Source organism: Labeo rohita, chromosome 25 (assembly GCF_022985175.1).
Source record: "Labeo rohita strain BAU-BD-2019 chromosome 25, IGBB_LRoh.1.0, whole genome shotgun sequence".
Taxonomy (NCBI): domain Eukaryota; kingdom Metazoa; phylum Chordata; class Actinopteri; order Cypriniformes; family Cyprinidae; genus Labeo; species Labeo rohita.
This window is the reverse complement of record NC_066893.1, coordinates 3756515-3865211: the sequence shown is the minus strand read 5'-3', so window position 1 is coordinate 3865211 and position 108697 is coordinate 3756515. Positions and strand designations below refer to the sequence as shown.

At 37.5% G+C, this 108697-nt stretch overlaps 3 protein-coding genes and 1 pseudogene across 6 annotated transcripts; all 4 read right to left on the bottom strand.

Annotated features, from left to right (window-relative positions):
- Positions 1–20020: 20020 nt before the first annotated feature.
- LOC127156202 (protein NLRC3) lies at positions 20021–103067 on the bottom strand. Of its 4 annotated transcripts, none has more exons than XM_051098946.1 (8): positions 27798–27859; positions 26571–26768; positions 24970–25086; positions 22956–24773; positions 22614–22787; positions 22045–22218; positions 21390–21436; positions 20021–21299 (listed from the first exon to the last, which is right to left on the bottom strand). In XM_051098946.1, exons 2-8 carry the CDS (start codon positions 26714–26716, stop codon positions 20758–20760), a joined length of 3018 nt encoding a protein of 1005 aa, XP_050954903.1. In that variant the 5' UTR covers positions 26717–26768; positions 27798–27859; the 3' UTR covers positions 20021–20757. The 4 variants fall into 4 exon arrangements, with proteins under 4 accessions (XP_050954903.1, XP_050954901.1, XP_050954902.1 ...); XM_051098944.1 differs by lacking the exons at positions 21390–21436; positions 22045–22218; positions 22614–22787; ... (2 more) ...; positions 26571–26768; positions 27798–27859 and adding exons at positions 64695–64741; positions 65856–66029; positions 66645–66818; ... (2 more) ...; positions 99474–99515; positions 102461–103067 and having other exon boundaries at positions 20044–21299; XM_051098945.1 differs by lacking the exons at positions 20021–21299; positions 21390–21436; positions 22045–22218; ... (3 more) ...; positions 26571–26768; positions 27798–27859 and adding exons at positions 61768–64584; positions 64695–64741; positions 65856–66029; ... (3 more) ...; positions 99474–99515; positions 102461–103059.
- LOC127156203 (NLR family CARD domain-containing protein 3-like) lies at positions 30922–41916 on the bottom strand. Its single transcript, XM_051098948.1, is given in 8 exon segments — positions 30922–32177; positions 32290–32336; positions 33456–33629; positions 35718–35891; positions 36510–37222; positions 37224–38403; positions 38593–38681; positions 41735–41916. Coding segments are annotated over 8 exon segments (2928 nt in total). The 5' UTR covers positions 41738–41916; the 3' UTR covers positions 30922–31629.
- LOC127156204 (NLR family CARD domain-containing protein 3-like) lies at positions 49798–56269 on the bottom strand (annotated as a pseudogene).
- On the bottom strand, positions 86097–97573 carry LOC127156190 (protein NLRC3). The gene is made up of 8 exons (XM_051098918.1): positions 97413–97573; positions 95084–97126; positions 94264–94437; positions 92891–93064; positions 90196–90350; positions 88132–88314; positions 87342–87700; positions 86097–87289 (listed from the first exon to the last, which is right to left on the bottom strand). Exons 1-8 carry the CDS (start codon positions 97541–97543, stop codon positions 86717–86719), a joined length of 3792 nt encoding a protein of 1263 aa, XP_050954875.1. The 5' UTR covers positions 97544–97573; the 3' UTR covers positions 86097–86716.
- Positions 103068–108697: the final 5630 nt, after the last annotated feature.

Genomic DNA, 108697 nt, shown 5'->3' with positions numbered 1-108697 from the left:
AATGAAGACCTCTCCACAAACAAGACTGGACTGACGGCTTCCTTTAGGTCTCCTCAGCTAAAAAAAAAAGGGAAAGAAAAAACAATTATATAGAGAATGTTAATAATGATCTGTGAGCAACATATTTAAGTTCTAAACTGATATGAATGAACTGCAGGAGGTTAAAAAAAACCCACTTTTTTCTTATATTTACTTTTTTTTTGGTCTTTACATTAAAAGGTGTTACAGGCATGGAATAGTAATTGTAGTGATTACTGTGGTATCTGTCATAAAAGCACAACAAAACTAGCTTTACAGTGGTAAAACCATAGTAAGTTTGGTGATCACTGTGCTATTACTACACATATCACAGTCAAACTAAAGATACTGCAGTAATAGCATAATAAGTGTTGTGGTTATTGTGCTTTTTTACTAAAACTGCCACAGCAAAACTACAGTTACTGTGGTAAAAACATGGTAAGTGTCCTGTTTACTCTGTTTTAACTATAAATATCACAGTACAACTACAGTTATTGTGGTAAAAACATGGCAAGTGTCCTGTTTGCTGTTTTAACCGTTTTAAATTTCACAGCAAAACTACAGTTACTGTGGTAAAAACATGGTGTCACTGTTTTAATTTCAAATTTTACAGCAAAACTACAGTTACTGTAGTAAAAACATGGTAAATATCACGTTTACTGTTTTCACTTTAAATTTCACAGTGAAACTGTAGTTAATGTAGTAAAACATGGTAAGTGTCATGTTTACTTTGTTTTAACTTCATATATCACAGTACAACTACAGTTACTGGAGTAAAAACATGGTAAGTGTCATGTTTAATACGTTTCAACGTCAAATATCAGTAAAACTGCAATTACTGAGGTAAAGCATGGAAAGAATCATGTTTACTGTGTTTTAACTTAAAATATCACAGTACAACTACAGGTACTGTGGTAAAAACATGGTAAGCGTCATGTTTACTGTGTTTTAACTTAAAATATCACAGTACAACTTGCAACAACTGTTGTAAGTGTTGTGGTTACTATGATTTTACTACAAATACAACTTACATCTTTGAACCTGATATAAATATAAAACTGATGGGAAGGTCTTTGACGTCACGTGACAGAGGTTAATGGCTCCAGTTAGCAGGTGTGTTCGATTAGTTAAACGCAATGAAACGCAAAGACGGATATAATTAAGCGAATAAACATACGGCGCTAATCTGATTAATAAAGAAGACAGGATACATTTTAAAACAAACATTAAGACAGCGTATTTACGACTACTCACCCAACCTGCAGCACACGTAAACTGATGGCAAATATCGCGATGTGTGCTGAATGAGACTTCCTGAACGTGATTTCATAGCGATCACCCTCTCCTTCGCGTCTGTGTTCTGACGCCAAAAGTTTCCCATTGAAATCAATGTAGGTCCCAGTTCGTCGATATAGTGACGCCGAGGGGCGCCGTTGACGTCTTCATAGTGACGCTAGAGGCGCTTGACCGTTCTGCAGTTTTTGACGCCTCGGGAGTGAGAATGGGTTGGTATTTATCGTCCATTTTTACTTTAATACAAACGTGTATTTTATATTTTTATAGACATATGACAACAGTCTCACAGAGATCGCACTGACATAGTGTTTGGGAATATTCATGCATAATTTAAACACATAACCACATGATATTAGATTAAAAAATAAAACATTTTAGAAAAGAACGGCAACAACATTTTTTTTTTTTTTTTGGAAATTTCCAAAGATATCAATAAATCCTTAGATTTTATATGGAAAAATAAACCTTACCAATTAAAAAAGGACATTATCTCAGGCAAAAGAGCAGAAGGTGGATTAGAGATGATTGATTTTTTTTGACATTAACAATACTTTTAAACTTAATTGGTTAAGAAATTGTCTAAAAAAATTACAATTCTATGTGGTTTTATATCCCACAATGTATCTTTCAAAAACTTGGAGGGTTGTCCTTTATTTTGAGATGTAACTTTCTTCAAAAATTTCACCAGCAAGTATTATTGGCTTGGAAAATTTGTTTTCATCACAACTTTTCTCCACATAAAATGCTTTTATGGAACAATTGTCTCATCACTTCTAGGAATAAATCGTTATTTTTGCGTAGGTGGTTTGAAAGGAATATTTATTTTGTTATGGATATGTTCTATGAGAGTGGAAACATTTTGTCTTATGAAGACTTTATGCAAGTTTACAATTTTCCCATCCCCTTTAAAGAATTTAAACAAGTGGTTAAAGCTATTCCAAATGGGTTGATACAACTAATAAATAATCATCTCTCTTATGGAAGCAATGAAAGAATATTTCCAGAATTAAAAGTATTGCAATACATTCTTTCTCTTATAATAATAAAAATATTAGACAAATTTTGCAATCAAAACATAAAATCTCACCTAGAGGAAAATTCTTTTGGAATGCAAAAATTTCTGATATTAATTGGAAAATGACCTGGTCAAATCCTTATAAATTTTGTATTTTGAATAAAGTTAAAGAGGTGCATTTCAAAATACTTCACAAAATTTACCCATGTAAATTAGCTCTTTCTAAATTCATGGACATTGACAATACTTGTAGTTTCTGTAATGCACATGAGGAAGATTTGTGTCATTTGTTTTATGATTGTGATTTGTCTCTTAAATTTTGGTCTGATGTTAGTGCCTTTTATATTTCTGCGAAGAAATGTCAACTATATGCTTTCTTTAAAAGATGTGATTTGTACTTATTCACACAAAAGTAAAATGATTGAGTATGTTGTTAACTTTTACATTTTACAAGGTAAATATTATATTCATAAACAGAAATTTGCGAAATGCATACCAAAGTGTAATTTATTTTTATCAGAAATGGAGATTTTGAAAAAGTCTCTAATGCAGATTAATAATAAAAAGAATGTCATATTGTTAGATTTCATAGAGAAATTCTTTTCTAATATAGCTCCCCCACTGCAACTGTTGAATATGTCCTAAGGAAAAAGGAAGAAAATGTTAACTATTGTTTAGTTTTTTCAATGGTTTTTGTTTTATTTTATGTTTATATATAAATATTTATTTTATTTTATTTTATTTTATCTTTTATTTATTTATTTATTTTATTTATTTATTTTTTTATCCATTTTGTTTCTCTGCCTTTAAAACTCTGTTTTACTGTATAAGATTGCTTAATATTTTGTATATCTGGATTTACTTGTTAATATTTTTGTAATGTTCAATCTTTTTCTTGAATAAAAAAAATTATAATAAAAAATGTAACTCAGACACGTTTCTAACTGGCATGCATCTCTCGGCGATCACCGCGGTGATCGGTTCTGCGCAGATTTTGCTCATCTCAAATGGTTGTGGCTAGAAGGGATAGAGCTCCGACCGAAAACTAACAGTGAAATTAATTGTTCTACCTATTGGATTGTGTGTTTTTTTTAACGTCTACACCTACCCCAACCCTAGCCCTTACTATAACACAAAAACAGTTTTATTGTTGTACAGTGTGACAAAAATAACATTAGATTGAGGTGCGCATGCCCAGTAGCTAGAGCTGTATTCCTTCTAGCCTTAATCATCTCAAACGAGCCTATTTATAGAGCTTGGCAACTGACGTCACTGCGCAGTGCATTCTTGGATGTAAACAAGAGGGCGCCGCCATATTATGAGGCCACATCAGGTGAGACTTAAAACAACCATATAATTGGGTGTTAGACTTTTTATTTGGTAGAACAATTGAAATAAGAGTTGGTAAAGAATATTCTAGTATGCATTTTGTAGAAAATGGTACACCGCAAGGTAATGTATGTAGTCTGTTACTTTTTAATATAATGATTCATGACATTTTTAAAGAAACTGATCATAGTATAGGAAAATCATTAAATGCCGATGATGGGACTCTGGGTTAGAGGTAGAAATGTGGAGTATATGCAAAAGAAAATGCAGAAAGCAATTATGGTAGTGGAACAATGGTCACATAAATGGGGTTTCAGAATATCAAAAACTAAATCTCAGGTAATTTGTTTTTCTAAGCAACATAAGAAAATTTCATTGAACTTACACGGTAGGATCATTTGATTTCTTGGAGTTCTCTTTGATGAAAAACTAACTTGGAGACAACAAATTGATAAAATAAGATCAAAACGTAAGAAAATTAACAATATTTTGCGTTGTCTGTCAGGATTAGATTAGGGAGCAGCTAGGCCTTCCTTGAAGAATATATACTGGGCTCTTATGAGGTCAGCATTTGACTATGGTTGTCAGCAACCACATTTGACTTATATGTCAGCAGCCGAAACTAACCTTAAGAAACTAGACATAGAACAAGCTAAAGCCCTTAGAATATTCAGTGGAGCTTTTAAAACATCTCCGGCTGCGGCAATGCAGGTAGAAACTATGCTAGTAGAGATGCTACTGAGTATCAGAAGACTAAAACTTATGCTGTCATACTGGGTTGATCTACAAGGGCACAGTGAGTTACACCCTGCAAAGAACATATTAAAGGAGTGTTGGGAACATAACAAATCAAATTTCAGTAGTTTTGGATGGATAGGAAATATAAAAGCAAGGATAGCTTGTCTTCACTCTATTCAGTATTGTCCTACTGTCCCATGCTCAGAAATTCCCCCTTGGATGTTTACAATGCCATTAATTGACTTGCACTTACAAAAAGAAATTAAAAGTAAAATGAAGCTAATGCCTGTCTGGAGAATAGTACAAAGCTATATAGAGATGCATCTTGCAAATAAAATAATTATATACACAGATGGTTCAAAGAATCCTGAAAATGCACGCACAGGTGTTGCTGTGTACATCCCACAATGTGAGGAAACTGTTAAAAAGAGAACAACAGATCAACTCTCAGTTTACACAGTAGAACTGGTAGCCATAATATTAGGCTTACAGTGGATAGAACAAAGGAATGAAAACTATGTAGTAATGCATCTGATAGTCTCTCTGCTCTCTAGTAGTATAAGATCTGGGAAATCATGCAAACTTGATATTTTAAAAAAAGTATGTCAAACTAAACATAGATTACATAATAATGGTTTGAATGTATCATTTGTCTGGGTTCCTGCACATGTTGGTGTGAAAGGAAATGAAAAAGTTGACTTATTGGCAAAACAGTCTCTCAAATCTCAAACAGTAGATTTGGAGATTGCATTAAATGAAGCTGAAGCTAAAGCTATAATTAAAGTTCATACACAAAATATATGGCAGGAGTATTGGAATATTAATGACAGGAAGGCATCTGTATAACATTCAAAGTACAGTTGGAGGGGGAAGAGATTTGGGTAGAAACTGAAGGGTGAAATGGTCATAACCCGTATTAGAATAGGACATACAGGACTCAATAAGACACTTCATATAACAGGTAAACATACAAATGGATTGTGTATACACTGTAATCAACTTGAATCTGTACAGCATGTGATAATGGAATGTCATGCATATGAAAACGAAAGGAAATTATTAAAAGACGGATGTAAAAAATATAAATTAAACTTTTAATTAGAAAATATACTTGGAGTAGAAAATATATGCACAGTTAATCACATTCCTGAAAGAGACGGGCCTGTTTAAAAGAATATAAAGGTTTTTTTTTTTTGTTTTGTTTTTGTTTTTTTTCTGCCAAACTCATGTTCCACACTCCAGTCCAGCAGGTGGCAGTAAAGCACCAATCAGTTGGTTTGCCAACCGCCATAAACGCTTCAGAAGAAGAAGACTTAAAACAACCAGTTACTGCACGAAAATGTGTCGAAAACAATGTTGAAAAGTCGATTAAAGGAATGAAATGTACTGTACGGAGCAGAATCCTGCACGCGGACAGGTACCCGGCGGGTGACTCGCTAAAATTGACGTAACGGGTGGAATAATATTTATGTGTCGGTGCGGGTCGGAGAGGTGACAGGCACGGGTATTTGCTCTTTTGCTCATCTGCTCTCAGACGGTCCCGTACTTATGTTTACGCTCTGTCTGAAGACCATTTAAAAGCCCTTTCACTTGGGATGTGGCAAGCGGCTGCCGCATCCTCTCATGGTGGATGCATTTTGCAGTCGAGCCCGTGTTCGCGACACGGTCTCGGGGTGAACGGAGTCGCGTAGATTTAATGTCAGACACAGTTAACTATGACATTTTACACATAATTATATTTTACCTGCAACCAACTCGTACAACCCTGGGAATTCCATTATATTTTAAATGATTTTGATCATTTTCAACACTCCGACATTTCCAGATATTTTTGTATATTTAGTCTGTGGTGTGAGTGCTTATACAGACCGAGTTATATGTTTAGTAATTTTAAATCTATGGAGCCCACATTCAGTTCATAAATGACTGGGTAATAAAAAATAAAAAAAATGCAGAGTTGTGAAAATATTAAGGTGACCGTATTTCTGAAATGAAAACCGGGGACATCACTTGTGTAATTCTATAAATTAAAAAACGTGGACAGTATGTTTTTGTTTTTTAATTGTTGTGGGATTAACATCATCATTTATCATTACAGTGATGTTTGAGGATTCATATACAATTCAACAAAAATCACACTATGAAAAACACCAAACATCAAAACAGTAGGATTAGGGTGAATTCAGGTAAAGTGGAAATTTACATACCCAGATGTTTTTTTTTTTTTGTTTAGTTTCTTTTCTTTACTACTTTTGTTAATTTTAAGGTCCAGCTATAATATTTCAATCTGAATATAGTTCATATAAAGTGTTATTTTAAAGGTATACAACAATAAGATGAATTTGAGATCATGCATTTCAGAAAAAGAAAAAAAAAAAAAAAAAATCAGGTCAAGTGGGCCATCCCATATTTATTATAAATTATTCTGCATCTTAATTCAAAACACATGATTACTAACACATATTATCAGACAAATATATTTAACAACATATTTAACAAATTCAAAAATATATAACCTATAGGTTATGAGTAAAATAAATCATGTGTAAATTCTCATCTCAGTTCATGAGTGAAATTCCAAACATCTAAAAGAACGTGTTGACATTAATACGATTAAATATCATAATATTCAGAAATCAGGATAATGTTAAAATGAACTTTACAAAATGTGACTATGGCTTTACAAGAACATTAAAAATAACACATTTAAACATGAGAATGTGATGAGTAAAACTGTATTTAACAAATATGTTCTTTTCTCATTTTCACAAATGTGAGTGCAACTTTACAAATTTTATGTTTATGCCACAAAGTATGTGCTTTCTGCAAATGTAATTGTGCAAGTGTAACTGATTAGTTTAATTTTTCCAGGTGGGAAAACAATAAAAAGAAAGTCCGTTGTCTGTTTTTTTGCCCTGTCGATCATGTGAACGGACATTACATCCAACAATGCAACAGATTCTTAATGAATAAAACTTCATCAGCCTGTCACAAGAAGTGGCCTCACAATATGCTGATTGTGGTGCTAGAGTCATGACGTCACGCCCCCTATACCCTATTGTATATAAATGAGAATACAATGGTTGCGAGTGCGCAAGATGGCACCATGAGCACAGGTGTTGAGTTGTAGCGCCCATCAACAAAGTTGAATTTGAGCAATAAAACGGACATTACAATTTCAGTTTATGTTTCATTTGGCTGATAAGTGTTTCTCGTTCACCACAGTCTGTTTAGAAACATGTCAGCTGATAAGAAAAGAAAGAATTCTGTGACGAAGAAGAAAGAAATGGCTGCTGACACAGAAATGACGGCTAACTTTAGCTTTGCTGCTGCCTGCAATGATAGCTGTCACTACTACTGTGGACCGGAAGAGAAGATGGAATTTTCGGTGTTATCAATGGAAGATTTTATTTCGCTTCCTTCTGCTCCTTTGAAGCCTGCCCCCAAAAAGGCCTAGGTGAGTCCACTGATGACATTATCACAAAATTTTCTCAGCTTGTCAACATGAGGTCTGATAAACTGGAGTCAATGGTTGCAGCGAATACTTCTTACATTAATGGTTTGAAAGAAAAGCTGAACTCTGTGTGTGACGATGTGAATGAGGTGAAGACCAAAGTTTCCCAGGTCGAGTCATCACTTTTGAAGGAGAGTAATCGAGTCAGCTTCTTAGAGTCATGCATCACAGAATTGGAACGGTACTCTAGGAGCTGGAATCTGAAATTTCACGGCATGCCAGAAAGCATCAGTGAGAAAAAAGATTGACTTCCGGATGTGATTGACACAGTGCATCGTGTTGGTATGAAGAGAGTAAGTTCCACCCGCGGTGTAATCATCTAGTACATAACTACGAGAAAACTGCCTGCGTTTCAGAGAGGATCTCTGTAAGGCTGACAGAGAGAGCAGGATGAAGTTGTGGCCACCAGTAGCTGAAGCACGGAAAGCAGTCAAAATAGCCTACTTTGTAGCTGGTCGTGCCTTCGTGGAGAAAAAGGAGATTTTTCCATCAGGTTGAAAGATCTAAACTGAGATGAGGCTTCCTGTCTATATATATATATATATATATATATAATTTTTTTTTCTTTAGAGGCAAGTTTTTTCTTTTTTCTTTCACCTCTTCTTGACCAGGATGTTCATGTAATGAGTCGAAAACCAAAGCTCAAGCTTTGTCCGTTGATACCTAAAGCAGTCATAATTGATGTAACGCTATGTTCTCACCACGGTTAATAGCTGTTTAAGCTTCTGTTTTAAGGAATTTGTTTAATTGACTTTCTATTTTTTTTTTTTTATTAATTCAAATCTTGTTATTCTGATGTCTTTTTCTATAACTTCACTCAATGCCAGGGTACTAAGGAACAATTTAAAATGGAAAGCCATGTTTTTATTTGCCAAACAGTATAAAACTGATTTTTGTTTTCTTCAAGAGACTCATAGCATCTCTGAGGATGTGCCTTTTTGGAAATCCCAGTGGGGAAATAAATTTTTTTTTGTTCTCATGCTTCTCAACGCTCTGCGGGTGTTTGCACACTAAAAGCTTATTTTTTGGTAAACTTCCTTTTTTTCTTTCCTAGATAAGACAAAAGAGAAAGTTATTCACTGGTTAGCCAAATTCCCTGATGCGCATATACTCTTAGGTGGTGACTTTAATATTACATTAGATAATACGAATGACAGATGGCCTCCTGGTTCTTCTACTAATACAAATGTAAAGCTAAAACTGTTAATGCAGAGATTTGATCTGATTGATGGAAAATTAAGCATCCTCAGAGCTTTTACCTGGTGTAACAACTCAAGATCTAAGCAGTCAAGAATAGACTTATGGTTAGTTTCCCATACACCTGAAGACAATCTGAGTAACAATACTTTATCTACCCCATTAACTGATCACAAAGCAATACAAATCCACACTGATTTACTGCCAATGTCTTCTACTAAGATTTACAACTCCTATTGGAAACTCAATAGCTCTGTACTGAAACATGAAACCGTTACTCTTAAAGTAAAGGAATTGATTCATTCATTTTGGACTAAAGCTAAAGCAGAACGGGTTTATGGCAAACATTGGAAGTTGCTTAAATTTGAATTGGGTAAGTTTTTCAGAAGTTATTGTTGTAAAATTGCTAAACTCAAAAGAGCACAAGAAGAGAACATAATTTCCACCATTACATACTTATCATCTAAGTGCCCTGATAGCTTATCTGTGGAAGAAAGTAACTGTCTTCTTGAATATCAGCACAAATTGGATGAATTTTAAAAATTAAAAGCTGAAGGTGCTTTTGTAAGGTCCAGAAGACGCTGGCTCGAAGAAGGAGAACAAAATTCAGACAAAAATCTTTAACTAAAAACAACATTTATCAGTGGAAAATTGGTAACTTAATCTCTGAAGACCCAAAAGAAATTGCTAAACATTGTTCTCAATTTTATAAAAATCTTTATAGCAGTCGATTCTGTGTTGACAGCACTATATGCTTTATGGATTCTGTAGATAATATTAATTGTATCAGTGCTTCTGTTTTGTGATCGTCCCATCACATTCGCTGAAGTCCTTGAATCAATCAAATCTTTAAAGGGGTCATCGGATTCTAAGTTCACTTTTACATGTTGTTTGAACATTAATGTGTATTGGCAGTGTATGTACAAATCTACCCTGTAATAATAAAAATCCATGCAGTGGTTTTTAATTATTCTGTAAAAATAATATCCCTTTTTCAAATCGAGCAATTCTCAGATGCCTGTCGTTGTGGCGTCACGCCCACAGAGGCCGCTCCCACAATAGTTGATTGACATGAGCGTCTTACCTCAGACCAGCTGTCACATTCCGCCCTCTTTTGTTTCGATGCCGGAGCAGGGATGTAAATTAGACAAGAATATCTCTGATTGAGCAATTGAGGTGCTGTGTTGCTGAATGTAATAATGAACATAGTGGTCATCATTTACTTCCGACATCTGAGCTGCTGAAGATACAGTGGATTGTTTGTTTGTGAAGGGAATGTGCCTGCCGATCTACATATATCCGTCTATGTTCGCGCAAATCATTCATGATCCAGCTTCACTTACAGCAGCAAGTGAATTTAAGGGTTTTTTTTTTATGAACCTTTGCAATCGCCTTTCCTAATAAAGTGCTAGTTAGCAAGTTTAGTGGCTAAACGCAGATAAACGCAGCTAAATGCGGCTAAATGAGGCTAAAGTAAACAGGCTCATCAGAAAGAAGAGAGGGGCGGGGTGAGCAGAGCTCATTTGCATTTAAAGAAGCCTCTACCAGAATGGGATGATTTTTGCAGAGCAGATTTTGACAAGATAAAAAGGGTGTTGTTTTACACAACCATTGTGAACTTTTAACCAAATATATTATAGACTTTTCATTAAGACCTTAAATAATCATATCAACTTGTGGAAAATGGGCATTCAATGACCCCTTTAAAGGTCAATATAGCCTTACTTCTGAATTTTACCAAAAATTTGCAAAAGATTTGGCTCCTTTTTTATTAGAAGTTATGTATGTAAGCATTAGGGTGGAATCTCTTCCACCTACCCTAACTCAAAGTTTAATAACTCTCATCCCCAAGCCTAAAAAAGATTTATTACTAATTCACAATTTGCGTCCGATTAGTCTTTTAAATTGTGATAATACAATTATTGCTACAAATCTTTGCAAAATGTTTGAAAATTATTTTAGAGGACATAATAGATTAAACACAATCAGGCTTTCTGAAAAACAGACACATTTCAAACAACATTCGGTTGGTTCTTGCTCTGTTAGACTATTCAGAGTTAGTGAGGGATGATAGTTATATGCTTTTTTTTTTACTTTTACAAAGCCTTCGATTCTATCGAACAGTTTTATATTTAAAACTTTAGAAAAATTTGGCTTTGAAAACCTGTTCCCTAAAACACTTAAAACTACTGTATATATGCCCATGGCAACTCTTCCATTAAGCTCAAATATGGTACCTCTCCAAGATTTGATCTGCAATGGGGAATACGTCAGGGGTGCCCCATTTCACATTTGTTTATATTGACTACTCAACTATTAGCTAATCACATTAAGAATAGTACATTGCAAGGAGTTAATGTCATGGGAAGGGAGATCATCATCAGTCAATTGGATGATGATACCCTTTTTCTAAAAAATTCAGACCAAATTCCCTTAGCACTTAATACTATTAAAATGTTCTCCAATGCTTCTGGGCTTCATCTCAATGTGCTCAAATGTGAATTAATGCCAGTTAAGCAACTCTCTGTTTCCAGTATTTGTAATATCCAAGTCAAAGAGACAATAACCTACCTTGGAATAGTAATATCCAAAAATTCAAAACTTACGTGTGATTTAAACTTCCTGCCTATCTTAGAAAAAAATAAAAGAAAATTCAATCAGTGGCTTCAGAGAGACTTGTCTTTAAAGGGAAGGATTCCAAGGCAGAAGGCATTTCACATCTAACATATACAGCCATCTCTTTAGAACCTGATAAAACATTGTTTAAAAAGATTGATCAACAATTATGCAACTTTGTATGGAAAAATAAGACACATTACATTAAAACATCTGTTATACAACAGCTACAGTAACGGTGGTCTGAATTTTGTTAATTTTGCCATGTTAAATAATACCTTTAAAATCAAACGGTTAAGGAATTACTTCAGCATTTGGAATATTATACCAGAATATGTCTTCTCACAGTTGGGGGGATTTGAATTTTCTGTTGTTATGATCCCTGTTGCTCTCTCTAATTTCCACAAGCAAACACTATTAGCATGGTCTATGATCTTCAAACACAACTTCTCTCCAAGTAATTACTTCATATGGAATAATAAGAATATCTGCTATAAACATAAATCCATATTTCTTGAAAACGTCTCAGGTTACATATGTAACCATGGTTCCCCGAGGGAACGAGACGCTGCGTCAAAAACGCTATGGGAACGCCTCCAGCATAACCACGCTCTGAAACACGTGTGCATACAGTCCAAAGGAGAAGCGAGCCGTCACAGGCGCGGTGATGTAGAGACCAGGAAGCTTAAAAGCACGTGCAGTGCATGCAGCCGGCAGCTTCTGAATAGAGAAGCAAGTGCTGCAGGGATGCCAGAAGTATGGCCCGAGACGCAGCGTCTCATTCCCTCGGGGAACCATGGTTACATACGTAACCTGAGACGTTCCCCTTCAGGAAATCGAGCTGCATCGAAAACGCTATGGGAACGAGATGCCCACGCCACCAGACTTCAAATCCCTGCCTAGTGTGGAAGAGCACAGCTAGGGCGAGAGAAAAAGAGCCAAGTGGCACAAGTCCAGGAAAGAACCTTAGTCAAAGGGGTGGACATTCCACAGCATTCTGAAGCCAACTTAAGAGAAGAGAGCCTTGACCCCCAAGAAGGGAGGGTCAGAGGACTCAAAGCTATGAAATAGCATCCCGACCACACTTAGCAAAGCTACACCTGGCCAGAGGCCTAGGCCTCAGCGCACCGTGGAGGAAACGTGTAACGAGGGGGTTCCTACCCACTGAGGAGCCACCCAGAGGCGCGTGGTAGGCCAAAATAGCCGCCACGTAGACCTTCAGGGTGGAGTGGGCTAACCCTGTGGAGAACCGATCCTGCAGAAACCCCAGCACTGTACCAACTGGGCAGTTAACTGAGTCCTGCTGGCAGTCTCCACACCATGAAGTAAAAGATTTCAACTTCAGGGTATACAGTTTCCTCGAGGAGGGAGCTCTGGATTGGAGAATGGTCTCAACAACCTCAGTTGAGAGACCGGAAGCTATGAGGTGTGCCCCCTTAGGGGCCACACCCACAACTTCCAAAACTCCGGCGTGTTGTTGGTGCGAACCAACACATGGTGGCCTATTAGGTCCGGGAGAAAGTGTTTCAACGCTCGAAACACGGCCAGCATCTCCAGGCAGTTGATGTGCCATGTGAGATGGCGACTGCCCCACAGACCGCAGGCGGGGTGGCCACTCATGACTGCACTCCAACCGGTGAGAGATGCATCCGTCGCTAGCGTTACGCGGCGACAAGGAGCTCCTAACACCGGGCCCTGAGACAGGAACCAAGGCTTCTTCCACATGTCTAAGGCACATAGGCATTGCCGCGTGACCTTGATCATGCAGAACGGGTTTCCCCTCGGGGAGAACCCCTTGGTCCTGAGCCACCACTGTAGGGGTCTCATGTACAGCAGGCCAAAAGGTATCACGTTGGATGCAGCTGCCATCAGACCCAGCAGTCGCTGGAACTGCTTTACAGTGAGTGACCGGCCTTCTTTCACTCTCGTGACTGCAGTGAGGATCGACTCGATCCGAGCAGGTGACAAATGTGCCTGCATCGTGGTCGAATCCCACACCACGCCTAGATAAGTGGTTTTCTGTAATGGAGACAGCACACTCTTCTTGGCGTTCAGTCTCAACCCCAGCTCTTTCAAATGAGCGAGAACAACATCTCGATGTTGAACCGCCATGTGCTCCGACTGAGCCAGAATCAACCAATCGTCGATGTAATTGAGTATGCGGATGCCCCGGAGTCACAGCAGAGCCAGAGCAGCATCCACACACTTTGTGAAAGTGCGGGGGGAGAGTGCTAGGCCAAACAGAAGAACCCGATACTGGTATGCTTCGCCCGTGAAAGCAAACCTCAGGAACTTCCTGTGTTGAGGAAGGATGGAGACATGGAAGTATGCGTCTTTTAGATCTATTGTCACAAACCAGTCCTCGGACCTGATCTGTAACACTACTTGATTGATAGTCAACATTTTGAACTTCAATCTCATTACTGAACGATTCAGTAGTCTCAGATCTAAAATGGGACGCAGACCCCCATCCTTCTTCGGAACAATGAAGTACCGGCTGTAGAACCTGGACTCCCTGTCGTGAGGAGGGACCACCTCGATGGCCTCCTTTCTCAAGAGAGTTATACTTCTTGTTCCATTACCAGACCCTGCTCAGGGCTCACCACAGTGGGGAAGACCCAGTTGAAAGGTGGCGGCGGAATTGAATGTGATAGCCTCGCTCTACAGTGCGCAGGACCCAAGCAGATACATTTGGAAGTAGTTTCCACGCTGCCAAATAATCTACTAAGGGAACCAGTCTCTCGAGACTGGCCTCTGGTATTGTTTGAGCTGCTAGTTCGGTGTCTTGTAACGGATGACCGGCAGGAGACAGCCGAACTAGCTGCTGTAGAGACCTCCGCAGGGGTGGCAAGCTCCCCAGCTCCGCTATGTTTCCGGGCGGAAGACTGAGGTGTGGGCTCGCTGGAGACCGCTGCGCCCTGAAGCACTGGCAGGGTTGGCAGGTTTGGCAGGTTAATCTCCCGAGGGCACAGAGGAGAGACGGGCACCGAAGAATGCGGTGGACCACACCCTTCCCCAGTAGGGCCTGCCCTCAGAAGTCCTGGACCATAGGAGTCAGGACCATAGTCTCATAGGTCTGGGTAAAAGTGTTTCAGTACCTGAAACACAGCCAGCATCTCCAGGCAACTGAAGTGCCAAACTGGATGGTGACCGCTCCACAGACCACAGGCGGGGTGGCCACTCATGACCACTCCCCAACCGGTGAGGGACACATCCGTCGCTAGCATTCTCTGTAATGGAGAAAGCACACTTTTCTCTGTGTTCAGTCACAACCCCAGTTCTTTCATATGGGCGAGGACGACATCTCAATGCGGCACCGCCCATGCTCAGAATGAGCTAATACTGACAAAATGTCAATAAGGTTCAGTATGCAGATGCCCTGGCAGCCACAGCTAAGCCACTTTTTCTTTATTATTATTATTATTATTTTTTTTTTTGGCAGCATCCACACACTTAGTGAAAGTACAGGGTGAGAGTGCAGTAAATAAATTCGCCGCTCTGCCTCGGCAAAAGCGGGACCTGAGCCGCGGGGAAGTTCACGAGTCCTCCAGGAGCGAAGCGAGAGTGCGGGCAGTCAGCCCCCTCGGGAGCTGACACAGCCTGCTTTGCCGCGAGCTCTCACTCAAAGGGGGACGTACCGCAGCGCGGGCTTCCGACCCAGAGAGAGAGCGCACTAGATCTAGGGAGAAAAGCAGAGATAGGGCAGACCCGTCTCTGACCCGTCCGTAGATCTATATGCGATCCTCACGATCACAGCCGCCGCCCTGCCTCGGCAGAAGCGGAAGCTGAGCCGCGGGGAACGCAAACGCGGGCAGTCAGCTCCCTCGAGAACTGACTCCCATGCTTCACTCCCAAACAGACAACAAATAGGCTGTGTGTATCACCACCCGAAATAGCGCAGGCAGAGAGGAACACACAGTCTAAATGCCGCTGCTTATATTCGTAAGAATGCTTTGTAGGACATAGTGACACTCTCAAATAAAAGCTGTGCGAACTAGCACAAAAAACAGAGTGACACACAAACACACACAGAGCGCTTGCTGAAAGACAGAAGCTGCCGGCTGCATGCACTGCACGTGCTTTTAAGCTTCCTGGTCTCTACGTCACCCCGCCTGTGACGTCTCGCTTCTCCATTGGACTGTATGCACACGTGTTTCAGAGCATGGTCACGCTGGAGGTGTTCCTATAGCGTTTTCGACGCAGCTTGAGTTCCTGAAGGGGAACTGGTTTAAGAGTGGTATCAATCTTGTTAGTCAATTATTTAATCAGAATGGTTACTTGTTTACTTATCAAGAATTTCTTTCTCACTATCATTTTCCTGTTACTCTAAAACATCTTGCCTCTGTATTTGGTGCTATGCCCGAATGGTGTAATTATGCTGTTTAAGAGCTATAACACTGCTGTGATAAGTTTGGAAATGCCTCTTCCAGAGAAGTGCAATGTTGCGCTTTATAAGAGATGCATATTTGCAAGAAATATAGCAACAGCCAACCATTATGAAGAAACTTTATTGTGACTAATTAGAAGATATTCTGTATGATGGAACAGACAGTAAAGACAGGTTGAGTTGAAAAGTGGCTTTTATTATGGCCATATTAAAGCATAAGCTCTCTTTTTACCCATGAACAAAAATACGAAAAATCTTGATTTTTTTTCTCCATTTTTCAAACAGAACGAAATCATCATAAGCATCATCATCATCATAATACAATCAAACCTTTTATCATTTCTATTTATTTCTTTCTGTTAGTATTTCCGTTTGCCCAGAGTCGATTATTCATAAATAATAGTTTTGATCTGATCATTTTAAATGAGTTATATCCTCTGGGTCTGAGTGCAGTTATTGTAGACAGATTAATGCTAATAAACATGCCGCTACAATTGAAACCATTACATTAAAATACTTAAAACAGTGTATTTCTATAACTTAAGAAACGTGCAGATCCTCCTTTATGTCAGGACTGTGGCGAAGGCAGCACGGACAATCACTTAGCTCGCTCACATAATGTAACCACACTGTAAAATCCAACAGTTTACCTTACTTAGAAATAATTAGTTATCTTTACTTAGTTGCTATACTTACTAGGTTTTATTAAGTTACAGCTACTTTCAAGCGAGTAAAACAATTTACTTACTGCTTTGAGTGACGCTTACTTAAAATATTCAAGTAGCCACAAAGGAACCAATGACATTAATAAACCAGTGAGAGGCAGCAGTGCACTAATATGTTGCTAATTTGCAAAATAACAACAGAAGAAGAAGAAAATAATTTTTTTTTGAGGTGGCAATTGTTAATCTGCAGTTATTTTTCACTAGTTACATTCACTCATTTCCCAAAGTCATCTTAAATGTTGTTTCAATACAATTATATATTTGAGAGAACATCACATAAGCTGACTTCATAAATTGATGTTGATTTTCGTAAAATATGGTTTGTGTGTCTTTTTTTTTTTTTTTTTTTTACCATTATAGTGATTAATGTTCTCTTTGGTTGGGCACTTGGAACTTTGTTTTTCTTGTTATAATTTCCTTCCTACTGATGCAGAAAAGTAAAAGTAATAAGAAAAGTAATAAGTAGGTTGCTTTTAGAAGGTAACCTTCTAATTCTGATCTTCTAATTAGACAATTTTTTTAATTCTTTAGCTAATGTATTTTTTATGTTTATTAATGACCTTTTACAATTTCATTGTTTTTCATAAACATCTTGAGAAACTTAATTGGCTTGAGACAATCCTTTAATATTAGTAGTGATATGCTCAAGTCACAGACTTCAACATTCAGCACGTGAATCACAACAATGATAACAATTACATTTTATTTATTTTTATTGTGACGACCATTATATTATTTTCTTTTCTTTTCTTGTTGTGCTACTACTGACACAAGTCAGTAAATAAAAACAACAACAGTAAAACAAAGCAATTGCATAATTTATTCATGCCGCAATGCATTCTGGGAGTCAGTGAGTAGCTATACTAAGTCAAGTGTAAGCCTAAAGTAAATGATTAAGTACCCCCTACAGTTCTTTTTTAGTTACTAGAACTCTCGTTTAAGTAAACTATACTAACTGAGCATTTTTCAGTCCAACATACTATTCCTATTTCACTTTACTTAGTTTTTTTAAGGCAATCGGTTTGTATGCTTTTTTTAAGTAAGCCAAACTAATTCAATCATATCGTTTTTATGACATAATATGTCGTTTTAATGAGAAAAGATCTCGTTATTACGACATAGCTGAGTGGAAAAAAATATGTGTGTGGCAGCAATATGTCACCATACTGTAAGAATCACGTCTCGTGGTTTCCTATGGTGCTTTGCCAGAAAGTGTCGCAAATGAAGATAAACAAAAGTTATAAACTCATAGTTGCGAGAAAAAAAGTATGAATTGTGAATTTATATCTTGCAATTCTGACTTTTTAACTCGCAATTGCGCATTTATATCTCGCAATTCTGACTTTATAACTCGCAGTTGCGAGTTTATATCTCACAATTCGGAGAAAAAAGTAAGAATTTGTGAGATAAAAAGTCGCAATATATGTATTTTTTTATTCTTATATTTGTATTAATATGTACACAATTGCATAAAAAAAGAATACAATGAGCTTAGACTGAAACAACAAATTTAAACTTTACATTTAAGATGGTAGTTTTTGTTTGTTTGTTTTTTTTCCAGTGAGCAGATGCTCACAAAACTAACAAGTTAAATAACTCTACAAGTGTACTTGATTTTCAGTTTTACTTAAAGATGTTTTGTTTTTTAAAGGTATGTGTTTATATTATTTTAAAAAGGCCACTTAAGTGTACTCAAAGAGAGTTTTGCAGTTATAAAATTATATATAAAGGTGTACTTAAGTCCTATAAGTGGGTCAAACTTTAATTTAATAATTTAATTTAATTTTTAAATAAACATTTGAATGTAATAGTTTTTCATTTCACTGCAGTTATGGTAAGTGTCTGAATTCACACATACATTAAATATTTTCTTTTTAAATATTGTATTTCAATAATAAGAATTCTTTAAAAGCCATGATTAAGTTTACTTTCAAATTGATCGTAGACACAATGCTGACAAAACACTTGTCAGGGAGTTACGATTAATCAAATTTTATTGAAGGGCTTTTCAATTAAATGTGTCTGTGTCATTCTGCACATTCACCTCTAGATGGAGACATTCTCCGTTTTTTGTCAGGTCTGTCTAAAGTGTACCCGTGTACACTAATAACAAATTTGTGGTTAAAATTAGCAACAAACACGCATTTTATCTCTAGGCAGTGAAACAGCTTCACAGTGTGCTTTACTATAATAACATATATGAGACAAATTAATAATCATTAACATTTAATAATTAACCACTTAGTCAACAGATATGTGACCCAGGACCACAAAACCCATAAGTAGCGTGGGTATATTTGTAGCAATAGCCAATGGGTCAAATTTATCGATTTTTCTTTTATGCCAAAAATCATTAGGTAAATAAAGATTATGTTCCATTAAGATATTTTGTAAATTTACTATCATAAATATATCACAACTTAATTTTGATTAGTGATATGCATTGCTATGAACTTCATTTGGACAATTTAAAGGTGATTTTCTCAAAATTTAGATTTTTTTGCACACTCACATTCCAGATATTTTCAAATAGTTGTCTCGACCAAATATTGTCCTATTCTAACAAACTATTTTTTAGAACAAACCATTTTTATTTTATTTATTCAGCTTTCAGATGATGTATATATCTCAGTTTTAAAGAATTGACCCTTATGATTGGTTTTGTGGTCCAGGGTCGAGTATGTCAATGTCATTATTGAAATAAGAGTATACAGAAGTTTTAAGTGAAGAAGAATTTACATTTGTATTCAACAGTTGTCTGATGAGGATCTGTTCTCTGCACAGGAACAATATATTGTGAAAAGTGCTTGACAAATGAATCCAGTATTAATTAATGGTAACAGACAGAATATTATGATCCAAGTTGTGTCATTCTGGGCACTGTTGATAGTTATGGAACAAGTTGATCTTTATAAGATTTACAGTAAACACCCTGCAGATTTATATTAAGTACTGCAGATTTACAGTGAACACACTGCAGGAATAGAAAGTACATCTGGAGAAACCGGTTCATTTGATTTTGTTTCACAGTCAGTTCTGAGAAGACGGGGGACCTGCAGTTCAAAATACCATGCATATCAAATTTGTCAACAAAATATTTTTTTCTTGTCAGCTCAAAAGCAGACAGCAGCAGGTGGATTACAAAAGCAAGAAATTAAGTAATGGTAAAAATGAATAGACTTTATTTAATAATTTTAGTTGTATCTGTTTCCATACAGATTTAGACATCGTCTGACCAACTCAAATTCAACAAGTGTCATTATACCAAAACAAAAATGACAATTTCACAACATCATCCTGTAATGATAAATCCTTGAAATGGAGACTATCTTCTATCTCTAACAGCACACAACATACAGTAAGGATTAAACAGTAACAGAAAAATAACAAAAATTATTGAAATTACTGCAGTACATGTGTGTAGTGTATATATGTGTAGGAAGTAATGTAGAAGCGATAGCAGAAGCAACAGCATGAATGACATACAACACAAGTGTATGTTTGCTCTCTTAAATATGCTCTCTTATATATCACAAATATTACACCTGTTACTATTTTCTGTAGTTACATCTATAATTACACTGTTGACCCTATTCCTATCCCTTAACCCACCTTCAAACTTAACTGTACCACAAAACCTGTCCTTATAACCTTACCTATATTTCACATCAATAGCAGCAACAGTATTTTGTACCACAACATGAACATAATAAGTACTTTTTTGACTTAAGTAGTAGTTAAAGTCATCTAATATAAAGTGGGACTGAATATGCATAGTAATTTTACACATTTGTGTTTAACCACATTTGAATGTACAGCATGCATTTACTATTTCTCTAGTTAAAATGTATACATTATATACTTCATGCATTAAAACGTTTAATAAATAGACGCATGACCATAATTAGGATGGATGCAGAAGTCAGTTGTTGGTCTGTTGTGTAATCTTACACAATGACAGGGAGGAATTATAAACCTTAAATCCAGCATAGAGGGGTTCAGTGAATGTGTTGTTGAATGTGTGTAAGTGTATGAGTGTGTGTGTGTCAGAGACACTGTAGAAGGACAGAGTGCCAGCCGGCCAGTCCAGATACACTCCTACTCTTTTAGAGAGGGTTGAAGGGACAGGAATGCTTTTATTCAGATTGTTGTGCCAGACACAAAATCCATCATTAGTGCAGAAAAGACACCAGGACTTGTCATTGTATCCAAACTTACCAACAGTCCCTTGTTTCCTGTTGATTGTTTTATAGGCCACTGCAATACGAGCCCAGCCAGTCCGTTCAACCTCCCAGTAATGACGTCCAGTCAGACTCTCTCGACACAGAACCTGAGGAACATCTTTAAATCTCTCTGGATGATCAGGATACGGCTGCTGCTCATCCACATATTTCACTTCTCCATTCTCAGACAGAATGAGTTGAGTGTTCGCTGTGTTTGGATCCAGTGTGAGATCATAGAAATCTGGACACAAGAAGAGAGACAAAACAGACAGTTGTATCATTCTGTTTGTTGTCATTACATGTGCAAGAGTGTGCCACAGAAAGAACCTACATTTTTGTAGTCCTGGTTGGATCCTAAAAGGCTCTCCATGGTCCAAACTACGAAGACACACACACAAACATACAGATATAAAGAACCATAAGTAGTTGGAATAGTTATTCACATACAGTTCTTTAATATAATATGTACAATTCATTTTAATAGCATTTTCTCAGTAAGTATAGTTCCAAAGCAGTTTATAAATGTTTTCATTGTCTTTAGGACATATGGGGGAAAAAAAGCTTTAATATTTTTGGCTCCCCGTGATCAGCCAAAAGAGCTAATAAATCATATTCATTATTTAGTTGTAAACAATTTGCATTAAGTAACTATGTAAAACTTAAGTAATTTCAACAAACACATATCTCTATCTTCAATTTCTTTTCATATTTTAAATAATTTCCAGTTACAGTTTTATTTTCAGCAAACACTGTCCATTTTAGAAGCAATTCTACCTATGTTGTACTTTCACTGTAAAATGCTACTAAATATATAAAAACAGCAGTGAAGAATATGATACAAATACATTACGAGATGTAACCTGGGGATTTAATTAGAACATGCAGAGATGAGAAGTACCAAGAAAAAAAAATATGATTTAAATTTCTAAACAATGTTTTGTCTTGGGCTGCAAACATTAAGAATTCTTAACCTGTAACCCACATACTTGAGTTTCTCCAGTGAGCAGTTTGGATCCTCCCATTTTTTAGAGAGCAGCTGGACTCCTGATTCTCCTGGGTGATTGTAGCTCAGATCCAACTCTCTCAGGTGTGAAGGATTTGAACTCAGAACTGAAGACAGATAACGACAGCCTTCTTCTGTTACCATGCAACCTGACAATCTACAGACACACATCAGCAGATTGCATCAGCCTTCAACTATCAAACACTTTAGGATTCCTTGTTCATCTCTGTTTTAAACCAATATACATGTCCTTTACACATTAACATGGCTGAACTTCTGTCATGCCAAAGTAAATACTGTGCACACGTATTATACTAGTGTAATCTGCAGACACTGTGCTGAAAAAAAAAAAATTGGGGTTTCACTGAGTTGGTCATTGAGTCTTCAGACAGACCCACCATTCCTGCCACACCTCCTGTGTCAGCTTGATTACGTGAAATTAAATAGGTGGAAACAGAGGAAGAGAGAAATTGGTTGGTGACAAATGATCTTAAGAAACTCTTGCACTGACAACAACTTGAAAATTTATCAGTGTCTTATGTTCTAAAATACCTCAGTATCTCCAGCTGACAGTTTGGACTCTTCAGCCCATCAGAAAGCAGCTTCACTCCTGAATCATGTAGATCATTGTTGGTCAGGTCCAGCTCTCTCAGGACAGGGTTTGAGGATTGTAGAACTGATGACACAATTTCATAGGACTGAACATTGAGATTACAGCCAGCAAGACTGAAACAGAGCACAGAAAAATGTATTTCTTAACTTCATCCTGGAATTAGTGCTTCAGTCATATCTGCTTAATTCTTGTTAAACAGATCAGGACATTCTAAAAATAAACAAAACAACAGAAAATTCCATTCAGAAGGGCCTTCATTGTAACATGAATTAAAGACTCACAGAGCTTTTCTGCAGTTAATCGCAGCTGGTATCAGTCTCCATCTACCCTCATCTGATGTGTTGTATTTCTTCAGATCCAGTTCATCCAGCACCTCCTCTGACATTTGAAGCATGTAGGCAATTGCTGAGCAGTGAGATGAGGAGAGTTTCTTCTCTGATTGTTTGTCTGATTTCACAAACTCTTGAATCTCTCTGGACAGAGTCTGATCCTTCATTTCCAGCAGACAGAGGAACAGATTGATGGATCTTTCAGTGGAGAGTCCTTGTCCATCTTTGATCTTCTCTTTAATGTACTGTGTGGTTTTACTGATGCTCTCTGAACTGTTTTCTGTGTGTGTCAGTAGATCCAGTATAAGTCTCTGATTGGACTCCAATGAGATGCCCAGTAGGAACCGCAGGAAAAGATCCAGGTGTCCATTTTTACTTTCTAAGGCTTTATCTACTGCACCTTTATGCAAATTGTGCATTGAATCAAAAACCTTAAGTGTCTCTGTGGTGCTGCTTAAATAGCAGTAAAACACATGGAAAGCAGCAAGAAACTCCTGAACACTCAGGTGAATGAAACTGTAGACTTTTTTCTGATGAATCACAGATTCCTCCTTAAAGATTTCAGTGCAAATCCCAGAAATCACTGAGGTGTCAGTGACGTCTAAGCCACTCTCTCTGAGGTCCTCCTCATAGAACATCACATTGCCCTTCATCAGCTGTTTGAAAGCCACTTCAGCAAGTTTCACAATCACTTCTTTGTTGGACTTCAAGACTTTCTCGAGATCTCTTTCATCATACTTTCTCTTAATCTGAATTAGCAGAAAGTGGATGTACATTTCAGTAAGTGTTTGGGGGATTTCTGCATTGCGATCTTCTTTCAGGAGGTTTTGAAGCACAGTAGATGAAATCCAGCAGAAGACGGGTATGTGACACATGATGTGGAGACTTCTTGTTTTTCTAATGTGTAAGATGATTTTGTTAGCTTGATGCTCATCACTGATTCTATTCCTGAAATATTCCTCTTTTTGAGGGTTATTGAAACCCTGAATTTCTGTTACACGGTTAATGAATGGAATCTGAGTGGCTGCTGCTGGTCTGGAGGTGATCCAGATGAGAGCACAGGGAAACAGATCTCCTCTGATGAGGTTTGACATCAGTACACCCACTGTTGAAGACTCATTCAAATCACAGACCTTCTCATCATCTAGAAACTTTTGTGTCATTCTGCTTTCATCCAGACCATCTAAGATGAACACAACTTTGCACTCCTCAAAAATCACTGAGTCCAGATCTTGAAGTTCAGGATGAAAGTCCAGCAGAAGTCTGTGAAGACTGTACTGCTGATCTTTAATCAAGTTTAGCTCACGAAATGAAAATACAAACATAAAATCTACATCCTGATTGGCTTTTCCCTCAGCCCAGTCCAAAATGAACTTCTGTACAGAGACAGTTTTTCCAATTCCAGCAATGCCTTTAGTAAGAACAGTCTTGATTTTGTCTTTCACTTCATATCCTGATTCTGACAAGGTTTTAAAGATGTCATTACAGCTGATTGAATTGTGTTGTGTTCTGGGTGTTTTCTCCATTTGTAAAACCTCATGTTCTTCATTCATCCCTTCTCTCTCTCCTTCTATGATGTAGAGCTGTGTGTAGATCCTGTTCAAAAGGGTTTCATTTCCCTGTAGTTTGTTTCCCTCAAACAAGCATTCATACTTGCTTCTCACGCTAGTTTTGTGTTGGTCTTTGACTCTCTGCAGGACTGTTTCAGGTCTTTCCTGTATGATGTGGGTCTGATTATAGGTTGCAACTGTAACATCTGTCTCCACATTGCTAAAATAAAAAAGCATCAATAATGGCAATAAACAGTGATTACAATGACTGTTGAAGATCATCAGAAACGTATCAGTGTGGATGGTGTATGTTGCATATTTTGGAGAACAATTAATGATGTTTTAATCGATTTTCCTAAATAATTTCTTATTTGAGGTGCATTACAGTAAACCAGTAACTAAATGTTTATACTAACCATGAGTCAGAAGTCACTGTTCCATCACTGAATGTTGGGGGATTACTCATGGATCTTGTACTTTCTACAGACACAAAACTGATTTCTGGAGATTCAGATCTCAGATTCTTCTTCCAGCTGATAGTGGCAGAAGACAAACAAAACAAATGTATATTGTACATCCATCCATCCATACACACACATACACAAACTGTACTATTGTATTTAATCCTCATGTGATTTGATGTGGGTTCGTATCACAGAATAAGGCAGATGATATGTTCTATACTCTTGTTTTTATTCAGTTACAGTGATAGCGATGCTTTTATCCATATTACAGATTTCCTGGCTGAAAAGGAACGTAATCAGTGCTACTTCTTTGATGCATATGTGGATTTTCTGCACGAGGGCTCCCTGTCTGATATGGGTATGATTATGGGTTGCAACTGTAACATCTGTCTTCACATTGCTAAAATAAAAAAGCATCAATAATGGCAATAACAGTGAATACAAGGACTCTTGAAGATCATCAGAGACATATCAGTGTGGACGGTGTATGTTGCATATTTTGGAGAGTATTTAATGTTGTTTTAATCGATTTTCCTTAAAATCCTAGGGGATCACTCATGGATCGTGTACTTTTCACAGACACACTACTGAGTTCTGGACATTCAGATCTCAGATTCTTCTTTCTGCTGATAGTGGCAGAAGACAAACAAAACAAAATGTATATTATACATCCATACACCCATTCATACACACGTATACAAACTGTACTATTGTATTTTAAGACACTGTTTTACTAAAGTTTTTCCTGTTTTACTAAACTTTTTCCTTGTGTTCAACATTCAGTATTGTTTTAATTATTGAAAGCTATTTTAATCATTATTATGTATTTATTTATTAAAAGATAATGACAGGTTTTTTTTTTAGCAACAAAGAATAAACAATTTTGTGAATTATACAAGGTATACAGAATTTGTTATATGTAAACTATGATATGAACAAAATTACATTGAAAAAGGGCTTTTCATATAGTTTACACAAACTTGTGGTTTAATCCCTGCCCACATTTAGCTTTATATGAATACAGATAGAGACAGATTTCACATGCACCAACAGACACTGCTAATGCAGACAATTACCAGAATACAATCACTTCTAAAAAAAAAAAAATAACAAAACCCAACAAATATCGATTTGGGCATGGCAACAAACGCTATCATGGTAACACACTGATCCGATAAAACCCAACAAACTGGTCAGTGAGTGTTCCTGCAATGTGAATAAGCATATAGAAATCAAACCCATGATCTTGGCATTGTGAGAACAGCATTCTACTGTTTGAACTACAGAAATATGAATCACCTTGATAAATTACCTTGATTCAGGGGCAGTTGTGGACAAATTCTTGAGAGAGTTGGACTTGTAACCTGAAAGTCACAGATGTGTGTGTGTGTGTGTGTGTGTGTGTGTGTTCACTACTCACTGCTCCTAATGTGTTTGCACTAACTTGAATGGGTTAAACGCAGAGGACAAATTTCTGAGTATGGGTTACTGTACTGGGCCTTCACATCACTTAACTATTTCACTAAAATGTTGCAAAAGTGCGACTTTCATACCTGGAGTCACTGGTGGTCTCTGTTGCATCACTGATTTCAGGGGGCAGATTGCATATGGATCCATCACGCAAAGTTGCACATCTTGAGCCAGGAGAAGCAGAACTCATTTCAGACATAGTGTCTTCATTCTCTCTTTGGGAACTCATTTTTGAAGCACTGCCTTCCTACTCTCGTGTCTCAAAGTGTGTGACTACAGATCTTTAATGTGGAGACACAATGGCAGAAAAAGGAAGTGAAAAAGAAAAAGTTAAATAGACAGACACACTTAAATACAGACTTTTGATAGCAGCTATGGATAATCACCAGTGAAGGGCAGTTTTGTGTAGTATACTGATACTGTACTGCAAAATGGAAAACATTTTGAGTGTTTACTCAAATCAACTCACTGAGACTGCACACAAATAAAACTAACTAAAACAAAACCCATAACTGCTGGTCAACTCAAACTCAAAGATAAATCAAGATCAACATGTGCAAGCAACTTTACCATACATCATTTGCAACATCTAGAATATATGAAGAATTCAGATGCAAAACCAGCTAAAAGCCACCTCAGTCAAAGATGAGATAATGATACTGAGTGAATGCTTTTGACACATAGTATACATCCATCAAATACTTTTACTTCAAACTCGCTAAATCCCAGCCTCAGCTCAACTAGAAGTGCCGGTACTTACATAGAAACCTATTCATAGGAGCCTGATAAAATGCTTATTTTAAAGAAAAATGTCAGATGGATTTAGATGATTTTGCATCTGAACTCTTAATATGCAATAATTTTTAAATAATCACACAAACATTTAAATAATATTTATTACCTATTATTTAATTAGTGCAATTTCTAAAATAAAACTACTATAGATGATAGTATAAAAAAATTTTTTTACTCAAGCTTTAGTGGTCATGACATTATTTTCCCTTAATTTATTTTCATACTGTCATTGCACAATAAAAAACATTGTTGATCTGTAAACGGTCTAATATTTTTCAGTTAATGGCACAAATCTGCAGTTTTTTATTTTTAAGTGCACATAATGTCATTCAATTAATGTCCCATCTTCTGGCATTTGTGCAAGAGCAACAGTCTGATTATGATATAGTACAATTAGTAAAATTTAAAATTGCCCTAGCAGTGAAATATCTTCAAGTTCACACTACCTTACCATCCATTATCAACTTATTTTAATATATCTACATGGTTATATGAAGAAAAAGTTCTGAACTTACTTGGTACGATATGCTGCCACTTAAATATCCAGGCATAGATATAAACCCTCAAAATGTTTTTCTGTCTTTTACTTTCATTTAGTAACCTGGTCAAGGTGACTCTTGATTTTGTCTTATCTTCTTCTCCCTCTAGTGGTGCAGAGCATCATCACAGTCTCAAGTAAGTCTCAAAGCAGTTGTGTTGTTTTTAACTGAACACAAAGAGTATGCATTAAAATTAAACTCAAAACAGGAGCTTGCTATCAGGATGCGTGAATGTTGTTTAATAAGGAAAATAAGAGCTTTTTGATGTCAGTTAGCACTAGAGACTGTGTTTTGCTTAATTTGTATATCCTTCTGCTTCTCATTCTCCTTCAGGAACTGATTAAGTGTCTCAGACTCTTTATTGACATTTATTGATTATTCACTGAATATTATATATGAATAATAATATATAGATATTGTGTAATATGATGTATGGACTGAACTGATTTGTTTTTAGTACCAGTTTCACAGGTCTGCTTGATGTCATTTTCAGATCCTGTTTTAGCACATTGACCTCCGGCTCCCCCTGCAGGAAACAAGACAAAACTACACTATTCTGAAGAATCAACATGAAAATGAAAACATGCAGCCCACACGAACAGACTACAAACACATTGGTGAGTGATGCAATGCTTTATATGGAAACACCAGCATATGTCAGACATACTACACTTGTCCTCTATCTGTGCTTAAATGACTGCAACAAAATGTACACTAAAAAGCAATTAAAGAATATAGCTGTAAGTGGAAATAATTATATTGTGCAATTATAGATATTTTAAGATGATTTTACACCAAAAGGCTAAAAAATCATTAATAAAATCACTAGAAATATTATTTAATTATTTATCACTTTTCACCAATAGGTGCCACTGCACCCAAATTGATGTTATGTGGTTAACTAGTGGTGATGACGACACAAACATAGTTTAGTGCTAATATGTCAAAGAATTGCAGAAAAACAAACTTAGAACATCAGGGATTTCACCAGTTTATATTGACTACTCAGTTATTAGCCAATCAAATAGTACCTTGCAAGGGGTTAGTATCATGGGAAGGGAGATCATCAGTCAATTGGCTGATGATACTAACCTTTTCCAAAAAATTTCAGACCGGATTCCCTTAGCACTTAATACTATTAAAACAATCTCCAATGCTTCTGGGCTTCATCTCAATGTGCTAAAATGTGAATTAATGCCAGGTAAAGGAGAAGTCCACTTCCAGAACAACAATTGCAAATAATTTACTTACCCCCTTGTCATTCAAGATGTTCATGTCTTTCTGTCTTCAGTCGTAAAGAAATTATGGTTTTTGAGGAAAACATTTCAGGATTTTTCTCCATATAATGGACTTCATGGATGCATGTTCACGTACTATTGAATCATGTCGAAAGGTCACGCCGAGTAAGCGTTGGATGTTGCACATGCATGACTGAACGAATCACTCCCTGAGACGACTTGTTCTTCCCGAACTGTTCAAGAACGACCCATCACTAATTTGTAGCATCGTGAACGCACATCCCAGATCCTGTGCTACACAAGCTTTTGTGCTTAAAATGTATACAATTTTTTTTTTTTCGTTTCACTAGAAAAACAATTCTTCCTCTGCTGGGATCATTTAGAGCCCTTTGAAGCTGCATTTAAACTACATTTTGGAACCAATCAAGTCCAAGTGTTTTCCTCAAAAACCATAATTTCTTTACGACTGAAGACAGAAAGACATGTACATCTTGGATGACAAGGGGGTGAGTAAATTATTTGTAAATTGTTGTTCTGGAAGTGGAGTTCTCCTTTAAGCCACTCGCTGTTTCTGGTATATGTCATGTCCAAGTCGAAGAAACACTAACCTACCTTGGAATAGTAATATCCAAAAATTTAAAAATCAGGTGTGATTTAAATGTTTTTCCTATCTTTGAGAAAACGAAATGAAATTTAATCAGTGGCTTCAGAGAGACTTATCTCTAAAATGAAGAATTTTCCTCTCCAAGGCAGAAGGCATTTCACGCTATCGCTTTAGAACCTGATAAAGCAATGTGTAAAAAGACTGATAAACTATTATGTAACTTTGTATGGAAAAATAAGACACATTATGTCAAAAAAAAAAAAAGTGTTTTATCCAACAGCTACAGTAACGACAGTCTTAATTTTGTTGAATTTGCAATGTTAAACAATACTTTTAGAATCAACTCGTTGAGGAATTACTTGAGAAAATACATCCAGTATTTGGAATATTATACTGGAATATATCTTTTCTCAGACTCGGTTGACACATACTGTATGTAGGTGGAATATGTTTTAAATCTACATTGAAAAATAACAGAAATATTTGCTTTCTTTTTCTTGATTAGGTTTCCACTCCCCATGCTGTTTTAAAATGGAACAGATTAGTGGAAAATATTCTATAGAAAAAGGTTTGGAGTCTTTCAAGCAAGTACCTATTGGTATATAAAATTAAAGAGATTTCTTTTCAGCTTATTCATCAGTACTATCCTGTTAAAATCTTAATTTTAAATATATTATACTATTAAGTCTATTAAGTATAGATATGAACTGTACTTTCTGTGACTCACAACCAAAACTGTCTCACATCTTTTTTGGCATCGCTCATACAAGACAAATTTGCCAGTAAATTGTAAACTTCATACACAATGACCTTGAGCTTTACTTTAAGGATGTTTTGTTTGAAATTTTCACTTTTGAAAAGCAATATGAAAATGTTTACTTCCTCTGAAACTTATTTTTTTTGCTTGCAAAATATTTAATCCACAAATGCAAGATTATGAAAGTTACCCCCTGATTTTCTTACTTTCAAGACGATATTAGGATCTAAATTAAAATGTTGTCTACCTTCTAACAAAAAGACAACTAAAACTTTGAATTTATGCTCATATGGACCCATTAGTCCTGTATCTAAAATGTACAGATGTAACATGACATGCACTGAATGTGATTTACCACTGTGTAACGTGTTATATAACTGTATATAACTGTGTTATATTTAAGGAGGCATTTTCACCTGCTCTGACCCCTAAAAGTTAACTGTCTTGTTGTAACCAGTGAAGTCAGATAGAGACTTGTTAATTAATTTTTTTGTGATTTATTTTTGGAATTTTTTAGTTTAGATGTTACCATATTAAGCACATTTACAAAAAGAAGAAGAAGAAGAAGAAGAAGTCTAAAAATATACACAGAAAATAACACACAAAATATATCAATATATCAAAATAAAAAAAAAAAAAAACACTTTTGCACCACACAGATGCACGACTAGAGCCCAGTGTTTATGCAAACCATCACCTGTGACTCTGCTGAAGTCTTCACTAACTCACCCAGAACAACACAGAATACCTATTACCTGAACATACGGTCTTATGCTACGGTCTGTACTTTTTCACATATACTGTATTCATCTGCTGTCTGTCAAATATAATCCAATATAAAACCATTAAAAGACAAAATCAAAATATTTCTAGGAAAGATAATTTTAAAACAGTTAAACAAAGTACACTTCTGGAATGATAAATAGAAGAGTTCCTTCCCTGATGGCTCTCTAGTAAATTCTGCACTAAGAAAATCACTCCTGACATTAAAACATTAAAAACCTTAATTTAGACCTACACTACCATGTACTGTAGATGACCTCAAATCTAACACACTAAAAGCAACTAAATCTAAATTTTGATTTAATGGGGCCCTGAACATATACATGCATACATTGTTCAATGTAAGAAAAAGAGTGAGAGAAAAAATAATACAAATAAATAAAACGTTGTAACCTATTAGAAACGGGACCGTTTTTTTATGACGTCTCATGTGTTTTTTACAGTAGGTTTAATCAGAGACATTGAGGCATCATAAACTCGAAATCCAGCGCACAGGGGTTCAGTGAATGTGGTGTTGAATGTGTGTAAGTGTGTGAGTGTTTGTGTGTCAGAGACACTGTAGAAAGACAGAGTGCCGGCCGTGCAGTCCAGATACACCCCTATTCTGTTAAAGGAACATGAAGGAACCGGTATGTTATTGCTCACATTATTGTGCCAGACACTGAATTCATTATCAGACCAGTACAGACTCCAAGATTTGTCATTGTATCCAAACCAGCAGTCACGACTCCCTCCTTTTCTGTTGATTCCTTTATATGTCACTGCTATATCAGCCCCTCTTCCACTCCGTTCGACCTCCCAGTAACAGCGTCCAATCAGACTCTCTCCACACAAAACCTGATGACAGTTTTCAAATCTCTCTGGATGATCTGGATATGACTGTTCCTCTTCCTCATGTGTCACATTTCTGTTGTCTTCAGACAGAATGAGACGAGTGTGTACTGTATTTGGATCCAGCATGAGATCACAAGCATCTGAACAGAAACAAAGCGATTAGATCTAGATAAAGCATTATTTTAGAGCTCTGTCTCTCTCCCTGTGTGTGTGTGTGTGTGTGTGTGTGTGTGAAAGTGAGAAAAGACCTACATTTTCTCAGTCCTGCTGTGATTCTAAAATGTTCTCCATGGTCCAAACTGGAAAGAAACAAATAACAACAAATGATCAGAGTTTAAATATTTAAAAATGTGCATGAAGATGTTAAAGAGAAACCTTCATTCATCTTCAGAACGCAAATGAAGATATTTTTAATGAAATCCGAAAGCTTTCTGACCCTCCATAGACAGCAATGCAACTGACACATTCAAGGCCCAGAAAGGTAGTAAGTACTTCATTAAAATAGTCCATGTGACATCAGTGGTTAACCGAAATGTTATGAAGCTACGAGAATAGTTTTTGTGTGCAAATAAAACGAAACAAACTTTATTTAACAATTTGTTCTCTAACATTTATTCTCATAGCTTCATAACATTATGGTTTAACCGTTGATGTCACATATTTTAACAATGTCCTTACTACCTTTCTGGGCCTTAAACGTGTCAGTTCCGTTGCTGTCTATGCAGGGTCAGAAAGCTCTCAGTTTCATTAAAAATATATTAATCTGTGTCCTGAAGATGAACAAAGGTCTTATGGGTTTGGAACAACATGAGGGTGAGTAATTAATGACAGAATTTTCATTTTTGGGAGTACTATCCCTTTAAAATATCAGTGTACACAAAGAAAGAAAGAAATAAAGAAAGACAAAGAAAATGAGGCACTCAGAAACTTCAGATACTCTGATTTGATTTAGCTTCATATGACCGTAAAATATCATTAGGAGCCACAGTAATAATTTTGTGTTGTTCAAGGTGACAATAACATTAACTTTTTGGTGGATTAAAAGCTAAAAATCCCCTTTACTGTTCTACTGAAGAAAAAGTCACCTACATCTTGGATTTTTGGGGGCATTATTTATAGTAGTAGCAGTATTTATAACTAGCTGTAAATAAAAACAATAGAGGTCCATGCAATATCCCCTTTTTGGTAGGTGTGTGTGTGTGTGTGTGTGTATACAATACAGTTTAAAGGTTTTAAGTATGTTGGATGCCTCATTTTCAAACTCAGTTGTAATAATCCATTGAGAGTTAAGAGTGCCTAAAAGTTTTTCAAGAGTACTACATGTGTTAGGATATTAATTTATTATGTAACTTACGCTGCCCAATTAAAATTAGCAGCATCAGTGAACTTGAGTAAAATGACTTTACTACCCCACATACTTTAGTATCTGCAGTGAACAGTTTGCATCGCTTAGCTTGTCAGAGAGCAGCTGGACTCCTGTTTGTCTTGGGTGATTGTAGCTCAGATCCAGCTCTCTCAGGTGTGAGGGGTTTAAACTCAAACCTGAAGACAGATAATGACAGCCTTCCTCTGTCACCATACAGCCAGACAACCTACAAGCACACATAAAATTAAGAACTGCTAAAATAAGACATAGATAATGCATCTGTTAACATACTCTGCAAACATGCCTTTGAAGGACCCATGCTGACTTTTTGCGGGCATAGTGGGCTAGCCCACACCAAACCTAAACTGGCCCAGTGTTGGCTTGCCCAGGTGGGGCCCACAGCTTCCTGTGAGCAGCCCACACTAGCAGACTGCCCACTTTAATCCCAACTTTTGCATCTTTTGCAATCATTCAGATTTTGTGTACGCAGCCCTGTAGTACAACTACGAGAGTACTAACAACATTGATTAGCCATTTTTTATCCACTAAACTTAACTGGAATGGCTCAAACCAAAGGCTAAAAAGGGTTGTAACAGGTAAGATAGCATGCGGTATTAGAAATAGCATATATACAGTTGAGGTCAAAAGTTTACATACACCTTGCAGAAATCTGCAAAATGTTATTATTTATTTTACCAAAATAAGAGGGATCATAGAAAATGCATGTTTTTTTTTTTTGTTTTTTTTTTTTTAATTTAGTACTGACCAGAATAAAGTATTTCTCATAAAAGATGTTTAAATATAGTCCAGAAAATAATAGTTGAAAATCCTTCAGGTCTAACAAATTGTTTGGTTTATCAGCATTTTTGTGTATTTGAACTCTTTCCAACAAGGACTGGATGATTTTGAGATCCATCTTTAGACACAGATGACAACTGAGGTACTCATATGCAACTATATCAGAAGGTTCAAACGCTCACTGATGCTTGAGAAGGAAACTCAATGCATTAAGAGCTGGGGGGTGAAAACTTTTTAACAGAATTGAGATGTGTACATTTTTCTCATTTTGCCTAAATATCATATTTTATTCCTTTAGTACTGCCCTTCAGAAGCTACTTACATGTTTCCCAGAATACAAAATAAGTAAAATTTACCCTGATCTTCAAATTCCAAAAGTTTTCACCCCAAGCTGTTAATGCATTGTGTTTCCTTCTGAAGCATCAGTAAGCATTTGAATCTTCTGTAATAGTTGCATATGAGTCCCTCAGCTGTCCTCAGTGTGAAAATATGGATCTCAAAATCATACAATCATTGTTGGAAATTAAATGCTGGAAAACCAATTAATTTGTGGGACCACATACTTACCACAAACAGTGTTGTTTTATTTAGGCATATTTGCTTTTCAGAGGCTGTAAGAAAATGCTGCTTTCAGCCAAGTCCTCCCAGTTCTGAAGTTGAGAGTGAGATACAGGTGTGGTTGCGGAATTCAAGAGACCTCAGGGGAAGAGTGAGCTTTGCCAATGAATAATTTAGGGTATGAATACTTCCACAGGGCCTAGTGAGGGCTTCCTGGGGGCAAAATGTGGGCTGCCCATGCAGGGCCAGTGCTAAGAGGCCAACATTTTGTCAGTGAGCAAAGTTTCAGTGGTCCTGCGCTGGAAGTGAGATTTTATTTTATGAAGTGAAAATTCAAAAACGTTATTTGACTTAATTTGCTGCATTCTTTTGATAAAAATTTGGATAAGATTTAATAAAAGATGAAATATGTGCTTGAAAAAATGTTATAAACTAAATTCATAATGCCACAAAATCTAGTCAACCAGAAATTTTGCATCCAAGCTTTTTAATTTAAAGTTAAAAGAAGAACAATAAATGCTATTTTAAATTACCTGATTGCTACCAACAGTCAGTGTACTAAAATGTAACAATTTCTATGCTTGGATCCCCCAAAATTAGTATTAGTACTGAAAATTCCACCCTTTAGCTAAAAATTACTGAGCACCTAAAATTAAAAAAAATCTACCCGTGATAGCACATGTACATCATGGAGATGTCTATTTGAACGACTGCATTTGCATCTACAAGATGTATTTTTTAGAGTGTTTGCACATCTGCAATACGACTATAGGACGTTTCCTATCAGATGTCAAATAGATGTATATTAGATGTCTTTAAGATGTTTATGAATTAGAATGTATGTAAAACTAACATCTTACAGACATCTGTCAGATGTTTGTACACAGCAGATGCATTCCAGATCAAGTGATCTTTAACAGACATCTTGCAAACATATGTGTTCTATCTGGGTACATACCTCAGTATCTCCAGCTGACAGTTTTGACTCTTCAGCCCATCAGATAGGACCTTGACTCCTGAATCCTTGAGGTCATTGTTACTCAGGTCCAGCTCTCTCAGGACAGAGTTTAAGGATTGTAGAGTTGATGACACAATTTCACAGGTCTGACCAGTGAGATTAGAGCCAGCAAGACTGAAACAGAGCAGAACACAAACATTTAATTTTTAACCTCAATCTAGAATTAGTGTTTAAATCATATCTGCTTAATTCTTATAAAACAGGTCAGGACATTTCAAAATGAAGAAAAACATTAGAAAATGTAATTTCATTCAGAAGGGTCTCTTTATTGTAACACATAGATTAAACAAATTGTGCCTCACACATCCTGAAAACATTTTGATTACCCCCTACTGGCTGCAGTATGGGTCAGACCCTGCCCTTTAAATTAATCAAATTACACTTCAAATAATTTTATTTTTTCCCAAATATGCTTTCCATCATTTGATGTTATTCTTATCACGTTGATGTATGTTCAAGTTTTCCTTTTTCGAATAGGTTTGCTTTTAGGTAAACATATGATGCTATATACATGGGCTACGTTGTCATGATTGTGAGCAAGACTTTAGTGGCCACTGTTATTTTGTGCCAATGACATTTGAAGGCTTAGCCTGTGCAGCTCTAGCTCATGATCACTACTGTGCAGATTTGATGATGTCATAGGCGCAATATAACATACCTGGGACATTTTGGCTTCATTTTCATACAGTGTAAAAAAGTGCAGACAATAGAGTATATGGATTAAACACTCACAGAGCTATTCTACAGTTGATCACAGCTGGTATCAGTCTTCTTCTGCCCTCATCTGATGTGTTGTAATTCTTGAGATCCAGCTCATCCAGCACCTCCTCTGACATCTGAAGCATATAGGCAATTGCCGAGCAGTGAGCAGGAGAGAGTTTCTTCTCTGATTGTTTGTCTGATTTCACAAACTCCTGAATCTCTCTGGACAGAATCTTATCTTTCACTTCCAACAGACAGAGGAACAGATTGATTGATTTTTCAGTGGAGAGTTCATGTCCATTTTTGATCCTCTCTTTAATGTACTGTGTGGTTTTACTGATGCTTTCTGAGCTGTTCTCTGTGTGTGTCAGTAGATTCTGTAAGAGTCTCTGATTGGACTCCAGTGAGATGCCCAGTAGAAACCGCAGAAGAAGATCCAGGTGTCCTTTTTTACTCCCAATGGCTTTATTGACTGTTTCTTTATGCAGATTATGACCTATATCAAAGAACTTCAATGTGTCAGTATGTCTTATTACATAATGGTAAAACACATAGAAAGCAGCAAGAAATTCCTGAAAGCTCAAATGGATGAAGCTGTAGACTTTCCTTTGATGAATCACAGATTCCTCTTTAAAGATCACAGTGCAAATCCCAGAGTACACTGCAGCGTCTGTGATGTCTATGCCACTCTCCTTCAGGTCCTCCTCATAGAACATCACATTGCCTTTAATTAGCTGTTTAAAAAGCCACTTCAGCAAGTTTCACAATCACTTCTCTGCTGGACTCCTCTGGATCTCCATTTTCATACTTCTGATTCCTCATGTTGATTTGAATGAGCAAAAGGTAGATGTACATTTCAGTCATAGTTTGAGGGATTTCTGCACTGTCATCTTGTTTTAGGAGGTTTTGAAGCACAGTCAATGAGATCCAGGAAAAGACAGGTATGTGACACATGATGTGAAGGCTTCTTGCTCTTTTAATATGTGAGATGATCCTGTTGGCTTGATGCTCATCACTGATTCTCTTCCTGAAATATTCTTCCTTCTGAGGGTCATTGAAACCCTGAATTTCTGTCACACGGTTTATGTATTTGAATGGAATCTGGTTGGCTGCTGCTGGCCTGGAGGTGATCCAGATGAGAGCAGAGGGAAGCAGCTCTCCTTTCATGAGGTTTGACATCAACACACCTGCTGATGAAGACCCATTCTTATCACAACCTTTCTTACTGTCTAAAAAAATAAGTTTTATTCTGCTTTCATCCAGACCATCAAAGATGAAAACAACTTTACACTCCTCATAAACCTTTGAGTCCAGATCTTGAAGTTCAGGATGAAAGTCCAGCAGAAGTCTGTGAAGACAGTACTTATGATCTTGAATCAGGTTCAGCTCCCGAAATGGAAACACAAACATGAAGTCAACATCCTGATTGGCTTTTCCCTCGGCCCAGTCAAGAATGAACTTTTGCACAGAGACGGTTTTTCCAATTCCAGCAATGCCTTTAGTAAGAACAGCCTTGATTTTGACTTTCTCCTCACATCCTGGTTCAGGGAAAGATTTAAAGAAGTCATTACAGTTGATTGGAGTGTCTTGTGAGTGTTTTGTTTTGGGTCTTTTCTCTATCTGTAAAACCTCATGTTCTTCATTCAACCCTTCACTTTCTCCCTCTATGATGTAGAGCTGTGTGTAGACCCTGTTTAGGAGGGTTTGATTCTCTTGTTGTCTATTTCCCTCAAATAAGCTCTCATACTTGTTCGTCATGCTGATTTTGTGCTGCTCTTTGACCCTTTGTAGTTCATCATGCACTGGTTTCTGCTCCTCCTTCTGCAGGGCTGCATGTGTGGAATATTCAGTTCTGGATCTTCTTTCACACTGAGGACAATCAAAGTCTTCTGATGGTCTGGATTTATTCAACTGATCCCACTTTCTGTTAAATTATATATGTTAAATTAGAAAATTTCTTTTTGTCATTATAAAAACGTTTTGAAACTATGAAACTTGTTATTGTGATGACTGCATTAATGTTTATATATATATATATATATATATATATATATATGAGATATTCAGTGTCAGTGTTTTGTCCTATCTGGGGTCAGGGGTCACTGATTCATACCTGAAACGAAGGGGATAATCCTTGGATTTGTCACTCTTCATAGACACCCCACTGGGTTCTGGATGTTGTGCAGTGCCCTCTGCCTCCATCTTTGTCATCAGTGGTTTTTGACAGGGGGCAAAATTTAAATATTTAAATATATAAACTTAAAATTAATTAATTATTATTACTTATTATTATTTAATACTATTATTAAATATTGTTCTTTTTCAATGTTGTTAAATATTATTATCCTTTAGGGGATTGCTAAGATGAATATCAATAAAATAAAACTAATACAGTATGACCGGTGTCTGAGGCATTTGTTGATGTCATGACAGTAAACTTGACATTGGCTGGTGACAGCCTATGATGTCACTATCAGTGAGTGTAAAAGAACATCTGTAGAACATGCCATCCTTTTCTTTGTCTTCGGGACCATTTGTTTGTGTGTGGCGATATGGATGAAATCCATGCCAGCTTTTCCACTTGGCCGACAAATTAGGCGGAAATAAAATGGCGGAAATGGTATAAAAAGCAAGGAAGAAACGGAAGTGTAAGGTGTGAGAGAAACAAGGACAAACGGAAGTGTCCTTTGGATCAGCCACCGTTACATGTGCACATGCAAGGAAAGTGACTACTATGAAACACTCAGCCAAGTGTTTCAGAAAGTGTGTCTCTTTGTCAGAGGTTGTTTTGAAACCTGAGGACACACACAACTCATGTATTATGTGTTTGAATGAGAAGCATGCACGTTCATTTTTTAGTTCTCGGTTTGGGTTCCCTTATGAAAAAGAAGTTAACTAAAGTGTGCTATTAGTATACTTCTTTTAAACTAAAAATAGGAAAGTATAATTTCAGTGTACTTTTTAAGTACGTCTCAGAAATGCGCTTTATGTACTTATCAGAAATATACTTAAAATGATATTTAAGTATACTTGACTTATACTTAGAAACAGTCTCTTGCGCTTGTGCTTCAAGAATTCATGTTTTCATCGCTTTTACACATCTTCTGTACAGAATTTGGCCCTGGAGAGAAGTGAGTAAGATTGCATGGAGTATGCAGCTCGGGTTCTGGAGTTAAGTCACAACAGCTGCTGTTGTGTACTTTAGGGAGTGGGTCTTCAGTGTCAGCCATTTATGCACTCATCCCTTTAGCATGATAGAGTGGCCATTTGTTCCTCATAGCGATCTTCCAAAGGGATGCAGTTTCCATTCATAAAGGTGATAATACATAGTGCAACTTTTTGAGCAATGTTCCCTGTTGAAAAAAAAAAAAAAAAACAGCATATGCTGGTAGGTTTTGATGCTGGTTTAAGCTGGTCCTTGACCAGCAACATGACCAGCTAAGGACCAGCATAAACCAGCAAAGGACTAGCATAAACCAGCATCAAAACATACCTACCAGCATATGCTGTTTTTTTTCACCAGGGTTGCTGGGCAACCAGGTGAGACACGGGGCCTACTACTGATCTAAAATATTCAGACAGAAATTTTGTTGCCCATTCTCAATGGGAAAGTTCCTAAGTGCCATTGCTTAAAAAAGTTGCCCCATGTATCATCACCTTAAAGCGGTCATCGGATGCCCATTCTCCACAAGTTGATATGATTAGTTAGGGTCTTAATGAGTAGTCTATAACATATTTTGGTTAAAAATTCTCAGTGGTAGTATAAAAAACTGAGCTCTGCTCACCCTGCCCCTTTCTGTGGGGTCACAAGTGTAATATTTAATTTAGCCATGTTTAGCTTGCTAACTAGCACATTATTAAGAAGGTGATTTGCAAAGATGCATAAAAACCCTTATACTCAGTTCTGCTGTAGGTAAGGCTGGATCATGAATGATTTGCGTGAACATAGAAGCATTTATGTAGATCGCAGTGCACATTTCCTTCAAAAAAGAAAGTAACGGTAATCCCCTGTGTCTTCAGCGGCTCAGATGTTGGGAGTAAATGACGACTGCTATGTTCATTATTACATCCAACAGCAAAACACCTCAATTGCTCAATCTGAGACATTCTTGTCTTCCCCTGTATTGGAGTCGACACAATGGTGGACAGTTCACAGCTCACTCAGGGCAGGTCAATGGTAAGATGGCCGTGTAAATCAACTAATGTGGAAGTGGCCTGAATTTTTGTGACGTCACACAGACAAGAAGCTGTGAGTGGCTTGATTTGAAAAGGGGGATACTTATTAAGATAAAAAATACCACTGGGTCGATTTTTATCATTATAGGGTGGTTGTGTACACACACTGCCAACACACATTTATGTTCAAACAAAAGTGGGTTTTGCATCTGATGACCCCTTTAATGGAACATCTCAGATTACACATGTAACCATGGTTCCCTGAGAAGAGTAACAAGACACTACGCCCATCTTGCCATGTTTCATGTATTCCTGTGAACATCTCCTTTAGGAGTGGATGACATGTTCTACAGGTGTCCTTTCACAGTTACTGGTAGTGATGCACTGGTAGTGACATCACTTGCTGTCAATGGGCAATGTCAAGTTCATTTTCGTGTTTTGACGTGCTTCAGACATCGGTCATTACCCATAGCGATCTTCTAAATGGATGCAGTGTCTCGTTCCTCTTTTCAATATGTGTAACCTGAGGTGTTTTTGTGTTTTGCTATTAAAGGAGAAGTCCATGTTGGATGACAAAGGGGTGAGTACATTATCTGTAAATCTTTGTTCTAGAAGTGGACTTCGCCTTTAAGTCTGAAAATACATATAGTTCATATATGAAACTGAATTTACATCGTCCATACAAAACATAAAGCTTCGAAAAATTGAAGGTCTTTTACTTACTTTTGACTAATAACAGCTGCTGTAATTTTAAACAAATTTTCATAAATGCATTTAAAGCCAGGACTGTTAAAAAAATGATTTAAGCTATAATTGGCTGTAGTTTTAGTACATGATATTGGAGATCCAGAGAGGAACACTGAAGAAGATTTATGGTTAATTAATATTTACCTAATATAAACAGATAAAACGTTCACTCATGAATATTACGTAACGTGACTGAAGACAGACATTACAAACAAAGATTCATATAACACATATTCACAGAAAACAACTGAAAAACTCCACTAGCGAGTACACTTTTGGTGTGAATTGCAGCCATAACACAGCAGTACAGTAGCTTTATCTAAAAAAGTTACCATTCAGAAGTTGTGTTTGATGTTAATTGTTCGTAGGTGAATATCCTATCCAGTGCTCTTTGTTGCTTGTGATCTTAAGTCTTCTGAAACAGTTCCAACTGAAAAAAAAAAAAAAAAAAAAAAATGCTTCAGATGATTTAGAGTGATTGCGGTCTGAAAAAATGCAGAACAACTGCATTGCAAACCAGTTTGGCCAAAACACTGAAAAGCAAACAACCATCTAAAAATAATGTTTCATTCACTAATGATTAACATCGCTAACTCAGTTAGGCAGGGCAAGTTTATTTATATAGCACATTTCATACACAATGATAACTCAAAGTGCTTAAAGGAATTCAGACTTATCACAGTGCTCATTCAGTAAATGCACAGCTAAACAGATGAGTTTTGAGTCTTGATTTAAATGTGGTTAAAGTTTTGGCACATCTGGGCCCATATTCACAAAACATTTTATCTTAAGAATTATCCTAAATAGCAGTAAAAGTTTTTAGCTACGATTTTTCTCTTTAAACCTATTCACGAAGCTGCTGAGACAAACTTTTACTAAGGAATAGAGTAAAAAAAAGTCTAAGAGTAAAGGAGTAAGAGTAAGGACGGGGTTGACCTTGTTGCTATGGATGATGTCAGCATGCTAACTAACAGAGTGATTGGCTGATTGGGGGGAGGGGGGGATTCTGTCAGAGAATGTTTTTTCACAGAAACGATATTATGTGTTACCATATTCAAATAAAGATTTTAAAATAAATATGTTGTCATATTCAAATAAAGATTTTACAATGCAGGCTAAGTGTCACTAAAAACAAACAAAAAAAAAAACAATAAAACCCATCACAGAATTTGTAATGGTTTTACTAGTTATAATGGGAATTGTACTGTTTTTTGTTTGTAATGTTTGTAATGGTATTTGTAGTGGAAACCATTAGAATGTCTGTGATGGTCTGTATTGTTTTTTTTTTCTGCAGGGAGGATAATTTATGATTTGGTCTTAGTGACTTGGGAGTCCTCTTCACTACTCCTAACATTTCACAGATTTAGGAGTTAGTTTTGGCACTAAAACACTTTGTGAAATACTCTGAGTAAAAAATTTAAGAGTCCTAAATTTAGGACTGACACAGCCATTATTTTAAAGATTTTCTCCTACATTGGCAAGTTATGAGCTACTTTTAGCCTTAAGATTGTTTTGTGAATACGGGCCCTGATCTCTTCTGGAATCTAGTTTCAACTACGGGTGGCATAATAGCTAAAAGCGGATTTCCCTTGTTTTGTGTGAACACATGGTATTTCGGTAACACTTTATTTTGATAATCCACTTTAGACTTTAGACATTATACTAACATTAAGTAACTTTGCAACTGTATGTCAACTAGTCATTAGAGTATTAGTAGACTGTCTGCTTAATATCTTCTAACACACTTATAAACTTTGCAAGTTTATGTCGACTTATTCTACTAACCCTAAACCTAACCTAACAGTTAGTAGACCTGTAGTTGCAAATTAATGAGAAATAGTTGATCTAAAGTGGACTATCAAAATAAAGTGTAACTGGTATTTCTAACTGACTTGATCCTAATGATCTGAGTGGTCTGTTAGGTTTATATTCAGTGAGCATATCTGCAGTGTATTTAGGTCCTAGGCCATTGAGTGGTTTAAAAATGTTTATTCTGTAGATGGGGTTGCACACAATACTTTCTCATTTTTTAATGACTTAGTTTCACAGAAAATCATATTGTATCTTGTATATTGTATCATATTTTAATAAATGGTCAATTTCCTTCCTAAATGTGCAACTGTAACGCCTCTTAAAAATGACCATGCTCTTATGGATCTATAGTGTGAATTTAGAGAGAAGCAAATATTATTTATATAAAGCCTTAATATATTAGGCAGGGACCACTGCTGAATATTAAATCTTAACTGTCTAAATAACATACTGTCACAGAGACACCAGCCATGCCCATCTTGTCAGTCACACCAGCCACATACACCCGTTCACAGTCACCTGACTTCTAATAAGGAACACCTGCACCCACTTACCTCCACCACATATAAGCACACTCACCTCATTTCCTCATTGGCTGGTCTTGAGGTTGCAAACTTCTCTCCTGGCTCTCAACTTACGGAAGGAAGAATCTAGCATAACGGTTATTTTCATAAAAAATAATACAATTTCTATACTTTTTAATGCCAAATGCTCATCTTGTCTTGCTCTGCCTGGACTGTTTTTGTTCCTGTTCATGACAGTTAGTGTATGTCGAAAAAATCCCATCTCATGTTCTCCCTCAACTTCAAAATCGTCCTAAATCACTGTTTTACCTTTTTTGATAGGGGTGTTTGATCTTCTTTGCGTGTTCACTTTGCAAAGACTGGGTCTGTACTTCTGCAGTGATGTAGGATGATTTTGAAATGATTTTTGAAGTTGAGGGAGAAAATACAGTCTAGGTTTTTCGCCTACCTGTCTAACTGTACATACCTTATACCCTAACTGTTTTGAGCCAGAATACACAGAGTTCAAGGACTGCAAGGCAAGATGAGCGTTTGAGAATAAAAAGTATTTAAATTGTATTTTTTTTTTTTAAGTAAATAACCAATCATTTTGCTACATAAGACCCTTCTTCCTTGGCTGGGATAGTTTACAATCGCATTTGGGATCATTTGAAGCCGCATTTAAACTGCATTTTGGAAGTTCAAAATCGGGGCACCATATCAGTCCATTATATGGAGAAAAATGCTGAAATGTTTTCCTCAAAAAACAAGATTTCTTTACGACTGAGGAAAGAGAGACATGAGCATCATGGATGACAAGGGGGTGAGTAAATTATTTGTAAATTGTTGTTCTGGAAGTGGACTTCTCCTTTAATCCTAACCAATACCTAAACCTAAACTACCTTACTAACTACACTCATAAAAATAAAGGTGCTTCATGATGCCATAGAAGAACCTTTTCTGTTTATATGGTTCCATAAAGAACCTTAAACAACTGAAGAACCTTTCTGTTTCACAAAAGGTTCTTTGTAGTGAAAGAATATTCTTCAGAGTATGAAAAGGTAAGAAAGAGATGGTTCTTTCAGTCAGACAACCTTTGACTGAATGGTTGTTTGTGTAGTGTATTAAAGGAGAAGTCCACTTCCAAAGCAAAGATTCACATATAATGAACTCACCCCCTTGTCATCCAAGATGTTCATGTCAAGATGTCTTTCTTCAGTTGTAAAGAAATTGTTTTTTTTTTTTTTTTTTACGATCGGCTTAACTGTCTTGAGCCAGAATACACAGAGTTCAAGGCAAGACGAGCATTTGAGGTTGAAAGGTATATAAACTGTATTATTATTAATGAAACTATTTTGCCTATGCACCTATTGTTTTTTTTTTTTTTTTGTGTGCTGAGTTTGTGTTGATTGTTTATTCAAGCAACAAACTTGGCCTAGCAAGTTTCCCATTGCCTTTTCTAGTTTTCATCAGCATTGCCTTCTCTCTTGAAAACTGTGTTTTGTTCATATGTTTTCAGAAATTAGTCTACCTTTTTTCCTAGATGGTTTAACAACACTTTTTATAAAATGATATATGTGTTTTATGATTTTAGCCATATTATGAGCAATTTGTAAATCGCTGTGGCCCAGTTCCATCAAAATAATATAATGAAATGCTTTTTATTGAGACTCACATATGTCAGACATACGGATCTTGTGTTCTCTCTATGCTGAGTTACATCACTGCACCAAAATATATACTGTAAGACAAAGAAGACATTATTAAACATAAAACGTCAAAATTCACTCACACAAAACACTGAAAGTGATTTACGCATATGCAGAGATTAATTAAAGAAAATATTGTATACTATTCACTCCATTCATATGAAAAGCAAGCATACTCGCTAGAGTGGCACATCATCTTATTCTCAAGTGAGTCTCAGCCTAGAGGGGAAAAAAAAGCTTAAAGGTTGCTTTTCCTAAGCTCAGGAGGATTACTTGTAATTCTCATATATCTCTCATTTTAGTATCAACAGTGTTTCAGCTGTTTCTCCTGAAAATACTTGTGAGAAATACAAGCACACACCAATCCTTATACATACATTAAATGGGTCATTGGATGCCCATTTTCCACAAGCTGATTTCATTCTTTAGGGTGTTAATGAACAGTCTATAACATACTTTTGTTAAAAAACACTCTTTTTTTTCTTTGTCAAAATCAGCCTTTTTTCACAGCGAGCCATTTTGTTGCATTTCTCTTTAAATGCTAATGAGCTCTGCTCACCCCGGCCCTCTCTGCCATGGGATGATGAGCAGAGTGTACATTTTAGCCGCATTTAGCTGTGAAACTAGCACATTGTTAAAAAGATGATTTGCAAAGATTCATAAAAATACCCTTATACTCACTTCTTCTGTAGGTGAAGCTGGATTAAAAATGATTTGTGTGAACATAGACGCATTTATGTAGATCGCCGTGCACATATCCTCCAGAAACAAAAGTAACGTTAATCATCTGCGTCTTCAGCGGCTCAGATGTCAGGAGTAAATGATGACTGTTATGTTCATTATTACATACAACAACAACAACAAAAAAAACACCTCAATTGCTCAATTAGAAACATTTTTGTTTTCCCCTGCACTGGAGTCAACACAATGGCGGTTGGAGTCGGACTGTTAACAGCTCACTCAGGGTGAGTCTAAGGTAAGGATGTTACACATCCATGAAGCTGAGAATGGGCTGGTTTGAAAAAGGGGATATTATTCACAAAGATTAAAAATCCGATGACCCCTTTAAGAGAATAGAGCGGTACAGTTTAGTTTCATATAACAGATGCCCTCCTTAAAACTGCCTAACAGAAGTTATATTACAGAAACAGTAACAGCTTTCTTTGCTGAAAGGCATGGTTGTCAGGGTGGTAAAAGAGGAGGAATCAGTTGCAGGGATAACAGAGATTTATTGGGTTTCAAAACAAACAGGAACTAGTAATAGTTCAGCCACTGTCTGGCAACAAAGACAGACCAGTTGGGTCCTTGGAAGTGAACTTCAGCCTAGCAAGATGTGTCCAGAAAAGGGATTTCACAGTGAATGGTTGAGAGCAACAGTTCAAGAGCAATAAGACAAGCAAGCCCTCCAATAAGCACCGAGGAACAGGGAATGGTGACGGCAGGAGAGAGAGGGAGGATGTTTACAGGAGGGCCAAGGAGGATGCCTGGTTGACTTGGCTGCAATCCTCTGAGGCTGGTGGGCAACACAGATATTAGCAGAGCAGCTGGATGGATGGAACAGGAAGGGCAGGAAAGCAGGTTGAGCTGGGCAGCAAGGGAAGGGGAGAAGGAGGCAGGAATGGGGAATCCAGCAGCCAGAGCCGATGGGGAAGCTGGGGAGCAGAGGGGGAAATGGGGAAAAACAAAAACTGAACTAAAAAGCAGGAGCTCAAAAACAAGGAACTAGATAGCACAAAACAGGTAAATCAAGGAAAAACCCTAATATCAAAAGGAATAAAATAAAACAGAACTATGCAAGGCAAAACTTGATAACAGTAGAAGCAGGATAATCTAAACAGACAAGAGCCAAGTTAACTCTGCAGAGCAGCGATTCGATCTGGCATAGGACAGAAAACAAGAGGGAAATATAAAGGGTGACTAATGATCAAAAACAGGTGTTAACCCTAACAAGATAATTGGGTAACAAGAGGGGTGGGGTAACAATAGACCGAGCACATGGCAAACACAAATACCAACAGACAGCCATGTGCTCCAGACAACAATGACAACACAAACAAACCTAGATCAGATCGGTGCCCTGACAATGGTGAATGGCTTATGACTAAATCTTTGACTAACTTGATTATTAATACATTTCTACAAAGACAACTCTCGGAAGATTTTAGCATGGTAATGTAAATGATAATGTTAATGCATTTGGTCTTGGTGGAATAGATCTGCTATGCTGCTGCTGCTGCTGCTGAATTGCTGCTGCTGTTGGTTATTGCTGTAGTTATAGATTATTGCTGCTGCTGCTGCTGCAAGCAAGTACAGGACTTGCTACTGCCAAAGCATATGTCGATACGATGCTGTGAGTATTTAAGACATACTGCTGCTGCGCAAATAGCATATAAAATAACCCAGACCTGTACAGGTGGAGCTGGGGAAGCTGAAGGGTTTCAGAGGAACTCTAAAAGCGCACTGCTGCAAAAGGCTCGAGTGAATGGCAACCAGCCATTTAAAGGTAAAGGTGCAAACTCATTGGCTGCATATGCGACATGAACCAGTCAGCTTGTGCCAAGGTGTACAAGGCTGTGAATGTCATTAATTATGTTAACAACCTGTCAGCCTGCGCCATCTAGAGTTTCATGAAAGAACTTGAAATATCATATATTAGGTGTAAGAATTGTTCATATTGAGACATTTGAATTGGTGAACATTTTGTAAAGATGTTAAAATCTCTTCTAAACTTTAGAGGAGACAAATCTCCAGCTAAGGAGAAAAATCAAAGGACAGTGTGTTATGTTATTGAGATCTCTTCTGAATCTTAGAGGAGTCAAATGTGAGATTATTAGAGATTTTGCCATAGTTAATCATTTTGTTTATCTGCTGTTCATTTAGCCAGTTCTCTTGGTCTGTCCCTGTGTCTTTCGCTTGTCCTGATTTTGCTGAGTTAGATGTGCTACTAGGTCAAACTGGTTCACATTATCACTAGATCCCACACACTCCACACAGAACACAAGTCCGTGCTGATGAGAGAAAGGGTTTACACGTTTATTCACTTGACAGCAAATCATTTATTATCATTTTAAACAAGAAAGTAGTTTTAGAATAATTGCATTTGTGTGCTTTTCAACATATCACTTATTAATCATTTGTGAATGTTTTGTATATAATTATTTCATCATTAACTAATCATCTATAAATGACTTTCAACTGAACGTTATTATAAAGTGTTACCAAAAAAAAAAAAAAACCCCTAACCTTACCCATGAGTAATCCCTAAAATCAGAGGAAATGATAGATGAATGACACTGATGTACAAGCATCCCAAGGTATCCCACCGTATCAACTTACTTAATTATTAAATTACCTTTTTAAATTATCCTATGCAATAATAAAGGATATTAACTAAGTCTGGTATCAGCAGAAACTCCTTATATATTATATAAACAACCTCCAGTCAGAGAATCTCCAGTGAGAAAACTTATTTTTTTTTCATTGTCTTAAAATAAATTCAAATTCACAAATTTAATTCTGAATAGTGAACACATAAATAAATAAAATACAAATAAATAAATAAATAAATAAATAAATAAATAAATAAATAAATAAATAAAACATTCTCTTTCTTTCCAGCAGGGGGTGCTACATGATCAAAGATAGAAAAGTGCTCAGTCTAATCCCAATCCCCCATAAAACTTTCAGTCTGATACATTTAACTTGTGAGTTGACATAACGACCTAATCTAATGTAAAAAATGGTAAAGCTGCAATATATTTATTTATTTAATATTGAGGTTCTCTGACATGTATAGTATCAGGTAGAGGTGTGTTAGGTCAAACTGGGTTTAATAACAAAAGGACATTGTTTGGTTGGCTGAGTATAGGTCTCATAGAAATATTAAGGTTTTAAGTTTTTTTTTTTTTTTTTTATACGCATTCAGCAATTTTCAGAGGAGCCTCTGAAGAGGATCTGTTCTCTGCAGAAGAACAATATATTATGAAAGGTGCTCATTAAATGAATTTAACTGATCCCACAATGACAGTTCATTATTTAATGAGCACACTGAAAGTACTCGATCTGGATCATGTCAGACTGTGCTCTGTGGATAGAAAATAGACTCTTTATAAAATTTACAGTAAACACCCTGGAGATTTACATAAAAAAAAAAGCAGGAATAGAATGTACATCTGGAGAAACCAGTTCGTTCACTTGTTTCATATTCGGTTCTGGGAAAACAAGAGGATTTCAGTTCATAATATCACACATATCAAATTAGTCAACATAAAATCAAGTTTTTGTCAGAACAAAAGTAGACAGAGGAAGGTAGATTTCAGAACGCAGGAGACAACATGATAGTAAGAAATTAATAGAGTTTATTGCATAATCTTATACTTGCATCTGTTTCCATTGTTCGACCAACACAAATTTAAAAAGGTATTATTATACTAAAACAAAAATGACTCCTTCACAACATCATCATTTGATGATAAATCTTTGAAATGGAGACTCTCTCTCATCTCTAACTTGTGAAGGCAACACACCACTCAACATACAGTTAGAATTAAACAATAACAGAAAAAAATAACATAAATGATTGCAATACATACATGTTATGTACGTGTAGGAAGTAATGTAGTAGAGATAAAGAAACAGCATAATGGACGTACAATACAAATGTATGTTTGTTCTTTTAAATATGCTCTATTATATATCACACATCTTACATCTGTTACTAATATTTGTATTTACATCTATAATTACACCACTGACCCTATTCCTATCCCTATCCCTTAACCCAACCTTAAACTTAACCATACCAGAAAACCTGTTCTTAACCTTACCCGTATCCCACATCAATAGCAGCAAAAGTGTTTTGAAATAAAACATACATTATATACTTGATATACTTCATAAATCAATAAAGAGGCATATGACCATAATTAGGAAGGAGGAAGAAGTCAGTTGTTGGTCTGTTGTGTAATCTTACACAATGACAGGGAGGAATTAAAAACCTTAAACCCAGCATAGAGGGGTTCAGTGAATTTAGTGTTGAATGTGTGTAAGTGTGTGAGTGTGTGTGTGTCAGAGACACTGTAGAAGGACAGAGTACCATTTGGCCAGTCCAGATACACTCCTACTCTTTTAGAGGAGGGTGAAGGGACAAGAATGTTGTTGCTCACATTGTTGTGCCAGACAACAAATCCATTAGTAGTGCAGAAAAAACACCAGGACTTGTCATTGTAGCCAAATTTACAGACCATCCCTTCTTTCCTGCTGATTGTTTTATAGGCCACTGAAACACGGGCCCAGCTAGTCCATTCAACCTCCCAGTAATGGCGTCCAGTCAGACTCTCTCGACATAGAACCTGAGGAACATCTTTAAATCTCTCTGGATGATCAGGATATGGCTGCTGCTCATCTACATATTTCATCTCTCCATTCTCAGACAGAATGAGTTGAGTGTTCGCCGTGTTTGGATCCAGTGTGAGATCACAAAAATCTGAACACAAGAAGAGAAACCAAAGCAGTGTATAATTTTGTTTGTTTTCATTAAATGTGCAAGAGTGTGTCAGAGAAAGAACCTACATTTTTGTAGTCCTGGTTGGATCCTGAAAGGCTCTCCATGGTCCAAACTAAAATGACACACAAACATACAGACATAAAGAATCATTAGTAGTTGGAATAGTTATTCACATAGGCCTACAGTCCTTTGTCATAACAATTTAAACTCATTTGTTTGCCATTTTCTCAGTACATACTGTTACAAAGTAGTGTTGTATGATATACCGGTACTAAAAAGGTATTGTAATACCCTGCTTTTAAAAATGGCACGATTCCTCATTTTACTAGTACTGGTACTTTAGAATGACAGCTTTTTAATAAAAGCCATTTTTGCATCAATGTGTAATAATGTAATGTAACAGTTCTGAACAGAATCAAGAAAAAATAGAAATGGTCATTAACATTAATAGCGTTATTTTTACCGTTTCATTAAAAATTTGAATTTTGCAGTCAACCAATCACAAATTCACAAAATATTTTTCACTTAACACATAATTAACAGAATCATTAACAGATTAACAAAACAAAAGAAAAAAATGTGCTTTAACAATTTAGTGCGTTTTAACAAAATAAGATCTATGTTTTCTGAGAAAAAAAAAATGTTGTTTTAACGAGAAAAGATGTCCCTGACAGCACATGTACATCACGGAGATGTATATTTGATGTCTGCATTTACATCTTCAAGACGTATTTTTTACAGTCTTCTGTAATACATCTTTTGGACGTTTCCTATCAGATGTCAAATAGACATATATTAGATGTCTTTAAGATGTTTCCAGATCATTTTAACAAGACTGTTATGTTATAGCAATGGCATATAGTTTTTATGAGAAAAGATATGGTCGATTTTCGATGCTCGATTTTTTTTTTTTTTGGCATTTTGCAGTTTTTTTTCTTTGACAGGACAGTAAAGCTAGGACAGGAAGTGAGTGGGGGAGAGAAAGGGGGACGGGATCGGGAAAGGTCCACGAGGCGGGATTCGATCTAGAGATGCCCGAAGCGCAACTGCGGCATATGTCGGTGCACTGCCCACAAGGATATCAGCACCAACAGAAAGCATCTTGTTATTACAGGAAAAGACGTGTTTTTAACATCATTTTAAGATGTCATTTTAATGAGATAATTATGTCCTTTTAATGACATAACATCTCGTTATTACAAAAAAAGATGTTGTTTAAATGAGAAACGATGTTGCTAAAATGAATGTGAACGTAATCAACTGAGAAATAAAACGCATGTGTACGCCTATCAATAAATTGGATCTGCACAGCTCTTAAAGTGACAGACAAATACTCTTCCTTCCGTCTGTATCTATAATGTTAATCAAACAACAAAGAAAAAGAAAATCAGTCACTGATCTTGACTGACTAACTTTAGTTGCTTTAATAAGGATCAATGTATGAACAATGGATTGTCTGTTGGGGAACAGTCAAAATGAAGTGCCAGCAGATATTAGGCAGACAGTCTACTAATACTCTGATGATTGTTAGTTGACAAGAACTTGCTAAATTATTTTTAGTCTGCAGAATGTCTTAAGTGGACAAATATATTTTGTGAGCATAGGGATTTAATTAGTACATGCAGAGATGTGAAGTTTGGGCTCATGTTGCAGACAAGGTTTCTTAATTTGTTCCCCACATACTTGAGAATCTCCAGTGAGCAGGTTGGATCATTCAGTTTCTCAGATAGCAGTCGGACTCCTGATTTTCCTGGGTGATTGTAGCTCAGATCCAGCTCTCTCAGGTGTGAGGGGTTTGAACTCAGAGCTGAAGACAGATAACGACAGCCTTCTTCTGTCACCATGCAACCTGACAACCTAGAGACACACAAGAGCAGTGAAGATTACATCATATGTGAAACCCACAACTCTCAAATGCCTGAAGAATCATTGGTGATATACATGTCCATCAGTATACATGTCCTTACTGAATTTTTCATGTTATATTGGGATATGTGCAAATATATTGATGTGACACCAAAGATCATGAAACAGTGATGGGCTTTCTGAGGTGTATTTCTTTGAGTCAGACATCAAGTCTTCAGGCAAACCCCCCATACCTCCCACACCTCCCTCAAGATTCTTTCAAAGATTTAGACAGTCAGAAAGAGGGGAAGAGGGCAAATATTTTGGTGACAACTGATCTTAAAGACTTGCTGCCTTGACAAAACTTGAGAATTTATAAATGGATAATGTTCTAAAATACCTCAGTATCTCCAGCTGACAGTTTGCACTCTTCAGACCTTTAGAAAGTAGCTTCACTCCTGAATCATGTAGGTCATTGTTACTCAGGTCCAGCACTCTAATAACAGAGCTTGAGGATTGTAGAGCTGATGTCACAATCTCACAATGCTGATCAGTAAGATTACAGCTGGAAATACTGAAACAGAACATAACACAAAATAATTACATTTTAAAAATGTCATTCTACAATTAGCACTGCAATCATATCTGTTAAATTCCCATTAAACAGATTTGGACATTCTAAAAATACATAAAACAACAAAATGCAATTCCATTCAGAAAGGACGCTTAATATTAACACATGGGTTATACACTCACAGAGCTTTTCTGCAGTTAATCACAGCTTCTATCAGTCTCCTTCTGCCCTCATCTGATGTATTGTATTTCTTGAGATCCAGTTCATCCAGCACCTCCTCTGACATCTGAAGCATGTAAGTAATTGTTGAGCAGTGAGCAGGAGAGAGTTTCTTCTTTGATTGTTTGTCTGATTTCACAAACTCCTGAATCTCACTGGACAGAGTCTGATCCTTCACTTCCAGCAGACAGAGGAACAGATTGATGGATCTTTCAGTGGAGAGTTCTTGTCCATCTTTGATCTTCTCCTTTAATGTACTGTGTGGTTTTCCTGATGCTTTCTGAACTGTTTTCTGTGTGTGTCAGTAGACCCAGTAAGAGTCTCTGATTGGACTCTAATGAGATGCCCAGCAGGAACCGCAGGAACAGATCCAGATGTCCATTTTTACTTTCTAAGGCTTTATCTACTGCACCTTTATGCAAATTGTGGATTAAATTGAAAACTTCAAGGGTCTCTGTGGTATCACATAAACAGCAGTGGAACACATAGAAAGCAGAAAGAAACTCCTGAATGCTCAGATGAATGAAGCTGTAGACTTTTCTCTGATGAATCGCAGATTCTACCTTCAAGATCTCAGTGCAAATCTCACAAAACACTGAGGAATCACTGTCATCTATGCCACTCTCTCTCAGGTCCTCTTCATAGAACATCACATTGCCCTCATCAGCTGTTTGAAAGCCAGTTTAGCAAGTTTCACAATCACTTCTCTGTTGGACTTCAAGAGTTTCCCTGGATCTTTCTCATCATGCTTTTGATGCCTCATGTTTATCTGAGCTAGCAGGAAGTGGATGTACATTTCAGTCAGAGTTTGAGGAATTTCTTCATTGAAATCTTCTTTAAGGAGGTTTTGAAGCACAGTGGATGAGATCCAGCAGAAGACAGGTATGTGACACATGATGTGGAGGCTTCTTGCTTTTCTAATGTGTGAGATGATTCTGTTGGCTTGATGCTTGTCACTGATTCTCTTCCTGAAATATTCCTCTTTTTGAGTGTCATTGAAACCCTGAATTTCTGTCACACGATTAATGTATTTGAATGGGATCTGACTGACTGCTGCTGGTCTGGAGGTGATTCAGATAAGAGTAGAGGGAAGCAGCTCTCCTGTAATGAGGTTTGACATCAACACCCCCACCGATGAAGTCTTAGTCACATCACAAACTTTCTCATTATCTGAAAACACCAGTGTCTTTCTGCTTTCATCTAGACCATCTAGGATGAACACAAATTTACACTCCTCATAAATCTTTAAGTCAAGATCTTGAAGTTCAGGGTGAAAGTCCAGCAGAAGACTGTGAAGACTGTACTGATGATCTTGAATCAAGTTCAGCTCTCGAAATGAAAATACAAACATGAAATCTACATCCTGATTGGCTTTTCCCTCAGCCCAGTCCAAAATGAACTTTTGTACAGAAACAGTTTTTCCAATTCCAGCGATGCCTTTAGTAAAAACAGTCTTGATTTTATTTTTCTCCTCATATCCTGTTTCAGGTAAGGGTTTAAAGATGTCATTACAGTTGATTGGAGTGTGTTGTGAGTGTTGTGTTCTGGGTGATTTCTCCATCTGTAAAACCTCATGTTCTTCATTCACCCCTTCAGTTTCTCCCTCTATGATGTAGAGCTGTGTAAAGATCCTGTTCAAGAGGGTTTCATTTTCTTGCAGTTTGTTCCCCTCGAATAAGCATTTATACTTTTTCTTCATGCTAGTTTTGTGTTGGTCTTTGACTCTCTGCAGGATGGCTTCAGTTCTTTCCTGCCTGACGTGGGTCTGATTGTTAGATGTAATTGTATCATCTATCTCCACATTGCTGAAATTAAAAGAAAGAAGAGCCAAAATGGCAATACCAGTGATTACAATGACTGTTAAAGATTTTAAGAAACATATCTGTGGACTGTATATGCTGCATATTTTGGAGAACATTTAGTGTTAAATAATGGTTTCTTAAACCATTATTTAATCAAGGAGAATTACAGTAAATCAGCAACTAAATATTTATACTAACTGTGGGGCAGAGGTCACTGTTCCATCACTGAAATTGTAGGGAATAGACATGGATCTTGTACTTTTCATAGACACACCGCTGAGTAGTAGAGATTTTGATCTCATTTTCCTGTTGGTTTTAACAAAAGATAAACAAGTTTGTATGTATTCACACACACACACACACACACACACACAGAGATGCATGCACAGTATTACTGTATATTAAGATACAGTGTGATATACATTTATACTATTGAATATCAAAGAGACAAACATTCTATTAAATAACTTTTTCCTTTTATTAAACATTTAGGCTGTTATTAAAAGCTATTTAAATTAATGTTGAATTTAATTATTAAAGGATATTTATAAAATTTATACAAGGTATATTTGCTGTATGCAAACTATAATGGCACAAAATTACAATCAAAATGGGCTTTTCATTTAGTACAGACAAACTTCTGGCTTAAGACCTGCTCACATTGGTTTTATCTTAATAGAGATAGTAATACAAATAATTTCACATAGCACTGACAGACAGCGGCCGATGCAGACAGTCACCAAATTACAGTACGTCACTTTTCAGAAATTCCACAACCCAATAAATAGACTAAACATAACAACAGATGATGACATGGGTAATACACTGATCTGAAAAACTCAACAAATATGCCTTACAGTGCTGGTTAACATCTGTTGGTGTAGTGTGAATAAGCCTATCGAAATCAAACCCATGAGTGAGAGACATGCTCTACTGTTTGAACTACAGAGACATAAGTCAGTCTGGTAAAAAGTTGCAAAAGTGCTAATGTCATACCTGATGTTAGGGAGGTTGCTGTTGCATCACTTATTTCATGGGGCCGACTGCAAATGTAATTATCAGACAAAGATTCACAGCTTGAGCCAGAAGAAGGAGATCTTATTTTAGACACAGTGTCTTCATTCTCTCTTTTCTCATGGGAACTCATTTTGTTATCACTGCTCTCCTACTCTCGTGTCTCAAAAAGTATGACTGCAGACCTTTTTGGAAACACAACAATGGAAAAAGATATATAAAAAGAAAAAGGTTGAATAGACAGACACACATAATTAAATACAGACTAGCAGCTTACGATACTCACCTGTGAAGTGAAGTTTTGTGTAGGATAATAATACTGTACTGCACAATGAAAAATGTTTTGAGCTTTTACTCGTATCAACTCACTCAATTTATGCACTCAAAAATACTGTTGAGCTATAAACAAACATTTTTCAGTACATTTCAAACATATTAGGTTTTTCATGTTTTATTATACTAAAGAACATAATCATTTCTCACTGTTGATTCAGCTGTTAATATTTGCTACAGTAAAAGATAAAAAAAAATAAAAAATACATGCAGTAGAAAAGCAGTAGTTTTAGACTGCTTAACACTACTTTTGTACCAAACTCAGAACTCATCACTACTTTTGTACCTTTTGTACTGTAAGCTAAAACAAAATGCAGTTATTTTCATGACATGACATTTAAAGATCTCATATTCTTGCATTTGTGCAAGAGAATCAACAATAATTGGTTAACGTTTATTCTTTTCAGTCATATTACTGTATATTGTATTATTAGTACAATTTACAATTTTCCTGGCAGTGAAATATCTTAAAACTAACAAGTCACAATAACTTGCCATTCACCATTACTAACTTTCTCATTTTTGTATGCTTTATCTACATGGTTACACAAAAAATAAGTTCTGAACTTACCATGATATGCTGCCACTAAAGTCTGACGTATGTTTAAACCCTCAAAATGGGATCCTTACTTTTATTTTCATTTAGTCATCTGGTCAAGGTGACCCTTGATTTTGTCTTGTCTTGTTCTCCCTCTAGTGGGACAGACCATCATCACAATCTCAAAGGAGTTGTGTTGTTTTTAAATGAACACAAACAGTATGAATATAGACATTTGACCTGGAACTAGTTTTCAGGATGTATGTTGTTTAATAAGAAAAGTAAGAGCTTTTTGTTGTCAGTCAACAGTAGGGATGGTGTTTTGCTGAAATTTGATCCCCTCTATTCCTCATCCTCTTTCAGGAACAAAATAAATGTCTCAAACTCCTTCATCTGTATCTAAAGTCTGGGGATGGACCATTTACTGATTATTTATTGAATATTACTTATACATAATATTATTTAGATGTTGTATAATATAATGTATGGACTCTTCTGGTTTGTTTTTAGTAGCAGTTTTTACATATTTATTTAATGTTATTTCCAAATCCTTGAGCACACAAGACAAAACAAGACAAAACTGCACAATTCGAAGAATTAATATAAATACGAAAACATGCAGCTCATATGAATAAACTACAAACACACTGATTGGTGATGAAATGCTTTATATGGAAACACACACCAGCATATATCAAACATACTGCACTAGTGCTCCCTTTGTGCTGAGGTACATCACTGTACCAAAATATGCACCACAAGACTATTAAATAAAACATTATATAACCTAATGTGTCAAAATATGCATACACAAAACACTGAATGTGATTTACCCATCTGCAATGATTTATTTCCACTCCAGTCACATGAAAAGCAATTTTTCTGTTTACCAAGTTTTATGGGAAATGACTAAGTAAACTACACTTTTTTTCAAAAGCAATCAGTAGGCAGCAGACTTAAAGGTATTAGTCAACCTACATCCTCTAACTAAAATCAGAACTGGTCAGTTTGTGATCATGAGATCTGCGACATTGAGACCCTGATGAATGAATAACTGAAAGTATGGGATATTCAAAATAATCTAATATGTAAATAATACATAATCAATATCTGTGATCAGTTTTTAATTAGAAATACAATCTAAATTTTATGATCACTTGAAATTGGAGTCACAGAGCTAGACTAAAATTGAAACTAAATTCTGATAAATTAAGTAAACTTTGCAGAAGGACGGGTAAAAGACCTACACACACAGCACCTTCAACCGGCCTTCTGGATTTCGATGTTGGGCCGGCGAGTGGTCCTTACAATAGTCATGTACCGCAGATACCTTTATCAGAACTGAACTACAGAATTCTTATTACAGGAACATTACTCCTGGAACTTTCTTTTCTGAAATCCTTGAGTAATATGATCATTAATACATATGTTAGTAATAAGAAATGTTTGCGTTCAAATTGAGACATTTGAATTGGTGCACACTTTGTAAAGTTGTTGAGATCTCTTCTAAAATTTAGAGGAAAGAAATGTGAGAACACCACAATTTCTATCATATAGTGTGTGATATTATTGAGATCTCGATAACAGCTTAGAATAGTGAACTCATATTCACTATTAACTAAGATTTTTCCCTCAATAAACTAGAATGGTAGATGTTAAGTTTAGGTATGGAGTCAGATTAAAGGATCTAGGACAGGGTTCCACAAATCTTACCCTGGAGGTCCAATGCGCTGCAGAGTTTAGCTCCAACCCTGATCAAACTCTAATGATTTTCTAATGATCCTGAAGACACTGATTAGCATGTTTAGGTGTGTTTGATTGGGGTTAGAGCTAAACTCTGGGAAAGTTAAAGGGATCCCTGATCTAATATGGTCATGTGGAATCAAGCATTAATATGTGCTTTATAAGTACTAGTAAATGGCCAATATGCTAGTGATATGCATTATAATAAGAAACTAGTTAATAGCAAGACTTGCAAGAATTGCAAGTATTATAGGTAAAACACAGGCTTCTGGTAAACAACATAGTAAGAAAAGTGACATAATATGATATGAGATATGAGTGAAAACCACATATATAACACCCATTAGTCTTACTAAAATAGGCAGCATCATGAAATAAATCAGGAATCCTGTTTTGAATGAAATAAATATAAATATAGTATAGATAAATATATTAATTATAAACAAAAATAAATATATAATTTAATTGTTAATGTTCATTTAAATAGAAGATCAATGAGAAAAGTTTCTACATTATTAAAAATATTTACAAAGAAACATCTACAGATTTTTACACTTATCTTTTTCTTTTGAATCAGAAAGGTATAGTTCACATCTAATGTAGGACTTTGTTTTATGATCATTATATTTAAAACTTGTAATTTCTTTGGCATATACAGATAGCAAGAGCACCCCTGCTGAACACTCAATATCTGCATCTGACCTTTTTATTATTTTTTTTAATATAAACAAACCAATAAATATATAATAATATTTTAATTAAATGTAATGAAATGCATTAATTATTTTTTTCTTTATAGATAATATTTCAACTACTGATACCATATAATGTCTTTGGAAATACCTAATTTGTTGTGTATATCATAAAAAAAAAAATCACACAGATATTATTTTGTGCAATAAAATAATAAGTGCAAAAGAAAAAAAAAATATCACACTCAAATTACAATTCTGAATCCTGTTTTAGAAAATTCAGGAATATACAATACAATTCAATTTAATTCTGAAAGGTGAACATAAGAGAATTCTCTCTCTTTCCAGAAGGGGTTTCTACATTGTCATCAAAGATAGAAGAGGTCTCTAATCCCAATTCACCACAAAATTTACAGTCTGATATAAACTGAAATACTGTGATTTCCTCATCTATTGTAAAAATGGGAATGTCTTAACATATTTATTTATATAATATTATGGTTATCTGCCCTGTATAGTAGACCTTTCAGGTAGATGTGTGTAATTTGAACAAGATTTAGATTTTGGACAGATATTGGGTGTCTGTAAATGTGGGCCTCAAAGAGATACAAAAGTTTTAAGTGAAGATTTAGTTTTTGTAATTATGAGAGGAGCTTCTGAGGAGGAGCTATTTTCTGATAAAGAACCATATATTGTAAAAAGTGCTCGTCAAATAAATTGAACTGAACTACATCCAAACTAACGGATCATTAATGAATGAGAACACTGACAGTATATGATGATCTAGGCCATGTCATACTGGACTTTGTGAATAGATATTGGATAAGTTGCTAATTTTAAAATTTACAGTAAACAACTAGATTTATATTAAGCACTGCAGATTTACAGTGAAACCGGTTTATTTGCTTTTGTTTAACATTCAGTTCTGAGAAGACAGGAGGATTTCAGTGTCTCTGCAGTTTGAAATAACACACATATAATAACAACAACAACAACAAAGTTAAAAAAGCCTTCAGATCTCAAACACCCGAGGAATCATTGTTTATCTCACTTTTTAAAGAAAGTGAACTTTTCTGTTTTTACAGAATGGTGTGCCATGGTTTGGAAACATATTATTATATCTTTTACTTTCATTTAGTCACCTTTCATTTAGTCACCTGGTCAAGGTTTGTTTTTGTAACTCAACACAAACAGTGTGAAACTTAATCCCATACCAGAAACAAACTATCAGAATAAGCATATGTTGTTTAAGGCAAACAAGAGACAAAAGACAAAACTACATGATTCTGAAGAATTGACATAAGACTCATAAGAGCTCACTTGAATAAACTACAAACTCTGATGAGTGATGAAATGCTTTATATAGAAACACATCAGAATATGTCAGACATAGTGCACTTGTGCTCTCTGTGTGCTGAATTAACATGACTGCATCAAAATGGACACTGCAACGCTATTAAAATGTCAAAATTCACTTGCACTAAACATTGACTGTGATTTACCCATCTGCAAAGATTTACTGAAGAAAATCTTGTTTACCTTTCATGCCATTTGAAAGCAACATACTCCCTCTAGTGGCACATCATTCTCAATTGAGTCTCAAAGCAGAAGAAAAACGTGTTGCTTAGTGGATCTCTTTGTTATCTTGCTGTAACCTCTTTCAAGATTTTTTCATTAGTTTTAGGTTTTCACCTTTAATGGAAAGAGATAAGAAACAATATAAGCTGCAAGAGGAGAACAGAAACAGGAAAATATCTTTAGCCAAATTCATGTTGTCTGAAGCTCAATGTCCATCTACTGCCCACAAGGATATTTTGGTTTTGACAGTGTATGTGAAGAGTTCAGATGCAAAACCAACTAAAAGCCATATCGGTCAAAAATAAGATATATGATACTGAGTGAATGCTCCTGACACATAGTATATGTCCATCAAATACTTTTACCTCAAAGCGCTAAATTCCAGCCTCAGCCCAATAAGAAGTACCAGTACTTACATAGAAACTTATACAAAGTAGCCAAAAAGAACTGCTAATTTTAAAGAAATATGTCAGATGGACTTGAGGCTTTTGCAGATGAACTCTTCATATATAGTCATTTGTTTGTTTCCTTGGTTGTCTATTCTCATCTATGTATGTTTTGGTTGTTCTGTTTACATGTTAAAGGCTATTTTGATTGGTAAGTATAATTTTGAGTATATTAATAAAGAGAAGATTGCAGCATTTAGATGGGATCAACTCATCCATTTCTGCAACCAAATGAACATGGGCAAGAGAAGTTGCAAGGTGGGGACTCAATGGATTGGACTTTGTTCAGCACATCCCACAGATGCTTGATTGGACTGAGATCTGGGGAATATGGAGGCCAAGTCAACACCTCAAACTTATTGTTGTGCTCCATTCCTGAACCATTTTTGCTTTGTGGCAGGGCACATTATCCTGCTGAATGAAGCCACAGCCACCAGGGAACACCGTTTCCATGAAAGGGTGTACTGCAAAAATGCTTAGATAGGTCGTATGTGTCAAAGTAACATTCACATGGATGGCAGGACACAAGGTTTCCCAGCAGAACATTGCCCAAAGCATCACACTGCCTCCGCCAGCTTGCCTTCTTCCCATAGTGCATCCTGGGGCCATGTGATCCCCAGGTAAGCGACACACACACACCTGGCCATCCATGTGATGTAAAAGAAAACGTAATTCATCAGACCAGGCCACTTTCTTCCTTTGCACTGTGGACCAGATCTGATGCTCACGTGCCTACTGTTGGCACTTTCGGCAGTGGACAGGGGTCAGCAAGGGCACCCTGACTGGTCTGTGGCTATGCAGCCCCATACGTAATAAACTGTGTATTCTGACACCTTTTTATCAGAACCAGCATTAACCTTTTGAGCAATCTGAGCTACAGTAGCTCAACAGTTGTATCAGACCACACGGGCCAGCCTTCACTCCACACATGCATCAATGAGCCTTAATTGGTCACCTATGATCTGCTTTTTTCTGTCAGCCCCAAAACAGACAGACACAATGGAGTTCAGAAAGCAGGAGATGAAGTGATGTAGAGTTATAATCTTAATTTTAAAAAAATAATCTTAGTTGCATTGGTTTCCATGTTTAGTTAGACAATGTCTGACCAACATAAATTCAACAAGTGTTTTATACCAAAACAACAGTGACTTCACAACATCATCCTGTGATGATAAATCCTTGAAATGGAGACTTTTTCTTTTATCTCTAACTTACTCTATACTACGCAACACAGCACCTAACATACAGTTAAGAGTAAACAGTAACACAAAAATAACAAACATTATTAAAATAAATACATTATGTAGAAAAGGTAATGTGGTGGAAGAAAAAGCATGTAAAACACAGATGTGTGTTTGCTCTATTAAAGCCGCAATCACAGACTGCTATTAAGGATTCATAGATCCTTCACAGTATTTTATTCATTACAACTTTTATACTGACAACAAGCCAAAAGTATAATCAGGTGCTAAATTTCAATAAAGGAGCAAAAATGAAACAATTTCTATTTCTAAAACTCTAAAGTAGATGAAAACAATAAACACTGGGTAGAAGTGCTAAAATATCCACAAGAATCAGGAATGTGTACAATCAGAAACTAAACTGAACCACAGAAAGTTTTTTTAATGAGCTTTATTATTTACAGTTTAAATTTGCAGTTGTTTGCAGCCCAAGCAGTAAACTCACCATGTTTATGAGAATCAACTGGTGAATACAGGATCAAAACCACTATCTAGAATTGAGACCACCATACAGTACAAGACCCAGAAAGCTCAGCATATAAACCTGCTAAACCTGTTAAATGACTCATGTCCATTTTTACACGTCTAAAGTATGAATCAACAAAGAAAGCATGTTTGCCTTAAATTCACATGTGCTCTTTTAAGATTGAATATAGAGACCCAGTTTATTATATTAAGTGTCTTTAACCACTATGTACTAACATTTAAATTAATCACCTATTGTGTACTTTTTCTGTAGTTGCATCTGTAAATACACTGTTCACTCCATCCTGACCTTTAAACCCACCATTAACCATACCTGTATCCACATCAATAGCAGCAAAAGTGTATCAACAGACAACATGCACTCAATTGAATAATTAAGTATATTGTACGTGTGCATATACGTACGTGTATATATATATAAATATAGTATATCTTATAGTAAAGACACATACTATAAAGTGGGACTGAATTTTTTTGAATTTTTCCTCATTCATGTTTTACAATAGTAGCATTTGAATCATGAAATTACTTTTAAATTACATGAAATGACTATTTCTCTAGTTAAATTCATTCATTATATACTTAACTCAAACTTTTTCATAAACAGACAATGATTACGATGGATACAGAAGTCAGTTGTTTGTCTGTTGTGTAATCTTACACAATGACAGTGAGGAATCAAAAACCTTAAATCCAGCATAGATGGGTTCAGTGAATGTGGTCTTGAATGTGTACAAGTGTGTGAGTGTGTGTCTTCCAGAGACGCTGTAGAAAGACAGAGTACCATTTGGCCAGTCTAGATACACTTCTACTCTTTTAGAAGGGGGTGAAGGGGCAGGAATGTTGTTGCTCAGATTGTTGTGCCAGACAACAAATCCATCAACAGTGCAGAAAAGACACCAGGACTTGTTATTGTACCCAAACTTACAGATCGTTCCTTCTTTCCTGCTGATTGTTTTATAGGCCACTGAAACACGGGTCCAGCCAGTCCGTTCAACCTCCCAGTAATGGCGTCCAGTCAGACTCTCTCGACACAGAACCTGAGGAATATCTTTAAATCTCTCTGGATGATCAGGATAAGGCTGGTGGGTTTCCACATACTTCACCTCTCCATTCTCAGACAGAATGAGTTGAGTGTTTGCTGTGTTTGGATCAAGTGTGAGACACACAAGAAGAGATACAGTTGTATAATTTTTTTTTAATTTTTTGTTATCATTAAATATGCAAGAGTATGCCTGAAAAGAAACATACATTTTTGTAGTCCTGGTTGGATCCTGAAAGGCTCTCCATAGTCCAAGCTAAAATGACACACAAACATACAGATATAAAGAATTATAAGTAGCTGCAATAGTTATTCACATACAGTCCTTTAATATAACAAGTCCATTACATATTGTTCCAAAGTAGTTTACATAGCTGTGTCAATGATAAACAGCTGTACAGGAAATATAAGTTAAGCTTTATTTCTGTAGGCTACTTTAGACAATGTACTAACAATACTTATATGTGACCCTGGACCACAAAACCAGTCATAAGTGTATTTGACTGAGATGAAAATCATCTAAAGCTGAATAAATAATCTTTCTATTGATGCAAATCTGAAAATCTGGAATCTGATGGTGCAAAATAATCAAATTATTGAGAAAATCGCCTTTAAAGTTGTCCAAATGAAGTTCATAGCAATGCATGTTACTAATCAAAAATTAAGTTTTGATTATTTATTGTTTACAAAATATTTTCATGGAACATAATCTTTAAGAACAATGGTAATGATTTTGGCATAAAGGAAAAATATAAATTTGACCCATTCTATTTATTTTTGTCTATTGCTACAAATATACCCGTGCAACATAAGACTGGTTTTATGGTCCATACTGTACAAAGTAACTTTGCTGCTACATGTCAACTAACTCTGGTGTTAGTAGAATATTAGGTTAGGGTTAGTAGTATAAACTGGCAACGTTACTTATACTGTAGTCAGTAGAATATCTGTTTGGGAGCCATCAGAATAAAGTGTCAGAGGATATCAAGCAGACAGTCTACTACTACTCTAATGACTGTTAGTTGACATGTACTTGCAAATGTACATATAGTCAGCAGAAGTTGACTATGCTTTAATGTCTTTGAGCCCCCTCAGTGAGCAACCAAAGGAGTTCCATTTATCTTATATATATATTTAATCTTAAATATTTAATATTCAGTGGTAAATTATTTGCATTAAGTAATACTGAATACATATCAGTATATGTATCTCTGTATCTCTATCTTCAAAACCTTATATCTGTTAAATAATTTTCTGTTTTAATTTTCCTGTCCATTTTAGATTTGGATCAAGGTCACAGAATCACATTGTACTATGCTACTGTAAAATATTAAAATACTATTAAATATATAAAAAACAGTAAAGAATACTTGAGTATCTCCAGTGAGCAGTTTGGATCCTCTAGTTTGTCAGAGAGCAGCTTGACTCCTAATTCTCCTGGGTGATTGTAGCTCAGATCCAACTCTCTCAGGTGTGAGGGGTTTGAACTCAGAGCTGAAGACAGATAACTACAGCCTTCTTCTGTCACCATACAGCCAGACAACCTATAGCCACATATCAACAATGAAGATGACATCATCTGTGAAGCCCTCAACTTCCATATACCTGAGGAAACATTGTTAATCTCACTCCTTAAATAAACTGAACTTTTCATTTTTTAAACCATTATGCAAATCCTTACCGAGTTCTCATTTCACTAAGGGGTATGTATGGATACTCAGAAGTGACACCAAAGATTAATCATGAAAACAATGATCAGTCATGTTTATGCATCAAACACACAGGACATTCAATGTAAGAGAGTGTAAGTCAGAAAGAATAAAAATGAATGCAAATGCACAATGTATCTTGAAACAGGCTCTTTCAAAATAAATATTTTAAAACTGACACAATAAAAAAATGAATGCTGAACTTTGGTCATGCCAATAGTTTTTGTACTATTCTATGTAATCTGTAGGCATTGCAAAAACATGGGCTTTGTAAGGTGTTTTTTACTGAGTCAGACATGAAGCCTTCAGGTAAACCCCCATATCTGAAACACAAAAAATGACTGGGCAGAAAGAGGTGAAGACAGAAATTGATTTGTAACAAGTGAATTTAAGGACCTGTTGCCTTGGCAACAACTCGAGAATTTAAAAATGTTTATTGTTCCAAAATACCTCAGTATCTCCAGCTGAGAGTTTGGACTCTTCAGGCCATCAGAGAGCAACTTTCCTCCTGAATCCTTCAGATCATTGTTACTCAGGTCCAACTCTCTTAGGACAGAGTTTGAGGATTGTAGAGCTGATGTTACAGTTTCACAGTTTTGGTCAGTAATATTACAGCCAGCAAGACTGAACCAGAGCAGAACACAAAATAATTACATTCTTAACCTCATTCTACAAATAGCATTTTAATCATATCTGGTTAATTCTTGTAAAACAGATCAGGACATCTTAAAAATAAACAAAAGAAAGTCCATTCAGAAGGGAATCTTTATTGTAACACAAGGATTAAAGACTCACAGAGCTTTTCTGCAGTTGATCACAGCTGGTATCAGTCTCCTTCTGCCCTCATCTGATGTGTTGTATTTCTTGAGATCCAGTTCATCCAGCACCTCCTCTGACATCTGAAGCATGTAGGCAATTGTTGAGCAGTGAGCAAGAGAGAGTTTCTTCTCAGAATTTTTGTCTGATTTCACAAACTCCTGAATCTCACTGGACAGAGTCTGATCCTTCACTTCCAGCAGACAGAGGAACAGATTGATTGATCTTTCAGTGGAGAGTCCTTGTCCATCTTTGATCTTCTTTTTAATGTACTGTGTGGTTTTCCTGATGCTCTCTGAACTGTTTTCTGTGTGTGTCAGTAGACCCAGTAAAAGTCTTTGATTGGACTCCAGTGAGATGCCCAGCAGGAACCGCAGGAGAAGATCCAAGTGTCCATTTTTACTCTCAAGGGCTTTATTGACTGTATCCTTGTGCAAATTATGGACTACATCAAAGAACATCAATGTGTCAGTATGTCTCATTACATAATTGTAAAACACATAGAAAGCAGCAAGAAACTCCTGAAAGCTCAAATGTATAAAGCTGTAGACTTTCCTCTGATGAATCACAGATTCCTCTTTAAAAATCACAGTGCAAATCCCAGAATACACTGCAGCGTCTGTGATGTCTATGCCACTCTCTCTCAGATCCTCCTCATAGATCATCACATTGCCTTTAATCAGTTGTCTGAATGCCACTTCAGCAAGTTTCACAATCACTTCTCTGCTGGACTTCTCTGGATCTTTCTTTTCATATTTCTGATTCCTCATGTTGATTTGAATAAGCAAAAAGTGGATGTACATTTTAGTCAGAGTTTGAGGGATTTCTGCACTGTCATCTTGTTTCAAGAGGTTTTGAAGCACAGTGGATGAGATCCAGCAGAAGACAGGTATGTGACACATGATGTGGAGGCTTCTTGCTCTTCTAATGTATGAGATGATCCTGCTGGCTTGATGCTCATCACTGATTCTCTTCCTAAAATATTCTTCCTTTTGAGGGTCATTGAATCCCTGAATTTCGGTTACACGGCTAACGTAATTGGATGGGATCTGACTGGCTGCTGCTGGTCTGGAAGTGATCCAAATGAGAGCAGAGGGAAGCAGCTCTCCTTTCATGAGGTTTGTTATCAACACATCTACTGATGAACTCTCAGTCACATCAGAAACTTTCTCACTGTCTGAAAACATCAGTGTTACTCTGCTTTCATCCAGACCATCAAAGATGAAAACAACTTTACACCCTTTATAAACCTTTGAGTCCAGATTTTGAAGTTCAGGGTGAAAGTCCAGCAGAAGTCTGTGAAGACAGTACTGATGATCTTTAATCAAGTTCAACTCTCGAAATGGAAGAAGAAACATGAAGTCTACATCCTGATTGGCTTTTCCCTCAGCCCAGTCCAGAATAAACTTCTGCACAGAGACGGTTTTTCCAATTCCAGCAATGCCTTTAGTAAGAACAGCTTTGATTTTGACTTTTTCCTCACATCCTGGTTCAGGTAAGGGTTTAAAGATATCATTACAGTTGATTGGAGTGTCTTGTGACTTTTGCATTTGGTCTGATTTCTCCTTTTGTAAAACCTCATGTTCTTCATTCACCCCTTCAGTTTCTCCCTCCATGATGTAGAGCTGTGTGTAGATCTTGTTCAGGAGGGTTTTATTCTCTTGGAGTCCCATTCCCTCTAAAATGCTGTCATACTTGTTCTTCAAGCTGGTTTTGTGTTGCTCTTTGACTCTCTGCAGTTCATCATTCACTGGTTTCTGCAGGTTTCCAATCTCCTCCTGTAGGGCTGAAGATGTATAACAATGATACAAATCAGCAGAGTTGGATCCTCCTATGACATGATGTGTTTGCAGAACAGGACATGTTTTGGATCGCTTTCTACATTTAGGACAGGCAAAGTCTTCTGATGGTCTGGATTTATCCCAATAGCAGCTGATGCACTGTCCGCAGAAAATGTGTCCACAGGTGATAGATACCGGATCTCTCAGAAGCTGCTCACAAACTCCACATCTGGACTGAACATGGATCAGTTTTTTCCTTTCACCACTGCTGTTTTTTGAAGAGGAAATGTGAATTTTGAATCAGAATAGAAATGAAATGATCACAAAGGAAGATTTTGTGTTTTGTTTTAATCTTTAAGTTAGAAATTCATACAAGGATAATTTGGAAAATAGGTTATCCTAACATCAAGTGTGTTGTGGTTAATTGTAAAAAAGACTTTACTCACAATATATAACATCAATCAAAGTTATTCAGCCAATCTCTATTTTTATTCTTCTCCAGATATTCAGAAACAGTGTTTTGTCTTACCCAGGGTCAGAGGTCACTTCTCTATCACTGAAACCGAGGGGCTGCTCCATAGATATGTTACTCTTCATAGACACACAGCTGGGTTCTTTAGAGTCTGCAGTGTTTCCCTCCATCTTCTTTTTAAGACTCATTTTAGAGGTAGTGTCTGTGGCTTTGATAGTGGTGACATGAAAAATAATATACATAATCATCACCAGCCAATTCATTTATTCCTAAAATCCCAAAAAGCATTTGCAGTCCTCTTTGGCAGTGTACAACATTTTTGTGTGAAGAACATTGCAGAATTTCAGTAAGTAATTCATTTAGAACAATTGTTATATGACTTGTGACTAATGAGCTTTCTCAGAGACAGATTTGTTCATTTTTTGTGATCCACAACATCCTTTTCAAACAAAATGACTTGAGATTGGTGATCTAATCAGTTCTGTTTTCTGTATAGGGCACTTCTCAATACAGTAAACAGAAAGGATTAGTCCTCCTCCCATGCCCCTATTCCCGTTGTCAGCCACACTGCAATTGGAGCGGTTTGCCATGCCCAGGCCCGGTTGTACGGAGGTACTAGATGGTGCTAAATACCCTCAAACGAAAGCAAAAGCAGCTGAAGATCTGGCAAAATAGCCAGAATCATTGTGTTTAGAGAGCTTCATTGATTATAACAGAACTTGTGAGATCGTGATGAACTGAGATAAGTGACGCTTTTACATGATAATAAAGTGAGCAGCTTTGTGCACTTTCTAGGCTATAATCCGTTCAGAGTTTGTATGAAAAGCTCGTTTTATACGGTGCAATGTTTCGGGATGACATCTGCATATTTATGCTGGATTCGTTCTTCGCCTGACCCTTGTCCGACATCTTATCAGAATTCTCGGCCCGAGTCCGACCCAAGCCCTCTTCTCCCAAAACAGCTTATACTACTGTTTCAGCTATTAAAGTAGTCCAGTTTTGTATGTAATGGCAAAGTGATTATATTTCGTTTTTTTATCAAGTTAATTTAAACGTTTTGAAGCTTTTTTTTTGTTCATTAACTATAAGTTTTTGTTTTTTAAAGTAACGACAAAGCGGCCAGCGGAAGACTGATCATAGTCTGTTTGATCAATTTTGCCATCTCAAATCATCACGACTTGCCTAAAATAAAATATCTATAGCTATATAGTTTAAGTATAAATCAATGTTAGTTTAAACGTTAAACCTAGATAAATGTGTGATATTAGGCACATATCCAATCATTTGTGTGGAAAGTGGAAGCTAAAGCCGAACAAAAAGCTTCGCAGAACATGGAGGCGCCAGCATGATCATTTGCATTTTTTTTTTCAGTGGAAACCATTTTAAATATTCCGTCATTTTTGCTGATAAAAGTAAGAATAATACATCATTCCAAACTGTAAAGGGTGTACTTTTATTTGTGTGCACTCACAATATCAACAAAATGTTGCAAATGGTGCTTCTAACGTGAAGAAAACAAACATTATGCGCTGTCTGTGGTCTCAACAGGAGCGCTTCACAAAAATGAACTGAAACTCAGCGAATACATAACTCACAGACATGATACATATATCTATAGAAAGCTTTAAATTACAACTTAACGAAATGAAGAAAACAAAAACTATTTCATTATGTAATCTTTAAGGATGCATTTCTCTCTTAAGGAGCATCCAAAGAGGAGATGGCGAGTCGGGATCGGCAACTTCATCTTTGCTACACTGACTCAGAAAACACTAGTTTATTAATGAATAATTCAAAAATCTCCTTACTATTTCCCCCCGACACATTCATGGTAATAACTTTTGCTGGTGTTTGCGAAAAGCTTTAGCCTATTGCGTGCGTTTGAACGCAGAACTGAACTGCCGGGACATATCAACCAGTAGCCTAATTTCATTGCCAGTAACGGACGGTAAAGTTCAGGAATGAATAGTATGCGATTTATGACAAAATAGTCCCACAGCTGATCCTTAATTTTTTCTTACGTGTTTCACCGTTAACAAGAATTCAAAATGGATACATTTCACGTGACACCGGAAAAAGACATGGAAAATCAGAAAAACAGCAAGCACATTTGGTTAAAAATGAAAGGCTGTCAACTGACACTTAAAACGGGAAGCTTTGCCATGAGATTCAAGAGTCAAAAGCTCCTTCACAGTTTAGTAAACGTTGGCAACCTCTTTAAGTTATTCTTGACTGCGCTGTATTGACTGCTTTGGTGCGTTGCAATACGGGAGATACTCAAGAGTCAAATGTCGCCCATGGTGACAGTAATACATATTCTGCATCCAGCAATTTCTCCAAGTCTTGAACACATATTCTATGTATGTACAGTAAATGCTGTAAATTTGGCAGTATTGTATGTTTCAGTGTCTGTGCATAAAATATATATGATTTTTCACGAAGCAGGCCGGCGCCAGTTGAGCATTTGGGCAGATAAAGGTCTGAAAAAATCAATCATTTGGGGAAAGCAATCATATGAAGGTTTGCATTACAATGCACACAAACTTTTATGTTCAGTTGAAGTAGGTTTTTTTTTTTTTTGGTATAATTTATGGTGATTTTTTGAGACACAGCATATTAAGAAAACATTTTGTGTGAGAACAGGCTACTCAAGATCACATTGCAGTATATTGTGATATAAGTTAGCTGCTTTTCCGTTTAATGTTTTAACGTTTTACTGTATTCTTTTTGTCTGATCATGTGTTTAGTTTTACAATCACTGTGCAATTGGCATAAAGTTTACAGCACCCCCCATCCTCTCAATAGGTGCATATGAAGAAAAAACATATATATATATATATGTTCCAACTACTTTTCCACTTGATGCGAAATAGATATTTATTCTATTAATTTTCATCCTGAAATACTTTCCAATCATTAGTAGCCTATATTTCTGCAGCATTGGGTTGACCAGAGTCAGGCTTGCACTTACTGTATAACTCCATAGGACCAAAAAAAGAAACAAAAAACAAAACAATAAAAGAATAAAATGTTGAACTTTCAACTTTCAGCTTTACTAAAGCAGTCAAGTTTATAGTTATTGCCACATCCTACTTTTATCCTTATATCCTCTATCCTTTTATCCTTAAAAAAATATATCTAATATTTTTATATCGAGTGTGAGTTTGTCGAGGCACATAAAAATGCAGTTGCTGATAAAAATGTGGCAAACATAAAATATGCTTTTTGTTGTGCTGAAATTAAAACTGAATTCTCTCTGTCTTTCTCTACAAACTTGTTGAGAAATTAACCTAATGAATGACTATGCTGCAAATATGGGCTTAACTTCAATTACTGCTACTTATAGGCTCTATATTGTCATTGCAATTATTACTGTTTACACAAATTGCATGATGTGATGTATTAATTAGAGTTAAATATGGCTTCACAGATTTATAATCTCAATTCCATGTGTCCATTAAAAGTTCTTACCGTAGCTTGGACTCGCTGGTGTGCTTTTTTTTCAGCCTTTTTCCTATAAAAAAAGAAAAAGAAAAAGAAAAAGAAAAAGACTTGAGAAAAAAAAATGTTACCAACGATTATTCTATAATCCTGACCTTGCATCCACAGCGTCCCACTGTTAGTTTATTTCAGGTAATCAAAACTTAACTGAAGAAGATTGTTCGTGCATGCACTTTCACAATAAAATTTACAGTAGGTGTGGTCTTTACACACCATAGCTTCAGCATCTACTTATTAACTTTTGGAGTAGGGACATGTTATACCCAAGAGCAAAACAAAAAGACATGAACTTTCTTTTATTCCCCATGTTTTTAAATTGTTTTATAAATGACCTATTTGTGGTGTTTGAGTATGTTATTTTTATGCATTTTAGGTTGCTGCTAAAAGAAAAAGTAAAAGAAAAGAAAAAACTGTTCTTTTTTATACTCCAATAACCTGCCTTGTCAAGTTTTTAAAATAAAACTAAAACTAAACTACAGGTGCATCCCAATCACACCTATTAAGTTTATGCACTTTTGAACACTACTTTAATGTGCATTATACAGAAGCAAGATGAAAAGAAAATCCCTACTATATTTTTCTGCAGTCAATGTTCCCCTCAGAAAAACATTCATATAAACTCCCACCTCCAACTCTATCACGTTTTTTAACATCTCAACTGAATTGAATTATCACATATTTCTATTTATTTTCAATTGGGAGAATCATTAACATCCTTAGCAATAAATTATTCATAATTTATTGATACTCCCTAATTCCTCTTTTTCATCTTTCATCTGTTCAGAATGGACAAACAGTCACTCTGACCTGTAAAACCAGCAGTGCCAGGACACCAGTCACACGGCTGGTGTAAGTCTTGTTTCTCCTGAACCCTACAGAGGCGATTATGGAACTGATTTTACTCTGGAAAACTGTAGACTGAAGTCATTGTAAGCTTTTGATGTTTTTGTAAGTTTTTGGATAAGTCATCAATAGTAGGTTACCACCATTCTTATGATAGTTATTAATAAAAACCTGATCTAAAATCACCTAACCACCTAACTAAAATAAAATGTTAGTTATTGATTAGTTTTATATTAATTATGAAACTGTATTGGTTAATGCAATAAATCTGCAGCAGTACTAACGGTACAGTACTTATTTTTCGGTACATTACTCTCTGTGTAATAACAAAACAATTTTTTTTTCAGTGAAAAAATAAGTTGAAAAATCTCAGTTTCAACTTTTTTTTTTTTTTTTTTTTCCAGAAAATCTTGTATTTTAATTTTTCTGATAATCAAGTACAGGCATTAAACATTTGTTTATTTTTAATAAAATGAAAATTAGACCCTTTTATTTTCTTACATTTGCAGAAAGCACATACTTTGTGGTCATATGGTCAAATAAGCCTAAAATGCAAAATTAGCCTGATTAGAGATAGAAAAGCATAAATATTTGTAAAGTTGCACTCACACAGTAAAATTCACAGAGTAAAATTAACTCTATTCAGAGAACATTTGGTCCCTCTCTAAATAGAGTTAAATTAACACTGAAGCAGAGTTAAAGTTAATGAGATAATGAAGTGATCAATTAAAAGGTGATTGAGCATTAGTGATGAACACCTGCTGTTAACAAACAGAATCACTGAAGAAAAGAGAAACACAAGAACTACAACTGATTTCAGCCACATTTTAAATCAACTGAAATAAAAGATATTAAATCTCTCAAGATCTGATTAAACAACTCCACAAACAGCATCACCAGCTTCACTCATTATAATAAAAAAAAACAAAATAAAAAAAAAACATGATGCCACCATAATTGTGGTCAAGGTTTGCTTTAGTTTGTCTCTTGACCCTTTTAATAACTTACAATAATTTAGCTTTTAAGCAATTATAATATTGTTTCACAGCAAACATTTGTGTATTGCAGAATCAAATGTTTGAAGCAACAGATTGTTTTATGCTTTCTGCTTATAGCTCATTTGTGTGAAAGCGATCTTTCTCTTTGGTTTATTGATGGGCATATTGCTGAAAAAAGGTCCTATTAAACAATCACCACCATAAAGCTTCAATTTTGAAAAAAAAGAGGTGCATTGGCTCAGGAGTTTAGACATGAACACTTATCACATGATCCTCAACAGTGGTGACAATAATTATTCATACTGCAGTGCATGATGGGAGTTTTTACTATGTTGTTACCCAGCATGCATTGCAGCATGAAGCATTTTGTTGATTGTCACCATTGTTGAGATTCATATACTGGTACTCGATGTCTGTGTGTCTCTGAATAATAGCAGTGTTTACTTATGCTTTACATGAACCTAAAATAATTTTTCATTACTACATTCTAGTTTTTTTTTTCTTTGTTTTGACTGCTCAAGTTTCATGGGGCTGATTATGGTTATCCAAATGCATAAACTGAGAAAAACGTACCTTGGACGTAGTCAAATCATCTCACAATAAACATCTCAAGATATAAAATCAATTAAAACGTGTTTAATGTAAAACACTGACCACGCTACTTCACAACATCACATGTACAGTTTAACAGAGATCTAACCCAAAAACTGAAGGGTCAAGAGCTAAACTAAAACAAATGCTGATCTCCATGATGGTGGCATCATTTTAACCACTAAAACCAACTTTTGCTCCTCTGTAAATTTCAATAAGATCTTCTGTAGACGTGTGGCAGTAATAAAGTCAGTCTGGTTAGTAATGAGTGAAGCTGCTGCTGCTGTTTGTGGAGTTGTTTAATCATCATCTGCTGAGATCTTGAGAGATTTAATCACTTATTTTATTTCAGTTGATTTAATTGTCTGAAATCAGTTGTAGTTCTTGTGTTTCTTTTTTCTTTATTGATTCTGCTTGTTAACAGCAGGTGTTCATCACTAATGCTCAATCACCTTTTAATTGATCACTTCATTATCTCATTAACTTTAACTCTGCTTCAGTGTTAATTTAACTCTATTTAGAGAGGGACCAAATGTTCTCTGAATAGAGTTGATTTTACTCTGGGGATTTTACTGTGCACAGTTGTGAACATGAGAAAATAACATATGTTAAATACAGTTTTATTTATCAAATGTTCTCATATTTAATGTTTTGATGTTTGGTGTTTTTCATTGTGTGATTTTTGTTAAATTGTATAAACATCCTCAAACATCACTGTAATTATCAATTATGATGTTAATCCCACAACAATTAAAAAACAAAAACAGATGTCCCTGTTGTTTTTATTCGTATATAATCATAAGTGAGATTTAAGTGATATTTTGACCACTGAACCAGGAAATGTCTCCATTTTCATTTCAGAAATATGGTCACCTTAATATTTTCACTTGGCAGTTTGTGGGCTTCCATAGATTTAAAATCACAAAACAGATCCTGAAAAGCACTCACACCACAGACTAAACATACAAAAATATCTGGAAATGTCACAGGAGGTAAATCATCAGGGTCTTTCTCTTTCTACATTCTCTTGCAGGCACCTCAATCAGATCCGTTTCTTGTGTCCGCTAGAAGTTTGTCTCTGTGTCACACCCCTGGACTCTTTAGTTGGTTTCCACCATCATTTCCCCCTGCAGCTCTGTGTATTTTGGTATCTCCCTCCCTCCTGTTTGTAATCAGTCTGTGTGTATATATAGCGTGTGTTTTCCCTTTTCGTTTGTCGGACGTTAACGTTACCTCCCTGTGTTTCCGGTGTTTCCAGTGTTCCTTGTGGATTATTAAAGATATTTTGTTTCATTACGTCATTGTTAGTCTGTTCCTGCCTGAAGCGTGACAGAACGTCCGACCTACATTTTTTTTTTTTTGCATATTCCCCCCCGTTTTGTTTATCGTTCGTTTTCCAGTCTTTTGTTTCTGTTGTGTGTTTATTATGTATCACATCCGACCAGAATTCATCCTCCTCCAGCTGAAGCAGGGGGATTTACCGCTCGAGGGATATACCATCATGTTCCAGCTTGTAGCTCACACCACCAGCTACCCGGACAACGCGCTCTGTGCGTTTTATAACGCCAGCCTCAACGCGTCATGCAGAGCACCATCGTCCGAAGACGGCCCTCGAGCGGATTTCGCCGCGTTTGTGGAGTGGACACTGGCGAGAAACCGATCCTCGTTCCCCGCCTGTTCCATGGATAATCTCGCCAGTGCCACTCCAGACCCAGAACCCAGCCGGCCACCCTGACCCGCGGAATCCCAGCCAGAGCCCACCGATGACGGAGAGCTACAGCCCGCCGCAACCAGCGTGCCATCGCTGAGAGGAGCGACAGAGCAGCTGATCACCACGGAGCCTGAGTTGCACGAGCCGTCAGATCAGGTGCGTGAGCCGGCCACAATGACCGCGACGGTGGAGGGGGCAGTGGAAAATGAGAGTGCTGAGGACAGCATTACCCACTGCACCACCGCTGAGGGTGAGCTGAATTGGATTTTGGGACATTTGACAATGAACGATATACCTGATAATTCTGAGGATGTTAATACCGGACTCTCTGTAATTTCCGAACTATCTACCTGCTCTGATTTCCCTCCCTCCCTCCCTCCCTCCCTCCCTCCCTCCCTCCCTCCCTCCCTCCCTCCCTCCCTCCCTCAGTCTAAGAACCATAATGTTTCAGCCATGCCACCACTGCTGCCTGTCAGTCCCTCTACTCACCCTCAGCCCACCATCTGTGCGGTGGGTTCGCCGCAGGTCTGCCAGTCACCATCGGCGTCATGGCTGGAGGATCCCTCATCTCCGCCTTCAGCCTCTGAGTCCTGGACTCCACCTCCCTGCGGCTCCACCCCGTCTCTCAGCTCCCTCGTCTCCACCGTCGCCCGTCGGTCCACCAGCTCCACCGGGCTCCATCGTCCTTTCGGCTCCGCCCCGGTCTGTCGTCATCCCACCTTCGCCTCAGGATTCTACTCCTCCGGCTGCGCCTCGTCACTCCATCCCACCGGCTCCGTGGAACTCCTCCATCCCTTTGGCACAGCCTCAGACCTCTGTCGCTCCGTCTCCGCCTTGGTTGCCAGAGCCTTGGCTCCGCCTGGGACCTCCAGATCCTCGGTGTCGCCAAGGATCATCGGCTCTCTGTCTCTGCCTCGGGCTCTACCACCACCTGCTCCGCCTCCGTCGGTCGGCCCCATGGAGTCGTTAGCATTTCCTCCACCATGGCTCCTCCCTCCATCGGCTCCACCGTGGGGTTCCATCATGGCTGCGGTCTGGGTCTCACCTGGCTCCTCCTGCTCCAGCCCCCTCCTGTCACCTCCTTGGCTCCTCCCTCCATCACCTCCATGGAATATTCCGTCATCACCCTGGACTCCATCTTTTGCCCTCCGTCCTCCGCCGAAGCCCCCTCCTAAGACTTTGTACATTTTGTTTTCCCTGTTTGTCGGCGCGAGGATGCGCCTTCCGGGAGGGGGAGGTAATGTCACACCCCTGGACTCTTTAGTTGGTTTCTACCATCATTTCCCCCTGCAGCTCTGTGTGTTTTGGTATCTCCCTCATTGTCTGCACCTGTGTTTGTAATCAGTCTGTGTGTATATATAGCGTGTGTTTTCCCTTTTCGTTTGTCGGACGTTAACGTTACCTCCCTGTGTTTCCGGTGTTTCCAGTGTTCCTTGTGGATTATTAAAGATATTTCGTTTCATTACGTCATTGTTAGTCTGTTCCTGCCTGAAGCGTGACACTCTGTATCAGAGTCTTGCACAGGTCCTGTTTGATAAACCTGCACCCACAATTAACTGGACAGATTATTAACAACCAAAAGAACTGAGCTCATGTCAGAGTGATGAAAACATGATCAAGATCATTTAAAATATAATGGAATTCCCAAAGTTGTATGAAAAGTTGTACTATTTCTGCTATGTTTTGTTTATTTCCTTTTTAGTAAAATTAAATGTGACCTTGTTGTCCTGAACACGGCTTGACTGCAAAATGTTTTCACTATGAGCGGAAGCAGTAGCCGTGCAGCGATTCCACCGTATAGGAATTATAGTAAATTTCGTTCATTTAATCGACTTTTCAACATTGTTTTTTACACATTTTCGCGTAGTAACTGATTGTTTTAAGTCTCGCCCGATGCCTCACAATATGGCGGCGCCCCCTTGTTTACGTCCCAGAATGCACTGCACAGTGATGTCAGATGCCAAGCCCTATAGGAAAGGTAACCTTAACCCTTGAACTGTCACCGTCCATTCTGTAGGACGCCTAAGTTTACTTCACCATTTTGCAAATAAATCCTAATCTAATCATGACAAACTATATATATCGTTGCAAAGGTCTAAGACCCCTAAATAGATATTTTACCACTCTTTTGTTACAAATTATGTAGGAAAACTAATAGATTAATTTATGACAAGAGTACACCTCAAAAATCTACTTCATAACAGGAGTTCTGACCTTTGTCACAAGACTTTCTTTGTTGCCTTCTTACCCATCACGCAATAGAAATCTTAAGAAATTATATATCACCTGAAAACTTAAAATCTCAAAATTCATCCTTTAAAAACCATTTTAAAATCAGACATTGCATTACCATGGACATTGTACATCAAAATCATATTACAAAATGTTTTCATTCATGAATTATAAAAATGTAACTCTGGATAGTGCATTTTCATGTCTGTGTTTAAAATAGGGAGTGACAGTTAAAGGGTTAAATGATGTCTGTTGTGTCTGACGATCTTGCCCTATATAGAAAATAAAGCTTACTTGACCTTCAAGGGGGGACGGGCTGCCCCCTTAATATAATGGCAGGGGTAACACTGATTTCTGAAAAGAATAAATCTGTCACGGTTCATGGGTCTGTGTGTTCATTCCTGTGTTTGTTGGTGTGTCTGTGTCATGTTGTCACCGGTCTGACTGCCTGTTAGCGTTGCTCAGCAACCCTGGTGTTGGGAGCTAATCAGTGCAGCTGCACCTGTTGTTCATTACTGTTACCTGTATCTGTCTCGCGTTTGCTGTGTTTGTTGTCAGATCGTTGTTCGCTCATGTCTTGTCGTTTTGCTCTCCAGTGTCTCTTGTTCTAGGATTGCTTCTTGTTCCATGTGGATATTCAGCCCCAGTGGATTTTGCCGAACCACTTGTGGATTACACATGCAGCGACGGATCGTTTCACCCACCTGTTGCTTTCTCCGTGTATTTAGGACTGAGGCTTGCAGCCTTACTTCTTCTGACCGTTTGCCTTGCTTTATCTTTCCTGCACGATCTTTAATAAACTTTGTTACACTTGCTATTGGATTTCGAGTCAAGTTTGTGAATCAGTGTTTTAATATGATAAATATGAGGCACCACATATAATTAAAATCGAACTTTGCTTATAAATACATACATAAAACACGTGCATACAGACCTATAAATTACTCACAAATACTATTGGATGTTCAATATATACACACAGATACACATACATACATACATATATATATATATATATGTCAATGACGTGACACTACTTTTGTGTCCATATGATTTAATTAAATTTAAAAAGGTAAAACTTTCAAAATAAGTGTGCACAATAATTGCGATGGCGATGAATATGAAGGTATATAGGTTATAAATCACACGATACACAAGGAATACGAATTCAAGGCAACATAAATACATGTGACTCTAAATAATAACCGACAGCAAACCAAGCCTTTGGTTATTATCTAAATATTATCGGTTATTATCTAAATAATAACCGACAGCAAACTGAACAGAAAGGAAACTTTAAATAGGATAACTGACGAGGGCAAAACAGGTGATGGGAGTTAACTAATAATGAACTAATGAGAACAAGAACATAACTAAATAAGGACAAATAGGAACTAGAAGGAACCGACACAAAAGGACTAAACCAATATGTAAAACAAAACAAGAAAAGAGTTCATAATTGTGACAGTTCGCCCCCCTCCCGGTAGGCGTGACATTGTGCCGTAGAAGAACCAACGGTGGAGGGAGGACAGGGGTTCAGGAGGAGGGGGACAACTGACCAAGGCGGAGCCGGAGGGACGAGGGAGCCCGGTGGAGCTGGTGGACTGTCGGGATCCAGTGGAGACGAGGGAGCTGGAAGCCATGGTGTTCTAGCCTCATTTCTTGTGGTCGGGTTATTCTGTCACGTGTTGTCCAAGGAAGGCGATAAAGATGAAGGTAATCCACAAAAGGCTTTAATTATAAACCACACGATACATAAGGAATAAGAATTCAAGGCAATATAAACATGTGATTCTAAATAATAACCGACCACAAACTGAACAGAAAGGAGACTTTAAATAGGGTAGCTGACGAGGGAAAAACAGGTGATGGGAGTTAACTAATAATGAACTAATGAGAACAGGAACATAACCAAACAAGGACAAATAGGAACTGGAAGGAACCAACACAAAATAACTAAACCAATAGGTAAAACAAAACAAGAAAAGAGTTCATAACTGTGACAGGCATAATCTTACATTAGTACTATTTAATAGTAAATAAAAGTAAATGGGGCATCATTGTTCTGAATATTCTAATAAATCTGGGGAATTATGTGAATCAAGTCAAATTCCTGAATTGTCAAGGTGGTGTAATCACCATTCAAAGAGCCATTTTGTTAATATTTTGAAAAAAGATAATGTGACAGGAAATTATATTACAGAGAAGGACCTCTGGTGATACTAACTGCTGCATGCAAAGGTTAGTAACTCTCTTTAAAATGTGAGATAATTTGACATTTTTAGGGTATGGTCAGGTATTCTTAGGTATACATGTCAAATGGTATGACCTCAGGAATACATTGATAATTCATTAATATTATAGATGTTACGGATCTGGTCGGTGAGCTGCGGACCGCTCACCACCAGATGTCGCTCTCACCTTGTTCTCACACACTGACTGTTGCACTACACCCCGGACTCCATTCCCCATCAGCCGTTGCACATCTCCCGCGTCCAATCAGAGACACTATTTATACCCCGGTCTTCCTGTGACTCTCTGCCGAGTATTGAACTGTGTTAAGCATTCATACAAAGCGTTTCTTTGATGTTCCCCAAAGATTACCCTGAGCAAGATCATTCCCTAAAATAAAAGCAACGCCTGGAACAGGAGGGGGAGGTCGTATTCTGACAGTCACATCACCATTTATGAGATCAGATTTGAGATGTACCTTATGCAAGGGGACTTTTAGAAAGGTCATTTCAATACCCCTAATTAAAACATCCTTCCTGGTTGCAGTCTGATCTGACAGGGGAAGAACTCTCTCTACTAAAAATGAATGAGAGGCTCCCATATCTCTCAGGATCGTCACAGGAACATCTCCCTCCTTTCCTGGCAGAGACACAATGCCAGTAGTAATAAATGGGGCATATTCTGCATAGTTCTCAACATCAGCTGTTTTTGACATTACATCCTTAACCTCAGAATTTTGTTTGGGAACTAGGGATGTTAACCGATGACCGTTTGACCGGTGGTTGACCGTATCAACGTTAACCGGTCAAAGTTGTCGGTAGTCGGTTAAAAAAAAAAGTGATATCTAAATTAGGCTATTATAGACAGTGGACTATACGCTACTACAGTTAGCCATCTCATTCCTCATCTTTTTGTGTTAAGTGAACAAATTATCCCTCACACTCAATTTTTCATAACTCGCCTGTTTGTACTTAATAAACCAATAAAAACATTTGGCGCGAGGTCACAGCGTTTGGGTTCGCGCGCTCACAAGGTTTGCGAAAAGTAAAGGCAACAGGCTAAAACACTCGAGGTTAGAGCGGCGTCTCTTCGGAGCTGTCATTTTCTTAAATGAGCCGTGGCAATGTTTCAAATGAGCTTCTAACCTAGACAAACGCCTTTATTTTCAAAGCGATCACCTTGTACCCAAACCATTTGAAACTAAGGAGCCATTTGTCCTACGATTACATACAACAAGCTCTTCGGCGCCGCGTTTGCGGGACTCATGTTTCGCGCTGTAGGGGATTTTAAAAAAGTGACGTGAGTGACAGTGTGTGTGTGTGTGTGCGGGAGGCAGAGCGGCAGAGAGATGCGACAGAGTTGCGAAATTGCAGGCGCGGCTCGAAATGGCTGTTATTTCAAATAGCGTACCATATTTTAAACTAATCGGTTAACCGGTTTCAACCGGCTAATGAGGCTCGGCGGTCGGTCAAGAAATTTTTTAGTTTTCGCCATCCCTATTGGGAACCTCAATATTTCTTCTTGAAATCAGTACAATCACTACTTTATTTTCTTATCTGATGAAGTGTTTTGACTTACAGGGTGCACACTGGAAACAGTGCTTGATGTTGTCACTGGAGGGATCCACTGATTCAAAAGGACCTTTTACTCTGATCACTTTACCCTCTTCCAGTAAAAGACACTCTGTGAGTCAGAACAAATTTGTCGGCCAATACAGCCGCATCAGCTAAGTTAAGGCCTTGTGTTCATTCAGGTAAGTAGACACAGATCCAGGTACACAATTTTTAAACTGCTCTCCTAGAATTAACTCCCTTAACAGGTTCAAGATTTCTACTTTTTGAGTTTGGCAAATTTTTGGAAGAAAAAATGAAGTACTGACCAGAATTTCCTGGCTTTGCATCTCTGATACCTGATTATCGTCAAACTTGCCTCTCTAGTCTTCAAAAGACTGCCGGGCTCGACGCAGCGCCTGGCACACAGACCGTTTTTTCTGTCATTAAACTAGCAAAAGTGAATTCAGACATGGCCTAAGTGCACCTGCGCCATGCGCTTAGAACGTTAAAATGGAGCCCAAAATGTCAAATGACTGAGACATAAACTTTATAAATTTCAAATTGGACACATTGTTAGTCATTTGACACAGCAAGGATGATCAGCTGTCCTTTCTGTGTCCCTTTAGCTCTGTTTTAGGCATCTTGCATTGAAGACATTGCCTTTTATTGCTCTTCCCACATCTGCAGACCTTATGTCTCCTGCAGCAGGCATATGGCATGTTTACGCAGGCAATCAGGGACCCTGGTCATTTGTCTTCTGGGGCCTCATGTATCAGCGCTGCGTACGCACAAAAACTTTGCTTACGCCAGTTTTCACGCTCACAATTGAATTGCTAAACATTGAATTGAATTGCTTCTATTAATCTGTAATTGATAAAATAGGCTAATTGACTTCCTATTGTCACACAAGCCTTATGGAAATGTTCTCAATTATGCAACTAAGTTAGAACATATAAAAGCATGTGCAAATTTATACAACCCTTCGTCTATGGCAATGACAGCGTTGGCCTTATTAGAGGACATTGCCAATGGCAGAATCCGAAGAGAACGAGTTTTTAGGGACCAAAATGATTTTCTGGACCACGATAATGATACGATACAGTTGACCAGCCAAACATTAAAGCGCAATTTACAGCGATTGCTGGTTTTCCTAATGTAATCGGAGCAATCGACTGCACACACATTGCTATAAAGGCGCCATCTGAAGAAAAATTTGCATATGTGAATCGGAAACATTTCCATTCAATAAATGTGCAAATAATATGTGATGCATAAATGCACCTAACAAATATTGTGGCAAGGTGGCCTGACTGAAAAACATAATTCATACATCCTTACAAACAGCATGGCTGGGATGAGGCTCCAAGTTGGTAGGATGCGTGATGGGTGGCTTCTTGGTGTGTGACACATTTAAAGTTATGGTTCTATATAAAAGATTTGTTTTTCTTTATTTGTGCGTGTAATTATTGAACTTCACATCAGGAGATTGCAGTTATTCACTGAAGACGTGGCTGCTAACTCCCCTCACCAACCCACAAACTGACCGAGAGTGCAGATACAATGATGCCCATTCTCGCACTGGGTCAGTTGTAGAGCGGGCAATTGGGCAGCTGAAATGTCGCTGGCGCTGCCTTGATAGGACCGGGGGGATGCTGCTATACCACCCTAACAAGGTGTGTTGCATCGTGCTGGCCTGTGGTGTGCTGCACGATGTCACACACAGGCACGGCATACGACTCGGTGGTGGTGGCATCGACGCCAGATGACCCCAACCCAGAACCAGTGTATGTACAGCCCAACCAACAAGCCATTCAGGCCTGTCAACGTGTGATTGCGGCAATATAAATAAAATATAAATGGTAATCAGAGACGAAGTTCACTTTTTGACCAACTTCTTTAATGAGTGGATTATGTCTCTGAGTGACACTTTGTCGGTGCGCAGCAGTTCTCTGCTTAACTTCCACCTTTATATCTATATATCTATATCTATATATTTTTTAAGTTCATTTACAGTGCGAGTTTCAGATCCCACCATGTTGACAGGGTCCGCCAAACTCTCCCACTCATTTCTTTTTCTTTTGTTATTAATTCCGGAGGACGAAGTTTCAAATAAAATATTCTTTCTAGTTTCTACCTCGGATATAGTAGCACCACCAATTCACTTTTGGTAAAGTTTCGCTTCTTGCTGCTTACTTTTGGCAAAGTGGACTCATTACCGTATTAAAATTGATTGATTTGGGGGAGGAGACCGGTTGGGGTTTTGTGCTCCTGCATGTGCGCTCTATTTCATGTTAATTGGGATGTACAAACACAATATGTGTGGGATCCTGTGTACGCAGAGTTTCATACATCTGATTTTATTTTTTTTAGTATGAATTCAACGCAAGTCTTTGTACATGAGGCCCTTGGTGTTTTTCAGAGTCAGTACAAAGATCTCTTTAATGTCCTAATTAACTGTGACCTTATGTTTGCTGTCTATAAAGCATGTTTTAAGGACTGTTCAGGTGCATGTGCAATAATTGTTTATGGTTTACTGAAACATAAAAGTATATAAAAAGTTAATTTTTTTGCTGAGTTAATGTCTCATGACAGGTCAAATGACACCTGATGAAATAGGCAAAAACAGTCCTCTCTCAGTCTTTACTAAATTTTAGATGTAACATAATAGGCACTGAATGTGATTTACCAGGCTGCAAAGATTAAATAAAGAAAACCAGTATTAAACTGTGTAGCTGTTACATTAAGGAGCCATTTTACCTGATCTGACCCTTAAAGGTTACTTTTACTGTGTAAAAGCTAGATTCAGTCTTTTTAATTCATATTTTGTACTTGATTTTAGTACAATCTGGAATTTCAGTTCAGATGCAAAACACATTTTCAGGTTATCTGACTTTTTTTTTATATAAAATCATTCCAAAACACAGCAAAATAAGAAATATAAAAAACAACTACATATAAACATTCACAGAAATGTAAATGTATATATAAAAAAGCTGTTAAATCTTTTAAATTATACACTTAAAAATAGTTCATATAAATAGTTCAGGAAAATAATACAGTTAAACACAGAGTTAGCCATGAATTTCTTTACAACATTAAAACAAAACATTTTGGATAAATCTTTTTTTTTGCTGTATAAGATTTTCTCAATTAAAATATTTCAGTCATTATTGTATAATTATTAACCTGTGATTTCCTTGGTATAATGTATAAGTTTGATCTAACAGTTCTTAACAATCCAACAGGATGAAACTGAGCCCCTGGATCCTTTGAAGAAATAATAACAATGATTTTATAAGGTCACAAATGCACCAAATAAATAGTTCACCAGAGCCCAGAGTGTTTAAACAGATCATCACCTGTGCTGAAGTCTACAATGACTTATCTAGAACAACACACAATACCTAATACCTGAACAGACGTCTTATGATGTGCTTTTTCCCTGATACAGTATTCATCTGCTGTGTCTGTCAATTATAATCCAACATAAAGTCAATCAAACACAAAATCAGGTGATAATCAAACCTTAAAGTCTTTCCAGGAAAGATAATTTCTGTTCAGCAACAAAGTGCACTTCTCGGGTGATAAATGGAAGAGTGCCTCTCTAATAAATTCTGTATTAAGGAAATCACTTTGGGCATTAAAAACATCAAAAACTGTCATTTAGACAGTTATTGTAGATGTACTAAAAAACAGACTAAAAACGACAAAATTTACATTTTGGTTTAATGGGGTCCTTAACATTTAAGTGCATACATTTTCAACAAAAAGTGGCAGTTTGTTTATGATGTCTCAGGGTTTTCTTACAGCAAGTTCAATCTGACACAGAGACACTGAGACATCATAAACTCTAAATCCAGCATAGAGGGGTTCAGTGAATGTAGTGCTGAATGTGTATAAGGGATCGAGTTTGTGTGTGTCAGAGACACTGTAGAAAGACAGAGTGCCGGCTGACCAGTCTAGAAACACCCCTATTCTTTTAGAGGGAGATGAAGGTAACTGAATGTTATTGTTCCCATTATTGTGCCAGACAGTGAATTCATTTTCAGACCAGTACAGACTCCAGGATTTGTCATTGTATCCAAACCAACAGTCATGACTCTCTCCTTTTCTGTTGATTGCTTTATATGCCACTGCTATATCAGCCCCTCTTCCACTCCGTTCAACCTCCCAGTAACAGCGTCCAGTCAGACTCTCTCTACACAAAACCTGATGACAGTTTTCAAATCTCTCTGGATGATCTGGATATGACTGTTCCTCTTCCTTATGTGTCACCTTTCTGTTGTCCTCAGACAGATTGAGACGAGTGTGTACTGTATTTGGATCCAGCGTAAGATCACAGGCATCTGAACAGAAACAAAGAGATTAAAACTAGATAATGGACTGTTTTAGAGCTCTCTCTCTCTCTCTCTCTCACTTCCGGTGTGCGAGTGTGAGCGAGTGGACGGAGTGCTATGAGTGCGGGTGGAGTAGGTGTGGAGTGTTGTGAGTGAAACTCTTTTCTTTTTTTCTTTTTCTGTCTATCTCTGTCTGTATAGTTAGCGGTAGTCTTTGCTGTGTTTCGGGCCGCGTGCTCTTCACTCTGAGGAGGCATGTCGGCCCCGCGCGGGGGAGTTTTAAACTCATTCACGCGACGCCACGCTGTGAAGGTGGCATCAGCGGTGAGTGTGGAGGAGGCTTGCCTGGCAGTGGGTGAGGTAGTGGGGCACGGGAGTGTGCTCTCAGCCTCTCGAATGAACAGCGCCATCGTTGTGTTTTTAGACAGCATAGACAAGGCTAATGAGGTTGTTGAGCATGGTATAATCGTTAAAGGAGAACTCATCCCCGTTCTTCCCCTCTCTCTACCTGCTAAGAAAGTCACCATATCTAATGTGCCACCTTTTGTGAGTGATCTTATTTTAACCCAAGCTTTATCCCGGTACGGGAAGCTGGTTTCACCCATCAAAAAGATCCCGATTAACTGTAGTTCCCCTCTGCTGAAACATATTGTTTCCTTTAGGCGGTTCGCATACATGATCATTAATGATGACGCTGATCTGGATGTGTCTTTAAATTTTCGAATTGACGATTTTGATTATGTTGTTTTTGTGACCACCGCTAAGATGAAGTGTTTTAGCTGCGGGACTTTTGGTCATCTGATGCGAAATTGTCCAGAAATAATTGCAGAAAAGGAAAGGAATGTAGGAGGGCGCTCTGAGAGTGGTGACCTAGCGGGGTTAGCGGTGAGGCTGAGGGGGCTCCCCCGGGAGAGGGCTCGGTGGCGCCGGCGGCGGCGACTCCTCCTCCGGCCTCTTCCAGTGAGACGGTGGAGGGAGCGATCGCGCCGACACACGCCGAGACACGTTCGGATGAGGGTCGTAAGGACGTAGATAATGTGACATGGGGCAAAACTGGAGATGGACAAGCTGATAGGGTTTCAGAGAATAGTGCAGAGCATTTTCAAGAAATGTGTGAAATAGCTAAGTGCTGTGGAAGGGAGGAAGAACAAGCCATTTTTAAAACGCCCCAAAAAAGAAAGAAAAGTAACGAAGTACCGGATGCTAAAGTAAGCAAAAAAATTGAAATGCATGACGATGAGGATCTGGAGACTGAGAGCGATGCAGAGTCTTCTGACTCCAGTGTGACTGTTTCTCAGAATGAGTTTATCGGACGGAGCTATGAGCTTGACGATATCAAATTATTTCTCAGATCAACCAAAAACAAGAGAGGTGTGCGAGTGCAGGAATATTTTCCTGACTTAAAACAGTTTGTTGATAAAGCAAGAAGTCTAATGGCAGAAGGTTCATTCACAAATAAAGAAGTGTATCGTTTAAAGAAAATTGTGAGGAATCTTAACATTGCTTTAAACAATGACACGGGTTAATTTTAGGAGCAGGACTGGTTTTTGCTCTTTGTGTTTTGGTGTGTTTTTTTTCTTTTTTGTTATTTATGAGTGAAGTACATTTAGCCACTTTGAATATCAATGGCGCAAGAGATGTTAGAAAAAGAGCAATAAACAGAAAACAGAAAAATATTGATGTCGCTTTTTTACAAGAAACTCACAGTGACCTGAACAATGCTGTTGATTGGATGAGGGAATTTGATGGCACTTCTGTGCTAAGTCACAACACTTCAGTTAGTGGAGGAGTGGCTATTTTATTCGCAAAGAATTTCAGTCCTGCATCTTATGTGGTTGATGAAATTGTTAAAGGTAGGCTTTTAAAAGTCAGAGCTGTTTTCGAGAATTATGTTTTTGTTTTTATTTGTGTGTATGTTCCAACTGTACCGGTTGAAAGGTTAGTTTTTTTAGATTTACTATCTTCCACCTTACAAAATTGTTGCTCTGAAGAATTTCTGTTTTTAGGTGGTGATTTTAATTGCACAGAGCTAAATTTAGACAGGAATCATGTTGAACCTCACTTAGCTTCACGCAATCATCTTATCCATTTTATAAAAAAATATGAATTATGTGATATTTGGAGATCTTTAAATGGCAAGGAAAGACAGTATACTTGGGTTCATACACGGGATAATATTATTTCTTCGGCAAGATTGGATAGGTTTTACAGTTTTAATCATCATCTTAACATTTTTAATAAGTGTTACATCACACCGGTTGGTTTTTCGGACCACAGCATGGTGCATTGTAATTTTTTTTTGTGTTCAGTAAAACATAAGAGTGCATATTGGCACTTTAACACTAAACTGTTAAATGACAATTTTTTTAAAGAATCTTTTAAGTTTTTCTGGGAAACCTTCAGAGCAACAAAAGGCTCTTTTCATTCAGTACAACAGTGGTGGGACTTCGGTAAAATTCAAATTAAGCAGTTTTCGCAACAGTACACTCGCAACATTACTAAAGAGCTACTTCTGTCCTTAGAATTTTTAGAAAAAGAAATTGAGTGTCATAATCTAGCCCAGTCTAGTGGTGAAACTAGGCATATAGAAGCCTGCTTTAGGAAGAAAGCACAACTAACAGATCTACGGGGGAGTAGAGCACAGGGGGCTTTGGTCCGTTCACGTTTCCAAAGCATCGATCAGATGGATGCACCATCTAAATACTTTTTCAGCATGGAAAAAAAGAATGGGCAGAAACGTTTTATTTATGCACTTCGCTCTGAGGATGGAGTGTTGTTGTCTGATCCTGCCGATATTCGTGGGAGAGCAGTTATGTTTTATCAGAACCTGTACAGAAGTGAGATTAATTCAGGGCATGGCGTGGAAAGTGTCTTTTTTGACAATTTGCCGAAAGTCTCAGAAGAGGCTAACTTTGACCTCTCAGGAGCGTTGACCCTGGAAGAGCTCTTCAAGGCCCTGCAAAGCATGGAGTCTGGGAGGGCACCAGGAGTGGATGGCCTCCCGGTCGACTTCTATAAGGCTTTCTGGTCGGAGCTGGGAGATGATCTGCTTGAGGTACTCAGTGATAGCTTGACAGAGGGCAGGTTGCCTTTGAGTTGTCGGAGAGCGGTTATCACTCTGATTCCAAAAAAAGGGGACCTCACTGATGTTAAAAACTGGCGCCCTGTCTCACTTCTTTGCAGCGATTACAAACTGCTTTCCAAAGTTTTGGCTACTAGACTGGCTGGGGTGTTGGATTAAATCATCCATCCGGACCAAACATATTGTGTACCCGGTAGATCTATATTTGATAATGTTTCTTTAATTCGAGACATTTTTCATATTTCTAAACTTTTAAATCTGAGTTGTGGCTTGTTATCCTTAGATCAAGAGAAGGCTTTTGATCGGGTTGAGCACTCTTATCTCTGGAATACTTTGGCAGCTTTTGGTTTCTGCAAAGAGTTTGTGGACATGATTAAAGTGCTCTATTGTGACGTTGAGAGTGCACTGAAAATTAATGGTGGTTTATGCGCTCCATTTCGGGTTCTGAGGGGTGTCAGACAAGGTTGTTCCCTCTCTGGAATGTTGTACTCCTTGGCCATAGAGCCATTACTTCAACAAATAAGAAACAATTTATGTGGCTTGTGTTTTCCCAGTTTTAATAATAATGTTTGTTTGTCAGCATACGCTGATGACATTGTAGTGTTTATAAGCAAAGGAAGCGATGTACAGTCTTTGCTTAACTTAATTGAAGATTTTAGAACACTGTCTTCTGCTAAAGTTAACTGGCAAAAAAGTGATGCGTTTTTACTGGGTCAGTGGTCTGATGGGCCACCTCGTCTTCCTGATGGGTTGTGTTGGGGAAGGGGAGGTATAAAATATTTGGGAGTTTACTTGGGGGATGATGATTTTTTACAGAAAAATTGGGAAGGGGTGCAGGAAAAGGTCAAAGGCCGATTAGATAAATGGAATTGGTTGTTGCCAAATATGTCCTATAGAGGGAGGACTCTTATTATTAACAATCTTGTTGCTTCTTCACTCTGGCATAGGCTGGCCTGTGTAGATCCCTCTCCACAGTTTTTAGCTAAAATTCAAGCCCTTCTTGTTAATTTTTTTTGGGACAAACTACATTGGATCCCACAGAGTATTTTATATCTCCCCAAAAATGAAGGTGGGCAAGGTGTTATTCACCTGCAAAGTAGAATGGCTGCTTTCCGCTTAAGGTTTCTACAAAGGTTTTTAGATGGTTCGACGGACTGCAGCTGGCGCACAGCTAGTTGCGTGATTTTACGAACACTTGGAGGCTTTGGACTCGATAAAGCACTTTTTTTAATGGATCCTGCTAAACTGGATGTATCAGAACTGCCTGTTTTTTATCGTAACCTCTTCAAAGTATGGAGTTTTTTTCACATTTATAAGACTGAGAACTTCTCTTCACTCTACTGGTTGTTGCAGGAGCCTTTGATACATGGAGCCCATCTGGACGTTGCTTCACGATGCAGTCTACTCGGATTCAGCACTTCCCTTCTGAAAGCCAAGGTTTTTACTTTGGGACATTTATTAACACTAACTGGACCTTTTTTGGACAGGTGGAGACAGCTTCCAAGTTTTTGAGTATCAGATCTGTTCGCCTTTTTACCCATTTTTTGACCAAGTTAAGAACATGTTTTACTGCTGAAGAAGAACATATGTTAAAGGACTTTTTTGCAGGGGTTAATGCTCCTGATTCTGGGGATCCTTTCCCCTGTTTGTTTGTGCAACCCATGTTTGATGAGAGTACAAAAAGTTTTTTATTTTCACGTGATTCCCTGTTATTAGATTTCTTGTCAAGCGAAAGCAAAAATTTGTACAAAGCTTGTGTTCTGGCTTTTAACAAGAAAGTTATTGGCAACAGAATTGACACACCATGGCGTTCTGTTTTAAAGTTGAGCAGTGATGTAAAACCCGAATGGAGATCTCTGTATAAACCACCATTGTCAAAGAGAGTAGGTGATATACAATGGAGGGTTTTGCATGGTGCCATTGCCGTTAATTCTTTTATTTCAGTGATGAACCCAGGAGTGGGTCCTGAATGCCCTTTCTGTCCTCAAAGAGAAACTGTTTTTCACGCTTTCATGGACTGTTTTAGACTAAAACCTCTGTTTGTGAAGCTAAATGAACTCTTTTGTAGGTTTAATGAAACCTTCTTAAGTGAAAATTTTATTCTAGGTTTTAAATATTCCAGGAAGAAACGTGCCATCTGTCATTTGTTAAATTTTATTTTAGGACAAGCAAAGTTGGCTGTTTACATTAGCCGGAAAAACAGAATTGAACAAAGCTCTAGTGACGACGTTCTCTTGTGTTTCCTGGCTTTTGTTAAGTCCAGGGTATTGGTTGATTTTCACTTTTATAAAGCTATGAACGATCTTGTGGCTTTTGAACAAATCTGGTGCATTCATGGGGCTTTGTGCACTTTGTCTGAAGATGCTCTAGTGTTTTGTTTGTAGGTTTGCTGTGTACTGTTTTTTGTTTTGGTAATTGTTATTGTTTGTAATTTTTGTGGCTTGTAATAAATTTATTTTTATGCAAAAGTCCCCACAAGGATAGTAATACCAGTAAATTTTGACCTTGTGGGGACATTTAGTAAAACTACTTTACTACCCCACATACTTTAGTATCTGCAGTGAACAGTTTGCATCGTTTAGCTTGTCAGAGAGCAGCTGGGTTCCTGATTTTCCTAGGTGATTATAGCTCAGATCCAGCTCTCTCAGGTGTGAGGGGTTTGAACTCAGAGCTGAAGACAGATAACTACAGCCTTCCTCTGTCACCATACAGCCAGACAACCTGTAAGCACACATGTATATAAACTTTAACAATGTTAGGAACTCATAATGCTAATATAAGACGTGGATAATGCATTTGTTAAAATGGCTTTAAACACCTTTCTGAACACCTTTCTACCAGCTTTTAAAACATTGTTGGTGTTTAATTACCATGTTTCAGAGACTTGTCCTTTTTATATACTGTATATTTGAAACATGTTCTCACTCCCAACCCGTCAAAAATTGGCGCTCCCCTTCTTGGAGCTTTTAGCTTTAAGCTTTGAGCTTTGGAATCAGCAGAGCATTGGTTCTACAGCCTATAGACTATAGACAGTTTTCTGTGTGTGTCAGTAGATTCTGTAAGAGTCTCTGATTGAACTCCAGTGAGATACCCAGCAGGAACCGCAGGAGAAGATCCAAGTGTCCATTTTAACTCTCAATGGCTTTATTGAACATTTCCTTATGTAAATTATGAACAATATCAAAAGACTTCAATGTGTCAGTATGTTTCATTACATAATGGTAAAACACATAGAAAGCAGCGAGAAACTCCTGAAAGCTCAAATATATAAAGCTGTAGACTTTCCTCTGATGAATCACAGATTCCTCTTTAAAAATCACAGTGCGGTACAGGATATATATTTTTAAGGTTTTACCTTTTTTGGTGTTAAATTATGTACTTGTAATTATGCACTAATTATTTTAGTGTGGTATTGGATTTTAGGGGATTAATAATTAAACAAGTTAGCCTCCAGGTAAAAAAAAAAAAAAAAAAAAAAAAAAAAAAAAAAAAAAACTTACATAACACTTAAAATTCCGAATTCTACGGAGTTAAGACTCAAAAAGAAATAAAGAAATAAAATAAAATAAAAAATTGACGATTACTTGCAGCATTCTGCTAAAAATCTTTTATTTGACGCACGTTTGAATAAGATTTCATGAAAGATACTACAGAGCATGAATAAACATGTTTTAAACAATATTTAAAATGCCACAAATCTGGTCATTCAGAAATTGTGCATCCAAGCCTTTTGATTTAAAATTAAAAGTAGACACATAAGTGTTATTTTAAATAACCTGAATTGCCACCAACAATATCTTCTATCAGCATACTAAATTTAATCATTGCTATGCTTGGATCCCTAAAATGAATATTGAAACTTTCACAGTTTAACTAAAAAGGACTGTGCACCTATAATTTCTAAAATCAATTCTACACACCTCAGTATCTTTAGCTGACAATTTTGACTCTTCAGCCCATCAGATAATATCTTGACTCCTGAATCCTGCAGATCATTGTTACTCAGGTCCAGCTCTCTCAGGACAGAGTTTGAGGATTGTAGAGTTGATGACACAATTTCACAGTGCTGGTCAGTGAGATCAGAGCCAGCAAGACTGAAATAGAGCAGAACACAAGAATTAAATCCTTAACCTCATTCTAAAATTAGTGTTTAAATCATATCTGCTGAATTCTTGTAAAACATCAGGACATTATAGAAATAAGCAAAACAATAAAAAATGTAGTGTCAAACCAAGTGTGACTCACACATCCTGAAAACATTTTGATTACCCCCTGCTGGCTGCAGCATAGGTCAAACCCTGCTTTCTCCATGTAAATCAAATTAAACCTTTTATTGATTTCCCAAATATGCTTTGAATTACTTGATGTAGCTCCTATTACACTTACGTATGTTCAAGAGTTCACTTTTCCAGTAAGTTTGCTTTTAGTTAAATATTTGATGCTATTTGAATGAAGTGTGGTGTCAAGATTGTGTGGTTGCGATTGGGTCTGTGGGCGGGACTTTGACGGCCACTGTTATTTTGCACCAATGACATCGCTTGGAACCCCAGTTTGCACAACTCCAGCTCATGATCACTGCTGCACAGACTGAAATTCCAAATGATGTAATTGCCGCAAAATAACACAGGACACACCTGGGATATTTTGGCTTCACTTTCATACAGTGGAAGAAAGTGGAGACTATTTGTCCAACTTTTTTTTTTTTTTTTTGGTGCAGCAGCGTATATATTAAACACTCACAGAGCTTTTCTGCAGTTGATCACAGCTGGTATCAGTCTTTTTCTGTCTTCATCTGATGTGTTGTATTTTTTTAGATCCAGTTCATCCAGCACCTCCTCTGACATTTGAAGCATGTAGGCAATTGTTGAGCAGTGAGCAGGAGAGAGTCTGTTCTTTGAATGTTTGTCTGATTTCATTAACACCTGAATCTCACTGGACAGAGTCTGATCCTTCATTTCCAGCAGACAGAGGAACAGATTAATAGATCTTTCAGTGGAGAGTCCTTTTCCATCTTTAATCTTCTCTTTAATGTACTGTGTGGTTTTACTGATGCTCTCTGAGCTGTTCTCTGTGTCTGACAGTAGATCCTGTAAGAGTCTCTGATTGGACTCCAGTGAGATGCCCAGCAGGAACCGCAGGAGAAGATCCAAGTGTCCATTTTTACTCTCAATGGCTTTATTGACCATTTCCTTATGTAAATTATGAACTATATCAAAGAACTTCAATGTGTCAGTATGTTTCATTACATAATGGTAAAACACATAGAAAGCAGCAAGAAATTCCTGAAAGCTCAAATGTATAAAGCTGTAGACTTTCCTCTGATGAATCACAGATTCCTCTTTAAAGATCACAGTGCAAATCCCAGAATACACTGCAGCGTCTGTGATGTCTATGCCACTCTCTCTCAGATCCTCCTCATAGATCATTACATTGCCTTTAATTAGCTGTTTGAAAGCCACTTCAGCAAGTTTCACAATCACTTCTCTGCTGGACTTCTCTGGATTCCTTTTTTCATACTTTTGATTCCTCATGTTGATTTGAATAAGCAAAAAGTGGATATACATTTCTGTCAGAGTTTGAGGGATTTCTGCACTGTCATCTTGTTTCAGAAAGTTTTGAAGCACAGTGGATGAGATCCAGCAGAAGACGGGTATGTGACACATGATGTGGAGGCTTCTTACTCTTCTAATGTGTGAGATTATTTTGCTGGCTTGGTGCTTATCACTGATTCTCTTCCTGAAATATTCCTCCTTCTGAGGGTCACTGAATCCTTGAATTTCTGTCACACGGCTAATATATTTAAATGGGATCTGACTGGTTGCTGCTGGTCTGGAGGTGATCCAAATGAGAGCAGAGGGAAGCAGCTCACCTTTCATGAGGTTTGTTATCAACACATCCACTGATGAACTCTCAGTCACATCAGAAACTTTATCACTGTCTGAAAACATCAGTGTTATTCTGCTTTCATCCAGACCATCTAAGATGAAAACAACTTTACACTCCTCATAAATCTTTGAGTCCACATTTTTAAGTTCAGGATGAAAGTCCAGCAGAAGCCTGTGAAGACTGTACTGATGATCTTGAATCAAGTTCAGCTCTCGAAATGGAAACACAAACATGAAATCTACATCCTGATTGGCTTTTCCCTCTGCCCAGTCTAGAATGAACTTCTGCGCAGAGACAGTTTTTCCAATTCCAGCAATGCCTTTAGTAAGAACAGCCTTGATTTTGTCTTTCTCCTCACATCCTGGTTCAAGTAAGGGTTTAAAGATGTCATTACAGTTGATTGGAGTGTGTTGTGAGTGTTGTATTCTGTCTGATTTCTCCATCTGTAAAACCTCATGTTCTATATTCACCCCTTCACTTTCTCCCTCTATAATGTAGAGCTGTGTGTAGATCTTGTTCAGGAAGGTTTTATTCTCTTGGAGTCTCATTCCTTCGAATATGATGTCATACTTTTTCTTCATGCTAGTTTTGTGTTGCTCTTTGACTGTCTGTAGTTCAGTCTTCTTCTGCAGGGCAGAATATGTATAACAGTGAGACAAATCAGCAGAACTGGATTCTCCCATGACATGACGTGTTTGCAGAGCAGGATGTGTTTTGGATCGCTTTCTACACTTAGGACAGTCAAAGTCTTCTGATGGTCTGGATTGATCCCAATAGCAGCTGATGCACTGTCTGCAGAAAATGTGTCCACAGGTGATAGATACTGGATCTCTCAGAACCTGCTCACAAACTCCACATCTGGACTGAGTGTGGATCAGCTTTTTCCTTTCACCACTGCTGTTTTTTCAAAGGAGAAATATGATTTTTTTTTTTTTTTTATCAGAATAAAAATAAAATAATCATGAAGGGAGATTTTGTAGTTATATTCTGAACTTGAAGTTAGAAATTCATACAGTGATATTTTGGAAAATAGCTTATCCATTGGAAAATAGCTTAACATTAAGTGTGTTGTATTAAAATGTAATAAAAGGCTTCACACAGTATTTGTAACATCATTTAAAGGGTTTAACCCATCTCTATTTTTCTTCCTCTTCAGACATTCAGAAACAGTGTTTTGTCTTACCTGGGGTCAGAGGTCACTTCTCTATCACTGAAAGCAACAGGCTGCTCTATAGATCTGTTACTCTTCATAGACACACAGCTGGGTTCTGTAGAGTCTGCAGTGTCTCCGTCCATCTTCTCTTTAAGACTCATTTTAGAAGTAGTGTTTGTAGCTTTGATAGCTGTGACATTAAAAGTGATATACAGGTACATAATCATAATCAGCCAATTTATTTATTCCTAAAATCCCAAGAAACTTTTGCAGCCTTTCTTGGTAATGTACAACATTTTTGTGTGAGGAACAATGCTGAATTTAAGTAATCCATTTTGAACAACTGTTATATGACTTAAGACTAATGAGATGGATTTGACCAAGTATCCACAACATCCTTTCCAAACAAAATGACTTGGGATTGGTGATCTGATCAGTTCTGTTTTGTGTATAGGGCACTTCTTAATAAAGTAAACAGAAAGGATTAGTCCTCCTGCAATGTCCCCACTTCCATTTTTATTCATTTGCAGGTTTTGTGACAGTAATATACAGGATCTGAATTTTGCTCTGTTTCTCACAAAAAGCAATCATATGGGGAAAGCAGTCACATATGAAGGTTTGCATTACAATGCACAACAAAATTCATATTCAGTTGAAGTAGTTTTTTTTTTTTTTTTGTATAATTTATGATATTTTTTATTTTTTATTTTTTTTGAGACACAGCATATTAAGAAAACATATTTTGTGTCCTACAGTAATCAAAATAAATAATAGGTTTGCATGGTAACTAATTAAAAATTATTACAAAAATGTTATTAATTTCAAGGTTTTTATATGTAATGTTTTATATTTAAATGTAGTTTTGTTTAATATTACATAATACTTTGGAACAGGTTAGTGTTAGAAATTTCACGGAACAGAATGAAATGTTAAAATTTTAAATTATATTAATGGGTTGTCAAGGAATTTTTGCACTTAATAATTTTCAAGTCAATCATAAAATCAGTTGATCATAAATGATGACTAAAACTTCTTTTTTTCAAGCCTAAACTTTAAGTACGGTTTAGAGAATGGAAATGTTTTACCCTTTAGTAGTGTTGAAACATGGACAATGATCTCATGATTTGAGGAACAAGCTGAAATATTCTGTAAAAGAGGGGGGTTGCTGGTTCGCCACAGTAGGGAAACAGTCATATTAAGGGAAAAATGATGTAATGTGACATGATGTTACTTTTCCTGTGCACCGTTTCTATATAAACTATATTTTTTTTTGTCAGGGCATTCTCTGTGATTGGTGTGAGGTCCCCCCTAAGCATATTCAAAGACGTTGTTCTGTTTTACTTTTCTGTTTTAACATTTACTGCATTCTTTTTGATTGAACATGTGTTTAGTTTTATAATTATTGTGCAATTGGCATGAAGTTTTATAGGTGCACAGGTGCATATGAAGAAAAAAAAAAAGATGTTCCAGCTATTTTTTCAACTTGGTGTGAGATAGATATTCATTCTACTAATTTTAATCTTGAAATATTTTATTTTCCAATCATTAGTAACCTATTTTTCTGCAGCATTGACTGGGTTGACCAGAGTCAGCCTTGCACTGTAAATGGCCTCACCCCTACCAGGGAGTCCATAAGTCCAACAAAGAAACAGGAAACGAAACAAAACAAAACAATAAAAAATACAATGTTGAACTTTCAGCTTTACTACAGCAGTCAATTTTATAGTCATTGCCACATTTTTTATCAAAATGTTCCTTAAAAAATGCTATTAAAATTTTTATATCAAGTGTGGTTTGTCGATGAGTAAAAAGCAGTCAGAAAAACAAATGGCAAACATGAAATATGCTTTATGTTGTGCTGAAATTAAAACTGAACTCCCTTCATCTTTCTGTACAAACTTGTTGAGAAATAAACATAATGAATGACTATGCTACAAATATGGGCTTAAGTTTGATTATCGCTGCTTACAGGCTATATATTGTAGTTGCATTTATTACTGTTTACACAAATTGTGTGATGTTACGTATTAATTAGAATATCACGTCACAGATTTATAATCTCAATTCCATGTGTCCATTAAAAGTTCTTACCATAGCTTGGACTCGCTGGTGTGTTGTATTTTAGCCTTTTTCCTATTAAAAAAAAAAAAAAAAGAAAAAGAAAAGGACTTGAGAAAAAAGTGTTACCACAGAATATTCCATAATCCTGACCTTACATCCACAGCATCCGACTGTTTATTTCGGGTAATCAAAACTTATTTTATGAAAGTTGTTTGTGCATGCACTTTCACAATAAAATTTACAGTAGGTGTGGACTTTACACACAACAGCTCCAGCATTTACTTATTAACTTTGTTGAAGTAGGGAACATGTTATGCCCAAGAGCAAAACAAAAAGACATGAACTTTCTTTTATTCCCCATGTTTTTAAATGTTTTTATAAATGACTGGTTTGTGGTTTTGAATGTTACTTTCATGCATGTCAGGTTGTGCTGCTAAAAGAAAAAGCAACTGTTATTTTTTTGTGCTCCAATAACCTGCCTTGTCAAGTTTTTACAATAAAACTAAAACTAAATTACAGGTGCATCCCAATCACCTGTCAGAAAAACATTCATATAAACTCCCACCTCCAGTTGTATCGTGATATTTTCAAATGACTTAAATTATCACATATTTCTATCGATTTTTAGTCGGATGCATCATTACATCCTTAGCAATAAATTATTCATAATTGATTGATACTCCTTAATTCCTCTTTTTCATCTTTTAAATGTTCCTTTCTAAAATAGCCTGCCACTTATATATGCCCAGAAAGTGTCTAGTTCTGTGTACATTCACACAAAGACTGGCTAAATGCTGCCTATACACAGCATTTAACCACTGGATTCACAAAAATCATTCAAGTGTTTCAAAAATGGATCAACTACACATGGGCATTAATTTTAATTTGAATAATCACAGTAGGTTATTTAACCACATATTACTATGTCTTTGAAAGGCTTTTGTCTTTCAGTCATGTTAACATACACGGTAACACTTTATAATAACTTTGATTAATCATTCATTAACGAACACTATACTGTTTAACTAATTATTACTTACTATATATTCACATATCTAGAAATATGAGATAATGTGCTTGCTAATGTCAACTAATCACCTTATTAAACATTACCAAATGATTAACAGATCATTATTTAATGTAAATTGAAATGCTTACAAATTCAATTCATATAATCATACATATTTTAAAGTCTTCAAACTATTTTGACAAGGTTTGCAATTATTAAAAGCTTCATTAATAAATCATTAACTAACATTATATAATGCTTTATGTATCATTTGTTAATATTTACAAATGTCATTAAACTTTTAATGTGTTCTAAAAATCTACAAATGATTTTAACATAAATTATACAATGATTATACGTTTATTTGTTAATGTACTTTTGAATGCTTACAAATGCCATTAAACTTTGGTTCACATATAAGCTAATGCTCATTTTTACATTTACAAATGTCGTGAAAGTATAGCTTACTTAGTAATTTTAAGCACTTCACAAATTATTCATGTTAATATATTCATTAACTCATAATCACAGTCTGTAAAGATCATAGGTTACACTTTATTTTGATAGTCCACTTTAGGCATTCTACTACATATAAGTAACTTTGCAACTACATGTGAACTAAGTCTCATTAGTTTGCAACTACATGTCCACTAACTTTCAAAGCAGACTGTTAGATTAGGTTTAGGGTTAGTAGAATAAGTTGATATATACTTGCAATGTTTAGAAGAGTGTTAGAAGATATTAAGCAGACAGTCTACTTATACTCTAATGGCTAGCTAACATGCAGTTGCAAAGTTACTTACTGTTAGTAGAATGTCTAAAAGTGGACTATCAGAATAAAATGTTACCAGATCATATATTTGGTCTTTGTTTGTTGTGAAAATTTGTACTATTTGCACATCTTAAATCATTTATTAATCATTTGTTAATGTTTTTGCAGTACCCAATATAAAGTTGAGACTATTCATCATTTGTAAATGTTTATAAAAATTTACTGATTTTTTTAAATATCTTTATTGGCACTGGACTTTTAGTTACTGTAACAACATTTATGTAAAGGGTGGTTAGTTCAGTTTAGCTTAATGCTTGGTAAACATAACACACATGACAATTTGGATGCAAAACATGTTTTTATTACCTCAACACCTATAAGTATACTGTTTGTATCATTAAACAGAATATTCCTTGAATCATACACCAACAGGAGGGGGAAAAAACAAACAAATTTTACATTTTTCATGTATCAAAATAATGCAATATAAACAGATTGAATCATGTTGCCCAGTAATCAAATTGGCCCTGTACAATGCTGACCCCTTTTCCCAACCCTTAAACCTACTCATACCACCAAACCTGAGCCTAACCTTACCCATATCACATCTCACACCCACTTGGTGCGAGATATTTATTCTACTAATTTTCATCTTGAAATATTTTTCAGTCATTAGTAGCCTACATTTCTGTAGCATTGATTGGATTGACCAGAGTCAGCCTTGCATTTACTGTATATGGCCTCACCCCTACCAGGGAGTCCATAGGTCCAAAAAAGAAACAAAAAACAAAGCAATAAAGATACACAATGCTGAACTTTAAGCTTTCAGCTTCACTAAAGCAATCAAGTTTATAGTTATTGTCACATCCTACTTTTATCAAAAGTTCCTTAAAAAATATATATGTAATATTTTTATATCAAGTATGAGTTTGTCAAGGCACATAAAAAGTCAGTTGGCGATATAAAAGTGGCAAACATGAAATATGCTTTTTGTTGTGCTGAAATTAGAACTGAACTCCATCCATCTTTCAGTACAAACTGCAAAGTAACCTAATGTATGACTATACTACAGATATGGGATTAGCTTTGATTAGTGCTACTTACAGGCTATACAGTATATTGTCATTGCAATTATTACTGTTTACACAAATTGCATGATGTGGTGTATTAATTAGAGTTAAATATCGCTTTACAGATTTATAATCTCAATTCCAAATGTCCATTAAAAGTTCTTACCATAGCTTGGACTCACTGGTGTGTTGTTTTTCAGCTTTTTTCCTATTAAAAAAAAGAAAAGAAGAAGAAAAGGAATTGAGAAAAAAAGTGTTACCACAGGTTATTCCATAATCCTGATTTTGCATCCACAGCGTCCGACTGTTCAATCAAAACTTAAGGTTGTTTGTGCATGCACTTTCACAATAAAATTGTGTGGACTTTACACATCATATGGCTTCTACTTATTAACTTTGTCGAAGTAGGGAACATGTTACGTCCAAGAGAAAAACAAGGTTACACTTTATTTTGATAGTCCACTTTAGACATTCTATTAACTATAAATAACTTTGCAACAACATGTCAACTAATTCTCATTAATTTGCAACTACATGTCTATTAAGAGCAGACTGTTAGGTTAAGTTTAGGGTTTGTAGAATAAGTTGACATATAGGCAAGGCAAGGCAAGTTTATTTATATAGCACATTTCATTCACAGAGGTAATTCAAAGTGCTTTACATAAAAGGAAGTAGAATAATCATAAAAACAATAATAAAAACAATAATCACAAAAAAGGAAGTAGAACAATCATAAAAACAATGATCACAACAATGATCTAAAAAATGATTTAAAATAAGTTTAAGACAGTTAAAAACAGAATTCAATCAGTTCGGACGAAGCACAGTGCTCATTCAGTAAATGCACAGCTAAACAAATGAGTTTCGAGTCTAGATTTAAATGTAGCTAATGTTTTAGCACATTTGATCTCTTCTGGAAGCTGGTTCCAACTGCGGGCAGCATAATAGCTAAAAGCAGATTCCCCTTGTTTTGTGTGAACCCTTGGTATTTCTAACTGACTCGTTCTTAATGATCTGAGTGGTCTGTTAGGTTTATATTCAGTGAGCATATCTGCAATGTATTTAGGTCCTAGGCCATTGAGTGATTTATAAATGAGTAAAAGTACTTTAAAATCAATTCTAAATATAACTGGAAGGCAGTGTAGGGACCTGAGGACTGGTGTGATATGCTCAGATTTTCTGGTTCTAGTCAGAATCCTGGCAGTAGCGTTCTGGACGAGCTGCAGATGTCTAATGGTTTTCTTGGGAAGGCCAGTGAGGAGACCATTACAATAATCCACCCTGCTTGTGATAAAGGCATGAACAAGTTTCTCCAAGTCTTGACTGGAAACAAAACATCTAATTCTTGCAATGTTTTTGAGATTATAGTATGCTGATTTAGTTACTGCTTTGGCATGACTACTGAAACTAAGGTCTGACTCCAGAATCACACCAAGATTCCTTACTTGGTTTTTAGTTGTTTGACCCCTAGCATCAAGGTATGCATTCACCTTAAGAACTTCCTCTTTGCTTCTGAATGCAATGACTTCAGTTTTCTCCTTGTTTAACTGAAGGAAGTTCTGGCACATCCAACTGTTAATTTCATCAATGCATTGGCAGAGGGAATCAATGGGGCTGTAGTCATATGGCGATAAGGCTAGGTAAATCTGGGTATCATCAGCATAGCTGTGATAAGCAATTTGGTTCCCCTTCAGGAACTCGAGCTGCGTCAAAACGCTAGGGGAACGCCTTCAGCGTAAGCACGCTCTGAATCACGTGTAATCAGTCCAATAGAGAAGTGAGACGTCATAGGCGGGTGACGTCACAGACCAGGAAGCTTTAAAGCACGTGCGCTGGAACCGGCATTCAGCTTCATTCATTCAGCAAAGCGCTCTGTGTGTGTGAACGTGTCTGTTTTTCGGTGCCAGTTTGTACCACTTTTATTTGTCTAAAGCAGCTCAAAAACTCAAACATAAGGGCAAACCATGTTACAAGCTGTGTGTTCCTCCCCTGCTTGCGCTTTATTCCGAGTGGGGATACACACAGCTTGTGTATGGTTTGCTTGGGAGCGGATCACGCAGAGTTGGCTCTCGAGGGAGAGACTGCCCGCACTGCGAGCTTCTTTCCCTGCGTGCTCTCCGCTCCCGGAAGGCTCTCTTTACTGAGGGAGCCTTCACCAGCGTTCCTCGCGGGTCTGGCCCTGCTTCCGCCGAGGTGTAGCGGCAGCTGCACTCGTGGGGTTCGCAGTTGGATCTATTGGAGGGAATGGAGACGGGTGAACCCCTATCTCCTTCCTCACCCGGTAGATCCGGGGCCCGTTCTCAGGGATCGGAGGCCCGCTCTGCAGTTCCTTCCCCCCTGGGAACAGCCTCAACGCTCCGTATTTCTTCCTCCGAGGAGGCGGAATCTGAAAGCGTTGAGGTGGCCCCACACTCGCCCCAGTATGAGGAGTTGTTGGAGGTGGTGACTCGTGTGGTAGCCAAATTAAATATCGACTGGCCTGCCGAGAAACCAGCCGAACCGCAGCGAAGCAAACTAGATGAATGCTTCCTGCGTAGTAGGCCGCCTCCTACACACCGGAGCCTGCCGTTTTTTCCCCGATCTCCATACTGAGGTGTCGAGATCGTGGGGTGACACAACTTGGCATTCTCGGCCCGTCTCTTTGTCCCCGCCTCTGATTATTATGGAAATGTGGTGGGGACAACAGAGCGCAGTTATAGACCGATCCCTTGGGTAGAACAGACGCTCGCAAGCTATCTGTCTCCCGAAGTGGCATCGTCTCTAAAGGCTCCGGTCTTACCCTCCAAGCCACTGCGTACAACATCAGCGCTGGTGGGTAAGGGGTACTCGGCAGCAGGTCAGGCTGGTTCTTGTCTGCACACCATGGCGGTGCTGCAGGCATATCAGGCTGATCTGCTAAAAGAGTTCGATGATAGCGACGAGATAAGCAAGGATGATATTTCCGAGCTTAGGAGAGCCGCTGATTTGTCTCTCCGCGCCACCAAAGAGACCGCCCGTGCCATCGGCAGGTCTATGGCAGCTATGGTGGCAGCGGAGAGACATCTGTGGTTGACCCTGTCTGATATGAAAGAGAAAGACAGGGTCTTTCTCCTCGACGCACCACTTGTGCCTTCTGGCCTGTTCGGCGACGCCGTCAATTCCGTTGTCGACAGGTACCAGGAGGTTCGTAAACAAGCGGCGGCGTTTCAGTGGTCTCTCCCTCATCGCGTTCTGACTCTTGGGGCTGCTGGGCGGGAGCAGCCCCAGCCGAGTACCACCTCCTCACACAGGGCGAGTCAAAAACAGAGCGTCGCCTCTTGAGCTGCTCTGCAGCGGGACCGAGACCAGTGGCGCTCTAAGTCGGGGGCTTCTAAGCCGAGGCCCTACCTGAGGGTTGTGCTTCAGGCGAAGAAGTCCTCGACAAAGCGGTCCTGCTGGGGAGGGGCGGGTAGCACCGCATTCGACGGTGTCCGTCTCTCCTCAGTGCCCTCGGGAGACCATTATGCGTACCCTGCCGGTGAATGTTGACAGTTAGTCAAGTTGTGTCACAAATCAGGTCCCAGGACTGGTTTGTGACAATAGATCTGAAAGAAGCTTACTTTCACGTCTCCATCCTTCCTCAACACAGGAAGTTCCTAAGGTTTGCTTTCAGGGGCGTAACGCTAGCAACGGATGCGTCTCTCACCGGTTGGGGTGCGGTCATGAGTGGCCACCCAGCCCGCAGTCTGTGGAGTGGTCGCCATCTTTCTTGGCACATCAACTGCCTGGAGATGCTGGCCGTGTTTTGAGCGCTGAAACACTTTCTCCCGGACCTAACAGGCCGCCATGTGTTGGTGCGCACCGACAACATAGCGGTGGTCTATTACATCAACCACCAGGGAGGTCTGCGTTCGCGCCCCTTATACAAGCTGGTGCACCAGATCCTTGTGTGGTCCCAGGACAAACTCCTCTCGCTGAGAGCAGTTCATGTTCCTGGGCATCTCAATATGGGAGCAGACATCCTGTCGAGGCAGGGGCCGAGGCCTGGGGAATGGATGCTTCACCCCGAGGTGGAGAAGCAGATTTGGTGAGTGTTTGGCCAGGCTCAGGTGGACCTCTTCGCGTCTCAGGAGAATGTGCAATGTCCCCACTGTTTCTCTCTGACTCATCCAGGTCCACTCGGGCTGGATGCCATGGTACAGACGTGGCCGAGGCTTCGTCTGTATGCTTTTCCCCCGATCGCTCTGCTCCCGGGAGTTCTGGAGAGAGTGCGCTGGGACGGGGTGTCCCTTCTTTTAGTAGCCCCGCACTGGCCGGCCCGAGCTTGGTTCTCGGACCTGATTTCCCTCCTCGACGGCGCTCCATGGGAGATTCCCGTCAGGAGGGATCTCCTCTCTCAGGCGGGGGGGCACCATCTATGTACCGAAGGTCCCCTCTGCAGCACCACGGCCTGTTGTACTCCAGGCCTTTTGTCCTCCTCCCTTTCGGGATTCGGACCAGCAGAAGTTAAATTATATGTGTCCAGTTCGAGCACTGGACACATACGTCCACAGAGCTGCCCTGCGGAGAAAGTCAGAACAGTTATTCGTCTGTTACGGCCCCCCTAAGAAGGGCCTCCCTGCTTCCAATCAAACACTCAGCCGCTGGATCGTGGATGCCATCTCTCTCTCTTATGAGTCTTCAGGCCTCCCCTCGCCTTTGGGGGTTAAAGCCCATTCTACTCGAGGCATTTCTGCCTCTAAGGCCTTATTGTCTGGTGTCCCTTTGCAGGACATCTGCAATGCTGCAGGATGGTCCTCGCCCCTAACCTTTGTTAGGTTCTATGATTTAGACCTGCGAGTCTCTCCTGGCTCTTCTGTTCTCTCGGCCTAGCACACACACTAGGCAGGGATTTGTAACTAGGGCGGCGTGGGTATACCGTTCCCCTAGCATTTTGACGCAGCTCGAGTTCCTGAAGTGGAACGTCCCAGGTTACTACTGTAACCCTGGTTCCCCGAAGGGAACGAGACACTGTGTCTCGGGCCCTACTTCCTGCATCCCTGCCAGCGTTTCGCTTCTCATGTAAGCTGAATGCCGGTTCCGGCGCACGTGCTTTAAAGCTTCCTGGTCCGTGACGTCACCCGCCTATGATGTCTCGCTTCTCTATTGGACTGATTACACATGTGATTCAGAGCGTGCTTATGCTGAAGGCGTTCCCCTAGCGTTTTGACGCAACGTCTCATTCCCTTCGGGGAACCAGGGTTACAGTCGTAACCTGGGACGTTCTTTCTCATTATTTTACTTAGTGGGAGCATATACAGGCTAAACAAGAGCGACGCTAGAATTGAGCCTTGAGGGACTCCGCATGTCATGGACGTCCACTTAGACTTATGCTCTCCTATACTCACATAATAACCTCTCCCTTCTAAGTATGACCTGAACCAATTGAGGGCCATCCCAGAAAGCCCGACCCAGTTTTCCAGTCTCTCTAGAAGAATTTTATGATCGACAGTTTCAAACGCAGCACTAAGATCTAGTAGTACCAGTACTGATATTTTGCAAGAATCAGAATTTAGGCGAATATCATTTATTATCTTAACGAGCGCTGTCTCTGTGCTGTGATGCGGTTGGAAACCAGATTGAAAATTGTCCAGGTATCCATTTAAGTTTAAGTAGTTGTTCAACTGATTGAAAACTACCTTTTCAATAATCTTGCCTATAAAAGGAAGATTAGATATTGGTCTATAGTTGCTTAATATGGTGTTATCAAGATTGCTCTTTTTCAGAAGGGGCTTAACAACTGCAGTTTTTAGGGAGTTTGGAAAAGTCCCAGAAAGAAGTGAGGTGTTTACCACTTCTAAGAGATCTGCTTCTAAACAGTTAAACACACTTTTGAAAAAAGATGTGGGAAGTGTGTCAAGTTTGCAGGTTGAGGATTTAAGGTGCTGTACTATTTCTTCCAAAGTTTTGCTATCAATTGCTTCAAAAACAGACAATGTGACTTCTTTTTGAAATTGCAGTCGAATCTGTGTGACCTCTGCATAACTTGAGAATGTGCTAATCACCTTTCTGATATTAATGATCTTCTCTGAAAAGAAGGAGGCAAAGTCATTGCATTTGCTGTTAGAGAGCATTTCACTGGGAATCTGACTTGGGGGGTTTGTTAGTCTCTCAACAGTAGCAAAAAGAGTGCGAGTGTTGTTTAGGTTACTGTTTATAAGGTTTGAGAAGAACTTCTGTCTTGCTGTGGCTAGTTCCACATTGAAAGCATGAAGGCTGTCTTTATAGATGCTATAGTGAATTTCAAGTTTCGTCCTCCGCCACATCTGCTCAGCTTTTCTGCATTGTCTTTTCATACTCTGTACTGCTGTTGATTTTCTCCAACATGATTTTTGTCTGCCAGTCGTCTTACTGACTTTCACTGGTGCAATGTCATCAATGACATTCTTAACTTTTGAGTTAAAGG

What these genes read in the sequence shown, in the direction of transcription:
- LOC127156202 (XM_051098944.1), bottom strand. Translation starts at nt 69,451, where the DNA reads ATGAGTCTTAAAAAGAAGATGGAGGGAAACACTGCAGACTCTAAAGAA. An exon ending in TGCTCACTGGAGATACTCAA is followed by an intron (nt 64,742 to 65,855) that starts GTATTCTTTACT and finishes GTGTCATTTTAG; the next exon opens with CTTGGACTATGGAGAGCCTT. An exon ending in CCAACCAGGACTACAAAAAT is followed by an intron (nt 21,300 to 64,694) that starts GTATGTTTCTTT and finishes TCTTGTGTCCAG; the next exon opens with ATTTCTATGATCTCACACTG.
- LOC127156190 (XM_051098918.1), bottom strand. Translation starts at nt 97,543, where the DNA reads ATGAGTCTTAAAGAGAAGATGGACGGAGACACTGCAGACTCTACAGAA. An exon ending in TGTCAGCTAAAGATACTGAG is followed by an intron (nt 93,065 to 94,263) that starts GTGTGTAGAATT and finishes GTGTGCTTACAG; the next exon opens with GTTGTCTGGCTGTATGGTGA. An exon ending in TGTTCACTGCAGATACTAAA is followed by an intron (nt 90,351 to 92,890) that starts GTATGTGGGGTA and finishes GACAACTCAAAG; the next exon opens with GCAACCTGCCCTCTGTCAAG.